This window comes from Musca vetustissima, unplaced genomic scaffold, assembly GCF_032173495.1.
Source record: "Musca vetustissima isolate MV318-11 ecotype Yass unplaced genomic scaffold, APGP_CSIRO_Mvet_v1 utg27459, whole genome shotgun sequence".
In the NCBI taxonomy this organism is placed as follows: domain Eukaryota; kingdom Metazoa; phylum Arthropoda; class Insecta; order Diptera; family Muscidae; genus Musca; species Musca vetustissima.
This window is the reverse complement of record NW_026872656.1, coordinates 1-135052: the sequence shown is the minus strand read 5'-3', so window position 1 is coordinate 135052 and position 135052 is coordinate 1. Positions and strand designations below refer to the sequence as shown.

The 135052-nt window shown below is 34.0% G+C and overlaps 2 protein-coding genes, 1 long non-coding RNA gene and 7 other non-coding genes across 10 annotated transcripts; all 10 read left to right on the top strand.

The window, feature by feature from the left end:
* Positions 1-21623: 21623 nt before the first annotated feature.
* LOC133337407 (uncharacterized) lies at positions 21624-52280 on the top strand. The gene is made up of 3 exons (XM_061545635.1): positions 21624-21701; positions 23493-23601; positions 51217-52280. Exons 1-3 carry the CDS (start codon positions 21624-21626, stop codon positions 52278-52280), a joined length of 1251 nt encoding a protein of 416 aa, XP_061401619.1.
* A 5359-nt stretch (positions 52281-57639) lies between these two features.
* Trnaw-cca (transfer RNA tryptophan (anticodon CCA)) lies at positions 57640-57711 on the top strand. Its single transcript has one exon. It is a non-coding gene; the product is annotated as a tRNA-Trp (tRNA).
* Positions 57712-57892: 181 nt separating this feature from the next.
* Positions 57893-57964, top strand: Trnaw-cca (transfer RNA tryptophan (anticodon CCA)). The gene has a single exon. It is a non-coding gene; the product is annotated as a tRNA-Trp (tRNA).
* A 1127-nt stretch (positions 57965-59091) lies between these two features.
* Positions 59092-59163, top strand: Trnaw-cca (transfer RNA tryptophan (anticodon CCA)). The gene has a single exon. It is a non-coding gene; the product is annotated as a tRNA-Trp (tRNA).
* Positions 59164-59299: 136 nt separating this feature from the next.
* On the top strand, positions 59300-59371 carry Trnaw-cca (transfer RNA tryptophan (anticodon CCA)). Its single transcript has one exon. It is a non-coding gene; the product is annotated as a tRNA-Trp (tRNA).
* A 573-nt stretch (positions 59372-59944) lies between these two features.
* On the top strand, positions 59945-60016 carry Trnaw-cca (transfer RNA tryptophan (anticodon CCA)). Its single transcript has one exon. It is a non-coding gene; the product is annotated as a tRNA-Trp (tRNA).
* Positions 60017-60801: 785 nt separating this feature from the next.
* Trnaw-cca (transfer RNA tryptophan (anticodon CCA)) lies at positions 60802-60873 on the top strand. Its single transcript has one exon. It is a non-coding gene; the product is annotated as a tRNA-Trp (tRNA).
* Positions 60874-63307: 2434 nt separating this feature from the next.
* Positions 63308-63379, top strand: Trnaw-cca (transfer RNA tryptophan (anticodon CCA)). Its single transcript has one exon. It is a non-coding gene; the product is annotated as a tRNA-Trp (tRNA).
* Positions 63380-67140: 3761 nt separating this feature from the next.
* On the top strand, positions 67141-68045 carry LOC133337399 (uncharacterized). Its single transcript, XR_009754585.1, has 2 exons — positions 67141-67246; positions 67315-68045. It is a non-coding gene; the product is annotated as an uncharacterized LOC133337399 (long non-coding RNA).
* Positions 68046-71316: 3271 nt separating this feature from the next.
* LOC133337387 (dachshund homolog 1-like) lies at positions 71317-133207 on the top strand. Its single transcript, XM_061545618.1, has 13 exons — positions 71317-71448; positions 71814-71821; positions 83157-84044; positions 96074-96100; positions 100234-100253; positions 119107-119371; positions 119467-119573; positions 119656-119925; positions 120134-120715; positions 123296-123379; positions 129983-130306; positions 130560-131132; positions 133065-133207. The coding sequence occupies exons 1-13, from the start codon at positions 71317-71319 to the stop codon at positions 133202-133204; spliced, it is 3420 nt and encodes a 1139-aa protein (XP_061401602.1). The 3' UTR covers positions 133205-133207.
* Positions 133208-135052: the final 1845 nt, after the last annotated feature.

Sequence of the window (135052 nt, the reverse complement as noted above, 5' to 3'; positions counted from 1 at the left end):
GAATATTTTTTTCACCTCATCAAAATAGGCGTGGATTTATTAAAGAATATTTTTTTCACCTCATCAAAATAGGCGTGGATTTATTAAAGAATATTTTTTTCACCTCATCAAAATAGGCGTGGATTTATTAAAGAATATTTTTTTCACCTCATCAAAATAGGCGTGGATTTATTAAAGAATATTTTTTTCACCTCATCAAAATAGGCGTGGATTTATTAAAGAATATTTTTTTCACCTCATCAAAATAGGCGTGGATTTATTAAAGAATATTTTTTTCACCTCATCAAAATAGGCGTGGATTTATTAAAGAATATTTTTTTCACCTCATCAAAATAGGCGTGGATTTATTAAAGAATATTTTTTTCACCTCATCAAAATAGGCGTGGATTTATTAAAGAATATTTTTTTCACCTCATCAAAATAGGCGTGGATTTATTAAAGAATATTTTTTTCACCTCATCAAAATTTATTAAAGAATATTTTTTTCACCTAGGCGTGGATTTATTAAAGAATATTTTTTTCACCTCATCAAAATAGGCGTGGATTTATTAAAGAATATTTTTTTGACCTCACCAAAATAGGCGTGGATTTATTAAAGAATATTTTTTTGACCTCATCAAAATAGGCGTGGATTTATTAAAGAATATTTTTTTGACCTCATCAAAATAGGCGTGGATTTATTAAAGAATATTTTTTTGATTTTTTATATATTGTTTTTCCAGGGGTACAAATGGATTTTTTTGGATTTTTTTAATGCTATTTTTTATACACATAAATCTTTATTTGGGACATCACTAGGACCCATAAAAATGCTATCAATCTCTTATTTAACCATGTTCGCTATGCCATGTTCGGCATTTCCTTATAGGCTTTAAAAATTTGTAAATATTTCCATCCAGTTTAAAATAGCTTTTGAAACCATTTATAGGTCTAACAATTGTCACAATAATGTATGGATGTATGTGTGTGTCTGTTATAAAACCAATATACCGGTGACAATCACATTACAAAAAAAAATACACAATTTTATGGAACCTTGTTAATCAACCTAAAATTGTTTACTGCAGATTGTTATGTACCCCCTGCCCTCCCTCTCGGGGAATTACAGTCGTTAATATCTAATGTAATTTTTTGATATTCTTTTTTTTAAGTATGAGTGAATGACCGGTAAATGATGTTCAAGGAAAACTTTAAGATTGTCTTACAATTAAAGACAAGTTAATAATTGGCTGCCAAAAAATGGCAACTATTTTTAATTCCTTGCAAAAAAAAAAACAACGAAGAAAAAAAATCCTACGAAAATCTAAACAAAAAATTAGTTAGGCCTCAAAATATACCAATAAATATTAGTCTCACATCAAATAGTGATTGTTCACTGGCAGTTGTATCAAACATGTATGTATGTTTGCCACACTTCGGTTAGTTGGTTGTAAACGCCGTATATTGTTGCGTCCGTAATTTTTCGTTCAATGGTCTCAGTGTATGGCTGGCCTATCACGAAGTATGGCATTTTATTACCATACTACCAACCATTCATTTTTAGTGACCATAAAGAGAGCAAACAAGCACACAGACACACAACAGCCACCGCACAATTACCAATCGTATGGACAGACAGCCAGAAAGGGAGGCAGGCAGCACCATCCATAAACGCCACAAGACCAAAACAAACAAAAAACGTAAACCATAAAATAAACAAAGTATTTAGAAAAATTATTTAATTTGAAAAGGGAAGGTTGCATAGAGGATTGCCCTGATAGTTCGATGTACCCTATAATGGTACATAAGAGGCCTTCAAAAATATTCTTTAATAAATCTTCAAAAAATCCACGCCTATTTTGGTGCCCTCAGGAAAATATTCTTCAAAAAATCCACGCCTAGAAAAAAATATTCTTTAAAAAATCCACGGCTAGAAAAAAATATTCTTCAAAAAATCCACGCCTAGAAAAAAATATTCTTCAAAAAATCCACGCCTATTTTGGTGCGGTAAAAAAATATTCTTTAATAAATCCACGCCTATTTTGATGAGGTCAAAAAAATATTCTTTAATAAATCCACGCCTATTTTGATGAGGTCAAAAAAATATTCTTTAATAAATCCACGCCTATTTTGATGAGGTCAAAAAAATATTCTTTAATAAATCCACGCCTATTTTGATGAGGTCAAAAAAATATTCTTTAATAAATCCACGCCTATTTTGATGAGGTCAAAAAAATATTCTTTAATAAATCCACGCCTATTTTGATGAGGTCAAAAAAATATTCTTTAATAAATCCACGCCTATTTTGATGAGGTCAAAAAAATATTCTTTAATAAATCCACGCCTATTTTGATGAGGTGAAAAAAATATTCTTTAATAAATCCACGCCTATTTTGATGAGGTCAAAAAAATATTCTTTAATAAATCCACGCCTATTTTGATGAGGTGAAAAAAATATTCTTTAATAAATCCACGCCTATTTTGATGAGGTCAAAAAAATATTCTTTAATAAATCCACGCCTATTTTGATGAGGTGAAAAAAATATTCTTTAATAAATCCACGCCTATTTTGATGAGGTCAAAAAAATATTCTTTAATAAATCCACGCCTATTTTGATGAGGTGAAAAAAATATTCTTTAATAAATCCACGCCTATTTTGATGAGGTCAAAAAAATATTCTTTAATAAATCCACGCCTATTTTGATGAGGTCAAAAAAATATTCTTTAATAAATCCACGCCTATTTTGCCCTCCGGGAATAGTTTATAATAAATCCACGCCTATTTGGCCCTTAGAAAAATATTCTTTAATAAATCACGCCCATTTTGGTGCGGTAAAAAAATATTCTTTAATAAATCCAGGCCTATTGTGTAGGGTATAAAATTAGGCATATAATCACTTTCTGAGTTGATTTATGCATGTCCGTCCGTCCGTCTGAAGATGTTAAATTGTAAACAAAGTACAGGTCGCATTTATGATCCGATTTGGATGAAATTTGGCACAAGTCACTAATTTGGCCCAAAGACGAACCCTATTGAAATTGGTGAAAATCGGTTCAGATTTAGATATAGCTCCCTTATATATTTTCGTCCGATATAGGCACCAAAGTCCCTATATACCTTCCGATTTGCACGAAATTTTGCATAGCGCACTGATTTAGGTCCAGAATGATGTGTGCTAAGTTTCGTAAAAATTCGTTCCGATTTAGATATAGCTCCCATATATAGTTTTGTCCGATTTTGTGTAAATGGTGCACCAAAGTCCCTATATATCTTTCGATTTGCACGAAATTTGGCATAGGGTACTGAATTAGGTCCAGAATGATGTGTGTTAAGTTTCGAGAAAATCGGGTCAGATTTAGATATAGCTCACATATATATTTTCGTCCGATTTAAGGAAAATGGGCCACCAAAGTCCCCATAAGTCTTTCGATTTGCATGAAATTTGGCATAGGGTAGTGAATTAGGTCCAGAATGATTTGTGCTAAGTTTCGTGAAAATCGGTTCATATATTTTTTCGTCCGATTTTGTGTAAATGGTGCACCAAAGTCCCTATCTATCTTTTGATTTGCTCGAAATTTTGTATAGCACACTGAATTGAGTCTAGAATTACAAATGTTAAGTTTCGTGAAAATCGGTTCAGATTTAGATATAGCTCCCATATATATTTTCGTCCGATTTTATGTAAATAGTGCACCAAAGTCCCTATATATTCTTCGATTTTCACGAAATTTGGCATGGCGTACTAAATTAAGTCTAGAATGATGAATGATATAAATATAGCTCCCATATATATTTTCGTCCGATTTTATGTAAATAGTGCCCCAAAGTCCCTATATATGCTTCGATAATTTAAATGTTGCACCAAAATGCCTTTATATATTTCGATTCTCACCAAATTTGGCATAGCGTACTGAATTGAGTCTAGAATAAGGTGTGTTACCTTTCGAGAATATCGGTTCAGATTTAGATTATTATTAGATTATATTTTCGTCCGATTTTAAGTAAATGTTTGAGATTAGGCTAAGCAATAGTTGTTTAAGTAGAACCTAAGGATAAATATTTTAAAACCAGTGAGCGGAGCAGTATAGTCGGACGGGGCCGACCATACGATACCCTACACAACTACCACGAACTCTAACTTTCTGAGGATGTTTATTCCGAGTCTGAGTAATATTTAGTGATATTTGCCCCCTCTTGTCCGATTAGAGGTCAACAACACCTCTTCCTTACTTATTCCTTATTCAGTACAGTCCTTCTAATTACTTGTCCAGATTACCTTCACGGTGGGTTGTGCTTTGATTTTCGGATTATACTCGACTCGAAAACACACAAACAATTAAGTTTTCGGTCCATTTCATCCTAAAATTTTAATCTGATCATCACCGAAAATTGTAGGCGTTGTTCTTGACCATAACTGGAACTTCATGAAAAATTTCAAAGCCATCAGCGCGATATTTCCCCCTCTAATGTGGTAATGGGTTACTAAATAATATCTGAATACGTAAGCACCTGTAAATATTTGACTGTAACTCCCACATCTGAGTAGATACATCACTATATTCGGTATCAATTTAAAGGCCAACCACTCCTCTTGAATATGCTATCAACTTCTCGGGTCTACATCCTCCAGGAGTAATTATATATGCCATAGAATACAAATTTTGTAATTTTTCACACAAAAGTCAGGGTCCATTTGACCCGCTAAATATTGACCGATCTTTATCAAAACATGCATGCTTATTCTCTGGCCTGATCCCCTTCTCCATGCAAAAATTCGCAGTGTTTGGGCCATAATTGCGGCCTCTGGAGCGACCAGAAAAACCGACAAAAATAATGTTTTTGGTCCATTTCATCCCCTAAATATTAACCGATCTTTTCCAAAAACAATAGGGGTCTTCATTGGCCAGAACCCATCCTACATGCAAAATTTCGTGAAGATTGGTCCATAACTGCGGCCTGTATCGTGTTTACAAATTATAATGGACAGACGGACGGACACACATGTCTAGATCGACTCAGATAGTCGAGATATGACGATCGGTATACTTAAAGGTGGGTCTAGGACCAATATTTCGCGGCGTTACAAACATTTGGGGCTGCACAAAGCTATAATACCCTGACAACATAGTTGTGTAGGGTATAAAAATATTTTTTTTGTACAGAGGAGTGTCTTACAACAAGAAAGGTCGGGAGCACCGTGTCATATTATTTCTTATACAGGCGAGCTGCGGTTATCTGTATTATTTTACAGTGGTGAAGGGTATCATATAGTCGGCCCAGTCCGACTTTACTATTTTCCTTACTGGTTTCAGTATATGTTTGTGTGTTATGTCCCCCAAGTTAAATGGCCATAGGTCTTTGGTAATAAATCTTCACTAAATAATCATCCTAAATATCAATTTAAAAATGATTTACGATAATCTCAAAAAAATCATAATAATTTCATGTAGATATCTAAATTTATAGATATTAAGATAAATATCAATAGATAACCAGGCCATAAGCACATAATCGATGTTATGGCCACAAGCGGTGTTGTTGGTTTATTTTATGATCTTAACGATTTATTGTTTTTGTATTCCCCTTTGAGAGAAAAAAAACGTGATTTTCAAATTTAAAGGGCCTCCTTTTTTTGTTGATTTGGCTCTGCTGTTCGATATTCTCATTGCAATGGAAATGACCTCTGACCGAACGTTTTTGTTTTACTGGCCGATTTGGTTAGCCAGGTTTAAATGTGTGTCGCCCCATTAATACAATGTTAAGTTCGGAGCTAAGCTGTGCGGCACTGTGCAATCAAATCACGCTTATCAATGTGAGAAATCAAAAGTTTAACATTCATTAATTGTACCCTGCTGATGTTACGATTTAAATCGCAATGAATTTGAATTTTGTTCGAATTCAAATGTCATTTGGAATTGTAGGGTAATAATATTCATTAGCATTTGAAGCGATAGAAATCGAATTTTAAGTGTTAATGGGATGACATGTGGTAGGGTATTAAGGAAGGGATAAAACCACAATTAAAATTAGTTCCTGGATTTAAAAACAAAAAAATAATTTTTATGGCTCCAACATAGGCGTGGATTTTTTTAAAACTTATTTTTTTAAGGCTCCAACATACTTACTTGGCTGGCTTGTGACAGAACTTTCGTTCCATAAGCCAAGCTTAAAAAAAATTCCAGGCGCGTCAGTCTTTGGTTCGCTTTTATATGCCTTTTGGGCTGGGCATCTTCATCCATTCTCACAACATAACCTAGCCAACGTAGTCGCTGCAGCTCAATACGTCTAACAATGCCGATGTCCGAGAATAGCTGGTACAGCTGGTGGTTCATTCGACGGCGATATTCAGATCGGCCCATAGATTTTTCGGAGAGTTTTTCTCTCAAACACTCTGCTTGCGTAAGTACCCATGCTTCAGATCCATCTAATAGCAACGCACGTGCTATTAGAGAGTCTTGTAGAGTGTGAGTTTGGTCTGGCGGTAGGTGGCCTTGCTTTGAGTTACTTATTCAGACCATAGTAGCATCTGTTCACCAACACTATCCTTCTCCGAATTTCAAAACTGATGTCATTAGTTTTATTTATGGCGGTACCAAGGTATATAAAATCTTTGACTACTTCGAAGCTGTAGTTCTCATGTTCCACAGTTGGTCCGAGTCTACTGGACGTCTTGCGCGTTGATACCATCGGCTTGGTCTTCTCGCCGTTTATCGAAAGACCCATTTTTGCAGACTCCTGTTACCGCTCTCAATGTTGTCCAAAGGTGGCTGTTACCGCTCTCTCTCGCCTACGTCGATGTCATCGGCCACACGACAAACTGTCGCCTTGTCTGAATTCTCGTTCGGTATTAAAGGGCTCCGAGATGTCCTTTCCGACTTTAATTGCTGATCTTGTGCCCGTTGAAGTTATCCTGCATAGCCGAATTAATTTTGTGGGAAAGCTTAAGAGTGAAAATCTGGTCAATAGTGGATTTGTCAGGTCTGACCCCGTATTGGTATGGTCCAATAATGTCATTGACCATTGGCTTTAGTCGTTCACACAGCACGCTGGATATCACTTTATATGCGATGGGAAGGAGACTTATTCCTCTATAGTTGGCACATATCGTCTTGTCTCCTTTTTTGTGCACGGGACACAGAATGCTGAGGTTCCAATCATTGGGCATACCCGAGCCAAATTGTACTAACCAGCTGATACATGCTCCGTACCAGCATCTGACCACCAGTCTTGAATAGTTCGACTTGTAACCCATCCCCACCTACTGCTTCATTATTCTTCAGCCGATTAATTGCTATTCTGACCTCATCTTGGCTAGGTGGCATACAATCTATACCATCTTCTCTTATTGGTCCTGGGGTATCTTCTTCATCGCTACTATTTAATACCTGAAAATTTTCAAAATGTTTCTTCCATATCCTCAGCACGCTGTCTGTATTTGTCACCAGGTTTCCTTCTTTATCTCTACAAGAGGATGTGCCTGCACCAAAGTCTTCGGTTTGATGTTTTACCCGTTTGTAGAATTTTCGGACTTCATTCTGACTCCTGTACATTTCGGTTTGCTCACTCTCATGTTTTTCTTTCTTCCTTTTTTCTGAAAATTCGTTTCTCCTCTCTCCTTTTCTCCCGATAGTTCTCCATCGCATTAGGTGTTGTTAATGTCAGCAGGGTTTCCTTATACGCTGCGTTTTTCATATCAGTAGCATTACGACACTCCTGATCGTATCATGGATTTCTTGATGGTGGTTTTTGGTACCCAAGTGTTGCTTTTGCTGTAGTTTGTATGGGGTGGGCAATTCTTTGCCATTGTGGTTCTATACTATCATCGGGACAAGGGGTGCTTTCGTCAAACAGTTGGGTAAGTTGAGCGTAGTCGGCTTCTGCTATCTGTTGTGTTTGCAGTTTTTCGACGTCAAATTTCCGTGTTACATTAGATCGCACCTTTGCTGCTACATTAAGACGGGTGCGTACCTTGGCTGCCACAAGGTAATGGTCCGAATCTATATTCGCTACTCGGATCGATCGAACGTCGAATACACTGGATGAATGTCTTCCGTCTATCACAACATCACAATATTCTCGTTGCTTGATCAGGAGGAATCCACGTGGCCTTTTGTATATCGAGATGCTTGAATCTGGTGCTGGTAACTACCATGTTTTTGCTGCCGCGAAGTCAATCAACCTCATGCCGTTGTCGGATGTTTCTTCATGAATGCTGAATTTTCCGACGATGGGGCCAAAGATATTTTCCCTTCCGATTTTTGCATTAAAATCTCCTAGCACAATTTTAATATAATGACCAGGGCAGCGATCATATGCTGTTTCTAGGCGCTCGTAAAATATGTCTTTTGTCTGTTCATCTTTATCTTTGGTCGGAGCATGGTCGCAAATAAGACTGATGTAGAAGAACTTCGCTTTTATGCGGATTATAGCAATTCGCTCATCTACTGGAGTGAATATGGAGACGATGGCTTTTATTCTCCTGTTGACCATAAATCCGCAGCCAAATTCATGCCTCGTTTAATGGCAGCTATAATACAGGGCGTAATCGTCTGATTTACTTACGCCTGTCCCTTTCGATCGCATTTCCTGTAAGGCAATAATATCGGCTTTGTACTTCTTGAGTACATCCGCCAAAGCGAAAACTGCACCTGTTCTGTACAACTTGCGCACATTCCAAGTGCAGATTCGCAGATCCTTGGTCCTTTATACGTTTGCGGGGGTCGCTAACATTAGGGGGGGTTTGGTTTTATTTTTCGTTGCTTTTTCATTGTAGGAGGGGTTTCCCAACGCCTTAGTTCTTATGTGTGAACTCGCGGCACAGCTCAGTATTTCAACGCGTGATGAAAATAGCTACCCCAGGTGACACCTCGGGGAGGTCAGTGTCCACAATTGAGATGAAAGAGGGACCAGAGGCGTTGCTTGGTATCTATCATCCCCTACCAAATTTAAGCATCCAACATTGTCGTGGATGTTAAAAAAAAATTAAGCCTCCAACATTGGCGTTGATTTTTTAAAAATTATTTTTTATGGCTCCAACATAAGCGGGGATTTTATACCCACGCAACTATGTTGTCAGGGTATTGTAGCTTTGTGCAGCCACAAGAGTTTGTAACGCCGCGAAATATTGATCCTAGACCCACCTTTAAGTATACCGATTGTCATATCTCGACTAGCTGAGTCGATCTAGACATGTGTGTCCGTCCGTCTGTCTGTCCATTATAATTTGTAAACACGATAAAGGCCACCAATCTTCACGAAATTTTGCATGTAGGATGGGTTCTGGTCAATGAAGATCCCTATTGTTTTTGGTAAAATTAAAAAAAAAACTTTATTTTTGTCTGATTTTGTGGTCGCTCCAGAGGGCGCAATTATAGCCCAAACATTTACATGGATAAGGGGATGGGGCCAAAGAATAAGCATGCATGGTTTGATAAAGATCGGTCAATATTTAGCGGGTCAAATATACCCTGTTTTTTGTGTGAAAAAATCAAAATTTGTATTCTATAGCGGACATATTTACTCCTAAAGGACATGAAGCCGAAAAGTGATCGTATATCCAAAAGGAGTGATTGGCCTTTAAGTTGATATTAATTATATTGTCATATGTACTCGGATGCGGGAGTTACACTTAAATATTTACAGGTGCTTACGTATTCATATATTATTTAATAACCCATTACCACACTAGAGGGCGCCAATTTAGCACTGATCGCTTTAGAAAATGAGGATGCTGGTACGGTCAAGGACAACGCCTATAATTTTCGGTGAGGATCAGATAATAATATTGGGATGAAGTGGACGAAAAACTTAATTTTTTGTGCTTTTTTTCGAGTCTATCAATATGCCACAATTATAAGCCGAACATCGAAACACAACCCACGGTGAAGGGAATATGTACATGTAATAAAAATATGTCAGTGTAAGGAAGAGGTGTAAGAGGATGTAACTATCAAGAATTATTGCCCAGGCTCGGAATAAAAATCCGCAGAAAGTTAGAGTTCCGTGGTAGTTGTGTAGGGTATCGTATGGTCGGCCCCGTTCGACTATACTGCTCCGCTCACTGTTTTTTTTTTTTTTTTTTTTTTTTTTTTTTTTAATTTTGTGATGTGGGCATAAAATATTCCCACCTTTCAATCATCCAAATACCAACCACAAAAATTTGAATAAAAATGCAACAAATTTGTTACCCACAAAGATATGCCATGAGATTCTGTATGTTGGTGTATATTTTTGACATTTAATTTATGCAAAACAATCTACAACCAAAAACAACATCATCGACATTAAGGCAACATTTCTGTTTTTCATGGTTAGAGATGTTCAGATATTTGCGAAAGAAAAAACATCAACATAAACAACCAGATAAATACATACATACAACTGTTGTTCGATCAATCTAATTGTAGTTTTTTATTGAATTTGGTATTTTTTCTGAACGACATTTTTACGGTATAACACCTGATTTGTTAAACAATTAAAAGATTGTTACATATCTAGTCAATGAATTGAATGAATTTATTTGTCAGTTCAGTTACTCTTTTTTTGGGGGGCGGGCTTGAACAATTGGCATTGTCTTTTGAATGTTTCAGTTTGAATTCTTGGTTTCGGAAAATTTAATTGGTGTCATTTAACAGCGAATTTGCGGGAAAATAACAAGGTGTGAAGTACTTAGTCTGACATAAACCTTATTGACTCTTAGAACTACCAAAAAATGACAATACTAAGCTGCACCTCTATTTTGTGGCAATAATGACTGTTGTGATATTTCCATGATAGGAGAGGGAAAACATTTTCAATTGCTTACAAATTGAAATAATGTTTATTTGATTGCCACAAAGACAGGGGGAGAATTTATGAATGCATGAATGGAAAAATATTTGAAAGTAGGGATTTTGGTGCACCATTTACTTAAAACCGGGCGAAACTATATATGGGAGCTATATATAAATCTGAACCGATTTTCATGAAACTTAGCACACGTCATTCTAGACTTAATTCAGTACCCTATACTAAAATTCGTGTCAATCAAAAGATTTGCAGGGACTTTGGTGCACCATTTACTTAAAATCGGACGAAACTACATATGGGGGCTATATCTAAATCTAAACTGATTTTCACGAAACTTAGCACACATCATTCTAGACTTATTTCAGTAGGCTATACCAAATTCCGTGCAAATCGAATGATATATTGGGACTTTGGTACACCATTTACCTTACATTTACCTGTACTTTGTTTACAATTTAACATGGACTGACAGACAGACGGACGGACGGACATGCATAAATCGACACAGAAAGTGATTCTATCCATATTCTGAAAAGGAACCATGGGTCTATCTCGACTCCTTTTGACTGACATAATACCCTGTACCACAGTGTGGTACATGGTTGGAGCCATAAAAAATATTTTTAAAAATCCACGCCTATCATGTACACATTAAAAATACGAACCTTATGGTAGACCCATATTATTTTTAAACCAGTGAGCGGAGCAGTATATATCGGACGGGGCCGACCATATGATACCCTACATAACTTCCACGATAATCTTACTATCTGTGGTTGTATATTCTGAGCTTGGGCAATATTTTGCGATATTTGAACCCTCTTGACCGACTAGATGTCAACAAATATTTCTAATATTCAGTAGACGAGGGGTGTACTTGTCCAGATTCTCTTTACGTGGGTTATATTGTGATGTTGGGCTTTCAACAGATCGACTCGAAAACAAAACCACAAAAAAAATAAGGGTTCACTTCATCCCAAAATTATTATCTGATCATCACCGAAAATTATAGGTGTTGTCATTGACCACATCTGGAATCTCATGGAAAATTTCAAAGCGATCAGCACTATATTTCCGCCCTCTTGCGTGGTTACTAAATAATGTCTCAGTACGTAAGAACCTGTAAATATTTCAGTGTAACTCCTACATCCGAGTAGATACGACATTAAAATTGTTATCAATTTAAAGGTCAACCTCTCCTCTTGGATGTACACTATCAACTTCTCGGGTCTATGTCCTTCAGGGGAAAATCTATACGCTATAGAATACAAATTTTGTACTTTTTCACACAAAAGTCACGGTCCAATTAACCCGCTAAATATTGACCGATCTTTATAAAAACTGGCATGCTTATTCTTTGGCCCAATCCCCTTCTCCGTGTAAAAATTCGCGGTGTTTGGCCCATAATTGCGGCTTCTGGAGCGACCAGAAAAACCGACAAAAATTAAGTTTTTGGTCCATTTTATCCCCTAAATATTAACCGATCCTTTCCAAAAACAATAGGCGTCTTCATTGGCCAGAACCCATCCCATATGCAAAATTTCGTGAAGATTGGCCCATAACTGTGGCCTGTATCGTGTTTACAAGTTAATGGACAGACGGACGGACACACATGTCTAGATCGACTCAGCTGGTCGAGATATGACGATCGGTATACTTGAAGTTGGGTTTATGACCAATATTTCGCGGTGTTACAAACTCTTGGGGCTGCACAAAACGATAATACCCTGACAACATAGTTGTGTAGGGTATAAAAATCCACGCCTATGTTGGTGCTATAAACAATAATATTAAAAAAAAATCCACTCCTATCATATACGCATAAAAAATCGAACCTTAAAGTAGACCTATATTATTTAAAAAAATCCACTCCTTTAATTATGTTTTACATAACTATCATGACTCCTAAAAAAATGTTCTCACGAAAATTGCCGCTTTAGCTCACGCAATTTTTGTCACGAATATTTTGTAATTCTATTAACACACATTGCCGAAAATTTTTTTCTCAATAAATCAATATCTAATAAAAATATCTTCATTAGACTAAATCAATTAAAATATTTGAGAAAATTTATGACTATCAATTGTAAATGGCCACATAACATGAAACCAATAAATGCAACAACAACTACCAAAAAAACAAATCAAAGCAATTAAATCAAAAGACTTAAGACACATGCGTTAAATGAATTCAACCCCCTTACGCCATCAATGCGTAAGACTCAAACAAGTTAATATAAATCGTGTTAATTACGAAGCTGGACGAGAGAGAAAAAAAACCTCGTCACAAGGCAAAACAGGAAATTGATATTCGCTTGATGGCGATGGTGATGTCTACTGATTATGATGATTGAATGGAAACATAAACGATTTCTTAGGCAATTTAATGTGATCCTCCATAACACCCAAACCCCATTACACATAATTTGTTTTCGGAATTTTTTTTTTTTAAATTCAATTTGCAAAAAATGCAAGTTAGCATGAGAACGAAATGTGTGTGTCTGTTTTTTTTTTTTTTTTTTTTTTGGTTTTAACTACTGCTTTCAATTGTTGCGTATGTTCAAAAAATAAATTTAAAACTTAACAACATGTTCTGCCTTGGCGTTTTATGTTTTAATTGCAGTCATTTATTGTTGTTAGAATTTATCTTATTTATTGTTGTTGTTTTTTTTAACAAAATAATTTTGTACAAAAAATAAATTTAAATTGTTGTGCTTAGAAACGCACGCTCTAACAACGCCTGAGGTTGTTTTATTTTTTTTTTCGATTTTGGCTTCTATGTTAGGTGTTGCCCGCTGCGAACATAGGTGCCAGCACGATTTGCATGACTAGCTTTGTGACAGATAAAAGTGGAGAACTTTATTGTTACGCATAAGAAAAATATTGGTGGAATTGTTGTAACGAGGGTAGTATGAAAAGTCAACTTCCTTAAAAACCGCCTTCAAAAAATATTCGTTTATAAATCCATGCCTAGACTATCAAAACATATTTTTTATAGGCCTTGAAAAAATATTCGTTTATAAATCCATGCTTAGACTATCAAAACATATTTTTTATAGGCCTTGAAAAAATATTCGTTTATAAATCCATGCCTAGACTATCAAAACATATTTTTTATAGGCCTTGAAAAAATATTCGTTTATAAATCCATGCCTTAAAAAAATATTCTTTAAAAAATCCACGCCCTGGATAGGCCTTGAAAAAATATTCTTTAAAAAATCCACCTCTTGGATAGGCCTTGAAAAAATATTCTTTAAAAAATCCACCTCTTGGATAGGCCTTGAAAAAATATTCTTTAAAAAATCCACCTCTTGGATAGGCCTTGAAAAAATATTCTTTAAAAAATCCACGCCTTGGATAGGCCTTGAAAAAATATTCTTTAAAAAATCCACGCCTTGGATAGGCCTTGAAAAAATATTCTTTAAAAAATCCACGCCTTGGATAGGCCTTGAAAAAATATTCTTTAAAAAATCCACGCCTTGGATAGGCCTTGAAAAAATATTCTTTAAAAAATCTACGCCTTGGATAGGCCTTGAACAAATATTCTTTAAAAAATCCACGCCTTCTATAGGCCTTGAACAAATATTCTTAAAAAAACCTACGCCTTGGATAGGCATTGAAAAAATATTTAGAAAATCCACGCCAAAATAATCCTCGATTGTGGCTTGGATGGTCCTTGAAAACTCTTTGCTGATTATTCCACCCACCCATTTTCGAAAAAAAAATTGAATGCTAATCCCAATCACCTCGGAACCATATGAGTTGAACAACAATGCTATAGCCGAACCACACCTTTAGATGTTTTGCCAGATATTTCTACTGCAGCTTCTAGTAGGCCTTTAACAAAACACATCTCTCAAAATGCTACACACACACACACCCCACCATTTATAGCGTCAAAAATCGTAACAATCATTTTTTCCCCAGTTAGTAGGCCAATTGTCTCCATGTTACGACTGCCTCTAAGTTTGTCGCTTGCTGGTAATTAAATGCTTTTCATATGCTCCGCAATATGGCCCAAAGGCAACGACAAAAAATATTACCATTACCACAGACAACAAAAAGAGCCTTGTTAATGGTGTTAAATACGACACACATTACACCGTGCGCACTCACACACACATGAGTACACACCATTGTTGACAGGCGGCATAGTAGGCAAGCGACGACGACGACGAGGTTGATGTCTGCCGTGGAAATCTTAGCTTAGATTGCAAATTGTTGCAGTTGCATTGGAGGTGAATGCGTGTAGTTGGCCAGGTTTGGCATTTAAAAATATCGTATTGAAAATAACAACAGAAACGACAGCAATAGAATGTTGGTATTTTAATCTTCGGCCAAGTATTTTTTCGAATCCTATTTAAAAAAAACAACTAAAATTGAAAGTAAGCAGTTGTCAAAGCAGTTGATGGACTAAGACACCATTCTTAATAAATCCCGACATTATGTATACGTAATTAGGAAAATTTATTGGTTAGGGGAAAATATTGGTATTTGGAGATGTTGATTTGAATTAAAATAAAAATAATAAAAAATTCTAGAATCTATTTTAATATTCAGTTTCATTTGTTTCTTTATAGATTCCAATTTGATTACCATCCTCCAAAGAAGCTATCTCCGGATCATTGCCACACATTTTAATTTACCCCGAAGAAATTAATTTTTTCTAAATTGTAACAGGTAAATTATATTCTGATTTTTTTTCAATAATTCAGTCTAATTTTCGTATTAAATAATGAAAAAAAATATTTTACAACAAATCACTTGTCATCAACAACTCAGCAATCAACTACCAATTCTGGTCATTAACTAACTAATCTATGTTGTTGTAGCAGTAGTGTACGAAACAAGTTTTCCTATTTCTCTACAAAACAAAACAAAAGACTTAAGCCACAAACTTGTCAAATGGACAAATATCCATAATTAGTCATAGGCGAGAGAGCGTTCATTCATAAATTTAATATGTTAAGCGCGACATATCATCGCCATAAGAAGTTATTTATGATCTCCATTAAGGAAACAACGTTTTTAGAATAGAAATCTAGTCATTTGAGAAAATGTTTTAACAAAAATTGATAGAAATTGATTTTGCATTGGATTTTTAAATGCCTACAGAAGGCGTGTATTTTTTTAAAGAAGAGTAATTTTTCAAAGGCCTTCCACAAGGCGTCGATTTTTTAAAGAATATTTTTTCAGAGGCCTACAGAAGGCGTGGATTTTTTAAAGGCCATCCACCAGGCGTGGATTTTTTAAAGAATATTTTTTCAAAGGCCTACAGAAGGCGTGGATTTTTTAAAGAATATTTTTTCAAAGGCCTACAGAAGGCGTGGATTTTTTAAAGAATATTTTTTCAAAGGTCATCCACAAGGCGTGGATTTTTTAAAGGCCATCCACAAGGCGTGGATTTTTTAAAGGCCATCCACAAGGCGTGGATTTTTTAAAGAATATTTTTTCAAAGGCCATCCACAAGGCGTGGATTTTTTAAAGAATATTTTTTCAAAGGCCATCCACAAGGCGTGGATTTTTTAAAGGCCATCCACAAGGCGTGGATTTTTTAAAGGCCATCCACAAGGCGTGGATTTTTTAAAGGCCATCCACAAGGCGTGGATTTTTTAAAGAATATTTTTTCAAAGGCCATCCACTAGGCGTGGATTTTTTAAAGAATATTTTTTCAAAGGCCATCCACAAGGCGTGGATTTTTTAAAGAATATTTTTTCAAAGGCCATCCACAAGGCGTGGATTTTTTAAAGAATATTTTTTCAAAGGCCATCCACAAGGCGTGGATTTTTTAAAGAATATTTTTTCAAAGGCCATCCACAAGGCGTGTATTTTTTAAAGAATATTTTTTCAAAGGCCATCCACAAGGCGTGGATTTTTTAAAAAATATTTTTTCAAAGGCCATCCACAAGGCGTGGATTTTTTAAAGGCCATCCACAAGGCGTGGATTTTTTAAAGAATATTTTTTCAAAGGCCATCCACAAGGCGTGGATTTTTTAAAGGCCATCCACAAGGCGTGGATTTTTTAAAGAATATTTTTTCAAAGGCCATCCACAAGGCGTGGATTTTTTAAAGAATATTTTTTCAAAGGCCATCCACAAGGCGTGGATTTTTTAAAGGCCATCCACAAGGCGTGGATTTTTTAAAGAATATTTTTTCAAAGGCCATCCACAAGGCGTGGATTTTTTAAAGAATATTTTTTCAAAGGCCATCCACAAGGCGTGGATTTTTTAAAGAATATTTTTTCAAAGGCCATCCACAAGGCGTGGATTTTTTAAAGAATATTTTTTCAAAGGCCATCCACAAGGCGTGGATTTTTTAAAGAATATTTTTTCAAAGGCCATCCACAAGGCGTGGATTTTTTAAAGAATATTTTTTCAAAGGCCATCCACAAGGCGTGGATTTTTTAAAGAATATTTTTTCAAAGGCCATCCACAAGGCGTGGATTTTTTAAAGAATATTTTTTCAAAGGCCATCCACAAGGCGTGGATTTTTTAAAGAATATTTTTTCAAAGGCCATCCACAAGGCGTGGATTTTTTAAAGAATATTTTTTCAAAGGCCATCCACAAGGCGTGGATTTTTTAAAGAATATTTTTTCAAAGGCCATCCACAAGGCGTGGATTTTTTAAAGAATATTTTTTCAAAGGCCATCCACAAGGCGTGGATTTTTTAAAGAATATTTTTTCAAAGGCCATCCACAAGGCGTGGATTTTTTAAAGAATATTTTTTCAAAGGCCATCCACAAGGCGTGGATTTTTTAAAGAATATTTTTTCAAAGGCCATCCACAAGGCGTGGATTTTTTAAAGAATATTTTTTCAAAGGCCATCCACAAGGCGTGGATTTTTTAAAGAATATTTTTTCAAAGGCCATCCACAAGGCGTGGATTTTTTAAAGAATATTTTTTCAAAGGCCATCCACAAGGCGTGGATTTTTTAAAGAATATTTTTTCAAAGGCCATCCACAAGGCGTGGATTTTTTAAAGAATATTTTTTTCAAAGGCCATCCACAAGGCGTGGATTTTTTAAAGAATATTTTTTCAAAGGCCATCCACAAGGCGTGGATTTTTTAAAGAATATTTTTTCAAAGGCCATCCACAAGGCGTGGATTTTTTAAAGAATATTTTTTCAAAGGCCATCCACAAGGCGTGGATTTTTTAAAGAATATTTTTTCAAAGGCCATCCACAAGGCGTGGATTTTTTAAAGAATATTTTTTCAAAGGCCATCCACAAGGCGTGGGTTTATAAAATAATATATATTCAAGGTCTATAGGAGGCGTAGGTTTATAAAATAATATATTTTCAAGGTCTGTCCTCGAAAAATATTTTGGTTTTAAGAAAAATTATTTTCATAAAAATTATGTTCCCCTAAAATAAACGTATTTATGGTTCCTTAAAAAAATCAATCTTCGTAAATTATTTCTCTTTTAATGATAATTTAATATTTCACTGTAAGACGATTGCCCAAGGAGAAACATTTGCAATTGGTTCCAAGTATTTTATGATTATATTTTATTTTAACATTAAATGCTAAACAAGTTTTAACTCATTTGCCAACGTCAAATAAAATTTGAAACATATTAACCGCCTGAGTTAATAAATTAAAAATTATAGAAAAAAAATCCAAAACCTGGTGAAAACTAAAAATCTTATCGCTTGACAACTATGAAATACAAAAAAAAAATTAACCCGAAAGCAATTTTCTATTTCCTGTAATTAAAGACAAATTTAAAGTGCAACAAAAAAAAAAACAACAACAACAACAAAATATGTGATCATATGAAAAACGTGTGTTTTCTCAACACTGGAATTGGATAAACAAGGAGTTTTGCGGCTCCAAAAACTTGGGCAACTGGATTAACTTAGTGTTGTAACAGCAGCCTATGGGTCTGCTATGCGCACACACTCTGCGAGTGACCCATATTACACATTGTAAATTAAATAGAAACAGCAACAACTACAAAAAAACACCAACAAATTATGGCACGCAGTCAATAAACTTTTTTCTCCAAAATTTTCCAAATGTCAACATTTGTATGAAATACATGTTCGTATGTGTGTGTATGATTTTTTTTTTTTTTTTTTTTGAATTTGGGTTTTTTACGCACCATTTTTTGGCTGGCTGATTTCAAGCCTTGCCTTTTACTTTGTCCAAATGTTACAGTTTTGGACTATGCCAACTACGAAATAGGCGTTAGCAGGTTTTTTGACATGATGTTATTTCATAAGGAATGTAATTTCTAAAAGAGCTAAATTTTATGGAGTTTTGAAAAATTATTGAAATGCATGTTTACACATGTAATAATCTATAAAAACTGCTTAATAATATTTCTAAAAAATATCTACATCTATGATTGGCAAGGCCTATATTAGGCGTGGATTCCTTAAAGAATATTTTTTCAAGGTCTATATTTATACCCTTCACCACACTGTGGTACAGGGTATTATGTCTTTGTGCATATGTTTGTAACAGGCAAAAGGAAACGAGATAGACACATGGTTCCTTTTGAGAATATGCATAGAATCACTTTTTAAGTCGATTTATGCATGTCCGTCCGTCTGTCTGTCTGTGCATGTTAAATTGTAAACAAAGTACAGGTCGCATTTATGATCCGAATTGGATGAAATTTGGCATAGGTCACTTATTTGGCCCAAGGACGAACCCTATTGAAATTGGGAAAAATCGGTTCAGATTTAGATATAGCTCCCATATATATATTTAACCGATTCAATGTAAATGGTCCCTATATATCTTTCGATTTGCACGAAATTTGGTACAGGCTAATCATTTAGGTCTAGAATTATATCTGCAAAATTTCATATATATTTAGATATAGCTCCCATATATATTTCGTCCGATTTCATGTAAATGGTGCACTCGCTATATATCTTTCGATTTGCACGAAATTTGGCATAACGTACTGAGTTGACCGTAGAGTGATGTGTGCCAAGTTTTGAGAAAATCGGTTCAGATTTAGATATACCTCCCATATATAGTTTCGTCCGATTTCATGTAAATGGTGCCCCAAAGTCCCTATATATCTTTCGATTTGCACGAAATTTGGCATAACTTACTGAATTAAGCCTAGAATGATGTGTGCTAAGTTTCGAGAAAATCGGCTCAGATATATATAGCTCCCATATATATTTTCGCCTGATCTGAGGTAAATGGTCCACCAAAGTCCCTATATATCTATCGATTTGCACGAAATTTGGCATAGGGTACTGAATTAAGCCTTGGGTGATGTGTGTTAAGTTTCGTGAATATTGGTTCAGATTTCGATATCGCTCCCACATATAGTTCCGCCAGATTTTATGTAAATGGTGCACCAAAGTTGATATATATCTTTCGATTTGCACGAAATTTGGCATATCGTACTGAATTGACTCTAGAATGATGTGTGCTAAGATTCGTGAAAATCGGTTCAGATTTTGATATAGCTCCTTTATATATTTTCGTCCGATTTTATATAAATGGTGCATCAAAGTCCCTATATATCCTTCGATTTGCACGACATTTGGTACAGCGTAAACAATAAGGTCTAGAATGATGTGTGTTACTTTTCTTGAAAATCGGTTCAGATTTAGATATAGCTCCCATATATATTTTCTTCCGATTTAAGGTAAATGGTGTACCAAAGTACCTATATACCTTTTGATTTGCACGAAATTTGACACAGCGTAATAAATTAGTTCTAGAATGGTGTGTGCTGAGTTTCGTGAAAATCGGTTCAAATTTAGATATAGCTCCCATATATATTTTCTTCCGATTTTTGATAAATGGTCCATCAAAATCCCTATATATCTATCGATTTGCACGAAATTTGGCATAGGGTACTGAATTAAGCCTAGAAACAGCAAAAATCGGTTCAGATTTAGATATAGCTCTCATATATACTATAGATTGATTTTAAGTAATTGACCAAAGTATATATCTCATTTGCACCACATTTGGCAAAACGTTCTGAAATTAGTACAACCTAACCTGTGACAAGTTTGTTTGAAATCGCTTAATATTTGGATGTAGCTTCCATATATATTTTCGCCCGATTTCAAGTAAATGATACATCAAAGTCCCTATATATCCTCAGATTGACATCAAATTTTGCATAGCGTACAAAATTAAATTTAGCATAGGTTGCAGAAATGCATGAGTATGTTTCTTAGGACGGATGATATTGTATATTTGTTTGAAGTACATATGTACATATACTTTAAGTGGTGAATCTAGGTAGATTCAGATTTAGATAAATATCAAATTTTTTTCATCCAATTTTTTTAATTGACCTATATAAAGCGTAGATTTTTTAAAAAATTATTTTGTCAATGCCTGTATTTTTTCAAGTGTCAAATATTGGTTATTCGTACCCTTTCCTTCATGCAAATCTCCCTATATTTCTTAACTGACCAATTTTCAATATGCCACTTTTCCAATTTCGTTATCTCCTAAACTCAATCCTGTCAATCTCATTCCATTACAAATTGACAGGAACTATTACAGCATGAAATACGCACCCACAATATTTCGTAATAGATACCATTCCGAAAAAAGTAAGCAAATCAATAAACTATACAATTTATAACGTCGCGTCATTTCAAACTTTGATAGAAAAACTTGATAATTGTGAACCACCAAAAAAATAATCAATACAATACCCACAATCAATATTTTTGTGGAAATCTTTGCATAAACATCTGAAAAACCCAAAAAAAAAATGATCGAATATGTGTGTTTGTATATTTGCCCCCAAAATGTTTGTGCGTATCCATCCATTCACCTATCATACGCACGATGTGTACGTAGTAATGTTATTGATATTCTTGTTTTTTGTTGCTGTTCAAATTGCTGTTGCAACATATGCAAAAACGATTGCAATCTGCATCGGAGTTTGTTGTTGAGACTGCCACGGCATCGGCTACGGCTGCTGCAACTCATGTTTGAACACTGTCCACCAGTAATCAGTACAAATCTTAAAATGGAAAAAAAACTGCCCCAAAACCGCAACCAATGGCAAATTTCTAAGGTAACGCACTCGCCTAAAAACGTAAATGGCCCCAAAACACACGCACACACACACTCACATTTCATTCTTTCATTTTTATGAAGTCCCCAAAGACATGAGCTGACTTAAATTATATACCAATAGACAGACATTCGGCAGGCAAATAGATAGCCAGCTAGGCCATGTAGTAAACCCAGCTTGGGATTTTAAAATTATTTAATTTTTGTTACCCTACACCAGGATATGAAAGGTTGTCATTAAAATTTTTGAAGGCGATGAAATTTTTTTAAAGAATTTTTTCTAAAGCCAAAAGACGTGGATTTTTTAAAGAAATGTTTACTTAGGTCTAAGAGGTCATTAGGTGTGGATTTTTAAAGAATTGTCACTGGGGCTAAAAAAGGTCATAAGGCGTGGATTTTTTAAAGAATTTGTACTGAGGCCTAAAAGGTCATAAGGCGTGGATTTTTTAAAGAATTTGTACTGAGGCCTAAAAGGTCATAAGGCGTGGATTTTTAAAGAATTTTTACTGAGGCCTAAAAGGTCATAAATTTTTAAAGAATTTTTACGAGGCTTTTTTTTTTAAATAATTTTTACTGAGGCCTAAGAGATCATTATGCGTGGATTTTTAAAGAATTGTTACTGAGGCCTCCGAGGTCATTTGACGTGGATTTTTTTAAGAATTGTTGCTGAGGCCTAAGAGGTCATTTGGAGTGGATTTTTAAAGAATTTTTACTGAGGCCTAAAAGGTCATATGGCGTGGGGTTTTTAAAGAATTTGTACTGGGGCCTAAAAGGTCATAATGCGTGGATTTTTTAAAGAATTTTTACTGAGGCCTAAGAAGGTCATTAGGCGTGGATTTTTAAAGAATTTTTACTGAGGCCTAAGAGGTCATTAGGCGTGGATTTTTAAAGAATTTTTACTGAGGCCTAAGAGGTCATTAGGCGTGGATTTTTAAAGAATTTTTACTGAGGCCTAAGAGGTCATTAGGCGTGGATTTTTAAAGAATTTTTACTGAGGCCTAAGAGGTCATTAGGCGTGGATTTTTAAAGAATTTTTACTGAGGCCTAAGAGGTCATTAGGCGTGGATTTTTAAAGAATTTTTACTGAGGCCTCCGAGGTCATTAGGCGTGGATTTTTAAAGAATTTTTACTGAGGCCTAAATAGACATTAGGCGTGAATTTTTTAAAGAGTTTGTACTGAGGCCTAAATAGACATTAGGCGTGAATTTTTTAAAGAGTTTGTACTGAGGCCTAAAAGGTCATAAGGCGTGGCTTTTTTAAAGAGTTTGTACTGAGGCCTTAAGGCCTAATTTTGGTCCACAAATTAATTTTATAAAAAATTTCACTCCTAATTTTGGTCCTTAAAAATATCGACGCCTATTTTTGGTCCTTAAAAGTATATAGGAGCGGTCCTTAAAATATATAGGTGTGGTCCTTAAAAATATCCACGCCTATATTGGTTTAAAAAATCACGCCTATTTTTGGTTCTTATAAATATTCTTCAAAAAATCCTCACCTATATTTGATCCACGCCTGTTGTGGTCCTTGAAAATATTTTTCAAAAATCCACGACATTGATTGTCTTTGAAAACATATTCGTAAAAATAGGCTACTTTTGGTCTGCGCAAAAAATTAAATTCTCGATTATAGTCCTTGCAATCGAATGTAGCTTACCTCCTAGTCGTTTCGATCGTTTATATAATTGTTTCCTTTTTTTTATTTTAGTGCGACTTTTTCATACGCAAATTCAATGAAGTCCAACACACGACGAAAAATGCGTTTAATTTATTGTACGGCTTTATGCTGATCGCCGAAACTAGTTTCCAGTCCATTGGTAGGCTTAGTTTTTTAACTTCATATCTGACTTAAATGGGCCACCAAACCAAAAAAAAAAAACATTGACGCATTTTTTGGTGCTGTACAATTTTATTTTTTTTTTCTTTGGTCATATATTGGCCTCAAGAGATGATTACATCATATTGGAGATTTTGGTGAATAAAAAAATCGTTTCGTAATAGTTGTTAGTTTAGAAAAATTCCATATTAGCAAATATCATTCTAATTTGTAATGTAGAGGTGAAATACATTTTGATTTGGGCGATTATCGAAATTTTAAATTATAAATAAGAGGACTACTCTCCTAATAAAGCAAATGGGTGTAATTATCGAAAATTGATTATTATATTTTTCAAGTATTCTCCAGCATATATTTATATAATATTTTAAATTTTCCAATGGAAATGTCAGATGACGGTATATTTAAGAAACAACAGGTGGAGGTTTACACCCTCCACCACATGGCGTGCAATAAAAATTCCATAAAATTGGTCGAGACCTTTATATGGGGATTATGTTATTACAATATGTCTTATTTTGTCTTCTATTTGTTTTTTCCATCTAATTCGTGACCTTCCCCTTCTGCGTGAACCATCAGTTTTATATGTCTTTTGAGCTGGAGCATTCTTCCGCCTATAGATTGTAAAGCTCGTGGTTCATTCGACGCCGATATTCACCGTCGACGCAGATCGGCCCGTAGATCTTTCGGAGAATTTTTCTCTCAAACACCCCAAGAGCTGCCTCATCTGCTTGCGCATGTACCCATGCTTCAGATCCATATAACAGCACGGGTAGTATCAGCGTCTTGCAAAGTGTGAGTTTGATCTGGCAGGAGGTGGCCTTGTTTCTAAACTGCTTACTTAGGCCATAATAGCATCTGCTGGCCAACACTATCCTTCTCCGAATTTGAAAACTGATATCATTAGTTTTATTTATTGCGGTACCAAGATATGCAATCTTTGACTGCCTCGAAGCTCTAGTTTTCAACTTCCACAGTTTATCCGAGTCTACTGGACGTGTTGTGCGTTGCTACCATCAGCATGGTCTTCTCGCCATTTACTGCCAGACCCACTTTGGCAGACTCCTTCTCAATTTGTTCAAAGGTGGCTGTTACCGCTCGCAATGTTCGACCCATTATATCGATGTCATCGGCGTAGGCGAGTAACATGTGTTGTTTGGTGTACATATTGTCATTTCTGTTCACCTTTGCGTCTCGTATGATCTTTTCCAGAAGGATGTTAAAAATGTCACATGACAAACTGTCACCTTGTCTGAATCCTTGTTCGATATTGAAGGCCTCCGATAGGTCCTTTCCGACATTAACTGCTGACTGTGTGCCACTTAAAGTTATCCTGCATGGCCGTATTAATTTTGCAGAAATGCCGAACGCAAACATGGCTTTAAATACCTCTGGAGGTGGAATGTGTTGTGGGTCTTTTCCAAGATTTGGCGCAGAGTGAAAATCTGGTCAATGGTGGATTTGCCAGGTCTGAAGCCGCATGGTATGGTCCAATAATGTCATTGACTATTGGCTTCAGTTGTTCACATAACTCGCTGGATAGTACTTTATATGCGATGGGAAGAAGATTAATTCCTCTAAAGTTGGCACATATCGTATTGTCTCCTTTTTTGTGCACGGGACACAGGATGCTGAGATTTCAATCATTGGGCATGCATTCCTCTCGACAAATTATACTAATCAGCTGGTGCATGCTGCATCTGTCCAACAGTCTTGAATGGTTCGGCTTGCTTTATTACTCTTCAGACGATTGATTGCCATTCTGACCTCATCTTGGCTAGGTGGTATAAATTCTGTACCGCCACTATTTGATACCAGAAGCTTTTCAAAATGCTCCTTCCAGATCCTCAACACGCTGTATGTATCTGTCACAAGGTTTCCTTCTTCATCTCTACATGAATATGTGGCTGCACCAAAGCCATTGGTTTGGTATTTTATTCTTTGGTAAAATTTCCGGACTTCATTCTGATTCCTATACATCTCGCTACTATCTGCAGGGTTGCCCTATACGCTGCGTTTTTCACATCAGTAGCATTACGACACCCCTGATCGTACCATGAATTCCATGATGGTGGTTTTTGGTACCCAAGTGTTGTTTTTGCTGCTGGGCTATTATTTGCCATTGTACTTCTATACTATTGTTGGGACAAGAAATGCTGTCGTATATCGAGATGCTTGAATCTGGTCAATGAACCTAGTGCCATTGTCGGATATTTCTTCATGGAGGCTGAATTTTCCAACGGTGGGGCCAAAAATATTTTCCCTTCCCTGCATGGCCAGGGCAGGGGTCATATGCTGTTTCTTCGCACTCGTAAAATATGTCTTTGGTCAAGATCTTAGTTTGATGGTTCGATTTCTCCTGCAAGCAATTTACCATGGTATGGCTCTCATATAAAATTTCTGATCCATTTAGGTGTTTTAAATGTCCACCTCATGGTGGAATGCATATATAGATCGAACATAACTAATGTCTTATGAATAATTGTAGCTCTCTCTGTTCATTAAGAATCTTGATATTGATGAATTATCTTGATTATTAGTATAGAGCGATATTTAAATTTGTCAAAAAATGTTGTACACTTGACATGTAGGGTATAATTAATTTAAACTTCAACTTTAAAAACGTTAAACACTTTTTATCGCTCATATCGAAGGTTGACAGCGTCACAGGGAACAAAAAACCAAAATAGACCAACAAAAAAATTAAAATGCGAATTTAACAAATGGTGGTAAAAACACGACAGAAAAACGCCAACCAACCAAAAAACAAACAGTAGCCAAACAAAAAAAACCTTAAAGATGCTTATCATCATTTGTTAATGCTTAAACGAGGCAACAACAACTACACAAACTACAATAATAAATAATGTTAATGTTTTTTCTGGCAAGCAAAGATTTTTCCCTAGCAGCAGTTCCGCAGACACTGAATGACTGAATGTGATTTTCTAAGGTTTATGTTTGGCGGCGAATACATTTTCAAATTTACAGTGGAAATAGTTTATAACAGCGCCGATTTTAGGGATATATCGGTTATAATGAAGGTATACAAAAGTCGTGAACAAATTTTTTTTTTGATGCACTTCGAAATCGAAATGTTTAGAACGATGGTCAAAGGACTGGGGAAATTGATCGCGATAGTCGTTATTATCGCTTAAAGCGACCAATTTCACCGGTCCCTTGATTTTCGTGGTAAACTATTTCTACTGTATTTATATTTGTTGTTACTGTAGTTCTACATGTTGTTTGTTATTGAAAGTCTGAAGCCTGTAATTGTGTCGTCGACTCAAACCATTTTCGGGAGAAAAAATTGCTATTTTTTATGATCGATAAACTTTGCTCTCTTGTCGGTGTCGAAAAAAACCAAGGGAGTTTCCTAGCAAACTCTTACAAAAAGGTGTAAATAAACGCCAACGCGTGTTGTTTACTTTTTATGTGGTGTATGTGTCGTTGGGGTGTTTTTTTATTTTATTTATTTTTTTAATTTTTTGCTGAAAATAAATTAAGATGTTAAACTTTAATTATCGCCAAAATGTGTTAATAGTGTTGAGAATAGAATAAACAAAATAAACTGCATTGAGTTCGGACAAGTCCTTCTTCTTATACCCTTCACTATGAGGTGAGCTATAACAATAACAAAACTCGATGCGGAATTTTTGATGGAGGCTATGCAATGTACAATTGCTGTCAGTAGAAAATGAAATACAGTCGAGTACGCTTGTAACGAACAACGGTTATCACGACCTTTCTTTATAGCCAACACATTTCCTGGTCCCGAAGCTTTATGACAAGTTTTTTAAACACATTTTTACTCCTATAGTGAACTACGGGTATAGCGAACTTTTTATATAAGGAAATATTTATTCAACCCCACATTCCGGTTTTCATTTATTTGAAAGTTTATAATTTAATTATTATAAAAATATTTTGCTAGATGAAATTAAAACAATATATAGAAAGGGAAGTTTTATGGTTTGTACTTACAAAGAAAAAATATTTTTTATTAAATCCGGTTACATACCTGAAAGAAAAAAATGGAAAATTCAAATCAATAAAATATTTGAATAAAAAAATTTGAAATGTCTTTAATATTTTGTTATGAAAACTGGCGTGAAGTTCGTCTGTTTCAAATCGAGCCCAAAAGATTTGAAACATTGTTTTTAAAATAATTATTACAAACTACACGCCTTATGTAGACCCCTGAAAAAAATATTTTTATAAAAACCACGCCGTATAGTAGACAATAAAAAAATATAGAAATCGCGCCGTACAGTAGGCCATTTTTTATGAAAACCACGCCAAAAAATGTAACTAATATCACAACTAGTTCCCTACTTCGCTCCACTATTTACCACTATTTGCGCTCACTCCCTCTCTCTCTCACTCACCATCTCTCTCTTTAACAAAAACAAATGTATTTCTCCCAAGAACAACCGCCTCTCCCCTTACAGAGTGTTTGCTGTTTTTGCAACCGTTCATTTGACAACTGTTCCTGTTGCTAACAACCACCGACTTTCCATTCACTCGATTGTGACTAGTTTTGCATTCCATTGTTTCTTTGTTTCGGACACTCTTACCAACCTCTGTGTTGGTGTTACAAAATTCGCATGTGTATTTTCCAAATTATTTTGATATAAATGCTAAATACAATATATCAAACAAGTCCAACTGAATGCTCAACATTATATATGGTTGTTCTAATTAATGTGGATCAATATACTTTCCGCATGGATGTTCGGTTTGATAACTTGTGAGAAATTTTTAATAACCCCAAATATAATATTTATAACATTTTCTAAATAAAATGGTTTAACCTATGAGAAGCCAAAATATCTAATCAATAATTGTTTATCAATTCGACTGTAAACGATAAAATTACCGAAAAATCTGAAAGAAAACCCATTCTGAATTTTTTTAAACATTTTGAATGATGTTGTGATGTGGTGAAGGACGGGCCGTGTAATTTTCGATGATGATCAGATGATATTCCGGGTTGAAAAGAACCGAAAACCTTATTTTTGTCTGGTTTTCTAATCGCTCTAGATGCAACAATTTACAGCCGAACAAAAGACATTTTCCATGGGAAAGCGATCTGATGAAATAAATCGAATGGTTGTCTTGATAATGAAGGTCAATATTTTGAGGGTCAAATGAACCAAAACTTTTTTTTGTCAAATAATAAAATTTAAATATTATGGAGTAATTTTTTACTCCGGGAAAACATGATTCGAAAAGGTTACCGCAGAGGAACTGTTGACCTCTAATCGGCCAAGAGAGTGAAAATATCGCGAAATATTGGTCAATCTCGGAATATAGATACCCAACAAAATTAGAGCTCGGTGGTAGTTGTGTAGGATATCATATGATAGGCTCTGCTCACTGGTTTTCTGCTAGTTTTACCTTACCTTGAATAAAACGAACTTCTTCTATAGCGAACTAATTTATTTGGTCCCTACTAGTTCGTTATAACTGCACTTCACGGTATTAAACTGCAGACACTCAGTTGAAAATTGGAGCATTACCTCCGTATGGAGATAAAACATTCTGTTCTATTTACACACAAGTCACGGAATGTCAAATCACAGCCATTATGTCGTGCAAAAATGTTATAACTTCGGTTAGAAAATATGCCTAGGACTATAAAGGCTCTTTGCAAATGCAATATAAAGAATCCACTTTATAAGGCTAACTTCATATGGAGCTATACCCAAAGATCGACCTATATTTATAATTATTTGTAAAAATATTTACCAACCAATGAAAAAAATCCGATTTTTTTTCGAAACATGGATGTTGTCATTATATACGGACTATACCCTCATGGACCGGTATTGGTAATTTTTAGTAAGAAAGAGTTGGCGCCGATATGGACATTTAAGTTTGGGCTATGACATGAATAATTGCTGTAGAAAAGTTCCAAACTACCGGCACTCAGTTTGGAAAATTGAGTCTTGGGCCTTGAACATACTGGAAATGACGTGTGACCTTTGTATTGGGGGTGGGGCGGCAATGTAGAAACATGGATTTATATTTAACTGTTTTTTGAAGAAGTTTTGAAGTTTTTTACCCATCTATGTTCCGGAAAGCCAATCTATAACCACTTCGTATTTCTAAAATATAGTTTATTTTTTTGAAAACTATGCTTAGGACCATCAGAGTAACCATAAAGGGGATGGACTTCTATTTGTGTAGCTATACCCAATAATCTACAAATATTTATAATTTGTGGTAGGAATATTTTTGCCATGGCATGAGAACATACGGGGCTACATCGCACCATAGCCCAACATTGATAAATTTTGGAATGAAGCTTTAATACCCAAGGAGAACACTAAATACCAAATTACATTTAATTCGGTTGTAAAATGTGGCGAAAATACTCAAACTACCGAATAATGCGGGCAACATTGATTAATATTGGTCATTTTTTATAGGGAGATATTCCACGCAAACCAAATAATGCCAATAATTTGGGATACCGTAATATGGGGGCTACATCGACTCTTGGACAAAATAATTATTTTTCGTAGGGAGATGTTATGCCCAATAACAACCCAAAATACCAAATTGGTGGGGAAGTTTTCTAGCCAAATGAGAATTTAAAATATTAAATTATATAAAAACGTTTGAAAAACGTAGCCAAAATCCCGACATTCAGGAGGTACCGTTAAGATTTACCGGTTAGACACACTTAACCTAAAAAATTACCAATATTTGTTTTTATTTTTGGTAGGAACCTTTGCTAGGTCATGACAATACATAATACTAAATGACATCCAATTTGAATAAAAACGTAGCCAAAATACCAATTTTTAGAAGCTACCTTTATTGGAGGCTACTCTAAAAAATTAATCAAAACGTGGAAAGATATTTCTCATTTCCTATATCAATCTAGTCGTAGTAGGAATACCTGTGTAAATTCCAAGCTCTATCCTAAATATTGCGAACTCAGTCGTTAGGGTGGAAAACTGGACTAGGAATTTCAACATATCGAAAATTAAGCAGGACCATTGTATGGGGGATATAAAAAAATATCGACCTAAATTCAAAAGTCTCTTGAACAATAAATTGTACGAAGCGAATCTGGAATGACAAATGACAGCTATTTAAACTAAAAATGCTAAAAATTAAAAAAAAAAAACTTTGTGATACCCCAAAAAACTGAAATGAACTACCGTCATGTTCGGTTGAAACCTTCAAAATACCAAAAATGGGGCGATACCTTTATACGGCAGATATGGCATAATATGAACCAATATCAACAAATCTCTGTATATATGTATGTTAGTCACTTAGTTGGAAAAATAAAGCGAAAACTTCAAAATACTAAAAATGGGATGGTACCCTTATGTGGCGTACCCTAGAAAGTGGACCCAATATATTATATTTTCAATGTGCAAATTTATCTTACATGAGTCGTTTATTTTGAAAGTGGTTTTAGGGGACGCCCCCATTCTCGGGGTCAAAATTTTTGTTGTTATAATTCGAATCTACACTGATTAAAGAATGTCTCTACAAAATTTCAGGTGAAAATCTCAAGAACTCTTGAAGATATAGCCGATTTATTGTGTCAGCATCAAGTGACGGCTGAAGCGTTTTTCAAACTTTAAACGCGTTTTTCTCTAAACATTTTTTTGCGAATGGCGGGCACGATAACTCAAAAACTAATAATCCAATCAAAATTTTGCAACGTTTCTCTGGGAGTGTATAGCTCTCGTATGAACTAGGATAAAACCAATCGGTGAAGATCTTCCTTATTTGTTAACTCGGTTTTTGGTAAAAAATCGGCGATTTTCCAAAAATATTTTTTCAAAGGTCCACCATTTTGTTAATTTTAGAGCGAAGTCAATAATCCTAGTTCATACGAGAGCCAGACATGTACTATTTCTAACACCGTTGGAAATTTTTTGTAAATTATTTTTCTTCTCTTTTAAATCTTCAATTATATATGTGCAAAGTTACAAACCTTAACAAGCATTTGTATAAATTTACTAGCAAATTGAAAATCTTGAAAAATTAAAATCGAGAATGGGGGGTTCCCTTAAGTACATTTAAGGTTCTGATACAAATCTTGATTTTCTAGAGTTTATAAAACATATTAACTAATCTATTTTATCATTTTTAAAGACACAAAGCCAAAAACAAAATTAATACCGCTTAACAATATTCTTGAAAAAAAATCAAACTCAAACCTTTAAATATCTCGATATAAGAAAAATTTGACTTAAACCACTTTCAAAATAAACGACTCATACATTGCGATATCTACAAGGGTCTCAAGTGACGGATGGATATGGTTACATCGACATAGAATTTTATTCTAATCCAGAATATAAGTACTTTATGGGGTCTCTGGTGAATATTTAGAGGTGTAACAAACGGAATGACAAATTTAATACAGATTTCAAGTAATGGTAGAGTGTATAAACATAAATATATCGCATTTGTGTTGAAATTTCAAACAATGACATACAAAAGTGTAAATTATTTTGCGAGATAATTAAGTGAACTGCAATGTTGAACACAACCACCACCCACTGATATTTTGATTTGTTGCTGAGAAATAAGGAAACCATACTTTAGACATTTTAAATTAAAAAAAAAACACTCACTCATACACACCATTCATCACAGTTATTTAGTACTTGATGAAAGAAAAAATACTGACTGAAAGCAAAATTGTGATTGCAATATTTCAAAATAATAATAATTTCCCTACTGTTTAAGTAGCGATGTCATGACATTGCAGTTTTGTTCAAAACGAAATTTTGTTAGTACATTGGATGCCAAAAAATAATTATTTTTTAAATTTTTTGTCAGTATTTTTATACCCTACACAACTATGTTGTCGGGGTATTATAGCTTTGTGCAGCCCCAAAAGTTTGTAACGCCGCGAAATATTGGTCCTAGACCCACCTTTAAGTATACCGATCGTCATATCTCGACTAGCTGAGTCGATCTAAACATATGTGTCCGTCCGTCCGTCCGTCTGTCCATTATAATTTGTAAACACGATACAGGCCACAGTTATGGACCAATCTTCACAAAATTTTGCATGTAGGATGGGTTCTGGCCAATGAAGACCCCTATTGTTTTTGGGAAAGATCGGTTAATATTTAGGGGATGAAATGGACCAAATACTAAATTTTTGTCGGTTTTTCTGGTCGTTCCAGAGGCCGCAATAATGGCCCGAACATCGTGAAATTTTGCATGGAGAAGGGGATCGGCCAAGGAATAATCATGCCTGTATGGAGAAAGATCGGTCAATATTTAGCGGGTCAAATGGACCCTGACTTTTGTGTGAAAAATGACAAAATTTGTATTCTATGGCGTAAATATTTACCGCTGAAGGACATATACCCGAGAAGTTGATATTGTATCCAAGAGGAGTGGTTGACCATTAAATTAAGACCAATTATATTGTTGTATGTGCTCGGATGTGGGAGTTACACCTAAATATTTACAGGTATCTCCGTATTCGTATATTATTTAGTAACCCATTATCACTCTGGAGAGCGGAAACTTAATTTTTTTGTGTAATTTTCGAGTCGATCTATATACCTCAAATGAAAGCCGAATATCACAACACAACCCACGGTGAAGAGAATCTGGACAATAGCTGCACTGAATACTCGTAATATTCGGAAAATATGTCAATGTGAGGAAGAGGTGCTGTTTACCTCTAATCGGGCAAGAGGGTGCAAATATCACGAAATATTGCCCAGTCTCGAAATAAACATCCGCAGAAAATTTGAGTTCCGTGGTAGTTGTGTAGGGTATCGTATGGTCGGCCCCGTCCGACTATACTGCTCCGCTCACTGGTTTGTTTATTTATTTCGTATTTTATGAATGAGAAATTGTTGAATTTTTTTATCACCCAGCGAAATTAATTACCCAAAGTTCATTAAAATCAAAAAAGAAATACCAAAACATGATTAAGCAAAAATAATTTATTATCCTGATATTATCAGAATATTTCATAAGATTTATTGTGGTTTATATATGTATGTCTCTGGGCTGTTACCCTTGAGTCAGTTTTCAAATCGCATCATTTAAAGTTGGGTGTTTGTTCATCCATCACACATGTTTGAATTAATAATAATGTGATGTCAATGTCAATATTTGGAACACGATAAGAAATACGTTTACAAAAAATGGGAGGTCCAATTATTATGGTAAAAAAATGTGGTTAAGTTTAGCAGGACTTAACCGTAATCCCTATAATGAGGTGGACATTTAATACACCTAAAATCGATTGAGACTAGTATATGGTGCTATGCTACAGTAAATTGCAGCAAGGGGAAATACAAAACTACAGGCACTCATGTTAACAAATTGGGCCATGATCTTGGACATAACAAAAATGTCGTGTGACATTTTTATGAAGGTTTTCTACATAGTCTTCATACAAGGACTTATATTAAAACCAGTGAGCGGATCAGTATAGTCGGACGGGCCGACCATATGATACCCTACACAACTTCGACGAAAATATAACTTTCTGTAGTTCTATATTATGAACTTGACCAGAGGTCAAGAAATATTACTAATACTCAGCACAGCCCTTCTAATTACTTGTCCAGATTCCCTTCACCGTGGGTTGTGTAGTGTTTTCGGCTGTCATTTGCGGCCTAAATTTAAAGGTCAACCACTCCCCTTGGATATATTATCAACTTCTCGGCTCAATGTCCTACAGGAATAAATCTATACGCTATAGAATAAAAATTTTGTCATTTTTCACACAAAAGTCAGGGTACATTTGGCCCGCTAAATATTTACCGATCTTTATTAAAACAGGCATGCTTATTCTTTGGCCCGATCCCCTTCTCCATGTAAAAATTCGAGATGTTTGGGACATAATTGCGGCCTCTGGAGCGACCAGAAAAACTGGCAAAAATTAAGTATTTGGTCCATTTCATCCCCTAAATATTAACCGATCCTTACCAAAAACAAAAGGGGCCTTCATTGGCCAGAACCGGTCCTTCATGCCAAATTTCGTGAAGATTGGTCCATAACTGTGGCCGGCATCGTGTTTACAAAATATAATGGACAGACAGACTGACGGACGGACACACAAGTCTAGATCGACTCAGCTAGTCGAGATATGACGATCGGTATACTTAAAGGTGGGTGTAGGACCAATATTTCGCGGCGTTACAAACTCTTGGGGCTGCACAAAGCTATAATACCCTGACAACATAGTTGTGTAGAGTATAAATCCTTTGAGAAGAAAATGGTTCACCCACTCGAAATATCAGCTTATAGCCAATTTTTGCCTAAATTATAGTCACTTTGGTTGGAAAAATGCGCCTAGGAGAATCAAAAAACCTATGAACGGACTGGAGGTTTATATGGGGGCTATAGGGTATTATAGTTTTGTCAGCCCCAAGAGTTTGTAACGCTGCGAAATATTGGTCCTAGACCTACCTTTAAGTATACCGATCGTCATATCTCGATTAGCTGCGTCGATCCAGACATGTGTGTCCGTCCGTCTGTCCATTTGTAAACACAATACAGGTCACAGTTATGAACCAATCGTCACGAAATTTTGCATGTGGGATGGGTTCTGGCCAAAGAAAACCCCTATTGTTTTTGGTAGTGATACGATATTATTTAGGGCATGAAGTGGACCAAAAACTTTATTTGTCTGTTTTTTCAGGATGCTGTAGAGGTCACAATTTTTTTACTCAGAGAAGCGGGTTTGTGCAAAGAATAAGAATAGCTGTTTTGATTAAGATCGGTCAACAATTGACGGGTAAAATGGACCCTGACTTTTGTGTAAAAAATGGCAATATCTGTATTCTGGGGCGTATATATTTATTCCTGAAGGACATAGACCAGATAAATTGTTAGTATATCCAAGAGGAGTTGTTGACCTTTAAATTGATACCAATTATATGGCTGTATGTAAACGGATGTGGGAGTTATACGTAAATAGCTATAGGTGTCTATGTGTTATGATATTGTTTAGTATTATTTTACCCCACTAGATGGCGGAAATGTCGCGCTGATAGCCATGAAACTTTACATGCTGTTCCGGTTATGGTCAAGAAAGACGCCTATAATTATGATATTTAGGAGGTGCACTGAACCGAAAATTTATTTTTGGCAGATTTTCCAGTTGCTCTAGATACGGAGAAGGAAATCTGGCTAAATACTTAGAACGTCTATTTAGATGATGAACGGTCAATATTCCGAAGTTATGATGATATTTATTTTTGTTTGCTAGTCGCACAGAACACTCGGAGAAGGGAATCTGACCAAATACTTAGAACGTCTGTTTGGACGATGATCGGTCAATATTCCGAGGGTCAAATCAACCAAAACCTAAAGAGATAAAATTTTTATTTTATGGCGTAAATATTCACCTGGGGAAAAAAAGATTTGGAAAATATTCCAGGGTTAGAAAGTGAAGCTGTTGACTTATAATCGGTCAAAAGTGTGCAAATATCGCGAAATATTGTCCAGGCTAATAATGTAGAACTGCAGAAAGTTATATTTTCGCAGTAGTTATGTAGGGTATCATATGGTCGGTCCCAAACGACTATATTGCTCCGCTCACTGGTTTTTGTTAGGAATATTTACCACCCCATGAAAACTCAAAAAATCAAATTAGAGCCAACTAGATTGAAAATCATCTCTGAAATCCGCAAAATAACGATAATCAGGAACCATATGTCGGCAATTCTTGATCATGGACCGATATTTCTAACTTGTAGAAGAACTATTTGCCGCCCTATGATAACCAAAAATATGTAATTATGGCTAATTCGGTTGAAAAAAAAAACGAGTCAAATATACAGAGAATCAGGTTTAAATGGGGTTATACCTAAAAGTGGACCAATAATGATAACACAACATCAAGCTCATGGGCTGGTGTGGAAGATTCCTTATGGAGATAAAAACCCTTGATAAGTATGTTAAGAAACCAGAAGAATAAATTTACCATAGGACAAGTAGCGGGCATATGATTGTAGGTCCATATTTTCGTATAGTTCCCAAATAAAAATCGCACCCTAATTTGTGGTATAGGAGGCCAGTTCGGAAAATTCTTAGCCTAGCACAAAAGAGCTGTATAAACGGAAAAAAATTAAGTGTTTTGGAGACCTCCATCTCTGTTATGAACACATGTTAAATTTTGCTTCGATCTGCCAACTCCTTCATATAGAAACAGGTGTTCAAAAAAGACGCATCCGCAATTTTTTACAATGGAAAAATTAGAAATGCGCGCTTTCATTGTAAAATTGCTGATGCGTCTTTTTTGGAACACCTGTTTCTATATGAAAGAGTTGCCAGATCGAAACAGAATGAAACATATGTTCATAACAGAGATGGAAGTTTCCAAAACACTTTACTATTCCCTGTTTATACCGCGCTAGACTAAGAACTTTCCGAACTGCTTCGTATTGAAGGTATTTCGATTTCATAGTCAAAACAGTTTTGCATATATTTTTCGATATAGATCGTTATTTTGACATGGGTCCTATGATTTCAAATTTCAAATTTTCATGGTTCTAGGGAAATTTTCAGAGGTTCTTGGATAGTGAAAAACATCTTGCAGGAAATCTTCGATGTCATAGAAAGTAGTAGTTGTTTTAAAAATAGTTATGTTTTTAGTAATTTTAAAGGTTTTAGCCTCCTCTCCCACTGAAGCGTATATCAGATTACAGTTCAATATAAGTCCATGTTTTTAAGTAGCCTCAAAAAGGTGCAAATTAATTTCAGTGGGTTTTTCTCAGAGCATAAGCAATATACTAGCAGACAATTCAGAATGGCATAGTCCAATATAAAGTCCTATTTCGATTTGAAGAATTTTAAATGCATATCGCATGGTGGGGGTGTAAAAATTTCGGCTCATCTGAACTTGACATCGTATTTAGTTGTTATTTGAACGAATACGGTTAATTACACTATGGGACAAAATGGGAGTATTGGTCTGGGGGGGTGGAAAATTCCTATTGCGTATGAAAGACCTTGGTGAGTATATAAAAACCACAGAAGGAAAAAATTGTCATAGGTTAAAGTTCGGAGATATGGTGAGAGATTTTTTTTTTTTTTTGCTGGCGAACCTACATGAATAAAATAGTTTGATTCCTAGCCATTGTATTTCACTCTTGAGTAATGGATCTCTAAATCTTACCTTTTCCCCAATATAAATCTAAATTTAATATCCAAAATAACTTCACCAGATGTAAATCATAGTTCAGAGTTTTTAATTTAATTTCCAATAACTTCAAATAAATTATTATGTCAAGAAAATTCATAAACACAAACCCATAATATTATTTATTCCACTTATTCTAAATACGTCATTTCAATTTTTGATTATGCGTCACAGAAGTTTGTCTCTTAAGTCTTTTGTTTGACTGCATCAATAAATTGAATATTTGCTGCTACTTCCAACGTCAAAATAATAACAAGCATAACCATTAAACTCTGACCCAAAATAAATAAAAATAAACCCTGTTCAAATTCATTAACCAGTCAGTGAGTTGGCCACCGAAAAGTCATGAAATCCTATACCGCCCGGGCAATCCGATCAATGAACCACTCGAATCACCATCGTAATCGAACGCTTTGCAATGCAGTGCAACATTGAGGCGAAACAAATCAATAACGGTAATCGTCATAGACATGAAAGGCATTGTAAATTGCCATTGTAAATAAATTATATCAATAACAACAGCAACAACAACAACAATTTGATGCAAAAAATTGTAATGAAATCAAATGGGGTGGCCATTATTCGTGTCATTTGGAATTAGTTTTTGTATTTTTTGCCTATTGCAAATGACAATACAAAGCCAAACAAACTGACAAATAGTTTATCGAAAAACATGTAAACAATGAATTTAAAATGGTATTGAAAAAAAAACAGAAATTGGAGAACGCTCCTACTTAAATACATTACTAAGTAAATCAATGGATAAATTTTATAGAACTTTGTATTTCGATCAATTTCATTAAGGTTATACACATATGTATATAGTACACGACTCGATATTATATTATGTGACAAAATTGTGGTAGATTACAGCAAGAATAATTAAGTAAATAAATGGTTATACTAAACGGCTTTAGAAATAAAAAAAATTTTTGACATTCCACCATGATGTAGACATTTAAAATATATACTTAAAATGGGACGCTTTAAGAGGGGCTATTTTATTGCATTATGTCATAGATGGTTTATATGCTATTAAAAAAGAATTACAGACACTCAAAGTGGGAACATCAACATATCGTTAACCAGTGAGCGGAGCAGTATTGACGCAGTATTCCAATTACAGACACTCAGAGTGGGAACATCAACATATCGTTAACCAGTGAGCGGAGCAGTACTGACGTGCGCCCTCTTGACCGATTTTATGTCATATGTGACGTTCTGCATATAATAAGAGCGACTAGAAAAACTGACAAAAATAAAGTTTTCGATTCATTGCACCCCCTAAATGTCATCTCATCACCGAAAATTATAGACATCGTCCTTGACCATAACCGGCACTTCATATAAAATTTTAAAACGATCAACGCGACATTTACGCTCTCTAGTGGGGTAATAGTAAACTAAACAATATCATAAAACATAGACACTAGTAAATATTTACGTATAACTCCTACGCCCGAGTACATACAACAATATAATTGGTATCAATTTAAAGGTCAACTTCTCGGTCTATGTCCTTTGGGAGTAAATATATACGGCTCAGAATACAAATATTGTCATTTTTCACACAAAAGTCAGGGTTAATTTGACCCGCTAATTGATTGGCCCAAATCCCTTCTTCATGTAAAATTTCAATAATCGATGTTCAGGGGATAATTGCAGCCTCTGGAGCGACCAGAAAAATCTACAAAAATGAAGTATTTGGCCTATTTCATCCCCTAAAGATTAACCGATTTTTACCAAAAACAATAGGGGTCTTCATTAGCCAGAACCGGTCCTACATAAAAAATTTCGTGAATATTGGTCCATAACATGTTTGCCTGCATCGTGTTTACAAATTATAATGGACATACGGACGGACGGACACACATGTCTAGATCGACTTAGCTAGTCGAGATCGGCGTTACAAACTCTTGGGGCTGCAGAATGCTATAATATCCTGACAAAATATTTGTAGAGTATAATTAAATGGGACATTTGGATGGGGAATCGGATATGCCAAATTATGGTCACTTCGATAAGAAAATTCGTTAAAAAAGTGTTATTTTGTGTTGCCGTCAGATAAAATTAGCTTCAAATAAAATTTACATATAATATAGACCCTTTTTGGGGGAGGTACCAGATGAAAGGGCAGGCGGGTCCCACCTTCGAACTGGGTCTAGGCTTGGTAAAGATAAAAGTTTGTGCAAAGTTTGGTTCAAATCACACATTACATTCTCCTGATATTGAATTTACAAATATAGAAAATTTTGACCACTTGTGGGGGAGGTACCAGAAGGAGTGTACCAATGGGTCCCATCTTTGGACTGGGTCAATATTGATAATTTTTGGGAAGGAGATTTTTATTTGAAACACCGATGTAGCCTGGTACAAAAAAAGTGGACCAATGTTATGATGTTTATTAGTAGTACGATTTTCTACCCTGTGAGACAGATTGATAAACGCTTTCCAAAAGCAATTTTATTCCGATCAAAAATATATATACGCAGGTGGGTCTCAGGTGAATATAACGAGGTTTTGCACCCTTAGGATTATTTATACACATTTCCATACGCTCAAATCAGTTGTCGAAGCACTTCCGTTTTTAAACGCTGCAACAGCATCTTTTAGCTACAAAATTTGTTGGCTTTTTTCTATGTGAGGAAAATATAATTTATTGGGTGCCAAGTCTGGGCTGTAAGGCGAATTCACTCATTAATAACACCTACTGGCCGGTAGTAAAAAACGCCATAGATTGCTCAAACGGAACTTTCACCACATGACCAATTTTGCGAAGAAATATACGTCTTTTTGCTTCAAAGTGATTATTTCACGAACTTTCGTTGGATTTCTGTTCTGCTTTGGCTTATTTGTATAACTCCACAATTCGGCACCATAGATGCATGATTCTTTGAAACTCCTAACCCCATTTTCAAAACATGTGACTGGAATTTGACATTCCGCTTGTTTGGAGGGTGAATAGCATATTTGCAGAATATTTTCTATATTGGTCCATTTTTTGACATAGTTTCCATATAAACACCCTGCCTTCTTTTTTTGTTTTTTTAGAGGTTTAAAAATGTTAAAGACCTTTTCCACAGAAGTCGCTGTAATTTGGCATTTCGAGTTCTTCGAGGTTGAAAACCACTAATGCAGAATAGGTTCAATTTTTGACATGATTTCGCAATCCGGGATCTTGGAATATATTTGCATAAATTTATTGGAATAGGTTAATGTTTTGACATAGCCCCTATATAGCGGTACCTCATTTTCTCCCGAAGTGACTGTAATTTGGCATTCTCTGTTCTACGAGGTTGAAAAACATTTTTGCTGAAAATGTTTTATGGAGTTTCATAACATTGTCCTACCCAGCTACATTTTGCAAATCGAAGTCCCTGTAATTTGGTATTCCGCGTTCTTGGAGCGGGTAAAAAACTTGTTTGCTGAAAATAGTATAAAACACTTATTTAATTTTTTAATCCTGAATTTTTTTTTTGTCTTGTATCTTCTCAATTATTGCCTAATAATAGGTGTTTATATTTGTTGAGAAGCTTATGGCGACTGTTGAAATTGATACCGGGTTTGTTTAGCCGGACGTTAGATATCATGTCCACATAATGACAAAAATAAAACTCGTCGTTTACTTTTCGACACATTTAAATCCGGTTACAACCCACATTAAATATGAATTAATTTTCCTCACTGCTAATGGACAATTCAAACTCATTTGTATATTCTATATTAGAATTAAATGTGCAGTTTAATGTACCATTCCATTACTCAATGCTATGCAACATTACTTCTGATATGGCAAAATTATCATTCATTAGATGTTAACTAAATTCTCATAATTTTTCTTATTACTAATCATAAATCTTTATCAAAACGTTTATAAATGTAATTGAGATCATATTTCCCCCAAAAATCCCCCAAAATCATGTTGATTTAATTGCCATAACTTTATTCACTTGCTTATCTGCATACCCACACACATACATATATATTTTCTTACGGTCATTGTCTTGTCGGCAATTCATAAATGAATTGCATGCAAAAACTTGTAATTAGTCAGTGTACGTGTACAAGTATATGGGCGTCAAAAGACCACAAGATAATAATTAATTAGAATGATCAACATGTATATAATTCTTGTGTAAAAAATATTCGTCATGCTCTTTTCAACACACTTTTAGACTAGATGCTGTTATATATTTTTTTTATTTTCAAAATTTTAATTGTCACCTATTTACGCCAGTTAATGTGTTAATTTGGCGTCGGAATAAACTCTCGGTGGGGGATAATTAAATATTTACTCAGTTACACCCAAATGAATTAAAAAAACAAATAGGAATATAACGAAACAAGTACAAATAGGAATAAAAACAAGTAAGGAAAAGAAACAAAGTCGGATGGAACCGACAATATGATACTCTATACTACTTTGGGTATATTTAAGAGAAGGTCCTAACATTCTTATTGTAAGGTACAATCACCAACGTAGCCAGAGGGGTTGCCCGGGTAGCTCCGTCATTTTTGGTAGGGTATTTTGCTACTCAATGGTAGCTTCAAGTACGAAATTACACTTAACTTCGTTAAGAATGTTCCGATAATTCCCAAAATACGGGGTTTTCTAAATACGAAATAAATGGGGGCGTGGACCTGGACATCAATGTATGTGCCAAATTTCAAAGCTCTTATTTTAATATACCGAGCTCTATCGTGATTTCAACAGACAGACAAACGGAAATACATAAATCGGCATAGAATATTATTCTGATAAAAAAATATATATACTTTATAGGATCCCCGGTGAATATTTAGATGTGCTGCAGAAGGAATGACAAATTTAATATACAGATAGAGTGTATATTAAATTTGTCATTCCTTCTGGTCGAGGGTATAAAAATACACGATTTTTACATATACCAGCTATAACAATTTAAATTCCCATTTACAAAAGTATTTTGAATTATAATCTAGTAATTATAAAATTATAAAAATATATAAAGTAATGAAAATTATAACTATCATTTCTGAGTTGATGAAACTGCTACTGAACGATCAAATTCCGGAGGCAAATCAAGTATTTTTACTACTCGCAAAAATATGAAAGTATTTTTTTTTTATAAAGTCTAATTAAACAAGTTTTATTATGAACTAATTATCATATGGAATGAGTAAGCAAATTTTACAAGAAGTAGGTGCTTAAATATATTTTTAAGGAAATAGTCCTATTGTGTATCATATTGTAAGTCATATATTATACGCTCATTCTTAAGGCTAATGGGGGTATATACACTTTCATACAGTGAAAGTGTACATCATCGAAATATTGGTTTTAGACCCCATGTTTCTTTGGACCAAATCCATTTCAGAAAATTTGGAGTCGATTTACACATGTCCATTCTTTCGTCCGTTGTCCGTCTGTCGGTCCGGCTGTCAGGGGCGCTCGATAACTCTCGAAGGGAATAATCGTTTTCATCCAAACTTTGCACATCTTAATATTTCTTCCAAATTTAGTTCAAGTTCGAAGATGGTCAAAATTGTCCCAAAAATTAATTTTATAATAACATGCAAACGGACTATCCGATTTTAACGAAACTTTGTACAACCTATTATCTTCATCAAGTCTAGATCAGTAGGAAGATGGAACCCATTGGTCCACTCCTTCTGGTACCTCCCCCACAGAGGGTCAAAATTTTCAATATTTTTAAATCCAATATCATGCTAATGGAATGTCAGATTTGAACCAAACTATGCACAACCTATTCTCTTTGCCAAGCCTAGATTAAATTTGAAGATGGGGCCCATTGGTCAACTCCTTCTGATACCTCCCGCACAGAGGGTCAACATTTTCAATATTTATAAATCCAATATCAGGCGAATGTCCGATATTAAAAATATACAGACAGCCGCAGCTCATCTGTATAAAAAATAAAGACACGACACGGTGACCCCGACCTCAAAATTGTTATTGTATTTTTTTATTGTAAGCCAATTGCTTAAAACGATTTGTTCGCCGATTCTACTGAGTCTCTTACCACGAGTGGGGTAAAATGCAGTACCAAAAATATTAAAAATATACAGACAGCCACAGCTCGTCTGTATAAAAAATAAAGACACGGTGCTCCCGACTGTTCTAATTGAGTGGTTGTAAGGCACTCCTCTGTACAAAAATTTCTGAGACACGGTGCTACGGACCGTTCTATTTGAGTACTTGTAAGGCACTAACTTTATTTTAAAATATTTATCCTTAGGTTCTACTTAAACTACTCTTGCTTAGCCTAATCTGAAACAAAAAATACTTATCAATAAACTATTTGTTCTAATAATAGAATTTGATGTGTGGAGAGTTTTCCCATCGTGTGCGTCATAAAATCTCAACACCAACAACCACAGTTTTATCAGCGTTGCATGTGGGATTTTTAACTCTTATCTTAAAACACCCCAACGATCAAATCTGCTATAATACAAAACTCTGTTCAAAGTATTTTTAACATCCGATTTGATCCCAATATTGCAGAAACTATTCTATTATAAAAATCTTTATCAAGTTTGATGGTGGGACACGTCTGCCCTCTCCTCTGAAACCTGTGTACAACTCCGAAGACCTCCTTCGCAAACCATAGGGTGAGGGTAAACATCTGTCGGCAACACTGACTGACACTTTTTTACTTATTTGCACACGAAGTAAGAGTAACCGTGTTTATCCGATTTATAATAACAAACTAAATAATAACAAGCGAAATAAGCGTTTTTCGGTCAGGTCGAACTTTGGATACCCTCGACCATAGGAATACTGACAGTTAATTGAAATATAGAAAACATTCCAAAAAGTGGCCTATAGCGACGATTCTTCCATGCGATTGTTGTAAATCAAGACTAAATACGAGCCGATATATTTCATTCTCGACCCTGAAGTTCTGTTTTTTTATTTCGATATCCTCCAAATAAAATGATTATAACGTCTTACAATTCCATACGTTGTAGGGTATAAACGGACAATTTCGAGTAAAGAATATCACCCATACTATGGTCGAATACGCCTTTATTTTTAAATAAACTAGTAAGGAAAGTAGGAAAGTCTTACGGGGCCGACTATATGATACCCTCCACCACTTAGCATATATTCAACAGATGCATCCTAACAGACATCGCATTTTTGAAGGACCATTAAACATGAATTTGGATGAAATAAAATATTCAAATTTTATTTTTTTTTTATTTGGACAGATATAGGGCCGTTTTTTGCAATGCTACAAAATTATGTAAATGAATCGGACACCCGTTGACTATTTGGAGACCAATTAACATGATGTCGGGCGAAAATATATATGGGCTACGTCTACAAAATCAGAACCGATTTCAACGAAACTTTTCACCGGTTAGGTTATACTAATTTCAGTACTTTTTGTACCTATCGGCCATATATTCGATCCTTCGTGCATCATTTACTTAAAATCGGATGAAAATATATATGGGAGCTATATCCAAATCTGAACCGATTTCAACGAAACTTTCCACAAGTCATACTAACATCAGTAAATTGGCAACATTTTGTGTCAATCGGCTAACTCTGGGTCTTTACTGTACCATTTACTTAAAATCAGACGAATCTATATATAGGAGCTGTATCTAAACCTGAACCGATTTCAATAAATCTTGACACAGGTTATGTTATAGTAACTTCAGTACTTTGTGCAAAGTTTTGTGCCAATCGGCTTAACTTTGGGTCTTTGGTGTGCTATTTAGTTAAAATCAGACAAAACTATATATGGGAGTTAAATCTAAATCTGAACCTATTTTTCCCATTTTCAATAGGGTTCGTCCTTAGGCCAAATAAATGAGATGTGGCAAATTTTATCCAATTCGGATCATAAATGCGACCTGTACTTTGTTTACAATTTAACATGGAAATGCATACTGACGGACATATATAAAACGACTCAGAAAGTGATTCTATATCGTTTCCTTTTGCCTGTGTGTACCACTTTGTGGTATGAAAATGGCACCCAAAAGAATCGGTTATTGATCATTTTTGGTAAGGAGATGTGATCAGATACGAATACAAAATTACATCAAATTCGGTTGAGAAGCACGCTCAAAACACACGATAAATGTGGGGAACCCTTATATAAAAGCTACCCAAATAAATGAAACAACAAAGTACCAAATTACATCAAATTGGTCGAAAAATGCGCTCAACACCCAAAAAAAAAAAATACAATTGGGGGTACCCTTATATGTGGGTTATTCCTATACTTGGACCGATATATTCCATCTTCGAACTTGACCTGTCTGCAGACAAAATACTCTAGGCAAAATTTTGGCGATCTATCTCAATTTGTTTAGATGCTAAAGTGATTACAACAGACAGACGGAATCGTTATACAATTTTAAGCCGATCAAGCATTTATATACTTAATAGGATCTCAAAATGATTATTTCGATTAGTTACAAACAGAAACATTAACTAAATGTACCCTTCATACTATGGTGGAGTGTATAAAAATATAATAACATGCGAACGGGGTATTCAGTTTGACCCAAACAACGCATTCGGTACAGTAACCTATATCACGTGGGAAGGATATGTCTACTGTTCACATTTTCTGGTACCTCCTCAAAATTGTGTTATAATTTATTTTGTCCACACCTTGCACAAAATACAATTCTTACCAAATTTCGATTAGGTCTAAGGCTCTATCGACACACGTTTGAATATCCGATTTGTAACAATACATATCTGAATGTTTCTACCAAATCCATATAAAGATCGAAGATATAGTCGTTAGACCCACTTTGCAAATCTCATACAATGCGGATTCGTTTTGTTCCAAGTGTAGTAAAATTAATATTCGCACTAAATATAGACTTAGTTCAAAGTCTATTGGACCCGTCCTGTTGGAACTTTCCAACCTAATGTAACCATTTTAGAAAGGTGGTGGATAAGATGGGATTTCGTTTAAATACAAAAACAAGCGTAATAAAAAAAACTAGTGAGCGGAGCATTATAATCGGACGGGGCCGACCATATGATACCCTACACAACATCCACAAAAATTTAATTTCCATGGTTCTATATTCTGAGTTCTAGAGGACAGTACATCCCTTCTAATTACTTGTTCATATTCCCTTCACCGTGGGTTGTGTTGTGATGTTCGGCTTTCAATTGTGGCCTATAGATAGAAAAAAAAACACAAAAAAAATAAATTTTCGGTCCACCTCATCCCAATATTATTATCTGATCATAACCGAAAATTAAAGGCGTGGTCCTTGACTATACCTGGATCCTCATGGACAATTTCAAAGCGATTGGTATCAATTTAAAGGCTAATCACTTCTCTTGGATATACTATCAACTTTTCGTTTCTATGTCCTTCAGGATTAAATACATACGCCATAGAATAAAAAATTGTTTAATTTTTCACACAAAAGTTAGGGTCCATTTGACCCGCTAAATATTGACCGATCTTTATCAAAACAGGCATGCTTATTCTTTGGCCCGATCCCCTTCTCCATGTAAAAACTCGCGAAGTTTGAGCCATAATTGCGGCCTCTGGAACGACCAGAAAATCAGCAAAAAATAAAGTATTTGATCCATTTCATGCCCTAAATATTAATCGATCTTTACCAAAAAGAATAGGGTTCTTCATTGGCCAGAACACATCCCAAATTTTGCAAATTTTATGAGAGACAATTTTGTACAATATTTGGAGGTCTTGTGCTATTAGAAAATAACGACAAAAACGCACAAAGATTCGATATAGAACAATGATATGTTTTACAAAAATTTTCCTCATTGAATTTGACTGAAGATATGTAATCTCAAAAATAACCTGAAATAGCAGCATACAAAGCATTTCTTCATACATTTAAGGATTTCGAATGCAATTAAAATGGAGTCTCATATTTAATTATTTTCTGGGGTGAACTCTGTCTCTATATTGAAAAACTCATGCTTGCTGTTTTTCCTTCGAAAAAAAACCGAATACCAAATATCAAAATATTAGGATGGAACATGGAGATTTTATGGGAGATATGTCATATGCCATTTCTAACTCTAAAAACGCGGAATGCAAAGTTGCAGCCACTTCGGTTACAAAATGCGGCTAAACCTTCAAAAATTCAAAAAAGGGCGTTATACCAATATATCCCATTTTATTTTAAATAGCGAAATTGACATAGAATTTCATTCTGATCATGAATAGATATATCTACTTTACAGATCTATAACAAATATTGTTTGGTCATATCGTATGGTGGAGGATATAAAATATATATGAGTGCGCCGATCCACGTTAATTAAATGGTATTTGCCTTTAAACAAAATAATGAGTACTGTCGAAATCACTTATAACGATGATCAAGGACCAGAGAAATTGGTTGGTATAGGCTAGACAGAACAATTTTCGGACTTTTAAGTAACGTTTTTAAAAACGTTGACGTTATAATCAACTGTAGACCCAAATATCTCCTACTACTGTATAGGAAATTCACTCATTTTATATGTTCCAAAAAAACTACTCAAATTCAATTGTTTTAAATGAAATAAACGATGATTAAGGTTATTTATTACCTAATTATACAATCGGAATAATCCACAAAAATTCTCCCAAAAAATTGTGTAGCAATAAATAAATTGATGAGATTGTACTTATTAACAGGAATACGAATATATAAAAACCAAAAACAAATTGACCAGTTTAACAGAAATCGAAACGGGTAACAATACCTGTAGTTACTATCCAGATGTTAGACGAGCCCCGCAAAATACTGGAAGTATTGCTATAACACGCGTTGTATAACAAAATAGATGAAACAGTTAAATGACCAGTGGTCTAATTGGTTTAAACGAAAATAAATTTTACAAAAATAAAACAAGAGATGCTATAGTAGGAGGGATCGAAAAAATGGATACCCTATGCATGTAACTTGGAAATGGGATCCTATACTAGGCAGAGATATTCTCCTTCTTTGCCATGTCTTGTCTCGTTTCTTCTTATTTACTTATACGTTCCTGTTCTGGGCCATGTTTCCACCATTACGGTTTGGCTTATTGTTCGTTTGAACACTTGTTTGATATATTGTATTTAGCATTTATATCGAAATAATTTGAAAAATACATATGCGAATTTGGAAGTCGCAATCGAGTGAGTGTTTGTTAAGTGAAAGTTTGTTAACAACAGAAACAGCCAAAATAACAAACACCAAGTAAGGGAGAGAGACGGAGAACGATACCAAAACAAAACAAACACGGACAATGAATGATAATTGTGATGTTTTTTCTCTTGGGGAGAGAGAGGGAAAATGAGCGCATATGGCGCAGTGTTGAACATAACTAAATTTGGAGTAAGTGTGTGAGAGCGTAATTGAGATATAATCATCAAAAATGACTGACGAAAAGAGAATACATGTTTAGCCATCACCGCTATCGTACTATTTTGTACATGAGTGTTGAGGTAGAGTGAATTAGGAAAATAGTTGTGATATTAATGAAATGTTTACATTTATTAGCTTTCTCATGATTATAAAACGTTTGCTTATATTGAAAGCTTTATTTCTTTGTAGATATTCTTCATGGAAATAAAATTCGATGTTGATTTAGCCATATCCATTTACCTGTTGTCTGCCGTTGAAATCACGATTGAGCTTGTAATATTTAAGATACAGCATTGCATTAATATTACTCCTTTGATGATTGTTAATGAAAATTGGAAATGCCGGTCCACGTTTGGTTATATACCAATCTTAGCAAAAGCTTCTAATGTTCGGTGTTTTGAGAATCTTGACAACGTTTTTCATCCGTAAAGTCTGTAATTCCTACCAACAATTTTCAATATGGGTCCATTGTTTGCTATAGCTCGCATAAAGCGGACCCCGCCCCATTTTCTGCATTTTAAGGGATTAGATTAGGGGTAAAATTTGTCTACCTAAAACTAACAATATCGGTTCACTTTATGGTTTAGCTCCCATATAGCGTAACCCTCTAAATATTGGGCATTTTGGGATTTCGGACACACTTTTCAACCAAATTGGATGAAATTTTCATATTGGGTATAAAATCTTGTCACTCAAAATTATTGATATCGGTTAACTTTTTGCTATAGTTGCCATATAAAGGTCCCGCCCCCATTACCGATATTTTAAGCGATTTAGCCGAATTTTCCAACACAAATGGCTAAAATTTTGTATATTGGATACTCATTGGGTATAAAAATTGGGTTTACAAATTATCAATATCGGTTCACTTTTTTGGTATAGCTCCCATATAACGGACCCGTCCTATTTTCGGTATTTTCAGGGATTCAGCCGCATTTTCTCTTCAAGTAATTGTATTTGATATATTGGGATAACGGTACCTCCTAATATTCGGAATTTTTGGATAGAGGACACGAGTTTCAAACGAATTGGCTGTAATTTAGTATTTTCAGTTCTCATTCTGTGCAATATCTTCATACCCATATAACTATACCGAATCATTTTCGATATTTTGAGGGATTTTGCCAGAAAATTATCAAATTATAGCTCCCACAAAAGGGTTCTGTTCCGTTTTCGGTATTCTGAAGGTTTCAACCGCATATTGATGGTATTTTGAAGATTTTTTTCCGTATTTTTCAAACGAGGTGATTGTAATTTGGCGATCCAAGTTCTTGGAGGGTAAACTACTTCTACGAAGAACATATTTTATAAAGATCCACGTTTCGGAATTTTAAAGGTTATTCCCGCATTCTCCAAACGAAGTGGCTGTAATTTGGCAACCAGTGTATATGGAGGGTAAGCTGCTTCTTTGCTGAATATTTTCAATATAGGATACATTTTTTTATATCCCCCATATAAAAGTTCGGCCCCTTTTTCAGTAGTTTGAAGGTCTAAGCTGTATTTTTCAATCGAAGTTGCTGCATTTCGGCATTCGTGTTTCTTGCAGGAAAAACAACTTCTACACATTTAATTTTCAATATAGGTCCACGTTTTGGTATTGCCTAAATAAAAGTCCCTTATTCCTTATTGGAGGAAACAATGCCTTCGCATCTCTAATATAGGTCCATGTTTTGGTATAGCTGTAATATACAGGTCCTGAATTTTCCCACCGATGTCTTTGATGTGATGGTTTATAGGTATTCCATGTTCCTGATGGGTCAAAAAATTAGCAGAAAATTGTCTATCTTGATTCATGTTTTCACATAAAGGTCCCAATATTGATATGTTGAGGGTTATAATTTAATTTTTCAAGAGGAAAAAACTACTCCCGGCAGTAATATACCAGGCCATACCTCACATATAGGTCTTGAATGATGTGCAAAATTTTCAAATGCCCACCTCATGGTGGAGAATATAACATGTTCTGCTCAATCGAACTTCAAAAAATGTTTACTTTTTAAGAACACAAAATATACCTCTAAATCAACAACAAAAATAATAACGAAAAAAACTTTCTTTTTCTCATTTCAGCCATGACACCCTACCACACATACACGCTTGTGGCTCTAAGCTGTCTCTTTGTTGCTGTCAGCTCTCAATATAGCTATGAAAAACCCACCAAGGTCATTGATGATGGCTATGCATATGCAAAACCCACAGCAAGTGGTCATTTCTTTCCACCATTGCCAACGGTAAAACCTCTCCCAGCAGTACCAGATCTTCCGCCACTGCCAACAGCACGTCCCAAAGTAACACTGACCCAGCAAACCCTTTATCAAACACATCCAACTCCTGGTAATGTAGCTCCGCATACCACATATATTCCTGCTTCGTTCAAGCCCACGGAAATTGGTAAAATTGCACAACAATATCGTCCATCATCATCACCATCCAGGTCATCTGGAGGTTCCTCACCTTCGTCATTTGGTGTTACTGGTAGTGGTAGCGGCAGTTATACACCACCCACCGCACCCACTGGCAGTGGTGAGTTATTACTGGGTACCTATGGACCACCATCACCTGGTGAAGAAGGCCAGCCTCTGCGTATTCCCTTCGGCAAGACAGCCATCATCCATCCCCCCAGTCCCAGCAACAATGTTAATGAGCAACAACCTTTCGGCAGCATTGGAGGACGTCCACTCAAACAATATGCCGTCATTGAGATTATTGATAATGATATTGCCCAGAATAATCAACCCTTCTTACCACCGGTGGTGCATGATGATTTCCGCGCTCTGATTGGTGCCACAGGAACGGGTGCTATACCTTCTCTCGGATCTGGTGGTTTTCAATTTGATTCCAAGGCAAATTCAAATGTTGTGGCCCAACAGCAGCTGCAGGTTCAAACATCCTTCCGTTCAAGTGGCAGTCAAATTTCCTTGGGTTCCGGAGGTTTAGGTTTGGTACGTCTTCCCGATGGAAAAATCCATTTGGGTTCCGGTTCATTAGGTTACATCAGCAGTGATATGGTACGTCACAATGCCAATGAGGCTCGTACACGTTCGGAGATGGCTAGAGCGAGTGCCCTGCATTTTGGCCACGGCTCTTTGGCTCAATCACAGCAATTTGGTGGCGATAGTAGATTTAGATTTTAATTGATGAGTGCTTTTAAATTTAAATTCGTTACAATTACAACAACACATACAAATTGAATCGATCGAATTTGTGTTATTTTTTCGTTCGTAAATACGAGAACTTTTGTAAAATAGACAGACATGGGTCTGAGATTTATTCCTGATATGTTTTTATCATTTTTTGTTTCTTTTATTAAGTATTGAATGTCTTTTTTGTATAGTTTCTTCGTTTTAATCAATGTGTGTTTGCTTTGTACATATATTATATTATTATCAATATACATACATATATACCTACATTTTTGTTTTTGTATCATTACGATGTAAATAAAAATAATAATTACGAAAACTAAATATTTTTTGTTTTATTTTGGGGATTTAAAACTACTTCCTTCTTGTTTACAAAAATATAATAGAGTTACCATATGGTTAGATTCGGGTAATAGACATGGTGGGTAAGTGTCTAGGATATCTCATGTTGGGACGTTTATCCGAGACACAAACATACGGCAGTAGTTGGCAACGCAGGGCATTGTTTTGAATAACGTTGCCACTGAAAGAAATTATATTCAAAAATCTTCTCGTTGAAAAATTGGGACATTCTGACAATAGATGCACTTGTCAGAAAAATTATTCGTACATTTTGAAATTTAAAATGTCATACTCTGACTACCTTTTAGGTCTTAAGCATTCAAGGTTTTTAAAAATGATTTGCTATATTGGCGATTTATTATGTTTTAAAAATTATAAAAATTACACCCTCAGCATTATGGCTAATGAGGCTATATCCACCTCGCTCCGGGAAAAATGTGCCTCATCGACATGTTGTTTTTAAATCCCAGACAATTTGGAGTCGATTTAAAAATGTTCGCCCGTCCGGCTGATGCGCACGAAGGGAGTAACTGATTTCATTCAAACTTTGCATATTGTAATATTTCTTCCAAACTTAGTTCCACTGGTCCACTCCAAACAATTGTTGAAATGTTGCTGAAATTTTATTTTATAAAATCATGCGAACGAACTATCCGATTTGGTCCATGGTCAAATTGTGCTGAAATTGTATTTTATATCAAACAAAACTGTATAATTTTGGACAATAGGACTTATCGATTCACTTCTTTTAGTACCTCCCGCGCAAAATCGCATATGTAGCGAACGGTAATATATATACCGTAAAGGTATCAAGCTTAAACATGGAACCCGTTGGTCCCTTCTTTTGTTACATTCCCCACAAAATGTCAAAATTTTGGAAATTTATTAATACATTATTAATATGAGTTTGGTTTGATCCAAACTTTGCAAATCGTAATATTTTGTCAAACCCACATAAAAACTAAGATTATGTCTATATGACAACTTCATCTGGATCCCCTACAAAACATATACCTTATAAGTATAAAGCGCATAATAAAGCCGGTATTTTATTCCGTAGACCTCATTAAACCATTTTACTAGTATTTCCCTTTTTTTTCAAGTAAAATAATCCATATTTTCTATTTATTTCATCAGACAAAAATTGTTGAAAAAAGTGATTTTGCGATACTTTGGCAACTTTTAGTAAGTTGTGGGTTATCCTTTGCGTTGAAGAACCTCTGTAAGTCGTTTCTGCATTGACTGGACTAAGTTTGGAGGGCGAATTTAATTGATGGGACGTATTATATGGTAGCCAAAACTTTACATTTTGCACCGTCTGATTTGGAACCAATATTCGTGTAATAGGTGGACTTTGCTTCAAATTGTGCTTTAAAATATGTAAATAACCACAAAGATCCATCCAAAAAAGGCAATTTTTCACGCCTTTAGTTAATATCCCGTCGTGTTTAATTGCTGGAACAAGATTTTCATTATTAAGCAAAGTTCCACTCATCCGCTAACCTAAGGGTTTTTCCTTTGATGTCAAAAAATGCAAAGCTTTGCATTGGTTTCTCCCAATCTATGTCAAATATGTACGACATTCTAAGAGTGGTACGGACTTGATAATATTTTTTTTTTTTATTTTGCGCACGGTATCTTCAATTATGTTTTTTGGTCTGTTCCAGTGCTTTTTTAATAGTAAATCTAGTAAAAGGGAAGCATTGCAAAATTGCTCTCAGAGTACACAATAATTTGAAAAGTTCGGGAACGCAAATCTAGTAAATATGCCAAAATTAGATGTAGAAGTAGGCATTCCTGATTACCATTTTTACTTGGCCAAATTTCTCGAGTAATAAGTTTACAAAGAGAACGCCATTTTGTTTTGTGCTCTCTTAAATTTGATTCAATGTTTTACCAGTTTTGTGGGTTGAGGAACGGTTTTCGAGTAAAATGTTGCAAAACATGTAAACTGAGTAGATTCATTTAGGTTCTGGAACGGAACTTTTGTTGAAGGGATTTTTGGTACTTCTTTCCACCGAAAAATGGGAATAACGGCAAGTTGGTACATTGTGTAGCACATTTTCTACGAAAAAGCATTAAAATTTGTTCCACTTTTTACAATAACTTTCCAGATTTCGGTATTTTGAGGATTATGGTCAATTTCTTAAACCAAATTTACTGTAATTTGTAATTTTGAATTGAAAATCCTACCAAAAATTATCCAAAAATACCTCTCAAATTTCGATATTTTTGGAATTGGCTACAATATGGCATTTTGAATTCACATTAGATAACAAATCTCCATGCCAAAAATTATCAATATTAATCCGTTTTTTGGATATCTCCATATAGCGGTAAAACCCGGCCCATTACTCATAGAAATAATCTAATTCGTATATTATATGAATAGAGTTCAGAAAGTGTTTTCAATGTCCGGATTTCAGCACTTTATGAATGCAATTCATACAACTTTAAATACTGGTTTCTTATCAAAGAGAGCGAAAAAACACCTTTGTCTGTGCTTGGTGTTGACGGGTTTTATATGACGCAGAAACCACTTTGTCTTTTTACTCATTTATTTACTACAATTACAATTATATACAAATTTCAAAATTCAGTTTGTTGTTCAACACATATATTGTATTAGGCATTAATATCAAAATAATTTGGAAAATGCATATGCGAATTGTATGACCCCATGCCGGGGTCGGTAGCAGTGTCTGAAATAAGGGTAACAATGGAATTCGAAACTAACCACAATCTAGTGAGTGTAGATACGGCGGTTGTTTGCAAGGGAAACAGTAGTCAAACAAACGATTGCAGAACTAACAACCACCAAGGAGGGGAGGGGGAAGAACAATAGAACAAAATAAAAATTATAATCTAACCTAACTTAATTTAATGTTAAATTAAGTTTATTTTCGATATTCCTAGAATATTTTAAGTAAAACGGCATTTACATTTGAACTTTTCGCCGAATTGATTGATTGATTGACTATCTGCAAAAGCGTAGAACGATATATTTGAATCAATTAAATTTACAAATTCGGAACAACGTCCTGGCTTACAACACAAATAATAGTTTTTCATCAAGACACCCGGGCACAAGAGGGTTTTAACAATGGCTAAAATCAACGAATTAATGTACGAGTTGCTTGACCACCCACCACATTCTTCTAATTTAGCACCCAGTGACTTTTACTTGTTCCCAAATTTAAAAAAAAAATTCTTGCTGGCAACCGTTTTGCCTCAAACGAAGATGCAATTACAGTTGTAAACCACAATTGTCTGGGGATTATATTTAAAAATAAAAATATTTTTTAAAAACTAACTATTCTAACTCATTCATTTATAGCCTAATCTCCCTTACATACATATACACCATATGAACGAGATTTTGTTATATTTTTTAGTTTAGTTCGATAAAACAAGTGGCAAGTTAAGCGAACACTTAACACAGCGCCATTTTGTAATTTTTTAAGCCCGTAGGCGTGATTAACTCCTCTTTAAATGCGTCTTTCTTGTGAGCCGTCCGAAGACGAACTGCCTAATCCCCTTTAAGACTTATAAATTGTTTACTTTTAAAATATTATCATTTAAGGGGACCCCCCCCCATTCTCGGGGTCAAAATTTTTGTTGACTTAATTCCAATCTACACTAATTCAAGAATGTCCCTGCAAAATTTCAAGTTAAAATCTCAAGAACTCTTGAAGATATAGCCGATTTATTGTGTCAGCATCAAGTTACGGCTGAAGGGCTTCTCAAACTTTAAACGCGTTTTTCTCTAAACATTTTTTTGCGAATGGCGGGCACGATAACTCAAAAACTAATAACCCAATCGATTTCAAATTTTTACACGTTTCTCTGTGAGTGTATAGCTATCGTATGAACTAGGATAAAGCCAATCGGTTAAGATCTTCCTTATTTTTTAACTTGGTTTTTGGTAAAAAATTGACGATTTTCCAAAAATATTTTTTCAAAGGTCCGCCATTTTGTTAATTTTAGAGCGAGGTCAATAATCCTAGTTCATAAGAGAGCCAGACATGTACTCTTTCCAACACCGTTGGCATTTTCGGATTCCGATGTTCCAGTGAGGAGTTATCATGCCCGCCATCAAAAATAAGGACTTTTCTTTGATCACAAAAAACAACAACAAAACAACAACAAAATTTTTTCGTAAATTATTTTTCTTCCTTTTGAAATCTTCAAATATATATGTGCAAAGTTACAAACCTTAACAAGTATTGGTATTCATTTACCAGCCCATTTAAAATCTTAAAAATAAAAAATCGAGAATGGGGGGGGGTTCCCTTAAATCGATTTACATAATTTTGTCCCATTGTAACAAACGAATGGCATGTTTATGGATTGATCTAAGTCGGTTCACATTTACATAAAGGTCATATATATTAGATTATACAATTTCATGTTAATGGCCCTTCTGTTAGGATGCATTTGTTTAATATACCCATAGTGGTGAAGGGTATCATATAGTCGGCCCCGTCCGACTTTACTGCTTTCCTTGCTGGTTTTACTTATTTTAGCTTTCTTGCTTCTATTGGGCATTCTATTGTACAACAGTTACAACCCAACTTAGCAGATCTATGTCGACGCGCATTAAGTTCAAGCTACCATCAGCAATGTCAATGCACGTTCAAACTCCATGTTTCTTTTATTCAATACCCTCCATATGTATTTTTTAATGACCATCATAAAATAATACAGTATCTTATCTAAATATAACAATATAATATAGAACTTATTTATTTAAAAAATATAAATTAAATTAATACAAATTCGTAAAGTAAACCCCTTTCTAGTCATATGCTTGACCACACACCAAATGCAAACCATACCCAGGGTAAAGAATCAACGATTAACAGTCACAATCACAAGTGTGTGTGCTAAAAATAGTACCCGGCACACAGCAGGCTAATAACAAAGAACCCACAATCAACCAACCAACAGATGTGAATTGTGTGTGTTCGTCAAAACCACAATATCATGTTTGTACGAATATGTGTTAGACTCCGTGGCGCAACGGTAGCGCGTCTGACTCCAGATCAGAAGGTTGCGTGTTCAAATCACGTCGGGGTCAAAACAAAAGTTTTTGGAAAAAACTTGTTTTTCTGTTCCCAAATTAAATGTGGGAATTTGTAAAAATAAAAAATTGCAAATTTTGAAAAATAATATTTTTTGCAAACATAATTCCGTTTTTGTTTAAATCGGTCCTGGTTGAAAATGATTTATGAGCCACTTTGTACAAACGTTTTTTGTGCGACTCCGTGGCGCAACGGTAGCGCGTCTGACTCCAGATCAGAAGGTTGCGTGTTCAAATCACGTCGGGGTCAAATTGAACAGAATTGTTGTTTTTTAATTGTTTATAAAGTAATTATTTACTTAAAATTTACACCAAGCGCCTTAATGTTAAAAAATACAAGATTCTGAAAATGGGAACAAAGAATTAATTGATTATTTCGAGTATTGACTGGATTTGTAGTAGAGAAAATATTATTATATTTTTTTAAACTTGTTATACCCTCCAACATGAGATGGACATTCAAAATATCTATAAATCGGGACTTGTGTATTGGGGCCATGACATTTTAAATTGCTGTCAGAGAAAAAAATGAACAAACCACCGACACTCAGATTGGAAAATAGGGTTGTACCTTGAAATCCTTAAAATTCCGAAAATTGGTAGTACGGTTATATAGGGGCCATATAAATATAATTTTTGGAAGATAAATGTGACACCCAATGACAAACCATTCTATCCAATTAGAGCAGTTCGGTTATAACACGTGTACAAACCCCAAAATACCAAATAATGGGCGATGCTGTTAAATAGGTGGTTAACCTGAAGCTTGGGCTAATATTGTTATACCTATGAACTGATCCATTTTGAAGCTTATACAACAGAAGTGACGACAATTAACCATTTTGTAAAAACAGAAGGGTTACATATCCTCTTAGAAAACTGTAAGTACTGATCCGATTAAGGTCCCCTTCAGTTTAATAATATTGAAGGTCATAGTCGTATTTCCATGTATAATTTGGTATTCCGGGTTCTTATAATGACACCACACATTTCTTGCATCTTCATGGTTTTATTCGAATTTTCCAATCGAAGTGACCAAAAGTCGGTATATCGAGATCTCAGGGACATCAGTAGAAAATTTAAATATTGACAAATGTTTTGCGGGAACCTTATGAAAGTTCAGAAATATTATGAACGTCTTCCACTTGAAGTGGCTGCACGGCAGACAAATTTCAAAATTGGGTAAAGTTTTGTCATTGATATGCTATAATGGTCTCGTACCATTTAATGTATTTTGAAGGCCACAGTCGAATTTTCTCAGGTTCTCAGAGGATAATAAGAATCCTCGCTGGCAACAACGACGTAGCCAGAGGCCCTGGTCCCGGTTCACTACATAGCCCTGAAATGTCTTTAATAAATTCTCAATCTATGAGACATGACTCCGTGGCGCAACGGTAGCGCGTCTGACTCCAGATCAGAAGGTTGCGTGTTCAAATCACGTCGGGGTCAAATTGAACAGAATTGTTGTATACTTTTTGTATCGAATTCAAATTTATTTCAGGATAAAAGGTTTTGAGAATGTTTTTTAATTTTTAAAACATATCCATCATGGATTTTATAAACTATTTAAAAACGCCTTATGTAAGACTCCGTGGCGCAACGGTAGCGCGTCTGACTCCAGATCAGAAGGTTGCGTGTTCAAATCACGTCGGGGTCAAGATAGTTACATTTCTTTTGTATCCTTCCAGGGGTAGATTGAGTTATGGCCTTTAATGTATGGAACCGGACTATACAAGTTATTAAACCAAAATATATTGCAACCAATCAAGCTGTTTGAATTGACTCGGCACATACTGCAATTATATCGAAAGTTATGTATTCCACACAAACGTATTTATTCACGTATATATATTGTTCCCTTCACAATTTTGAGATCCTGTACATCATCCGATGTCGATAAAATTTTCTTGGTCTTACGTGGCCTTTCATATGACTTTTGAGTATTCGGAGGATTAGGAAATATGGTGGACATACATACGTTATAATGGTCCTAATACGACAGCTGCCACTCAGACGATCGAGGTTTGGTTTTTACGTTATAACAAGTGACCCGTCAGCTTATAGCATGTGAAGCATTTTTGTGATTTTGACCGATGAACTGTCCTGCTCCAAATCGGTTTAGAAATCTTCAAACTTCATGGCGTACTAGGCAATAAAAATCGCTAAAACACATCTGCATCTTATGATGGCGCGTATAAATGTTAAGATTTTGAAAATCCGTCTTTTATAGGACTCCGTGGCGCAACGGTAGCGCGTCTGACTCCAGATCAGAAGGTTGCGTGTTCAAATCACGTCGGGGTCAATCGGTGTTTTTATCAAAGACAGAACAATTTTTAATGAATATTTTTATAATTTCATTCACAGTTAATTATTTCCATATAGTACATGTATCTCGCTTAAAATACCAGTAAAAATCTGTTTATTTCCCTAACTGTATCTGTTGCTCATTCTATTGTGACTAGTTTTGCACTCCATTGTTCTATATTTCAGACACTCTTGCCGACCGACCTCTGTATTGGTTTTACAAAATTCGTGTATGTATTTTCCAAATTATTTCGATATTCGTTATATCCATAGTTTGTTATACGAGTATGAAAAATATTTCTTAAAACTTCGGGATCTCGGAACTTCGTTATAACCGGTAAAATAAATAAAATTGTTCTAATGATGCAGAACATGTAAGTAAATAAAAGGAAACGAGCCAAGACATAACGAAGAAGAAAACATAAAATTGAAATATAAACCAGTAGAAACCCACAGAAACCTGTCACTACTACCAAACATACCCAAAGTTATTTTTCTCTCTGGCATGCAACCAGTATTTAAAGTTTTATGAATTGCATTCATAAAATGCAGAATTCTCGTCATTCGTGTAGGTGTATATAGTAGAACAAACTATGTTAATTTGTAGAAAGCAAGCTTATTTGGAAATCGAATTAAAAACGTATTTCCTTATGTCGGTATACATCCCATATTGAGAAGGATATTATTTATTAGCTTTTGGTTAATTGATCAAACCCTCAATAGTTTTTTAAATAAATGTCCAATGGTATCAAATAAAGAAGTCATATTGGAATAGCTGCGTGGGACTCCGTGGCGCAACGGTAGCGCGTCTGACTCCAGATCAGAAGGTTGCGTGTTCAAATCACGTCGGGGTCAATGAAAATTACTTTTTTCAAAACCATATTTAGATTACGCAATTTTAGAGAAAGCGAATATCTTTTGCATAATATATGGAAGGAAAATATTGATACTTGGCGTAGAGGAAGAGGGGGTGGGGTGCAAATGTGTCAAGCAATGCGATTTGGATACAACGTCGTCGTAGCTTGTTAAAAACAAACCTAGTTTTAGTTGGATTTGTTCTAACCACTACTTAAACAAGTAAAAACGTAGTGATGATCGGCTATGTCCAACCATTGGCCTATAATGAAGTTTTTTTTTGTCCAGATGTAAAAGTCAGACATTGAAATGGAAAATGGATCTCAGAATGCACAAAAATTATCTGAAGCTACTACAATAATGGTTATTATGCAATATATCGTGATTTGAGAGGAGATTGTGGTTTACATAGTTGTCGAACTACACAAAGAATTTGCAAAATTGTGAAGAAATTTGAAGAGATGAAGAGTACAAAAAGCGCGGTATAATCAGAAAAAAGTTAAGTTTTTTTTGGAAACTTCAATCTCTGCTATGAACACATGTCAAATTTTGTTTCGATCTGGCAACTTCTTCATATAGGAACAGGTGTTCAAAAAAGACGCATCCCCAATTTTTTTTACAATAGAAAAAGTAGACATGCGTTCTGAATATTTTGGGTGAAAGTGCTCCTTCATATGCAACAGTAAAAAATTAAATTAAACGTGGTCGTACAAGCACTGAAAATGAACCACGTAGTGGACGTCCAAAAACAGCAACAAGAACAGAAATTGTAACCAAAAGTGCCCTCTGATTTTGTGTCAATTTCTCGTCATTCATAGGTCTGTCTTACGGCATATTATTTTGTCATATTTTGTATTTTATTTACGTTTACTTTTGAAACAATTATCAATTTAACCCTATATAAATATTTTTTGGTGTTCGGTGACTTATATTATACAAAAATTTGATGAGAAATATTTTCGTCTTCGAGTCGAACATTGGGAGTGGTAACAGCCACCTTGAACGAATGGAGAAAGAGTCTGCCAAAGTGGGACTGACAGTAAATGACGAGAAAATCAAGCTGATGTTATCAATAAAGCTGATCGGGCCAACTGTGGAACTTAAAAACAACGGCTTTGAGGTAGTCAACGATTTTATATATCTCGGTACCGCCATAAATAGAACTAATGACATTAGTTTTGAAATCCCGAGAAGATGCTACTATGGTCTGAGTAAGCAAATTAGGAACAAAGCCAACTGTCGTCAGACCAAACTCACACTGATATTACCCGTGCTGGTTTATGGATCGAATGAACCACGAGTTTTACTCGGACATCGACATAGTCAGACATATCGAGCTGCAGCGACTACGGTGGCTAGTTCATGTTGTGAGAATGAATGAGAAAGCCCCAGCTCAAAAAGTTAAAAAAAAAACAAGCGGGAAGGCCACGAATTGCATGGAAAGATCATGCGGAAAAATGGTCTTTCAAATTGGAAAAACTCCGCACCAGACCGAAGAGCCAAGAAATACATAACAAATGTTCTGTCTCGAGCCAGCTAATTAAGTATATTTTCGTCTTTGATACCATCCTTCTAAAACGACATCTTGTGGGGAAAACTATTTTTGCATTTTATACTGGTTTTCGAGTTTTGGTTTATTCGGAGACTGGTAGGAAAACATTATCGAAAATATTTTTGTAGAATGTTCTAACCGGCAGCGAGTCAATTGATGCTTAACATTTAAGGCAAACATATTCCTCATGTTTTTATCAGTAATATTTACCAGTAGAAAAGAATCCTAATCCTAATAATATGGGGTTTTTATCGCTTCAACATTATCTTCTGGAGTCGAATAGGACCAGAATTTTGGCATTTATTATAGATGTGAAGGACAAAAGGAGACTTCCTTTCTCAAGTCAATGCAATGAAAGGCGCTGCTTTAAAACCAATTCGTCTTCTTTTGTTACTTTTCGAATTTTTCCGAAGACTTCAGAATTGACCGTCACACGTTGCTTAAACGAAACAGTCACCACTTGTTCGATTTTGGCGAAAAAAAAAACAGTCAACCATCAGGTTCGAAGTGATTCTTCGACCAACAAATTTCGTTGGATTTGAATCGACTTCGAAGACCCTATTTGTCTACTGCTGTTTATGTCGAGTTCATAGATCTTTTGAAACGAGAGCATTTCTTTGCAGGGGGAGTACTAACTATGTGACCACCACTGTATATATGAATGCTTCCCTGTTCCCACCTGCAGATAACATAGGTTATCAATTTGTTAGTAATATTAATTTTTGCCGTTAAATTAAGTTTTTAATATATATTTTATTTTCAATATTTTTCTGATAACGTAATTGAAATTCTATGTTTAATAAATCAATTTAACGGAATAACCGACCATGCAAACAGCGATGTATGTATGGCGGTTTGTATTGTTCACCTGTTGCATCAACAGACTCCGTGGCGCAACGGTAGCGCGTCTGACTCCAGATCAGAAGGTTGCGTGTTCAAATCACGTCGGGGTCAATTTATTTTTTTAATTAAGTTTTTCCATAGGAAATCTTCAATTCAGCCTGGCTGAATAAGAGTTTCTATAGAAAATCTTCAATTCAGCCTGGCTGAATAAGAGTTTCTATAGAAAATCTTCAATTCAGCCTGGCTGAATAAGAGTTTCTATAGAAAATCTTCAATTCAGCCTGGCTGAATAAGAGTTTCTATAGAAAATCTTCAATTCAGCCTGGCTGAATAAGAGTTTCTATAGAAAATCTTCAATTCAGCCTGGCTGAATAAGAGTTTCTATAGAAAATCTTCAATTCAGCCTGGCTGAATAAGAGTTTCTATAGAAAATCTTCAATTCAGCCTGGCTGAATAAGAGTTTCTATAGAAAATCTTCAATTCAGCCTGGCTGAATAATAGATTCTATAGAAAATCTTCAATTCAGCCAGTTTCTATAGAAAATCTTCAACTCAGCCTAGCTTTATAAATGTTTCTATATGGAAATCTTCAATTCAGCCTGGCTGAATATAATATGTTATAGGAAATTTTATTTTATTTATTTATTTATTTTTTTTTTTGTATTGTATATGTATTATTTTTCAATATTATCTCCAATTTGTCGTCTTGGAGAGCGAACAATGTGTTGGCTAGTTCACCACTTTTTTGCTTTTTCTGCGCGGTCGGGGTCTTTTCTCTGTGTGTGTTTGTGTTCTTGTATAAAAAATGGTTCTATAATCCACTTAAAATTGTGGTACTTGAGTTTTGCAATTGTTACCATCTACAATGCTGATGGTTGCTGTTGTTGTTGTGTGGTTGATATTAAACAATTGCAGTCTTCTTCTCTGCCTATTCGCCTGATGGGCAAAAGTGTAACGTAATTTCTTCTTTATGTACAACTTATTTTAGGGGTTAGAACAGAACCGAGCAGAACACAACTGAGACCACCATTCATCCACTGCTTTGTTTGACTACAACTATAGGGGATTATAGTTTTCCAACCAGTTGGCTGTTGTCTCGTTTTGCTCTGACATTGTTAATATTTAATGCATGAATCAATTTCGAAAGAACGAACTAAACACCGAAATATGAACATTTTTTCCAATATAAAAATAATAATAGTGGGTTATTACAACATATGTATGGTTTTCTCAGAAATTCGGAGCATAAAGGGGTTGATGGTTGCAGCGTCTTTGTTTATGTGAGAGAAACCAAAATCACAAATATATAGGGGTAAATTAATATTATTCATAAAATATGAGTGTATTTATGTTATCAGCAATATTACAGCTCTTTAATATCCTTTCACTTAATATGGCTAAAGGTAAACGATATTTTGGAAAACGATTTCTTAAAAATTACTGATAAACAATAGAGGGTAGGGTTTGAATTAAAAGCTGGATTGAAGTTTGCATATAAAAAACCTAATTCAACCTGGCTGAATAATCAGCCAGAAACTCTTATTCAGCCAGTCTGAAATGAAGTTTTCCTATATAAAACCTAATTCAGCCGGGCTGAATTGAAGTTTTCCTATAGCAAACCTAATTCAGCCAGGCTGAATTGAAGTTTTCCTATAGAAACCCTAAGTCAGCCAGGCTGAATTGAAGTTTTCCTTTAGAAATCCTAATTCAGCCAGGCTGAATTGAAGATTTTCTATATAAACTCTTATTCAGCCAGGCTGAATTGAAGTTTTCGTATAGAAAACCTAATTCAGCCAGGCAGAATTGAAGTTTTCGTATAGAAAACCTAATTCAGCTAGGCTGAATTGAAGTTTTCCTATAGAAACCCTAAGTCAGCCAGGCTGAATTGAAGTTTTCCTTTAGAAATCCTAAGTCAGCCAGGCTGAATTGAAGTTTTCCTGTAGAAAACCTAGTTCAGCCAGGCTGAATTGAAGTTTTCCTATAGAAAACCTAATTCAGCCAGGCTGAATTTAAGTTGTCCTATAGAAAAGCAAATTCAGCCAGGCTGAATTGAAGTTTTCCTACAGAAAACGTAATTCAGCCAGGCTGAATTGAAGTTTTCCTACAGAAAACGTAATTCAGCCAGGCTGAATTGAAGTTTTCCTACAGAAAACGTAATTCAGCCAGGCTGAATTGAAGTTTTCCTACAGAAAACGTAATTCAGCCAGGCTGAATTGAAGTTTTCTTATAGAAAACCTAATTCAGCCAGGGTGAATTGAAGTTTTCTTATAGAAAACCTAATTCAGCCAGGCTGAATTGAAGTTTTCTTATAGAAAACCTAATTCAGCCAGGCTGAATTGAAGTTTTCTTATAGAAAACCTAATTCAGCCAGGCTGAATTGAAGTTTTCCTATAGAACACGTTATTCAGCTGAGGTGGAATGTAGTAATATCTTATATATAACTTATTGTTAATATTAAAAACTGTTAATCGTGACTTAACCTTCATTTCATATGTTGAATATGTGAAAAAAAACTAAAAATATTTTTAAAAAATTAATACAGCAAAACCACAACATTAACATTAAAAACGTTAGTCCCATAAAAAACTATGTTTTTACCAAGCCACAAAAAATTAACAGTTTTTAATTAAAAATTGTCAAAGTGCTTTATGTTAATATTTAATAAATTAATTAAAATATCTATGAATATATAAATGCAAAAAAACATCTTTAATAGCCATAATATATATGCATGTGTGTAGGGGTATGTCAACACCCAATGGTAGAGGGAATACAATTGTATACAAATATCAATTTATTTATATGAATTAAGATTGTATGCGAGTATGTATGTACGCATGTATATCAATGATAAGTTAAACCGTAAAAACCTCGACTTAATCGAATGATTGCAAATTATCTCTTCTTTCAATGTTCACATTTGTATGAAATTCCACCCACATTTTTTTAAGCCTAAAAGTATGCAACATATTTTGTAAAATATGATTTTAAGTATTAGCAATTCAATTGATTGATAAATGACAGTTATCGACGTTTTCCAAAGTTTATATCGGTAGGTTAACTAGAAAAGGGTATGAAAAACTGAAAATATTCGGAAAAGGATTTGGAATACGTAAGGAATATTTTATCTAAATTCTTAACCTTCGTTTGACTCACTAAAGGGGTCTCTCGGTTCCGGTTTTTCCTAATAATGATTGAAAACTGTTCGCCATAGAGTTTTACTATAAGTCTTAGTAGTCTAAAAATAAATGTTCATTTAAAGTACAAAAAAAAATATATCAGGGAGTAACACATTAAATTCCGTTCAAAGTTCAATCGTTCACAAAGAAGCAGCATTGTAGTCGAAATAGAGAAAAGAAAGAAAACATGAAAAATAAATAAGAGAAAAAATAAGAAAATAACAAAAATATGTACAACAATAAAAATCGACTCGAAAAGCGACAAACAAAAGAAAAACTGTTTTCAGCGTATTCCGATTGGTTGGGCGCCACCAATCTGACCCATTTGCCAACAAATAAATGGAATGCTATGAGCGAAAAAAAGAAAATTGGTGGGAAAGCAAATACGAAAATAAGAAAACTTATATATATATTTATATACCTATATATTTATTTACTTGAAATAAATACATACTCAGTGTAAAAGGAAAAAATACGATTTTTCTTTAATAGGGGTTTTTTAAATGGGGAAAAAATAAACAATTATTCAATACATAAAATAAATTTCGAAATGCATAAGCTATATTAAAGGTAAGTCGGTTGTAAAATGTAGCTAAAACATTCAAGAAACCGAAAATCGGTTTCTTGAATGTTTTAGCCTGGTGTCTAAAAGGGAAACATATACAGAGTGAGATGAAAAAACAACAACCAACATCAGCGTAGCGTAGCCCGACGTCAAGGAAGTGAACAGAAGACAACAGCAACATCAGCAGAAATGATTCGAAAAGTAAAGAAGCGACTTGATCGAAACCCGCGTTGCAGTGGCCGAAAAATGGCTCCTCAGCTAAACATATCGCAATATTCCATTCGGCAAATTTTGAAAAATGAGCCCATTGAAATTCCAAAAATTGCAAAAACTTACACCGCAACAGAAAAAAATTAGACTCAAACGAGCTAAAGAGTTGCTTCGCTTGGTCGAAAGTAATGAACTGCTGAATTTGGTTTTCTCCGATGAGAAAACATTCGTTATCCAGTAGTTTGTAAACAATCAAAATGATCGTGTTTATTTGCCAAAGAGGACAGCTGAAAATGCGCACCTTCGATTGCCCACCAGAACTCAAGCGCCATGGTGATGGTGTGGGTTGCCATAACAGCCGATGGTCCCTCGGCTCGTATTAATCGACCGTGTCATCAGAATAAATGCCGAATATTATCGCGAAAATATTCTGGAGGGTGTATTAAAGCCTTGGGCATGCAAACATTTTGGCCGCAGACCTTGGAATGTCCAGGACTCAGCACGCCCCACCCAAGAATGGTTACAAAGTGAGGTTCGTTCCTCCCTTCATTTCCAGCGCACAATGGCCACCAAAATCTCCGGATACCAATCCGTTAGACTATTGTGTCTGGAATATTTTAGAAAGCAAGGTTGGCACTAAAAAATAGGAAAGTGTCGATCACCTCAAGCAAGCGCTTCGCCGGGAATGGACCAAAATATCGCAGAGCAACATTCGGGCAGCTTGTGACGGTCTCATTGGCCTTTTGAAGGCCATATTTCGTGTCAAAGGTGACCAATTCGAACAAATCTAAAGTTATTATAAATTTGAAAAAAAAATATAAATATTTTGGCGTTTGACTTTGTTGCAGGTTTTTTTATCTCACACTGTATAGCCAATCTTCGAATTTTACTTAACTGCCAATATCAGACTGCGAAAAATTTAACTTTTATATAACGATTCGTTCAGAACATAACGTGATTACTTCATCGATGTAGGGACGATTGAGTAATAAACAAATACTGATGAGTTGTGAAATATGACATTTTAGTCTTCCCTGGGTTACCCCTTACCAATTGGAATTAAGTCTGACTAATTTTGAAAAACAAATAATTTATTATATAAGCCGTTATTCACATCGAAATATTCACCATAAAGGCATCGGTGCACTTTTTAGAGTAGCCCCATATAACGGTAACGACAATATTCAGTATTTTGAAGCTATTGTTCACGTTTTTAACATAATTGGAATTTGATATTATAGGTTCTCATTAGGTTGTAATTTGATTTCAATGGTTCTCATGTGGTGGCAAATCTTTCTACCAAAAATAATATCAGTTTACGTTTCGGTATATCCCACATATAACGGTTTTGACCCAATTTCGGTATTTTAAGACTTTAACAGCACTTTCTCACCAATGTTGCTGTAATTTGGCATTAGGGGTTCGAAAAGGCTTAAATACATATTTACAGAAAATTATCAATATAGGCCGCTTTATAAAGGTAGTTCCCCTTTGTCAGCATGTTGAAGGCTTTAGTCGCATTTCTCTTTTCCAGTGGCAGTAATTTGGAATTCCGGAATATGGCTGCCTCATTTGATATAGCTGCCTCGGTTTCTGAAAGATGTAAATTTTAACTCATTTCGCAGCGAATTTTCGAAATGGGTTCCTAGTTTGAAATAACGTCCACATAAATATGCCTGTATTTTGAAGGTTTAGCAATCAGGGTTCTTTGAGAGCGAAAAAATGTATTTTTTTAAACTGAATTTTCTAATCGAAGTCCCCATAATTTGGCATAACGGATTCCTAGTGAATATAAAATTCCTTCCAGAAATTATTCAAAGTAGGTTAATGTTTTAAAATAGCCTCCATACAAATGTTCTGTTTAATTTTCAGCCTGTGTGCTATTCTGTAACTTGGATATACATTTCATATATATTTCATTTATATTTCAGAACATGAACAAACCCCTTATAAAGGTCCTAACCGATTTAAGGAATTTTGAATACATATCACGCTGTGAAAGGATCGAACTTAACAACATGTTTACTTGTTTTTGTTTTAATAGGCATTCTAAAGGTCCAAGACGAAGAGGGCATTATCATAAACATAGTTTATAAAATAAATAAAAAGCTCCAATTAATGGTTACATATGGATTTTAACATCAAGAGTAAAAATTTTAAATTATTGCCGATTCGAAAATGAAAAATGTTTTATAACATTGAATATAATAAATTTGAATTTAAATCAAGTCAAGAAATTTGAACAATTTAATGGTAATAAAAATTGTCCATTTTGCAATTCAATTTCGTGAAATAAATCCTTAAAACTTAAATTTAAAATTCAAATTAAATTTGGAATTACAATTTGGTAAAACACTTTTCTTCTGGAATCCAAAATTTATTCCTATATGAAAAAAATTCATTAATATTTTAAACACGATTTTTTAGAAGGATATTTTAAACACGATTTTTAGAAGGATATAAATGAAATATATTACAAAAACGTAAATATGAATAAAATTCAAATTTCTAAAAATTTAAAATGAATAAAAATTTTTGAAATATGATATAATTAAGATATCTTACGATGAGGAATGCCCATGTTTATTTTAACATAGTAAATTTATTGGTTCCCAATGATATCCAGATTTGCTCAATATACACCTATATGCTTATATATATGCTTCCTTAGCACTAATTAGATTAACAGAAAGAACTAGAACTACCTTGGCTAAATCTACCAAGCCATCAGCATCGACCTTGATAATTAATAAAAATCATACTCACAATATTTAAATCCCTTTGAATGGTTTCTGTAATTAAAATTCTTTTTCAAACCTATGTATTGTATTTATATACCTGCACATACATACGTACATACCTATTTCCTAACATAAAAGTTCACCAACAAAACAGAGAAAAAACAACAACAAGCAAATTTGAAATTAAGAAATAAATTAAATTCCATTATTAAAAGAAAAGTGTCATACAATGATAAAAAACAAGAACAAAAAACTGCGAACAAAACAGAGAGCAAAAACAAACTCAATATTAATGTTGACATTCGCGAAAATGTAGAAAAGAAGAAAAAAAATAAAACGATGACAAAGACAACAAACGCCATGGGAAATCGTTTGTTTTTTTCTTTCTTTTTATAATGGTGTAGAAGAGGATGGGAGGGAGCCAAAACGGCAGAGAGGCAAACAAACGGAAAAAAATACAACAGCAACCTTTGGAGGGAAAAATGACAAATTAATCATTTAATTAAAATGTTAAGAACATAAAGAGAACCTCCGAGCCCGCCGCAATGCAAAAAAAAAAAAACAAACGAAAAAAGAACAAAAAACTAACGTTAGGTACCACCCCCCTTACGTCACTGAGGCGTTCAGCCTCACACCATTCACATACAATCGAAAAACTAGCCAACGAATAACAAACAAACGTCAGATGATACCGCATTGAATGACGACAGACAAAGCCAAACTTATTCCCCTAAAATACATGTGAGAGCGAAAGAGAAGTCAGATACAATTCCACAAAAGAAAGAAATATTTTATTTTTATTTTCATTTCAAATCAAAATAAAAAGAAATTCAAACATACACACATACCCACATTCACAAACATTTACACGAACGTACATACATACAATGAGCATGCTGGTAGAAACGAAAATTCACATAAAGCACAACAATTGTCATTCGAATAATGCCTTGGTGTGAGTAAGAAAAGAATTCGAAGGAAACGCGACACTTCTGTCAGGAGTATAACAACAACAACAACACCAGCAACAAGAGCAGAATTAAAACTCCCTCCCACTTTCATTCATTTACAAAACAAACGTACTCTTTCCGTTAAGAACGAACACACATATACACGGAGAGAAAGAGAGAGCTCTCGCACATAACTAAAAGAGAGCAAGAGCATCCATTTCATTTGATGTCTTTTTGTTTTGTTTTTCTTCATTTCATTTCGAATACAAAATACAATTAAACCTATCCAACTCAGGCAATTGTACTCCAAACAACAGCCAGACCAACAACAACACATACAGCAAGAGAAACGACACCAATAACAACAGCAACAAACAGCGCACACATTCGTTTGCATTGAACGAATGAATGTTTGTATTTTAAATGTGACTGTGCATGGACTGGCTGCTCCCCCTGCCATTGAGGAGAACAACCAAAGACGTCAGCGTCGACGTCAATGCCAAGCACTGCTGCTACTGCTCTCTGTTGATATCCATGTATGTGTGTGTGCCGAGTCAACTGTTATTGGTGAAAACACAACCCACCTGCAATGGCCGTAAAGAGCGAACAATTGTAACAACAAAGACACAAAATACGATTGCGACGATTATACGAATGAGATGGAATGATATTGTCGAGTGAGTGTGTGTGCGAGCGGCAATAGCGGATTTGTAATTGCCGTTGGTGGTGGTACTGTTGTTGTTATTATTGTTGTTGTTTGTATGCCATTGCTCCTTGCTCATTGTATGTTTTGTATTTTTATTTGTTTTTCATTTGTAATTCGTTCGACCAGTTGTATGAGGAACGCATGGAATGAAGAATTTATGGAATTGAAATTAATGTGAATTTATCTCCTTTTTAGGCGGGAGAGTGAGGGGAAACATTATACACTTTGGAATATGAACAATTTATCTGTGATGGATGATGAATGTGGTGTGCTGTTGTGTTGTGTTTTTAGAATTGAAACAATGTTGTCTTAAATAAATACCACAATTCGGAAAATATGCTTAAGGGGCAACACCAACAAAATGTGTTGTGATGAAGCGAGCTTCTTTAGGTGCTTGGACAGGTGCTATAAATTTGATATTTAAATTTATAGTTTTTGGTAGATGCATTTTAATAATTTGTTGATTTGAAATATATTTATTAAAGGTGACTTATTACGGGTTGTGAATAGAGTACGTCTTTACATTCATAATTTGTTTTAGAGAATTATATATAAGGCTACCTTAGAATTTTCTTGAGTATGAAGAATATGAGAATTTTAAAGTATACTGAATTTTCAAGAGTATTTCATCATAGTGGGGTAAAAAACATTTTGTTCGCAACTTGTACATTTGAGTAACCTAAAAAATAATCTTTGAAGTATTTAGATTTGAATATCTCCTAACAATATATTCTCAGACAAAAAGCCATTTATTAAAGAATAATGAAAAGAATTCAAAAATTATATAATCGGGGACATTGTTAAGGAGTAGTTTTCACAGCTTTTCTACGATTATGAACAGGGTTTGGGAATTCCTGACTTTTTTTCATTCCCGGAAAATCGGGAATTCAAAATTTTCATACCCGGGTACCCGGGAATTCCTTTGTAAGTAAAAATATTAAAGAGAATGATTTTATATTAATTAAATAATTAGAATAATAAAAAATTAACGTTTTACGTCATTGTACAATAACACTTAAAATGAAATTATTAAGAATTCATTTTCAAATAAAATTATTTTAGAGTGTTTTTGGCAAAACATCGTATTAAGAACTATTTGTACACATTAACAAACATATGACGAATTTTTAATTTGTGCATTCAACAGGTTGCTTGATATACTGTTTCTTATGCTGATGTTAAAATGTCCAGCAATTGAAAATATTCTCTCACATTTTATGGACTTTTACTCACTTTATATAAGTAAAGTCCAAGTTAAAATTTTTTGAATATTATTTTTTTCGACGCCCCACAGAAATTATTAAGTAGTATATGTGAGGACTATCAATAATATTAGAGTTTTAAAATGTTAGTATTTCAAGGAATACCAAAATGCGTGGATTTTTTTATTTTTTAAATTATATATTTTTTAAGCATTTTTTATTTTTTCAGAGACTACCGAAATAAGATTTTTTCAGATTCCATTAGCTGCATGTTAAATATTTTTTTTTACACAAACCATTGGAAGTTGATATAGAAATAATTTTATGGGACCATAAAAAAACCCGTTTTGAATAATTTTTTTCAAAAGTTCATCGGATGCATAGATTAAAAAGTTTTTTTTTTTTCTGGCGTAATCGAAAGCGTGGAATTTTTTAAGAGACGATCGATGTAATATTATTTTTTTTTAATATTATTTAATTTTTAAAATAGGTTAAAGACAGTTGGAAATTATATTATTTAAATAATTTAATTTTTAGAAACCATTGGAAACTGATATTGAAATTAATTAGGTACCATGATATTAAGACAAAACGTTTATAAATTTCCCAGGGCCATTAGATTTGTAGATTTGTTATAATTTGTATGACACCATTGGTTGGGTAGATTATTTAAACATTTTCTTAAAAAAAAAAAAAATATTCCGATCGCCTTGAAATATTTTTTTGGGCTTTAATTTTGTAGATTTTTAAGTATAATTTGTCTCAGACTCTATACATTTGATAGTTTTTGTAAATATTTTGTCGGGGACCATCAGCAGGGCTTCGAATGCGCAGATTTTTAAATAATTTTTTTAGGGACGATTTTTTAAAATATATTTTCAAGGATTATATGAAACGTAGTTTGTCAAAACCATATTCCCAGAATAAAATGCAATGTCCTCGTGACGAAATCCCGATACAGCTCACAATATGTAATGTGGAGCTCTTAAATATATTATCACGATTCTTGGGTATAACCTCTATATAACGATACTCCTTCTATCGGTACTTTAAATATGCTTTTCAACTGAATTGGCTGTATTTTGGAGTTTTGGGTTTTTATTGGGCTGGGAAATCTTCCCACCAAAAATTTGTCCCAAGTTTCTTGGATAGTTCTTTAAATGGGTACTCTCTAATTCGATATTTTGTGTCAAATGTACCTTCCAGCATGCATAATTTTCGATATTTGTAATGTTTCGTAGACTCTTTTTAAATGACTGTAATTATATATTTTTGTCTCTCATTGTATTTCTACAAAAAATTACCAACATCGTTCTATGATCTGGTACCACTAAGTTCGTTATTGTGAGGATTTCGGACAGAAGTTTCAACAAAATTAGCTCTATGTTGGGTTCAAATTAGGTTTGCCACCTAATTTACTTGCCAAATTTTTTAAATATCAGTCGATCTTTGGGTATTGTCCACATATAAAGCAGCTTTAAATGTATTTCAATAGTCCTAGACGCATTTGCCAACCGAAATTATTTTATATATTTCTGCATAGCACCCAAAAGTTACGCTTCATTTTCGATAGCTCATTTTTCCAACCTGATATTCTTTAGTTTGGTATTTGATTTTAATGTTTCATGATAATACTTTAAAGACCTTGTTATCTGAGCTACATACATTTAAATATGTTTATTGAAGTATTGTTAACATGGACAGATCATACTTTTTAAATAAATTTATGAATCATTACCTTTACAATCGATTATCATGACCTTTGCAAAAATAGTTTTCGAATAGAAGACTTTCTGAACTGCAATCGGTGTTTTGTAAGTTTTCTACGAATTCTATCAAATTGAAAACTTCCCATAAATCATTAACATTGTCACTTCTATGAGGATCTGAATGCAATCGTCCCGCTTGAATACCTCTGAAATAAAATCCTAGTCGTTTTTAAAATCCACCAAATTTAAATGTTCGTCGATAATTTACAAAATAATCACTAACAAGAAAATTAACACGTTCTGAGGAAATATTAAAGCAGCTATAATTTTGTTTAACAAAACCCGTACAATAATCATAACCTCTTAACCAAACATTATACGAATAAATTTTAAATTGTATGACTTTTTTCACACATATAACTCTTTAAAACATGTCTCAGCCATTTGAATTGTCTAAAGAACTCGTAAAAATAATTTAATTTCAAGTATCAAATCAAATTCAAAATCCAAAAAATCAATTTGTCCGCTTCTGCATGCTCATGGTCGCAACGACAAGTAAAAAATGTGATTGTGTCGTATTTGTATCCATAGGACTGCTTCTTCTTTCCATTTGTTTCTATAGCAAAACAAACCGAAAAAAAACAAATTTGTTTCAATTTCATTTCGTTGCAAGGAACTTGTTTCACAAAGGACAAAAGGAGGTGGGTATTTGGAAATATAAAATTATATTATAACGGAAAAAATGATTCGATGACATTTCTACAAAAAGAAAAAATAATTTTATATTTTCCTTAAAATTCAAAAAAAAGGTTTGTGTGTATTTATTCATATTTTTAAGAATTTGTTATTTCAATATTTGTTTAATTTTAATTTATTATTGACATTATAATTTTCTAATTCTCCCCTTACAAATGTTGTCATTTTATTTGAAAAGTGGGTGTATTCCTTTTTTGTGTGTGCAAATTATCATCATCCTCAGCATACCCAAAACTAATCTTAGTGTGAATGTCCATTGACAAATCATATTAATTTCGTCGTTTGTGGCAAATGTTATTTATTTATATGTAGTTGGCTCTCTCTCACACTTATGTGTTATATATACTCATATTTACATAGCATTTGGTGTATGTATTGAAACAAACAAATAAATAAATACTCACATTACGCATTGGGGTTATTTTTTTCGTATTTTTTTTTTCTTTTATTTAATTCCATTTCACAAATTTCTTCTCTATTTGTAACAAGAACAACAACAATGCTGCTGCTGCAGCCAGCAGCAAGTAATAATAATAACGTCGTATTCGTATTCGTCCAAATGGCAATTGGCGACAACAACAATAACAAACAACCATGAAAACCATCCCCTTTTTCGATTGTATGAGTATGGGTGTGTGTGCAAATGTGCCACTGCTGCAGTAACAACAATTCCAACCAAATACAACTCACCGAGTACGAATTGGAATACACACAAAACACAATGGAAACGAACAACCAAACCGAATGAATGGTACGTACGTTAACGACCCCCTCTTTTTTTGTTTGTTTGATAATAACAATAATAATACTCACGGAGAAAGAGACGCAGCGGCAACAGAAGCCGTCGACGTAGCTGCACACACACGCACACATTCATACTTCTGCAATCAGAGAAATGAATATGCCAAAAACAAATATAACAATTGAAATGGAAACAGAGAACAAAAAAACAAAATTGTGCAAAAAATATATGTATTACTCGCACACACACACGCATACACATGCATAGCCCCTTGTAGTAGTCCTGCCATGCCATGCACAAGCTGAAGAACAACAACAACAATGTTATTTAAATTTAAGCACCACCACCATTGGCATACACAAACGACAACAACAACACCAACAATTGCATTGAATTGCCCCAACAGGAGGTGGAGAGTAACAAAGCAATCATACAAACAAACAAATGAACAATAGAATCAGCATTAATGCCGATTGTATCAACTCAACGACTGACTGAGTGATGACGACGTTGGCCGGGAGAATACCAACGACGACGACTCTCTTCTTTTCAATTGTGTGCCGTTTGCTGTGCTGTGTGTCTCTGCTCTCGGTGCTCTTCGTTGGAGTAGTAGCCGTATTACCACTGTGTGTTTGGTTGTGTTGTAATTTCATTTCATTTGCTGTATTTGTCCTGAGCACAAATGTACGAATGTGAAACGACGGATGGGTTTTGTGTGGTGGTCGGTCGTTCGGTCGGCTGATGGAGAGGGAGAAACTGGGTGGGTGTGACTGGTGGCATATGTGCCGTTGTGTGTGTGTAGTTGTTCTTGTTGTTGTTGCTACATATAAATGCCCAACCAATTTGAACAGTTGAATTTCTATTTTTTTATTTCTTTTTCTGTTGTTGGTTTCATTTGTCTCTGCTGCTACTGCGGGCGGGCAGCACTCTCTCTCTGAACAGGAATACCCTGTGTGTGTGTGTGCGCTACAAATGTGCGTTTTCCTTCTGCAGTTTATATGTCGTTGTAGTAGTTGTTGTTGGTTTTTTTAATTTCAAACAACATTGATATTCGTAGCAATGTTTCGTTTCTCATTACGAATTTGTCATTCGTAAGTGAAGGTACACACAATACAAATATTCCAGCAGGAGATTTCTGCTGCTTTGCTGGCTTTATACTACTCACTCACTTACTTACCGTGTGTGTGCAACGTTTACGTTACGTCGCTGGCACATAATAGTATTTACGTTACGTTACGTGTGAATGGCTGAGTGTGTGTGCGAGTGTGTGTTTTGGCGTCGTGCAGTTTAATGCTGAGCGACGGTGGTTTTTCCCATTTGAATTCAGTATACGTCTAGGATCAAACGGTACGGTATAACGGATAACCACCTTCACAGAAAATTGTGTTGTGAACGAAGAAAAAACAAAAATGACAAAACCATTAACGAATTGAAATGGAATAATAAAAAAACAACAACAAATACATAAGAAATATATAAAGAGAAAAATTAAAGAAAATAAAAAAAAAATAAATTGGAAAAAAACATGAATGCGCGCGCGTAAAACATTTCAGTGATCCAAACAAAAAAAAAAAAAAAAAGAAATAAAATTGTAAGAAAAAAAAAACAACAATCAATTGAAAAATACAAAAACAAAAAATATATGTAATTTCCATTGAGATTCCATTATTTGTAAAGTGTCTTTGCTGTTTGAAAACTCACAGAAAAAAATATTATTTCTGCCAAACTGCCGGGCTATATTGTTGGTGTTTGTCGATTCAGTTCAGTTGGTGTCGCCAACGACGACGACAGAACGTCACACGGACATTTTATTGGAGAGACATCATTTTAGTATTTGACAGTCAGTGTAAAACGAAAGAAAGAAAAAATAAAATAAATCTTTGTGTATGTGTGAGTGTATATGTGGCTGTGTGCGTACCCCCACCCCTTTTTTTAATTTCCTGCAGCAGCAACAACAAAATTTCTTAAGTGACATTTGTTTGTATGTATTTGTGAGGACAATTTCGACAATTGTTTGGCTGGCGGCGTCAGCCAACCAACCAACCACCACCACCAACCTCATCTTCCCCATCTTCATCCTCATCAAACGTTTCTGTTTGGTTGATGTCGTCGTCGACCGTATTGTTGTTGTATTCATTTGTCTGATTCTTTTTTTTTCATTTCATTCATTTTGTTTTGATGTTGTTGTTGCTGTTGTTTTTGCATCTCGTTTTGTTCGTTTCCATTTCGAATTACGTTTGGTTTTCGGTTACGATTGCTTAACGTTTTCGAGCAATAATCATACGTCGTGTGACACGCCGTCGGTTAACAACAGCGCAACGGTGGTTGGACAACCGAGACATAACTAACTAAACGTGTATTACAGATTTGGAAAAATAAAAAAGAAATACATTTTTATAATTACAGAACAATAAGTGACAAAGATAAATAAATAAGAAAAAATAAAACAAATAAAAAAATAAATTGAAGAAGAACAAGTTTTGGCCATCTCTCGGCCAATCATCTCGTTTTACAAACACAACGCATTTAATTGCAATCGGATTGTCGCCAAGTGTAATGCTACGGGCTTTCGTGTTTCGGGTTAATTGTGGACAATTTTTTGCAATCGAATTGAAAATAAATTCAAATTAATAATAACAAATTAAATAAAATTATTTAAATAAAATAAATGCTAATTGAAAATAAAATTTTCTATATTTTAGAAATTCATTAGAAAAGAAAAATAAAATAAAACTAAATAAAATTGGAAAAAGGTGAATATTTTTGCAATCTTATAAAAAATATAAAATCATTTCTATTGTGGAATTAAATAAATAAAATGCCGTTGGTCTTTTTGTGGAAATTAAGTAAAACATTTGAAATGTTATTGGTTAAATTTTAATTAATTAAAAGTGCTTAAAAGAAATAAATATTATAAAAATTTGGGTTTTTATTTTAAATATATAATTAAAAAATAATTTTTTAAAATTGGAATTGTGAAAAACAATTACAATATATTACTAAAATTTCCAAATTGGACAATTGGTAAAATATCAAGTGAAATGTATTTATAAATATTTTTAAATTAATTGGGGGTCACACTGCGTTTATTTTTCTAATTATTTTCAAGTAACTTCCCTTAGGATGAAATTCAAAGAATATTAGAATTACCAATAATGTATCTTATTTTTTTATTAGCATTTGAAAAAAATAGTGAAATCAATATATTCTTTTCAATTCAGAAGAATATAGTCTAATAAATAGTTGTTTTTATAAAAAAACAAACTGGGATTCAGCCTGAATATTTTGCAATAACGGATATCTATATTTCACAATACTAAAAATTGTGAAAATATTGTCAAAAATAAAATAGTAAATCCTCTCTATGCAATATAATAAATTAGAGAGTATTCAATAAGACTTCAGCTTTCGAATACAAATTTAAAAATTATACTAGCTCAATATGAACCTAAAATATGGTCCTATACTGGGTATAGGTTTCATATTATCCCCATAATAATTAAGCTGATGATGCTTGTAATACATAAAAAATAACCAATCATCTTGAGGCACTTTCAGTGGAATTTTTAGAAAATCTTCCAAGCCTAATTTTCTGAAATTGCTATGTTATGGCCACACAAAAAAGTTTCATACTAAGAAAATATTTGTCAGAATTTAAATACTATTTCCAATACAATCGTGTAAAATTTCAATTGAAAAGGGTCAAATGAAAAATCGACATTGGCTATGAATAAAAACCGACTAGGAAACAAAATTGAAGAATATTTTTCGAGACAAAAGAATAATAAATTTTGCGGAAAAGAATAAAACTTCTCAACATTTGATCTCTCATAATACATCGTGGACATTTTAATGGATTTAACTAAAAAATATATTTAAAACATTGTGAAAATAAGAAGAAAAATATCTATTTTAATATTAATATCATTTGACGTTATTTCGCTATTGCCTAGTATACCTAGAAATTGAGGACAATCACAGAAAAATTGAACATAATTAAGGAATACAGAAAAATAACACAAGATTTATTGACTCTTTGTATAAAAAACTCTAGGTATTTCATATATGAGAATATGGTGTAAGAACAGTGGAAGTAACTTCCAATTGAGGCTCCAGATATTGTAATGGAGGACGCTTCAATAAAGAAGTTGACAAATAAACCAATTTTTTACGAAATATGTGGACGATATACTTTGCGCAGTGAATAGAAAAAAATCATAAAGTTTTCATATCTTGACACCATAATAATCCGACAAGGCCTAAAACTAACCATAGATTGGTACCAAAAGCTCATCGCATCTGGAGGTTTAATTAAATTTTACTCTAGGCATTGCTGAGGAATAAAACAAATACGGCCATAAACTTCATAAACAGAGTACTTAATATAAGCGACGAACGAATGATGAAAGTATACGCAATATACTGATAAACAATTATTCCCACAGAAAACATTTGATGAATTACTAAAATCCTTCAGCTTCAAGAACAACAAGAAGACGATATATCATTCAAACCATAACTTAAGTAACTGCTGGTCTTTCTGAGAGATTGTATAATTTGGCATGAATAAAATTATCAATTAGCCTTAAAATCTAAGAATAACGCCAGGAAAACAAAATTAAAGTATAAAAAGGAATGTAGTATATAAGCTAAGATGTAATGGCGACAAATCTCATGTATGCCAAAAAGTATATGTTGGTACAACAATAACTTAACTTAAGACAAGACATTCTGGACATAATTCAGATCAAAAATCGGACAAAACTTCAGAAAAACGCGCTTACTGCCAACTTTTAAAGACGTAGACATAATGATCCAGGATAAAAATTATACGATGATATACCCTAGAAATGTTAAATATACACCTAACGATAAGAGAATGAATTATAAGATTGACATGGACCACTGTGCACATATTTGCAGAAATTTAGTTCATAACAAGGCATAATTATTCAAGGTAGTCTCATTTGAAAAATTGACAATGACAACCATTCATCAATTTCAAATAAAATATAAAATTTATAAAAATAAACATAAAATTTTATGTATGTCAATTGACATATTTTCAAAAAATTTAAAATGTAGGCTGCAAATTGTTATCACGATGTAAATGTGGGTGCTACAATATATATTTATGAATTTTAGAGGAAAAAAAATTTGCCACTGAACAATTGATGTGCGTATATTTCAAAGGAAGGTATTTTCATTTAAATACTTATATTTTTGTAGTATTTCCCTGAAGATTACTGCCGAAGGCAGTTGAAATATTGGAATATAAAAATAAACAAAATTGACGATTTTTAAATTGACCTAAAGCCAAACAATATCCAGCTGTAATCTCTTACTTGCCCACTGTGTATCCTATATTATTAATCTTTCCAAATGCACTGTGAGAAATTCCACACCTTGAAACACAAATAATGGTTATTAATTACGTGTGGGAAGTAATGCAATATCCATACGCATACTGCTTTGATCTGTCAATTTCTTCTGATTTACCTTAAATACCGCTTAGTTCACTTGTCGGCATCTTTTTTATTTAAACAGTTTTAGTTTAGTCTATTTGTTGTTAAAATTATTTAAAAAAATATACAATGCTGATAGATTGGATCTTCTCTATATGAGAAAAAGTTTATTTCATTTTGAACACCGAAAATCTATTGGTGCCTTCTTTAACTTGAGTTGCGGTAAATAGTCACATAAAAGATTATGATAATACATATTGTATGAAATTATATAGTTCGCAGTATAGATATACCTAACGAAAGAAAATGTTCACAAGAATTATTTGTATTTTAAATTCCGCAAATCATAAAGCCTATTGTGACCACTCAATGAAATCTAAAAATATAATAATATCACGCTATCGTAGAGTAAAATTTATAGTTAGTGAATGTTTAATGGCACAATGGAAAGCATATTAGGATATGGAAATCTTATCGTACATAAGAAGTCTTCGAGGCTTTAAAAACTAAATATGCAGACGTATAGTAAAATACCATGGACTGACTTTAAATTCAAATTCAAACTGGACATACCTCTAATTTTAAAGAAGTTGCCAAATTAAGTCGCGATGCAAACTACAAAAGAATATATATTTTGGAAATGTTGTCCATTATAAATGCTCCTGTGATAAATCGAATGAATTATAAGACAGATACGTAAACTGTGCACAAATATACAGTAGCAAAATGGAAAAACACAAAAAAGAGTTAGTTGAGCAATGAGTGCGGAAGTTTTTTATACGCATACAAATGTACCAAGTTAACAATTTTGTAATTTTGTTAATATATTGATGTAATTATGTTTTTTGAAGTCTATGCCTGATGAGTACAAAGATCAACAATAAATTCTATTCCATTGAAATTTGGTAGACATATTAGAGAAAGGGAAATAAATAAATCTAACTGCAGTACTTACCTGGTAGATATAAAATGTTTGTCTCGACGAATTCAATTGGGAAAGCATTATCCAACATTTTTGCCGAAACCTGAAATACAAAAATTTTAGTATTAGCATTTTTTTTTTTGAAGCTAGAAAAATATTGAAGAATATATTATTATTTTAAGCCTAAGGTTTATCTGAATACAATAAATATTTCTTATGCCTGTGATATTTTTAAAAGAGTTTCCGCATTTAGTAGTCATTCAAAAAATATTTGTAAAACAAGAAAAAAGACCAACTGTATTTCATATTATTAAACTAAAAATAAATACACTTAAATTACAACTATATTATTAAAATAATATATTTCCCCTTTCCCATTTTTTACAGCTTCTCAAAAAACAGGACATTAACTGTATAAAGTGTGTGCGTGAAAAAAGTGAAAAAAAAGTAAACTTCCCCACCACAGACACTATGAATTTCATCACTAGACTAGTATGATTTCGAATTGTGTTGAGTCGAATCAAAGTGAAAAACAATTATTATCATTTGAAAATTCCGCAAAAATTAGCGCAGATCAAGCCTCGACGCGTGGGGCCTTGATTAAAGTGAAAAGTGAATTTCATTTAAATGCCATAGCACAAGAAATGAACAATAATCACAATAATAACAACAACAATAATAATAACGATATTATTTTAATAAACAACAACAATAATATTATTAACAATAACAACAACAAAAGTCCTTTACACCCAAAATTAAGTCCTAACTATTCATCCGCCTATCATCATCTCCATCTTCAACAACACCAACAACAAATTAACGCCATGAATTCCGCCACAATGCTGATGCATCATCAGCAGCAACAACAACAACAGCAGCAGCAGGCCCAGCAGCAACAACAAAATGGAGCACGTGACAGCAGTAGCAGTCGCGGTACAGAACGTGGTGATGAACGCGGTACCAATGGACGTTCATCGCATACCGGTCGGGGATCCAGCTGTTCGCCAGCCTCATCGCCCACACGTCATGGCAATGCCGTTAGTCCGGTCACCTCATTGAATCACAGTATGATGCAACAAATGCAGCAACAACAACAGCAGCATCAGCTATCACCACCACCCCATATGGGTGGTGTGCCCACACCAAACGGTCTACCGGCCGGTTTACCGCCACGCATGCCTCATGGCCTGCCACCACATTCTCTTGGGCTACTCAATTCACTACAAATGATGCATCATGCCTCACCGTTGGAACTGATGGCTGCCGCTCATCATCATGTACCGCCACGAACCTATAACAGTCCACCACCAATTTCCACCTCAGACCCTAGTGCCAATGAATGTAAATTGGTCGAATATCGTGGTCAAAAGGTTGCTGCTTTTATAATAAGCGGCGAGACAATGCTGTGTCTGCCGCAAGCTTTTGAATTGTTTTTGAAACATTTGGTCGGTGGCCTACATACGGTCTATACGAAACTGAAACGCCTTGATATTGTACCGTTGGTATGCAATGTGGAACAGGTGCGAATATTGCGCGGTTTGGGTGCCATACAGCCGGGCGTGAATCGTTGCAAGTTGTTGTGTTGCAAGGACTTTGATATTTTATATCGCGACTGTACAACAGCAAGGTAAGTGAGGGGAATATTAAGAAAATTCAAAAGAAAGGGGAGGGTGGGTTATTTCTTTAAATAGGTCTTTAAAAGACCTATTGGCTAGTTGAAAAAATATTTTTAAAAAAAGTCTTTAAAAAATCCACGCCTGTGATAGCCCTTCTTTAAAAAATCAACGCCCTTGAAAAAATATTCTTTAAAAAATCCACGCCCTTGAAAAAATATTCTTTAAAAAAATCCACGCCCTTTAAAAAATATTCTTTAAAAAAATCCACGCCCTTTAAAAAATTATGCTTTAAAAAATCCACGCCCTTGAAAAAATATTCTTTAAAAAATCCCATCCCTTGAAAAAATATCCTTTAAAAAATCCCATCCCTTGAAAAAATATTCTTTAAAAAATCCCATCCCTTGAAAAATATTTTTTAAAAAATCCACGCCCTTGAAAAAATTTTCTTTAAAAAATCCACGCCCTTGAAAAAATATTCTTTAACGAATCCACGCCTGTTGATAGCCCTTAAAAAAATCCTCGCCTGTTCATAGCCCTTAAAAAAATCCACGCCTGTTGAAAAATATCTTAAAAAAGTCCTTGAAAAATATCTTTAAAACAATCCACGCCTTGTTGGCTGCTTGAAAAAATATCTTCAAAAAAATCCACGCCCTTTAAAAAATATTCTTTAAAAAATCCACGCCCTTGAAAACATATTATTTAAAAAATCCCATCCCTTGAAAAAATATCCTTTAAAAAATCCCATCCCTTGAAAAAATATTCTTTAAAAAATCCCATCCCTTGAAAAATATTTTTTAAAAAATCCACGCCCTTGAAAAAATTTTCTTTAAAAAATCCACGCCCTTGAAAAAATATTCTTTAACGAATCCACGCCTGTTGATAGCCCTTAAAAAAATCCTCGCCTGTTCATAGCCCTTAAAAAAATCCACGCCTGTTGAAAAATATCTTAAAAACTCCTTGAAAATATCTTTAAAAAATCCACGCCTGTTGATAGCCCTTAAAAAATCCACGCCTGTTGATAGCCCTTAAAAAATCCACGCCTGTTGAAAAATATCTTAAAAAAGTCCTTGAAAAATATCTTTAAAACAATCCACGCCTTGTTGGCTGCTTGAAAAAATATTCTTTAAAAAAATCCACGCCTTGTTGGCTGCTTGAAAAAATATCTTCAAAAAAATCCACGCCTTGTTGGCTGCTTGAAAAAATATTCTTCAAAAATCCACGCCTTGTTGGCTGCTTGAAAAAATATCTTCAAAAAAATCCACGCCTTGTTGGCTGCTTGAAAAAATATCTTCAAAAAATCCACGCCTTGTTGGCAGCTTGAAAAAATATTCTTTAAAAAAATCCACGCCTTGTTGGCAGCTTGAAAAAATATTCTTTAAAAAAATCCACGCCTTGTTGGCTGCTTGAAAAAATATTTTTTAAAAATCCACGCCTTGTTGGCTGCTTGAAAAAATATTCCTTAAAAAATCCACGCCTGTTGATAGCCCTTGAAAAATATTCTTCAAAAATCCACGCCTGTTGATAGCCCTTGAAAAATATTCTTTAAAAAATCCACGGCTGTTAGTAGTCCAACAGGCGTGGATTTTTTGTCCTTATTGATAGTCCTTGAAAGAATATTGTGAAAAAATCCTTTGGTTATTCTTGCACGTGTATGTGTGTATTTGTCTGTGACTTTTATTTTTGTATCAAAAAATATTTTTGAGTATGCCCAAAACCGAGTAACTCTATTTTTATTGCCTGGTTGGAGTTCTTATTTTTTTTTCTGAACTGGTTTGAATAATTGCCTAGCTTGTGTGTGTACAATAATACAATAACCCAAAACATTCGAACCAAAAAAAAAAAAGGAATTCGTTTTCATAAACCCTAACTCTGGCCTCCTCCTTCTGCTCTCTCTCTGCTGGTTATTGGCCTTTTTTCTCCCAGTCTTGTTCAACAACAAGGCAAATATACTTAAAAAACACAGTTGAAGAACAAGAAGAAGAGACAGCAGAGGATTTTTCACATATGTATGTACTTGAATGTTGTTGGGCACAAAAAAAGGGTTACTCTAAGTGGCATTTATAGTAGTGTAGTTGTTGTAGTAGTTTGCTGCTGCCGTTGCTTTTGTTTTGGCTAATGTTGTGGATAACCAAGTTTAAGTGGTTTTTCTGTATGACTACCAGCCAAGCTAACCAACCAACCAAGTAGCCATTCCGAAAGCCCGCCATCCCGCCAGCCACTTTAAAATTTTCAACCAAGACCATTTTGCTCGACGATAGTTGTAGCCCAGGCGAACAAACAGTATGTGGTGTAGTCCTCCAAAAAGACTTTTTATTTTATTTCTGTCTGTCTTTGGTATAGACCATTTTTTCTCCTGAGTGAAAGGGTCATAATATGTTCGTATACATACGTATATACATATGTGTGTGTTCACATATATAAATTTGGTTATTAGCAGCTATTTAATGAGCCATATTATTTACATGTTTATTATTTAAGTTTGTGTGTGTGTGTGTGAGAAGCCTCCTTTGGCAAATGTGTTCATTTTCCATATAAATTAAAATGTTTAATAATTAAATTTCTTTTTGGCAGCACTTTTTATTAGAGAAATATTAAATTTTAACAGTGAATGGAAAATAAAAATTTTCAGTTGGGATTAAAAAAAAAAACCAGAAAAATACTCAGACGCATGGAAAGATTTTAAGTTCAGCAGATGTTGGCATAGAAATTAATTTTCAGGTGTATTAATTATCTAAGTATTTAAAAATAGTAGACTAATTATTTTATAAAAATAAATATTTGGAAAAAACATATAAGAGTTCAGAATCATATATATTGGATTCGTATGTAGTCAAAATTGCGTATAACTATACCATTTGTAACGATGAAATCCAAATGTCGCAATTTTTTAAACCCACACCTTGTTTAGGTCCTCAATAAAATATATATATTTTTTAAATTGTGTTCTTCGTTTAAAAATATTTTAAAAAAATCACCCACGCTTTTTGATAGTTTTTCAAAAAATATGTTTTAATAAAAAATCCATATTAAAACCAGTAAGGAAAGTAGTAAAGTCGGACGGGGCCAACTATATGATACCCTTCACCACATTGGGTATATTCAACAGATGAATCAGATCACATCTAACATACGTCGCATTTTTAAAGGACCACTAAAATGAAATTGGATCCATAAACATGTCATTTTGCAACCTATACTAAATTTTTCATTCAGATCAGATATAGAAGTATATCTAAATCTGAACCGATTTCAACAAGACTTGCTAGAGATTAATTTATATTAACTACAGTTCATTGTACAAAATTGTGTGGCAATCGGACAAACTTGGGGTCTTTAGAGCACAATTTACATTAAATCGGACGAAAATATAAATGGGAGCTATGTGTAAATCTGAACCGATTTTCAGCAAACTTAGCACACATCATTCTAGACTTAATTCATTACGCTGTGCCAAATTTCATGCAATTCGAAAGATATATAGGGACTTTGATACACCATTTACCTAAAATCGGACGAAAAAATATATATGGGAGCTATATCTAACTCTGACTCGATTTTCTCGAAACTTAGCACACATTATTCTAGGCTTAATTCAGTAGGCTGTGCCAAATTCCATGCAATTGGAAAGATATATAGGAACTTGTGTGCTCCATTTACCTTAAATCGGACGAAAATATATATGGGAGCTAAATACAAATCTGAATCGATTTTCACGAAACTTAACATACGTCATTCTGGACCTAATTTATTATCATATGTCAAATTTCGTGCAAATCGAAAGATATATAGGGACTTTGATGCCCTTGGGCCAAATAAGTGACTTGTGCCAAATTTCATCCAAATCAAATTTCATCATAAATGCGACCAGTACTTTGTTTACAATTTAACATGGACAGACGGGCGGACATGCATAAATCGACTTAGACAGTGATTCTATGCATATTCTCAAAAGAAACCATGTGTCTATATCGTTTCCTATTGCCTGTTACAAACATATGCACAAAGACATAATACCCTGTACCACTGTGTGGTGAAGGGTATAAATATATGTATTTAAAACCAGTCGGACGGCCGGCCATACGATATCCTACACAACTACCACGGAACTCTAACATTCTGGGGATTTTTATTCCGAGCCTGAGCAATATTTTGTGATAGTTGCACCCTCTTGCCCGGTTAGAGGTCAACAGCACCTCTTCCTTACACTGACATATTTTCGAATATTACTAATATTCAGTATAGTCCTTCTATTTAATTGTCCAGATTCCCTTCACCGTGGTTTGTTTGGTGATGTTCGGCTTATAATTGTGGCCTATAGATCGACTTGAAAAACAAAAAATGGTTCTAGGTCCGCTTATTATTATATAATCATCACTGAAAATTATAGACGTCGTCTTTGGCCATAACTGGAACCTCCTGGAAAATTTCAAAGCGATCAGCGCTATTTCCGCCCTCTAGTGTGGTAATGTGTTACTTAATAATACCTGTATATGCAAGCACCTGTAAGTCTTTAAGTGTAACTCCCACAACCGAGTACTCACGAGAATATAAATGGTATCAATTTAAAGGTCAACCACTCCTCTTTGATACAGTATCAACGGGTATATGTGCTTCAGGAGTAAAAATATACGCCATAGAATACAACATTTGTGATTTTTCATACAAAAGTAAAGGTCCATTTGACCCGCTAAATACTGACCGATCTTTATCAAACAGGCATGATTATTCTTTGGCCCTATACCCGTCTCCATGTAATAATTGCGCCCTCTGGAGCGACCAGAAAAACCGACACAAATTTAGTATTTGGTTCATTTCATCCCCTAAATATTAACCGATCTTTACCAAAAACAATAGGAGTCTTCATTGGCCAGAACCCATCCTGCATGCAAAATTTCGTGAAGATTGGTTCATAACTGTGACCTGTATCGTGTTTACAAATTATAATGTGGACACACATGTCTTAAGCTAGTCAGATATGACGAATACTTATGGGTCTATTATTTCGCGGCGTTAACACAACATATTTTTGTTTGTAAAAAAAAAGAAAATATTCAAAAAATATTTTTAAAAAAATCCATGTTTAAATCGTGTTTTTAATCTCTTTGCCTTTTTTCCGTCCTATTTAGATTTATTTTTTCTTGTTGGAAATAATTTCCCTCCTTCCTGAGAAACCTCAATTATGCCCCTTACTCCCAGTAGTTGATTACAAAACTGTCATAGCTTTCAATACATTACATTTCAGAAAAATGTGTATTTTGAAACAGGAATTGTAGTGCGTTTACAAAACGTTATGGTTGTTATATGTTACGTCTTCCTACGTTCTTTATTTTCTCATTTCCTGTTTCCGTTTTGGAGTAACACAAAACTTTGTTGCTGCTCGCTCTATTTAATGAGTTTCTGTTTTATTTTTTTAAATCAATAACAAGAAATTGGAAATAGTTTAATAATCTTACAAGGTGTATTTCTGCACTGTGTGTGTGTGAAAGGAAGGATCAGCAAGGCTGGACGACTTTTAAGTGAAAAATTTTAAACTTCTGATATAAAAATTAAATTAATATGGGAAAATTAATTAATTATTCATTTGGAAAAATTTAAGTTACTTAACATCTTCTATTTCCTGTCAAATTTATAAATCAAATTTTGAATGAATTTTGTCTCAAATTTTGATTCGAATTTGAAATTCGAGAGGGAATCTTTATCTTAAAAAGCAACCGATTCAATCCTTTCAAAATATTTTTAGTCACTCTTATAGCCTTTTACATTTTTCAAAAAATATTTATAAAGAAATCCGCGCTTAGATCCTCCGTTGAGAAATATTTTTAATGCTCTCATATAGTCATTTTGATGTTTCAAATAATCTTCTTTTAAAACTCCTCCATCAAAGCCATATTTTCTCTATTTGCTTGCACTATGTCACATCAAACCCCGCCTAATTTATTAACCCCCTTTCGCTTAAATACTACAAATGTTTTCGCAATATTTTGTCTAAACAAAAAAAAAAAAAACAAAAAAAACCTCCCCATTTATTTTTATGCATAAATACAAATATAAGGTACCTATTGCAAAACCTACATTTATCACACAGACACACACTCACAAACATACATACATACATATTAACAATACAATCAGTCTGTGTGTTTGTTTGTTGAAGTTGGTAGAAAAAAACTTGGCTTTTGAGTGCTTGAATGCAAAACCGAACTTATATTTAAATGGATATGGATGGGGCTGGCTAATACAATTGGAACATACATACGTACATACATACATCTGGACATATATTTCTGTTGCAATAAACACATATGTGTGTACTTTAATATAGTACATACATGTATGTTTGTAAGTATTTTTTTTATAAAATGAATGTCATGTATTTTTGTTTGTTGCCGTTGTTATTGTTTTTAATGTCTACTGCTGCTACATGCAATTTCAAAATAGCAGCAACAACAACAGCAACCGAAACTTATAAATATTACAATGCGTTCGCAATATTTGCCGTTGGTGGGTCGAACTTTTTTCCACTATTTTTTTTTACTGTTAAATGCGATGACATCGAACGGAAATACGCAATACAAAACTATTTGCGAGGAGAAAAAATAAATTGCATTTTCATTCAAATAAATCGGTGCACAAAAATAGCTGGGTTAGATTCCAAGGCAATAGAGGGAAGGGATTTCTTGGGCATGACGAGATTAAAAAAATTCAAAATAAAGAAAAAAATTGATTTTTAAATAAAAAATGTCATATTTGAACAATTGTCCCTAAATCTACGTCTGTTAACAGTCCTTCAAAAATTATATATAAAAATTGCAGTCCTTAAATTTTTTAAAAATCCACGCCTGTTGATAGTCCTTGAAAACATATTTTTATAAAATCCACTCCTGTTGACAGTCCTTGAAAACATATTTTTAAAAAATCCACCCCTGTTGCTAGTCGTTGAAAACATATTTTTAACCAGTAAGGAAAGTAGTAAAGTCGGACGGGGCCGACTATATGATACCCTTCACCAATATGGGTATATTAAACAGGACTATTAACATAAAATTGGTACGTCAGTACGTTTTGTTCTATCAGCAATATATTGGTTCCTTGGGGCATCAATTACTTAAATCCATCTATAATATAAGGAGCTACATCTAAATCTCAACTGATTTTAACGAAACTTGGCACACATCATTCCGGACTAAATTCGGTAAGCTATGCAAAATTTCGTGCAAATCGAAAGATATATATCAACTTTGGTGCACCATTTACATAAAATCTGGCGGAACTATATGTGGGAGCGATATCGAAATCTGAACCAATATTCACGAAACTTGGCAGACATCACCCAAGGCTTAATTCAGTACGTTATGCCAAATTTCGTGCAAATCGAAAGATATATAGGGACTATGGTGCACCATTTACATGAAATCGGACGAAACTATATATGGGAGCTATATCTAAATCTAGACGGATTTTCTCGAAACTTGGCAGACATCACTTTAGGCTTAATTCAGTAAGTTATGCCAAATTTCGTGCAAATCGAAAGATATATAGGGACTTTGGGGCACCATTTACATGAAATCGGACGAAACTATATATGGGAGGTATATCTAAATCTGAACCGATTTTCTCAAAACTTGGCAGACATCACTCTACGGTCAACTCAGTACGTTATGCCAAATTTCGTGTAAATCGAAAGCTATATAGCGACTTTGGTGCACCATTTACATGAAATCGGACGAAACTATATATGGGAGCTATATCTAAATCTGGACCGATTTTCTCGAAACTTGGCAGACATCACTTTAGGCTTAATTCAGAACGTTATGCCAAATTTCGTGCAAATCGAAGGATATATAGGGACTTTGATGCACCATTTACATGAAATCGGACGAAACTATATATGGGAGCTATATCTAAATCTGGACCGATTTTCATGAAATTTTGCAGACATAATTCTAGACCTAAATGATTAGGCTGTACCAAATTTCGTGCAAATCGAAAGATATATAGGGACCATTTACATTGAATCGGTTAAATATATGTATATATGGGAGCTATATCTAAATCTGAACCGATTTTTCCCAATTTCAATAGGGTTCGTCCTTGGGCCGAATAAGTGACCTATGCCAAATTTCATCCAATTCGGATCATAAATGCGACCTGTACTTTGTTTACAATTTAACACCAACAGACGGACAGATGGACGGACGGACGGACATGCATAAATCGACTTAAAAAGTGATTATATGCATATTCTCAAAAGGAACCATGTGTCTATCTCGTTTCCTTTTGTCTGTTACAAACATATGCACAAAGATATAATACCCTGTACCACAGTGTGGCGAAGGGTATAAAAATCCACGCCTGTTGACAGTCCTTGAAAACATATTTTTAAAAAAATCCACCCCAGTTGATAGCCCTTGGAAACATATTTTTAAATATCCGCCTGTTTATACTCCTTAAAAAAATCCCCGGCTGTTTAACTCCTTAATTTTTTTTAAATCCACGCCTTGTTGGCTACTTGATTCCATTTTAAAGCCGGCGTTTCTTATCGTTTTAAAATTTCTCAGCAGAAAATATTAAATAAAGGTGTTTACTTTGATGTAGTCCCATATAAAGATCCCGCTGCATTTTAGGTATTTTGGAGGCGCATTTTTTTGAAGAAAATCTTGGATATAAATGTACAGTTACAGTTATTGGCACAGGGCGGATTTATAAACCAGTATTTTTTAAAAATACCCACATATGAGACTCAACCTATATTACATAATTTGAATGTTCGGTTCATTTGAATAAGAGATCCGCAGCATGGAAATTATTTTCACGAACGAGCTAAATCAGAGACCCGTTCATAAAAGAACTGAAGGGGTTCTTCATAGACGTGATGAAGGGCTCGTTTCTTTATAGACCGGGGAGCCTTCATTCAGACAGGCAGGAAACATTTATAGGCGAGCTATAGACCAACAGAAATCCACTGAGTCATAGAAGAGCTGAAGGACATCCCCTGTAGAGGTAGTCTCTCCTTAAATACTGCTGGGTCTGCTGAAAGCGGTTTTGCTAGACGAGTTGAAGACTAGGAAATTTGTAGGGCAGTTGGAATCCAGAGAGTAATGTATAAACCGAGCCGAAGATCTGAAGGTAATTTTACACCAGCTGAAGTTCAAGACTGTTTAATGGACGAGCTAATGATTATCAGTTTTATAGATGAGCTGAGTGGGAGTCGATATGGGCGATTTGAAGGACAATGAAGTCTTAGTAAACAAGTTGGAATCCAAAAAAAAAAACTCTTTGTAGGTGAGCTGCAGAGCAGAAATTCTGTGTAGACAGAGCCAAAGGCTTGGTGTTTTTTCTATACCAGGTGCAGTCCAAGAAGGTTATATAGGCGAGTTAAAGGCTAGAGTGTATTGATAGACGAGCTGAAGATCGGGTAGGTATCTAGAGTCTTTATAGGCGGGCTAAAGGACAGGAATTATTTCTGGAAAGCTGAAAAACGGGGAAACTATCGAAAGGCATGGGGGGTTCATGCAGAACTGCTGAAGTCCTAGAAGGATATTTATAGGAGTTAAGGGTGTAATAATAGATAGAGCTGAAGGTCAGGAAAATTTATAGACAAGTTGGAAGTCAGGGAGTATTTATAGCAAAGCAGAAGGATAGTAAGACAAGCTAAAATACAGCGAATATTGGCAGACCATAAACGTGGAGCCTTTATAGTGGTAACGAAGAAGGTTTTCTTTATAGACAAGCTGAAGGCAGGCATGGTAGACAAGCGGTAAGTCAAGAAATATCTATAGGTTCGACTATGCTAAGAAGATTTTACGGACTAGCAAAGTTCAGAAAGTAAGAAAGGACGTCTTTATAGAAAATTTGACGGACAATATGTCCTCATAAGCAAACGGAAGGAAATCTATAAGAACTGAAGCTGGAAATATAATAGACCTAAAGGGTAGTCTTGTTCATAAGTAGAATAATCTTTAAAAACGATGTGAAGAACAGGGTGTATTTATAAGACTAATAGAGGCCAGGGAGTTATAATATAAGAGTTGAAAAACAGGGAGCTTTAAATATGCCTTTAGTGCAGGGATACCTTATAGACGTACTGAATGGTTAAGATTTAATAGATGAGTTGAAAGTCAGTGAGTTTTAAAAAACGACCCGAAGGCCAAGATGGCTTTCATCAGGAAGGTTTGCAGGCAATTTAAAGGAACGGGAGTTTTTTTATACCCTTCATCACACTGTGGTACAGGGTATTATGTCTTTGTGCATATGTTTGTAACAGGCAAAAGGAATCGAGATAGACCCATGGTTCCTTTTGATAATATGCTTATCTCTCTTTCTAAGTCAATTTACGCATGTCCGTCTGTGCGTCCGTCCGTCTGTCCATGTTAAATTGCAAAAAAAGTACAGGTCACATTTATGATCCGATTTGGATGAAATTTGGCATAGCTCATTCATTTGGCCCAAGGACGAACCCTATTGAAATCGGTTCAGATTTAGATATAGCTCCCATATATATTTTCGTCCGATTTAAGGTAAATGGTGCACCAAAGTCCCTAAATAACTTTCGATTTGCACGAAATTTTGCACAGCGTACTGAATTAGGCCTAGAATGACGTGTGTCAAGTTTCGAGAAAATCGGTCTAGATTTAGATATAGCTCCCATATATATTTTCGTCCGATTTAAGGTAAATGGTGCACCAAAGTCCCTAAATAACTTTCGATTTGCACGAAATTTTGCACAGCGTACTGAATTAGGCCTAGAATGATTTCGATTTGCACGAAATTTGGCACAGCGTATTAAATTAAGTATAGAATGATGTGTGCAAAGTTTCGTGAAAATCGGTTCAGATTTAGATATAGCTCCCATATATATCTTCGTCCGATTTAAGGTAATTGGACCAAAGACCCTATATATCTTTCGATTTGCACGAATTTTGGTATAGGATACTGAATTAAGTCTAGAATGATGTTGCTAAGCTTCGAGAAAAGATCCCTAGCTAGGCCGATTGACACATCGTACTGACGTTATATAAATTAGTCTCTGGCAAGTTTCCCTGAAATCGGTTCAGATATAGATAAATAACAAAACGCGTCGTCTGTTAGGATACGTATGTAAAATATACCCAAAGTGGTGAAGGGTATCATATAGTCGGCCCAGTCCGACTTTACTACTTTCCTTACTGGTTTACAATTGATTGAAGGTCACGGATGTCCTTATATACGAAGTGAAACTAGGTAATCATGATAGATGAGCTGAAGGATAGACATATTTTGAATATTTTTTTTGACGAGTTGAAGGCCAGGAAATCTTTTTGGAAGGGATGAAGGGCTGTTAGTCTTTATAGACTGAAGCTGGAAGATTTAAAATGAGAGCGTAATGCAATTAAGTCTTTATAGACCTTCTGAAGGCGTTGGAGTCTTTATAGCCGTTGAAAAAACATTTTTAAAAAACCCACGCCATGTTGGCTAAAAAATATTTCAAAAAATCCAAGCCTATGGAGAGGCCTTTTTTTGTCCTTAAAAATATTTGTTAAAAAATCCGCGCCTGCTGATAGTTCTTAAAACTATTAAACATGTTTATGGACCTTGGTTTAGTTTTGATAAATTTTATCAATCCATTATTGTCATACCCTTTCTTTCCGCTATCAAATGCAAATATAATGATTGGTTTTAAAAATGCATTTCTTGTGCGTTTCAAATGCCAACAATGGAAATCAAAAAAAGTTTTTCAATATACGCTGACACGTGTAAACGGGGAAACTAACTTTTTGAAAGTTTGAAAAAATTCGCACCAATTTTATTTAAAATGCAGAATGCAATATTAAAAAAAAATTATAAATAAATTAGAAGAGAAAATAGCTAAGGCGGAATTTTTTGAAATGGGAACTAATTTTTATATTTCCAATATTTCCTTAATTTTGATAAATTCCTTTAAGAAAAAATTAAAAAAAATATTTTTTTTTTTTAAATTTTGTTTTGTTACGATATTCTAAAATAAAATACAAAATATTAATATATTAATTCTCCCCTTTTTCTCTTCTCTTTTTAATTACAGATGCCTATCAATCAAGCCACCAGAGAGGTAATGCATTTTTGAACTAATTTTACTAACACCGAACATCAAGAACATCGAACATAAAAAACATTAAAATTAAAAAAAAAACGAACAAAAAAACTAACCCAAAAAATCGATAACAAAATCCCGAAGGAAATACTGACAAAAATAATAATAATGCGGGCAGAGGACCCGCAGACAGGTAGTTGTAGTGTTAGTTGTTCGCGATGTTATTGGAATTATTACATTGTCCAAGGTACAATTGTTATTAAACGGAAATGACCCAAATAACAACAAGAAAGAAGTCCTCGAATCGAATTTTGCACAACATTGTTGTTTTTTTTTTTTTTGGTAATGAGGTCTCCTAACAAACAAACAACTATGCTTTTGGCCAAATTTATGTAGCAAAGTGAAAGGGCGCTAATGTGTTGACAAATGTTTCGGCACTAATAAGCCAGCCCATAGTCAAACGGAAATATATTGCTTTAAGGAGTTATGTTTTTTCAAACGATGATGATGGTTGCAAATTAAAAGGGAACATCAAAAAAGGATAAGATCATTAAAATATCGGGTGGAAAAAAATAAAACATAATAAAATAATTTGACCTACTTTTGTTGGATGGGAAAAAGGGTCAACCACTAGAGCGATATAAAAAGCTACACTTAGTGGGTCCTTGAAAAAATATATTTAAAACATACCTTTCTATAGGGCCCATAAACATATTTTTTAAGACATTTACATGCTATAGGTCCTCAAAATTATTTTTTTAAATCCCTTTTCGAACAATCCTTAAAAAATATTCTTTAAAAAATCTCTAATAAATATAAATATTCTATATAAAATCTACCCATACTGGGTCCTTTAAAAAAATAACCTTCAATAATTTCTACGCCCTTTAAATTTTTGTAAAATAATTCCTTAAAAAATCTACCATCAATGGGCTTACTTTTAAAAAATTCACAGTCTAAGGGCTCATGAAAAAATGTTATTTTAAAAATTCAACGCCCAATGTCAAATCTACGCTCTATGGGTTCTTGTAAAATATTCTTAAAAAACCTACCCTCTATGGGTCTTTGCCAAATATTTTTTAAACAATCTACCCTCTATGGCTTCCTCAAAATATTCTTCTAAAAAATCTACGCTCTATGGGTTCCTCAAAAAATTTTATTTAGAAAAATCTACCCTCTACGGATCTACACTCTATGGGTATTTAAAAACATTCTTTTAAAAAATCGAAATATAAAGTCAAAAGGTTCTGGAAAAAATCTCTGAAGAAATTGAATTTTTAAAAATTAAAAAATCTATTAACAAATATGCTTTAAAAAATCGACTCTCTGATAAAACATTATTTTTTCAAATCACGACCAGACAACACCTGAATAATTCCTTTGATAATTCGGGACCTGACAACCCTTGGATATTTTTTGAAATCATTTTCAGACCATTTTTACCAAAACTTGTACTTTTTTTTAATTTCGGACCCTGAAAAAATCCTCGCCTTGTATTGGCCCTTGAAAAAAAAATATTCTTTTAAAAATCCTCGCCTAGTATTGGCCCTTGAAAAAATATTCTTTTAATAATCCTCGCCTTGTATTGGCCCTAGAAAAAATATTCTTTTAAAAATCCACGCCTTGTGTTGGCCCTTGAAAAATATTCTTTTAAAAATCCACGCCTTGTATTGGCCCTTGAAAAAATATTCTTTTAAAAATCCACGCCTTGTATTGGCCCTTGAAAAAATATTCTTTTAAAAATCCACGCCTTGTATTGGCCCTTGAAAAAATATTCTTTTAAAAATCCACGCCTTGTATTGGCTCTTGAAAAAATATTCTTTTAAAAATCCACGCCTTGTATCGGCCCATGAAAAAATATGCTTTAAAAAATCCACGGCCTGTATTGGCCCTTGAAATAATATTCTTTTAAGAAATCCACGCCTGGTATTAAGTCTTCCTTTAGGTTTTGAAAAAATATTCTATTAAAAATTCTCAATTTTTTCAAGGTCAAATTTTAGACATTTTAAAAATAATTTAAAAAATCTATGTCTTGTATTGGCCCATGAAAAATATTTAAAAAAATACACGCTTGTGTTTTTTTCTAAGACTGGCATAAAACAGCATGTCTAGAATAACATAGGGTGTGGTGCATACTTTTAGGCGACTTTTTCTATTTTCGTTTTTTGATTTGGAAATGTTACAGGAAGTATCTTTTAAATTCTCTATAATTTTATAAAAAGAAAATTTTTTCCAAGGGCAGGTATTAAAAAAAAATTCAAACGTATGAGGAGGAGTGTGGTGTATACTTTTAGGCGACTTTTTTCTATTTTCGTTAAAGTCTCAAAAATTCATATTTTTTGTAAAGTTCCGAAGAATATGTTTCTCAGTTGAAACGACAAAAAGTCGCAGCATTTATTTCGCAATAATATTGGCTTTTGGGTTTTAAATAACTGCTAAAATATTAGCATCCAATTTAATTACAATTTCAATCAATCAATACAATTTACAGCTCATTGGATTTCTTAGGCAATGTTGCCACCCACAACTAATTTATTTTATTATTTTTTTTTTTAAATATTTTTTTCTGTAACAAAAAATTACTACACTCATCTGTGAATATTGTCGCAAAAGAAACCTTGACCCAATCAGTTATTCTCGATGTTGTTGTGGTCGATTGCCAACAGATTGTTGCAAAGCTAAATCGCACTTGTCATTTTAGATTTATATTGGCTTAAACATCATTTGTCACAATTAATGTTTAACTAAACTTTGTTCTCCATCTTTTTTTATTCCTTCATGTTAATATATGAGTGTGTGTTTGTCCGGCTGTCTGTCTCTTTTCTCGTTGTGTTTTGTATTGCAAACAAATTTGCATTTTGTGCGGTTTCTTTTCTTGCCATCAAAAAGGCCCAAAGAAATCAGAGACAGCAACAACAACAGCAAAAATGTAAATGACAGTTAAACAAAGTACACAACGTTTATTTACGTATGAAATCCGAAGACAGACGGACAGAGAGACAGACAGACATAGGAACGGACCGCAAATTGGCATTTAAGCCGCATTTAAACTTAACAAACTGTAACGACATCACAGAAAAATTGCAATACAGCTCCAACTTCAAACCCCCCTTCTTTTCAAATCGAACAGCCAACCATCCGACCAATCAACCGAACAACCTACCTACCAACCAAACAACTTAGAATAAAATAAGCAAATGCGGTATTTTCAATGGCGTAGTGCTTCGTGGTGGTGGTCTGGACCGATTCCATTGATCGCAACAAAAGCCAGAGACCGAGCTGGCTGGCTGACTGACTGAATGGTTGGAGACAGACGACAACAGACACAAAACTGAACCTCAAGCCATGTGTCACTTGTGATCAGATCAATTGCCAGAGATCAAATTGAAATGCTGGCTGGATCTTTTGTCAAACGAAGAACCAATAACAATGAGAGTCACAGACAGACAGAGTCACATACATATGCGAAGTATGATCTGTTTCACAAAAAAGCGAAATGAAACATAAAGCACACGCCAAATTGCGGTCAATTGCATCGATTTACAATTTATGTCAATTCGGATGTGAAAATTAAGTGATTAATTGAAAGGGAACAAAACACAGAACAGAACGCATTTTTAGAGTAGGGGAGAAATGATTCGATGAAATGTGCTAAAGGAAGCTACTACTGAATTTTACATCGAAATGGGGGGTCCGCTTCAAGGATACGGCAGCTGCAAAATTTTACAAGAAATGTTCTTAAGAAGTAACATCAATTTAGTAATAACCCTTTTCGTAAAATTACATGGGGAGCTTGAAATGAAGACTTCTAAGAAAAGAACTTACATTCAGCTAGGCTGAAATGAGGTTTACAAGGATAATTTATCAACATTTTTACCAATTCCGCCAAGCTACATTTATAATTTGTGAGAAAAAATCAAATTCAGCTAAGATAAATTCAAATTTAGCTAGATTGAATTGCAATTTTGTAAGAAAATTTGTATTCAGCTAGGCTGAATTGAAGATTGGCTGGCCAGTTTCAAATTCAGCTAGGTTGAATTGAAGATTGCTTGGTCGATTTTAAATTCAGCGAGGCTGAATTGAAGATTGGTTGGTAAATTTCAAATTTAACTAGGTTAAATTGAAGATTGCTTGGTCAATTTTAAATTCAGCTGGGCTGAATTGAAGATTGGTTGGTAAATTTAGAACTCAGCTAGGCTGAATTGAAGTTTAGTTGGTCAATTTCGAATTCGGCAAGGTTAAATTGAAGATTGTTTGGTCAATTTCGAATTCAGCTGGCTTGAATTGAAGATTGTTGGGTCAATTTCGAATACAGCAGGGCTGCAGTGATTAAAATGTCATCCAGCTAGTTTGAAATTATTGTATTTCAGAAAGAATTGTGCATTTTTTGATTTAAAAAAAATTAATTCAGCTGGGCTAAATTGAAGTTTATCAAAGAAAACCCCTTGAAAATAAGGTAAGCTGAATTATAAGAAAAAATTAAATTCAGCTAGGCTGAATTAATGTTTTCCAAGCTAAAAGTGAATTCAGCAAAGGTGGATTGAAGAATTCGTAGAAAAACTTTAATTCAGCTACTTTTAATTGAATTTTATACAAAAAAATATTGAACATATCAATGCTGACTTAAAATGTTGATACTAAGCTGAATTAGATTTTTATAAGATAAAACTAAATTCAGCTAGGCTGATTTTATGTTCCCATATCAGAAAATAATTTCAGCTGGGCTGAATTGAAGAATTCGTACAAAAACATTAATTCATCTAGGCTAAAAGGATTTTTTGCATGGAAAATTTTAATTCAGCTGGGCTGAATAGAAGTACCCTTACCAAAACAAAAATTCGAAAGGGCTGGAATAAAGTTTTATGCGAAAACTTTGAACTAAAATGTGCTGAATTGAAGATTTAGTAGTGGAATTTAAATTCAACAATACCGAATTGAATATTTCCTAGATAATTGTGTATTAAGCGAAGCTGAATTGAAGTTTTGTAAAAAGAAAAACTTATTTCAGCTAAGTTAAAATAAATTCCGCTGAGCTGTATTGAATATTTTCGGCTCAAAATGCTATTCAGGTGGCTGCAATTTTAAAGAAAAAGTTTTAAAGGAATGCTATACAAAATTCCGCATTTTTGTGATTTTGTTCTGGTCCATGATAAATATTCTGTAAAAACAAGGCCCCTATTTTTTACAATAATGCCTTTAAGAAAATTCTTTATATAAATTAAAGCGTTGTATTGGTCTTTGAAAAAATTGCCAAGTCATGTATTGGTCCCTGAAAAATATTTTGTAAAGAGCCACACTTTAATTTGTCTCTGAAGAAATATTTTCCAAAGGCTTATATTTATATTTGTCCCTAAAAATATTTTCGTTTGAAAGGAAGCTTTCACAGGACCTGAAACATTTTTCATTAAAAATCCAAGCTATAATAAGCCCTAAAAAATACATTTAAAAATACATGCCTATCACATTGTTCTCACATTTTGTCTAAAAGTATGCACCACACATTGTATAGAATTCTTATTATAGACTGAACTGTATTCAAAACATCCCCCTGAAAATATTTTTACGCAATCGACGCTTTTGATAGTCCTTGAAAAATATATATTTCCTGAAAATCCCTTTTAGAAAGCCAAACATTTACTGTTCGTAAAAAATATTCTTCAAATATTTATTCTACACTCAGCTGTTTCGTATTATTTGGCCTTAAAGTATGCACCACGCATTGCAAAATTCGCATTAAAGGCTGATTTCTATATACAATCGGACGCAGTTTCTAATACCTTTCAAAAATAAGTTTCAAGTTTCTTAAAACTTCTCTATTTCAAATCCTTCTGTCCTAAGAAAAGTATTCTTCAAAAATTTATTGTACATTCAGCTGTTTCGTATTATTTAGCCTAAAAGTATGCACCAAACATTGCAACATTTTCATTAAGGAATGATTTCTATATACAAGTGGCCGTAGTTTCTAACTCCTTTCAAAAATAAGTTTCTAGTTTCTTAAAACTTATCTCAAATTATCTGTCCCTTTTCCCCCATACCCTTTTCTCTCTAATTATTAAATTCTATGCCTAATTTAATTTGGCGTGTTAATAAGACATTTATGCGGCCCAACTGGAAACAAATGGAAATTAAACAAAACAAAAAAATATAAATTTTATATCGACAGTAGTACAACAAAAGAAAATAAAAACAAATTGGATTTTTTGTTGAAATACAAAGAAAAGGCCCAAACAAATAATGAATTATGAGAGAGCAAAGAAGAAGAAAAAAAGGCATTAACTAATAATTTATGCACAATTTGTTTAAATAATAATAACAAGAAAAAGAAAAAAAAAATATTTCAATATTCCAAAGTCAAGCCAGCCTTAAAGTGATTATCAGGTTTCCTTCTTCTCACCTATTTTCTTACTACTACCAACAATAATAATAACAAAAAATATGAAGTAAAAAAACCAGAGTAATTTTGTAATTATTTTTTGTTGTTATTTACCTCTCTTTTCATCTACTTTGTTTATTGAGTTCCTTGTTTCTTTGCTTTTGTTTCAAATAATAACACAAAAAAAATTAAATTATTATAATTTTGTTTGCATTGCAATTGCCTGCCCGCCCGCTGTGAGCTTGGTTCTGCTCAATTAAATCGCGTTTTAATGAAACAAAAATCACACCTTGGCCAATGCGGAGTTAAAAAAAAAAACAAAAGGGGTTTTAATTTCAAATAGGCTTTTGGTTTGGTACCGAAAAAAAAAACTAAAAACAAAATATGGCGATTCATAATATGCTGAATATGTGTGTTAAATATTAATTACATTGGCTACTGGCCCCGTAATTTGTTAAACAAATAAAATTCTCAGCATGATTTCCATAAGACAGACAGAGTGAGGCTGGCTGGGTAGTTAGCAAAGCCGCATAATGAATTAATGAGATATTGAAATTTTGTGTGTGGGCGGGATTTAAGCTACTGTTGAATATCCAATTGGTAAAATAATTTCAAAATTGAATTTTCAATTAAATGAATTTTCAATGAACTTTAACATTGTCTAATGGAATTAATGGTCTTAGATTTTTTTCTATATAAAAAAGAACACAGTTCCTAAATCTTAAGAAAGAACATATTTCCTACTCTTTCATAGAAAAAATTCAAAGAACGCAGTTCCTAGTTTTTCTATGTCAAAAAATCATAGTTCCTAATAGAATAAAATATGGGACGAGGAACTCTCAGTTCATAATTTTTTTCTATACAAAAAATTCAAGAACAAAGTTCTTAATTTTTCATAGAAGAAAAAGATTGTGGAACAGCAGTTCTTAACTCGTTCTTTTAGAAAAAAATTTTAGAACGGCAGTTCTTAAGTTTTTTCCTAAAGAAAAATAATTGTACAACAGAATTTCTTAACATTTTCCTTATGGACAAAAATTTTAAAGCGGTAGTTCATAATTTTTCATAATAATAACAGTTTTAGGAACAAAGTTCCTAATTGTTGGTCTACAAAATAATTTTTTGGATCGATGTTTTTGATTATTTAGCTATAAAAAACTTCGAAGAGCACAGTTTGTAATTTTTGTCTACAGAAATGAAATTGTAGAACCGCAGTTCTTATTATTTTCAAAATAAAAATAATCAAAGAACAAAATTCCTATTTTTTAGTATAAAAAATCGTAAAACCGAATTTCCTAATTTTTCTCCTGAAAAAAAAACGGACTATACAAAAAATAATAAAAATCAAAACTGCGGTTCTTCAAACATTTAGCTATATGAATTTTTTTCAAAACTTCGGTTTTAGAATTTGTTCTTCCAAATTAAGTCACATGTTCATATTTTAAATATTTGATCAACATAATTCCTAATATCATGGAATTTTTAATATGTAGTGGCTAGCCAAATTCCATTGAATTAGGTGTTTTATTTTCCATAAACAGAAATTTATGATAAATCTTGTTTATTTTAGCAATTTTGAGGAGACGAATTTATCTGACGCAAAAGAAACCAATGAAAGAAAGACTTAACTCATTATGTGTGACATTTTACAAACATTGTATATTTTCTTCAAAAACATTTTTTTGAAAGGGTGAAATTTCCGAACGCCATTTTTATGCAAAATTCTATACGTTTGACATTACACCACCGATAAGACGTGATATATATTTTATCTTCATGCCTTATGCTTGACACTTTGAGGAGGAAAAAAAAGAATAACATGTCAGCCAGCCGCACGAAGACAACTTTAAATGACAGTTTAATCAAAAATAAAAGAGGACAATCAAAAGGTTCAAATAAATACAAGAAGAAGTAGACGATGACTATGAAGAATAAACTCTGTGTGGAAAGTTCAAATATTTGGAAAACCTCATTAAGACAACAACAGCGACAATTTTTTCCGTATTAAATATAAATCTGAATATAATTTATTGTAAATTAATGTTATTATCCGCTGCAAAGTCTTTGTATCAGCCAGCCAGCGATCCCTTATCCTATCTTGAAATAAATATTTTATTTATTGTTTAAATATTTTTTTATTTTATTTTTCATTTGTCTTTTACTTTCGTTTTTTTATGAATGAAAATATTTACCAAATAAAATGTGGAATTCTTGTTCGAATACCATTTGCATTACAAGCCATTTGTTGTTATTGCTACTGTTTTTTTGAGATAAAATAAAATACAAGTTACTGGCTTTTACATGCAACATATGCGCACACACAGATATTTGTTTATCCAGATAACAATAAATAAATATATAAATATTTATTGTTGGCATTGTTGTTGTTCTTGTATTAATATTTAAATATTAGACATTGGTTGGACGTCGGGGTATATGCGTGTTTTATTATTAATCTAAAGTTCAATGTTGATATTCCATAAAGAAAAAAATAGGAACTGAAGTTCTACTAATTTTTTCTCAAAATTTCGTTTCGTATTTTTATTCAGGAAAACAATTTGTAGAACCTCAGTTCATGGTTTTTAGGAAACAATTCATAAAAAATAATTTCTTATTTTTTTCTAAGAAAAAAGTAGACTCTCAATCAACAGAAAAAATAATAGGAACACAGTTCTTAAATTTACAACCGCATTTCATATTTTGTACATATTTTCATGGATGACTACAAATGTGTGGTGGTTATTCAGGAAAACAATTTGTAGAACCTCAACCACAACCTCATTTCATAAGTTGTACATATTTTCATGGATTACTACAAATGTGTGGTGGTAAATCAGGAAAACAATTTATAGAACCTCAGTTCATAGCTTTTTCTTTAGGAAACAATTCATAAAACATCGGCTCTTGACTTTTTTTAGGAAAAAAAGTAGACTATAAGTCAACAGAAAAATTTATAGGATAATAGTTCTTAAATTTACAAAATCATTTCATATGTTGTACATATTTTCATGGATTACTACAATTGTGTGGTGGTTATTCAGGAAAACAATTTGTTAAACCTCAGTTCATAATTTGTTTTATCTTTAGGAAGCAATTCATAAAACATCGGCTCTTGACTTTTTTCTAAGAAAAAAAAATTGGGCTATCAGTCAACAGAAAAATTTATAGGATCGCAGTTCTTAATTTTACAAACTCATTTCATAGATTGTACATACTTTCATAGACAATAATACAAAGGTGTGGTGCATACTTTTAGGCGAAAAATTGAACAAACTATTAAATTTGTTCAATTTTCAGAACCTCAGTTAATAGTTTTTTTCTTTAGGAAAAAATCATAAAATATCGGTTCTTAATTTTTTTTCGTAAAAAGTATTATAGTCTCCTTTTCTCTCAACAGAAAAAAATAATAGGAACACAGTTCTTAAATTTACAACCTCATTTCATAAGTTGTACATATTTTCATGGATTACTTCAAATGTGTGGTGCATACTTTTAGGCCAAAAAATTGAACAAACTATTAAATCATATTTATTGAACTTCTTTGGAATTCCAATTTATTTAAAAAATAGTTCTATATATCTAATTTTTTATTTTGTTAGCATATCATAAAAATCAATCTACAGATTTTTTTCTTTTGTATATAAATTGCATATACTTAAAATATATCTATTTATTTTGCAGACTAGACATTTGTTTTGAATTAACCACAATTTAGTTATTAATCAAAATTCTCAAATAATTTTCACGCAACAAAAAAATCAGCAACAACAAAAAATGCCATAAATTTTCCCTGTAATACAGTTTTAGTTACGATTTTGTTTGAATTTTTTTCGCAGCAATAAAATGCGGCACCATTCGTCGCAATGCCAGCCACCAGTCATAATTCATTTGAATAGAGACAGAAACGCTATGAAATAAAAATCGATAACAGAATTTATGGTAACAACGAACAAACAAATACAAGTAGCTTTTGTAGTCATAAAAATGTAATTAAATATCCCAAAGGCAGAAAAAACAGCCAATTATTATAATAAAATATATAATATAGGCGATAGAACTCGCATACAATCACAAATCAGAAAAATTATAGATATGAACAGTAGCTGGTTAATTGTACCAAATGACACTGAGAGAAAACAAAATAATAAATTAGTAATAAATATGGTATATGATATAAAATTATCAATGAATTTTAGTATTTATTATTAGAACTTGAATGCCATCGACAGTTGTGTGATGCATACTTTATGGCGTGTGAGTTTTGGCATTAAGTTTATGATCTATAAATTCAATTGAAATATATATGAAATGTTTAATGATGAACATTTGTTTTAAAAACATATAAAATGGAATACAGGGAATCTCAGGTTTAAAAGTATATCATATGTGTGGTGCATACTTTTAGGCCACAGGGTAAAATCTTTATTTAATTAAAAGAATATATATTGAAAAACGATTTTCTAAACTAATCATAATAATATTGGAATATATTATTTTGCTATACAATTTTTAGAGACTGTGAAAGGATGCCAATTGTTGTAGTGTGGTGCATACTTTGGGACTAAAGCGAGGACAGCTGATAACATTTTATTTCTTAATGTACTCGTATCGAGGCCAAAGTAGCTGTAATTGTTATTTTCCTAATTCCACATAAGCAGGTCATTCTTCCACTAAAATGTTTATTGATTAACATTATTTTACGAACAGATCAAATGGAATACAATGAATCTCATTTTTAAAAATACATCATTTGTGTGATGCATACTTTAAGGCCACAGGGTAAAATCTTAATAAAAAGAAAAATAAATAAACTGGGAACACAAATTTCTAATCTAATCATATAAGCCGAAAATAGGCTATTTCGTTATGGAAATATTCGGAGGCTTTTCAAAGATGCCAGTTGTTGTTGTGTGGTGCATACTTTTAGACTAGAGTGAGAACAGCTGTCAAAATTCTATTTCTTATGTATAGGGGGTCAAAGTAGCTGTAATTGTTCTTTTCTTCCTTCCACATATAAAGGCCATTCTTTTCAACATTTGTACTTAAAAATATATATTTTATAAACAAATGGAATTAAACACATACAAATCATATTTTTTATGTCTAACTTAACTAAGTGTGGTGCATACTTTTAGGGTGTATATCATAAAAAAAGAATTAGGATACTATTTCCTATTTTAGAACTAAATGATAAATTAAAGTGATAAACAGTTTTCACATAAAATTAGGTGGACGATTTGAAAAAATTCAAAACCTCTGACCAAATATAATTTTAAAAATATATAGAAGGCCTATTTAACATTTGGCATTTGTTGCGTCTTCTACGATTTTGCAGAAAATCAGTCAAGAAAAGACAGTCGTGGTTTATGAATTTTCCACAAATTTTAAAATATTGTGGAACTCCTGAAGATCACCCATAAATAGAGACCATTAATTCTCAAAATGTTTGTAGAAAATATTTTTTTACATACGTTATAAATGGATAATAGAAGTACATTTGTTTATATAAGTGTGATGCATACTTTTAGGCTGATACTTCAAAATTTGTCTTAAAATAAAGATGAAAATTGTGAAAATGTTTCTTACCTAAATACCAAAAAAATCGGAGAGATGGTTTTGCTAGAAAATTGTGTAAATTGAGACTTTTAAAATATTTAATTTGTGTGGTGCATAACTTTAGGCTTGGTTACGAATAGAGGACCGAGATGTTTATTTAAATATGTCCCTTTGCAGGCCGTGGGTTTGGATTTTTCTTTATTTGGCCAATACATATGGACCTTTTGCATTTCCTACATTAAAAAAAAAAAATATTTTACAAACTAATACAATTTCCAACAAAAGTGTGGTGCATATTTTCAGGCTAGTTTATGAAAGGTAGCCTTCATTAAAAAAAATTTGGAAATATTGGGAAAGGTCATCCAGAAAGACCAGCTGGATATCTAGTTTGCTTTCAAAATCCATTATTGTGAATTGACTTCCATTATGAAAGCTAACATTTTTGACATTAGACTTGAGGCAAAACAGCTGACGTTCGCTAGCTAGATGACCTTATTAATAGATCTTGGGAAATATTTATATTTAATTTCGAAATCCCTGGATATTTTCATTTGTTAGAATATTATATGAAGTCCTTTAATAAATCCAAAGATGTGTGATGCATATTTTTTCAATTCAATTTATTTTCATAAACGAGAATCTAGCCCAAAGGGCCTAGAGCGATTCAAAAAACAACAAAAATAGACTACTCTTGACTAGGCTAGAGCCAAAAAAAGCTGATAAAACTTAATTTTAAAAATATACGCAGCGTTTTCTTCTCAGTTATAGAGCTTGCTTTAAAGAAATCCAAAGAAGTGTGGTGCATACTTTTAGGCTGGAGCCAAAACAGCTGATTAAACTCAATTTTAAAAATATTGGATGTTTAGCTAGCGCTTTTTTCTCAGTTATAGAGCCTTCTGAAATTGAGGTCTTCTTCAGATCGTAGATCTTTAACATTTTAACGGAAAAAAATTCTTTTTTGTACAACAAAATTGTTTTCATTTGAACAATTATCATTTTTTCTTTTCTGGATTCATACGTCGTATGGCTGACCGACTTATCTGCTCTCAGTTTGCAAACATCCTCATGGCAAACATGTTTGTTGCCTGGTGTCCTGTAATAATAATAATTTTATAGTACTTGAATTCAGTTGAAATTGCCAAGCAATTGGAGTTTTTTTTTTCAATTGATTCCAAGCAGCTGCTAACAGGTTTGGAATGAAAATTGAACACAGCAGATCAACATAAGGAAAAAAAGAAAAAACTACTATAAAAGACGCCAAAACATGTAGGGAGGCAGTAAAAAATGTATGTGAGGAAACGACTGGGCCCAGTAATTGTTTTATTTCAATTTTAAAAATTTTTAAGTCAACAAAAATGAGTAATATGTTTACGTATGCTACTCTATGACAAGTTAAAACAAATAATAACATTTTGAAAAAAAAATATTTATTTATTCTAATTTTTTTTTTTTTTGGAAGATAACCCAATACAATTTTGTTGCTCACAAAGAAATGAGGTCAATTTGGAAGCTGCTTAAAAATGCATTTGTTAAAAAAATGTTAACCAACAAAAAAGGTTGGTGTATTTTATCTCCAAACAAATAATTTGGTGGCGCTCCCTTCCTCATCATCATCATCACCATCATACGATAAAAAAATTATGGCTCACCTCCACGGCCTAAGGGAGCTTTATGTTGTCGCTACTGTGTACTGTAGATTCTAAACGGCCATATCTCTCTCAAGACTAAACAAATAATAACAAAATGCTCTTATCGCGATAACGATATCAAATCACAAACTATGAGCAGATTTTATTTGCCTCGGACAAATAGAACGAAGTCGTCTATTTCCCTGTAGCTAATAGCTGCTGCTTAACATTTTTTTAATTCCAAAACAAATTCAGTAGCATATTTATTTTTGTGTGATTTTTTTTTTGAGAAATTTACTTAGTCGTAATTTATATTTTTTTATTTATTATTTACTTTTTCGTTTTTTCATCTTCTGATTTTTTTTGTATTTAAATACCAAGAATCTATGGAGAGTTCACATGTATGATAGCATGGAGGCTGGCGGCTGCTGATAGTTTTGGTAAACAAAACAACGTAAATGAAAGTGAAAATATTTAGTTGATAAAAAAAATATATCTACGACGGAGAGGAAAGAAATTATAAATTTATCTGGAGATTATTTTTCAATGGAAATGAAAATCTGGAATGCGGAATAAAAATCTGGGAATATAGGCAATTTTCTGGGAATTTTCTTTTAAAATAATATTTTGCAATGTCCGACACAAGGGTGGAGGTTGTTAAGAATATTTTTGGACTAAAGAATATTTTTCAAGGGCCAACTGAGGCGTGGATTTATTAAAGAATATTTTTTCAAGGGCCAACTGAGGCGTGGATTTATTAAAGAATATTTTTCAAGGGCCAACTGAGGCGTGGATTTATTAAAGAATATTTTTCAAGGGCCAACTGAGGCGTGGATTTTCTAAAGAATATTTTTCAAGGGCCAACTAAAGAATATTTTTCAAGGGCCAACTGAGGCGTGGATTTATTAAAGAATATTTTTCAAGGGCCAACTGAGGCGTGGATTTATTAAAGAATATTTTTCAAGGGCCAACTTCAAGGGCCAACTGAGGCGTGGATTTATTAAAGAATATTTTTCAAGGGCCAACTGAGGCGTGGATTTATTAAAGAATATTTTTCAAGGGCCAACTGAGGCGTGGATTTATTAAAGAATATTTTTCAAGGGCCAACTGAGGCGTGGATTTATTAAAGAATATTTTTCAAGGGCCAACTGAGGCGTGGATTTATTAAAGAATATTTTTCAAGGGCCAACTGAGGCGTGGATTTATTAAAGAATATTTTTCAAGGGCCAACTGAGGCGTGGATTTATTAAAGAATATTTTTCAAGGGCCAACTGAGGCGTGGATTTATTAAAGAATATTTTTCAAGGGCCAACTGAGGCGTGGATTTATTAAAGAATATTTTTCAAGGGCCAACTGAGGCGTGGATTTATTAAAGAATATTTTTCAAGGGCCAACTGAGGCGTGGATTTTATTTTTCAAGGGCCAACTGAGGCGTGGATTTATTAAAGAATATTTTTCAAGGGCCAACTGAGGCGTGGATTTATTAAAGAATATTTTTCAAGGGCCAACTGAGGCGTGGATTTATTAAAGAATATTTTTCAAGGGCCAACTGAGGCGTGGATTTATTAAAGAATATTTTTCAAGGGCCAACTGAGGCGTGGATTTATTAAAGAATATTTTTCAAAGAATATTTTTCAAGGGCCAACTGAGGCGTGGATTTATTAAAGAATATTTTTCAAGGGCCAACTGAGGCGTGGATTTATTAAAGAATATTTTTCAAGGGCCAACTGAGGCGTGGATTTATTAAAGAATATTTTTCAAGGGCCAACTGAGGCGTGGATTTATTAAAGAATATTTTTCAAGGGCCAACTGAGGCGTGGATTTATTAAAGAATATTTTTCAAGGGCCAACTGAGGCGTGGATTTTTTATAGAATATTTTTCAAGGGCCAACTGTGAAGAATATTTTTCAAGGGCAGATCAACCGATCCATTTGTCAGTTCAATAAAAGTGGGCGTGGTGTAACTGTCAATGTTAAACATCATCACAAGAAGAAAAGGAATGGTATAGAAAAATTGAAAAACATATATTACAATAACAATACAGATGCTAGTAAAAAATCCATTAAATATTTTTTGTTGGAGTTGAGTGGAATCACTGCCTTCTGGCATTTGACAACAAGGTGAATGTGAATTATTTCACCAGGAGTTTTTTTTTTTGATCTTAACTAAACACAATAAAGAAACAAATTTTGCGGATATGAAAATTCCGAAATATGATTCCACACTAAAAATGCACATATTTTTAATTTTAAATAATGTCTGGAATTGTATATAAATATCTTTTTTTCCGGGCATTATACAGGGCGTGGATTTCACAAAAATATTTTTTCGGGACTTTTATATTCAAAAAGCATACGAACACATTCACATAGGTCAACAATAAATATTTTGCTATTAATATGCCGAACAACTCGTCTACATATATGTTTCCAAGACCATATAAACAAATGTTCCTCCATACCGGCTGTCTAGGGTCATAAACCAAATAAAGTAGACTAAACATTTGCCATTTGCCAAAGAAGAAACCCCCCTTCGATTTTTTGTTCAAAATTTGCTACAATTTTTTTACAACCACCAAAGGGGCAAGAAGAAAAATAGCCAACTGCAAAAAATTGCCCACCTGTAGCATATGGAAAAAACATCAAAAACAACAACAAGAATATGTACAAAATTATCATCACTTACATACAACATCACATTCATCATCGTCGTCAGCAACAGCATAGATCCCATGTAATTGTGTGTTGTACATAGAGGGATACATTATGTTGTAGTTGTTGTTGTTTTTCTGTTAATTTTGGTATTGTAATATTATGTTGTAAGTTTTGTTGTCCGTTATTATTAAGGGTAACACAATTTTGTAATATCGCGAATACAAGTGCGTATTTTTTACATACGGCAGCAAAATTAAAATGGAAGTGGTTCCAGAGATATAAAATACAAGCCTTGTAATGGTCCCGAAAATATACTCTTTAAACCAGTAAGAAAAGTAGTAAAGTCGGACTGGGCTGACTGTATCATATAGTCGGCCTTCACCACTTTGGGTATATTCTACATATGTATCCTAACAGACGTCGCGTTTTTATTATATATCTGTATCTGAAGTTCAGATTCTGAAGCGATTTCAGGGAAACTTGCCAGAGACTAATTTATATTACTTCAGTACGTTGTGTCAATCGGTCTAGCTATGGATCTTTTCACGAAGCTTAGCAACATTATTCTAGACCTAATTCAGTACCCTATACAAAAGTTCGTGCAAATCGAATGATATATAGGGACTTTGGTGCACCAATTACATAAAATCGGACAAAAATATATATGGGAGCTATATCTAAATCTGAACTGATTTTCATGAAACTTAGCACACATCATTCTAGGCCTTATTCATTACGCTGTACCAAATTTCGTGCAAATCGAAGGATATATAGGGACTTTGGTGCACCATTTACCTTAAATCGGACAAAATTATATATAGGAGCTATATCTAAATTTGAACCGATTTTCATGAAACTTAGCACACATCATTCTAGACTTAATCCAGTGCGCTATGCCAAAAATCGTGCAAATCAAAAGATTTCCAGGGACATTAGTGGACTATTTACCTAAAATCGAACGAAAATATATATGGGAGCTATATCTAAATCTGAACCGATTTTCACGAAACTTTGCACACATCATTCTAGACTTAATTCAGTACGCTGTACCATATTTCGTGCAAATCGAAAGCTATTTAGGGGCTTTGGTACACAATTTACCTTAAATCGGACGAAAATATATATGGAAGCTATATCTAAATCTGAAAAGATTTTTCCCAGTTTCAATAGGATTCGTCCTTGGGCCAAATAAGTGACCTGTGCCAAATTTCATCCAATTCGGATCATAAATGCGACCTGTACGTTGTTTACAATTTAACATGGACAGGAGAAAAGACAGACGGACGGACATGCATAAATCGACTCAGAAAGTGATTCTATGCATATTCTCAAAAGGAGCCATGGGTCTATCTCGATTATTTGTGCCCGTTACAAACATATGCACAAAGACATAATACACTGTACCACAGTGTGGTGAAGGGTATAAAAATCCACGACTTGTGTGGATTCTTAAAAAAAAATATTCTTTAAAACATCCACGTCTTTTGTGAATCCCTAAAAAAAATATTCTTTAAAAAATCCACACCTTGTGTGGATCCTTAAAAAATATTCTTTAAAAAATCCACGTCTTGCGTGGATCCATAAAAAAATATTCTTTAAAAAAATCCTCGCTTTGTGTGGATCCCTGAAAGAATATTCTTATAAAAATATTCTTTAAAAATCCACGCCTTGTGTGGTTGGATCCCTGAAAAAATATTCTTTAAAAATCCACGCCTTGTGTGGTTGGATCCCTTTCAAAAATATTCTGTAAAAAATCCACGCCTTGTGTGGTTTGATGCCTTTCAAAAATATTCTTTAAAAACCCCACACCTTGTGTGGTTGTATCCCTTTCAAAAATATTCTTTAAAAAATCCACGCCTTGTGTGGTTGTATCCCTTTCAAAAATATTCTTTAAAAAATCCACGCCTTGTGTGGTTGTATCCCTTTCAAAAATATTCTTTAAAAAATCCACGCCTTGTGTGGTTGTATCCCTTTCAAAAATATTCTTTAAAAAATCCACGCCTTGTGTGGTTGTATCCCTTTCAAAAATATTCTTTAAAAAATCCACGCCTTGTGTGGTTGTATCCCTTTCAAAAATATTCTTTAAAAAATCCACGCCTTGTGTGGTTGTATCCCTTTCAAAAATATTCTTTAAAAAATCCACGCCTTGTGTGGTTGTATCCCTTTCAAAAATATTCTTTAAAAAATCCACGCCTTGTGTGGTTGTATCCCTTTCAAAAATATTCTTTAAAAAATCCACGCCTTGTGTGGTTGTATCCCTTTCAAAAATATTCTTTAAAAAATCCACGCCTTGTGTGGTTGTATCCCTTTCAAAAATATTCTTTAAAAAATCCACGCCTTGTGTGGTTGTATCCCTTTCAAAAATATTCTTTAAAAAATCCACGCCTTGTGTGGTTGTATCCCTTTCAAAAATATTCTTTAAAAAATCCACGCCTTGTGTGGTTGTATCCCTTTCAAAAATATTCTTTAAAAAATCCACGCCTTGTGTGGTTGTATCCCTTTCAAAAATATTCTTTAAAAAATCCACGCCTTGTGTGGTTGTATCCCTTTCAAAAATATTCTTTAAAAAATCCACGCCTTGTGTGGTTGTATCCCTTTCAAAAATATTCTTTAAAAAATCCACGCCTTGTGTGGTTGTATCCCTTTCAAAAATATTCTTTAAAAAATCCACGCCTTGTGTGGTTGTATCCCTTTCAAAAATATTCTTTAAAAAATCCACGCCTTGTGTGGTTGTATCCCTTTCAAAAATATTCTTTAAAAAATCCACGCCTTGTGTGGTTGTATCCCTTTCAAAAATATTCTTTAAAAAATCCTTGAAAAATTTTTGTTTAAAAATCCACGTTTTTTATTTTTGTGTAAATCGACATGTCCTCGACATTTCATGTACCACTGTGTAATTAACCCGAACATGAAACTTTTTGTAATTTCCATTTATTATTTTATTATTGTTGTTGTTGCTGCTTTTTTAATATTTAAACAATTTATAATTTTCATTTAAAAACAATTTTCGTTGACATTTGTGTTAATTCAGGGTTACAGCCCCTCCGCATATACATATATTTATTTGTATCTGAATGTTTTTGTTGTTGTTATTGCTGCTGCTAATTTGAGACATGCGTGTTGTGCTGCTTTTGTTGTTTCCTTTGGGCTAAATATTTGAGTGTTGTTGGTTTTTTTGTGTGCTTTGTTCGGTGAGTGTGTGTAGGGCGGGAGCTTTCATTTTGGGAAATGTTGCGCAGTAATTTTTGTTAGGGGTCATTTTTATTTCGAAACCGCAAAAATATGGTTGGAATTGGTGGTTTGGTCGGTCGGTTCTGCTGGTGGTGGCGATGAATGCCGGTGGTGGTGTGTCAGTAGTGACAACGAATAGGAGTTCTTATCGAAATGTTTTCGATTTAATTACCAATGGAAATTATCTATGGTTGTGTTTTTTGGAGGGTTTGACACACTTTGCAATAAAATTCGGAATTTGAATCCTAAATGAAATAATTCATTTAGGGCCCTGTACGGATTTGTTGGTGTATTGAAAAATCAATACCAAATTCACAATTTCCTGAATAGCAAAAATAAGTTACTTAAAGCTTCTTAGCCTTCCTCTACAAAACATCAGCTTCTGGGTTTCTCAAGAAACCATCATCCAAATAGACAGTCAATCCGGCAAACAAACAAATATACGAATACGAACTGAAATCGAATCATCATTGAAAACGAATCCAAAACCCAGGCATTATCGAAATGAAACAAAAAAATTGAATGCCTCCACAGATCAAACCAAGCTGCAACAATCGAACAACAACAGCAACTCCAGCATTCGGTTGCAACAATCATAAACATCATTTAAACATGGTTGAATGATTTGCCCGGTTTTTGGTTTCCAATGGCCAATAATTTAGCCAAAGTTGGTTTCATATTTCAACGAATGTTATTTTGTTGTTGCTATTGTTGTTGTTCTTTGGCAATGCAGCAATGATAATTCATATTGAAGTCTATCATAAGAAAAAGACCCGCTGCTGCTCTACAACATTTCGAATGTATATGACCGACCATTATTATTTATTCTCCGATTGTGAAGAGAGGGTGACAAGAGGGCGAAATGGGGGCAACAAAACGAATTCGCATTAACAAATCACAGACGAAGTCGAAGAAGAAGAAAACAAACCTTAAATGAAATTATATCCAGTAGGAATCGTGCAGAAAAGACAACATAAATTTCATTTTCTTTCCGGGCTGTGATTTTTCTACGTATTTTTCCTGCATTCGTTTGTTTTGGTCTATTTGTTGTTGTTGTAACGACAATTGTAGGTTATGTTACAATTGATGCTGATGATTGCTCTGGCATACAATCGTACAACTGCAATTAGCATTCATGTGAGGAGAGTTAAATTGAGGGAATGGCGATTTTCCCAAATACTGGTTTTGTGAGAGCCTAAAATTAGACCCCTTTGGGTTAGCTTGAAAACACAGGCTAATTATTATTTTGTCTAACAGCCTTGGGAATAGAAATAAATAAGACATTTGGTAGATGCAAGCAAATATATTTTTTTAATATCCACACCTTTTTTAAAAAAAATCCATGCCTTGTATAGGTCCCCAAAAATATTCTTTAAAAATGTATGCCTTGTGTAGGTCCCCAAAAATTATTCTTTATATTCTCCAAAAAACCCACACCTTGTATTGATCCTTTTTTTAAATCAGCGCCTTGTAAAGGTCACTACAAAAATATTTTTTAAAAAATCCACGCCTTGTCTTGTGACAGAACTTTCGTTCCATAAGCCGAGCTTAGAAAAGATTTCCAGGCGCGTCGGTCTTTTGTGCCGTTTTTCCAATGTGGAAGACCATTTTCGGCGATGTTGTCTTCAACTTGATCTTTCCATCGTATTCTTTGTCTTCCCCTTCTGCGTGAACCATCAGCTGGTTCGCTTTTATATGCCTTCTGGGCTAGGGCATCTTCATCCATTCTCACAACATGACCTAGCCAACGTAGTCGCTGTAGCTCAATACGTCAAAAAACTCATGGTTCATTCGAAGGCGAAAAAATCTGTTCTGAAAAGGAATGTTCTGGTGTGATGCCAAATGTCCGAACCTTGACACGGTTGAATTTCATTCGTAGATGCAATTTCGCAACAATAGACATTTGTAAGCCACATTGCCCAATATGCCTGATGAGCCGCTTAACCAACGGCGAAACGCGTCGCATAGTGGTGGGAATGTAGGATCTCTCTTGCTTTCCGTTTCATTGCAACTCGGATCATGTAGTTCATCTAGAAAGAGAAATTAATAAAAAGCGATATTTACCGTCAACGCAGATCGTTGCATAGATCTTTCGGAGAATTTTTCTCTCAAACACTACAAGAGCTGCCTTATCTGCTTGCGCAAGTACCCATGCTTCAGATCCTTATAATGGCACGGGTAGTATCAGAGTCTTGTGGAGTGTGAGTTTGGTCTGGCGGGAGGTGGCCATAGTAGCATCGGTTGGTCATCACTATCCTTCTCCGAATTTCCGAATTTCAAAACTGATGTCATTCGTTTTATTTACGAGGGTACCAAGGTATACAAAATCTTTGACTACCTCAAAGCAGTAGTGCTCAAGTTCCACAGTTGGTCCGAGTCTACTGGACGTCTTGCGCGTTGATACCATCAGCTTGGTCTTCTCGCCGTTTACTGCCAAACCCACTTTGGCAGACTCCTTTTCAATTTGTTCAAAGGTGGCTGTTACCGCTCTCAATGTTCGACCCATTATGTCGATGTCATCGGCGTAGGTGAGTAACATGTGTTGTTTAGTGTACAGAGTGTCATTTCTGTTCACCTTTGCCTCTCGTATGACCTTTTCCAGCAGGATGTTAAAAATGTCACACAACAAACTATCACCTTGTCTGAATCCTCGTTCGGTACTAATGGGCTCCGAGAGGTCATTTCCGACTTTAACTGATGATCTTGTGCCTGTTAAAGTTATCCTACATAGCCGAATTAATTTTGCAGGAATGCCGAACGTAGACATGGCTTTATACACCTCTAAACGGATATAGGGCTGTCGAATGCGGCTTTATAGTCGACGAATAGGTGGAATGTGACGATGTGTTTTTAGTGGGTTTTTTCCAGGATTTGGCGCAGAGTGAAAATTTGGTCAATGGTGGATTTTCCTGGTCTGAAGCCGCATTGGTATGGTCCAATAGTGTCATTGACCATTGGCTTCAGTCGTTCACACAGTACGCTGGATAGCACTTTATATGCGATGAGAAGGAGACTTATTCCTCTAAGGGTGGCATATATCGTCTTGTCTCCTTTTTTGCGCACGGGGCACAGGATGCTGAGGTTCTAATCATTGGGCATGCATTCTTCTAGCCAAATTGTACTAATCAGCTGGTGCATGCTCCTTACCAGCATCTGACCACCAATCTTGAATAGTTCGGCTTGTAAACCATCGGAACCTGCTGCTTTATTATTCTTCAGCCTATTGATTGCTATTCAGACATACACTCTATGCCGTCATCTATTATTGGTTCTGGGGTATCCACTTCACTGCTACTATTTGATACCAGAAGTTTTTCAAAATGCTCCTTCCAGATCCTCAACACGCTGTCTGTATCTGTCACCAGGTTTCCTTCTCCATCTCTACAGGAGGATGTGCCTGCAACAAAGCCTTCGGTTTGGTATTTTACCGGTTGGTAGAATTTTCGGACTTCATTCTGACTCCTGTACATCTCGATTTGCTCATGCTCACGTCTTTCTTGCGTACTTGAATTTTTTTAAATACACACTCCCTAATGAAGATTTTTACTCAGGATAATTCCAATTTTTATTTTTTTCTTCTTCCAGATATGAAATCGCCACTCTTAGCAAATGGTTATAATCCCCCGCCCATTAATCACATGGCATTTATGCAGATGAATCATCACCCTGGTTCGGCCCTAATGTCACCCGGTATGCCACCACATGGGTTGCACACACGGCCCGATAGTCAAATGTTGAAGGCAGCTGCCCAAAGTGGTATGTCAGCGGCAAATATGGATGCCTTGGCTCGTTCGGGTATATGGGAGAATTGTCGAGCGGCCTATGAAGATATCGTCAAGCATTTGGAAAGGTAAGGAAACTGAAAAACCTCTTTTTCTAACCTCTAAAAATATTAAATTTTCAATTTTAATATCCAATTTTTGTTCTGTTTTTCTCTCCTTTCAGACTTCGTGAAGAACGCACCGATGAACGTCAACAAATGGGTGGTGGTTCAGCTTCCAGTGGTATGGGTAATGTGGAGCCCAAACCCAGAGATTTAAGTTCACGTAATTGTAAGTTTCGAAGAAGTTTATTTTTACCTTGGAAGGATATTTTTCTAAGGAGGAGGTCTTTTGTTTTGTTTGATTTTTTCAGGTTCACCCAATCGTCAAAGTCCTGTGTTAAATCTCTCCAAATCCGGCGGTAATACAGATCAGGGTAGCAATTGTGATGAGCGTAGTGAACGCAGTGATATGCATTCGCCGGCCCATTCGGTGCGAGACGATAGCATAGAACGGGCCAGTGGACGCAGTGCTAATGACGGCGGCGGGGTGAATGATCGTAATTTGGACGATGAAGATATTGAAAATATGAGTGATGATAATGTGTCCGATGTCGATGATCGTATGGTTAAAGATGAAGAAGGTAATAGGGGGGAGGGAATATTAAAAATTATTAAAAAATTACAAAAAAATATTCAAAAGAGTTCAAAAATATAAAAAATAATAAAAAAACTATTTAAAAAAAAATGTTTAAATATTAAAAAAAATTAAAATAAAATTGAAATCAATTTTTTTCTATTAAAAATATATTTTAAAAAAATATTCTTCTTCTTTTCCCTTTCCATTTCCAGATTTAAGTGATGTTGAACGTGATAACATTTCCACCACCTCCTCCACCCAACGCCATCCTCATCATCATCTGCAACACAATATGCCCGCCTCAGCCGCTTCAATGTCAGCCTCAGCAGCTGGTGGTGGCGGTAGCGGCGGCGGCAGCGGTAGCAGTGTTGAACGTATTTCCATTTCTGATCGCGATTCTACACATCCTGCTTTACAACATAGTTCACCATCACATCAGGCTGCTGCCGTGGCAGTATTGCAACATCAGAGGGCCCTGAATTATTCACAGTTGGCAGCAGCAGCAGCGGCGGCAAATGGTGCAGTGAATGGTCCCACTGGCGTGGTGCCTGGTTCAAATAGTGTAGGTGGGGCAGGTGGTGCTCTAACACCCAATGAAGCTTTGCAAATGGCAACAGCTGATGCTACATCTGCTGCAGCCGCCTTGGCTGCAGGTGGTCTATCGCTGGGACCCTTGGCAATGGATCCGGGGCTACCGTCTTCTACAGAAACATTGCTGAGAAATATACAAAGTTTGCTGAAGGTGGCGGCAGATAATGCAAGGCAACAGGAGAGGCAGATTACTTATGAGAAAGGTAAGGTCACATAGCCCAGTTTTATAGTATTTGAAAGAAAGAAATTAAACCCTGAAAAAATATTCTTTAAAAAATCCACGCCTTTTATAGGTCCCTGAAAAAATATTCTTTAAAAAATCCACGCCTTTTATAGGTCCCTGAAAAAATATTCTTTAAAAAATCCACGCCTTTTATAGGTCCCTGAAAAAATATTCTTTAAAAAATCCACGCCTTGTATAGGTCCCTGAAAAAATATTCTTTAAAAAATCCACACCCTTGTTTGGGTCCTTGAAAAAATATTCTTTAAAAAATCCACACCCTTGATTGGCTCCTTAAAAAATATTCTTTAAAAAATCCACGCCTTGTTTGGCTCCTTAAAAAATATTCTTTAAAAATTCCACGCCTTGTTTGGGTCCTTGAAAAAATATTCTTTAAAAATTCCACGCCTTGTTTGGGTCCTTAAAAAATATTCTTTAAAAATTCCACGCCTTGTTTGGGTCCTTAAAAAATATTCTTTAAAAAATCCACGCCTTGTTTGGGTCCTTGAAAAAATAGTCTTTAAAAAATCCACGCCTTGTTTGGGTCCTTGAAAAAATAGTCTTTAAAAAATCCACGCCTTGTTTGGGTCCTTCAAAAAATATTCTTTAAAAATCCACGCCTATTGATAGTCCACGCCTTGTATTGGCCCTTGAAACAATATTGTTAAAAAATCCACGCCTGTTGATAGTCCACGCCTTGTATTGGCCCTTGAAAAAATATTTTTTTAAAAATCCACGCCTTGTATAGGTACTTGAAAAAATATTTTTAAAAAATCCACGCCTGTTGATAGTCCACGCCTTGTATAGGTACTTGAAAAAATATTTTTAAAAAACCCACGCCTGTTGATAGTCCACGCCTTGTATAGGTACTTGAAAAAATATTTTTAAAAAATCCACGCCTGTTGATAGTCCACGCCTTGTATAGGTACTTGAAAAAATATTTTTAAAAAATCCACGCCTGTTGATAGTCCACGCCTTGTATAGGTACTTGAAAAAATATTTTTAAAAAATCCACGCCTGTTGATAGTCCACGCCTTGTATAGGTCCTTGAAAAAATATTCTTTAAAAATCCACGCCTATTGATAGTCCACGCCTTGTATTGGCCCTTGAAACAATATTTTTAAAAAATCCACGCCTGTTGATAGTCCACGCCTTGTATTGGCCCTTGAAACAATATTTTTAAAAAATCCACGCCTGTTGATAGTCCACGCCTTGTATTGGCCCTTGAAAAAATATTTTTAAAAAATCCACGTCTGTTGATACTCCACGCCTTGTATTGGCCCTTGAAACAATATTTTTAAAAAATCCACGACTGTTGATAGCCCACGCCTTGTAGTGGCCCTTGAAAAAATATTTTTAAAAAATCCTCGCCTTGTTTGGGTCCTTCAAAAAATATTCTTTAAAAATCCACGCCTATTGATAGTCCACGCCTTGTATTGGCCCTTGAAACAATATTTTAAAAAAATCCACGCCTGTTGATAGCCCACGCCTTGTAGTGGCCCTTGAAAAAATATTCTTTAAAAAATCCACGCCTTGTTTGGGTCCTTCAAAAAATATTCTTTAAAAATCCACGCCTATTGATAGTCCACGCCTTGTATTGGCCCTTGAAACAATATTTTTAAAAAATCCACGCCTGTTGATAGTCCACGCCATGTATTGGCCCTTGAAAAAATATTTTTAAAAAATCCACGTCTGTTGATACTCCACGCCTTGTATTGGCCCTTGAAACAATATTTTTAAAAAATCCACGCCTGTTGATAGCCCACGCCTTGTAGTGGCCCTTGAAAAAATATTTTTAAAAAATCCACGCCTGTTGATAGTCCACGCCTTGTATTGGCCCTTGAAAAAATATTTTTAAAAAATCCACGCCTGTTGATAGTCCACGCCTTGTATAGGTCCTTGAAAAAATATTTTTTTAAAAATCCACGCCTTGTATAGGTACTTGAAAAAATATTTTTTTAAAAATCCACGCCTTGTATAGGTACTTGAAAAAATATTTTTAAAAAATCCACGCCTGTTGATAGTCCACGCCTTGTATAGGTACTTGAAAAAATATTTTTAAAAAACCCACGCCTGTTGATAGTCCACGCCTTGTATAGGTACTTGAAAAAATATTTTTTAAAAATCCACGCCTGTTGATAGTCCACGCCTTGTATTGGCCCTTGAAACAATATTTTTAAAAAATCCACGCCTGTTGATAGTCCACGCCTTGTATAGGTTTTTGAAAAAATATTTTTAAAAAATCCACGGCTGTTGATAGTCCACGCCTTGTATAGGTCCTTGAAAAAATATTTTTTTAAAAATCCACGCCTGTTGATAGTCCACGCCTTGTATAGGTCCTTGAAAAAAATATTTTTAAAAAATCCACGCCTGTTGATAGTCCACGCCTTGAATAGGTCCTTGAAAAAATATATTTTTAAATCTATGCATATTATGAATTCTTAAAAATATTAAAAAAACAAGTCCTTGTATGAGCCCTTGTCCAGTTTTCTATTTTTCGAATCCTCTTTCATTGCTGTTTTCTATTAAATTTCATTTCTTTATCTTCTTTCTTTTCTTTCAGCTGAATTAAAAATGGATGTTTTACGCGAACGTGAAGTCAAAGATTCATTAGAAAGGCAATTAGTCGATGAACGGAAGTTAAGAGGTAAGTTCACCTAAAAGAAACACAAGCCAACATACATACAAACATATCTACATACACATAAATTTACATATTTGTTTGGTGGCATCATCATGATAAGCATAAAAAATAGTTCCTTTGGGCCTTTTTTGGGGTCAACAGCAATCGTAATTTGCAATACGGCACGAATTAAGATTACATTTTAAATCCGAAGCACAACAACAACATTGTATGGCGAATGAATAGTAAATTGCAATTCTTCTTTTTGTTGTTGTTTTTGGTGGTAGAGGAAACAATCCGTATATCAATTGACATGGTATTGGAAAGAGAAGTAAATTTATCTTCATTCGGAGGTACATATTTTTAGGAAATTTTTTAGAATTTTTGGGTATTGACAAATCCAAAAGGGGTTTTCTTATGATATGGGATGATAGGAAAATGAATCTACACAATTTCCTAATTTATTTAAATGAAACATATTTTTTTCTTTCAACCAACATCTTTCTTCGAGTGTAAGCCATTTAAAAACACATTAACTTTGCCTTAAAAATGAGACCACAAAAATATTATTAATTTCAATATTTCGTTTCTTTTTGTATTTCTCTTTGTTTCTTGTTTTCATTTTGCAAATGTATTTGCCCCACAATACATTTAGAGTCTGTCAATAGTTATTCAACATTGTTGTCCTTCTTCACTGAAGTGTTTATAATTCAAATTGACTCAAATAATGGCCCATAATGACACCTGATATCATCATCGGTGTATTCGAATCGTCATCGCAAGAAGGGCGAAAAATATAAAAATCGAATGCCAATAAAAATGCAAAAAACGCAACACAACAACTCCACTTCCATTTAAACTCCCTACAGCCCTACCCTACTCCCCACAACCGAACCGCTGTTCACTGGCCACAGACGTCTGTCGTCGACGACTGTGTCTTGTGCTATGTTCGATGCCGATCCAAATGAATGCTGTTTGTTGGTTATTTCGTTTTTTTCTGTTAATGTTGTTATTCAATATCTTAAATAGGGGGTAAAAAGTGTCCTTTTAAAAAAGACAAAGAAGAGTAGGAAAAAAATTTAAAACAGCATACATTCAAATCAATATCTTAAAGATACACAATTCGTTTAAAAATACACATTTTTAGTCTTTTTTTCTTTCAATTTATATGTTTCCAGTTGTGAGATATTTGCTAGGAGGGAGAGTATGGGAATTTGGGGTAACAAAAACCGTCCACGCCTATTAAAAGACCTTGAAAAATATTTGTTTATACCTCCACGCCTATTAATAGTCCTTGAAAATATTTGTTTACACCTCGACGCCTATTAATAGTTCTGGAAAATATTTTGAAAAAATGCACGCCTACAATAGTCCTTGAAAAATATTTTGAATAAATCCACACTTCTTAATAGTCCTTCAATTTTTTTAACAATCCACGCTTATTAATAGTCCTTAAAATATATTTGTAATAAATCCACGCCTCTTAATAGTCCTTGAGAAATATTTTTAATTAATCCACACCTCTTAATAGTCCTTAAAAAATATTTTTGATAAATCCCCGCCTCTTAGTAGTCCTTGAAAAATATTTTAATAAGTCCCTTTAAAAATATTAAAAAAACGCGCCTATTAAAAGTCCTTGAACATGATTTTTTAAAGAAATATATTTTTTTTTTAATTTCAAAGTTGGCTTCGATCTCTAAAAAATATTCTATAAAAACTCACTCTGTGATGTACTTCAAAAATAGTTTTTGAATATATTCCTTTAAAGCTTGTCAAGCTTACATTCCTTAACCACGAAAAATGTTTTCTAAAAATTCCGAGAGCTATGTATGACCTGATATCATACTTAAATGATGCGAAATGATGCACTAACTCCGCAAGTCCCTAGAAAAATATTTTTTAAAATCCACGATCTCATCTTACCATTAAAATAATTCCGAAAATCTCCAATCCTACCTCCATATTTATTATTATCAAATGTTGTTTTGCATTTGTATACCCTCCACCATAGTTTGGAGGGTATATTAATTTTGTCATTCCGTTTGTAACTCATCGCAATATTCATTTCCGACCCTAAAAAGTATATATTCTTGATCAGGGTAAAATTCTTGTCCGTACGTCTGTTGTAATCATCTGAAGGAATTGAGATAGGGTGCTGAAATTTTGCATACGTTTGTCTTTTGTCTGCAGGCAGGTCAAGTTCGAAGATGGGATATATCGATCCATGTTTAGGCATAGCTCCCATATAACGGTGCGGTTCTTGAGCGCGTGTGGGAGGTGTCAGAAGGAGTGGACCGATATTCTCCATATTCGAATTTGAACTAAATTTGGAAGAAGATGGGCAAAGTTTGAATGAAATCTAAATTTTCTGAAACGGATTTGGTCCAAAGAAACATGGGGTGTAGAACCGATATTTCGATGAGGCACATTTTCACCGTGTTAAAGTGTACACACCCTCATTACCCATAAGGCTGAGGGTATAATTATCTATTAAAAATTTCTGAAATTTGTATTATGGTTTACATAATCCGTTTTTAGTAAAGTCGGTATAGGTACACTTTTTGGTATGTTCCCTATATTTTCATTTCATGTACCTATCAGTATATATATGGTGGAGGGTATTCAAAGTTCGGCCGGGCCGAACTTAACGCTTTTTCACTTGTTTCTTCCTTTTCTGCACTCCCTACCCGCTTATCCCGCTGATTCGGATTTCAACAGAAATCAAAATATAAATTTAATAACATTTGATTAGTTGGTAACACTCGAATGCTATTGCGAAGGCGAAACGCAAGGACATCGGAACAAAACGCAGCACAAGCATATGAAATGAAGACAACCTGATCGAATGGCATAAGTGGGAGGAGGACAGTTAAGATATATAAATAAAAAAACATACACAAGGGCCACTTATGACAAATTGAGACGGCAGTGTGTCGCAAAGTTCTACATGAGAGCTTTTCAAATGACATGTTTGGCTTTCATATGGATTTGGTGATGTAGTTCCATCCCAAAAAACCCATCCCATAGAATAAAAAATCGCAAATCAAATAGTCATTTACTTCTCCTCCTCTTTTCAAATAGAACAACAATTATTTATTTTTTTCTGGGTAATTATTTCGCGATGTATGCCACATTTTGTTGTCATAGAATTTGAGGCAAACACAAATTGTAACGCATTGTGATTTTCAAATAAACACACACACGCACACTCACTCACATATACAGTTTGGATGGTACCTCCTAGCCATTCATATGATGATGATGATGATGGGCTCCACTTGAGTGATTATGCCAATTGAGGTGTGTCATTTGATATTATAAAGACCTCCATATCCGAATCATTGAAGCAAAACTTTTCGAATTCAACGGCGAACGCATGGCGTTCGATATTGAATGTATTTTATTTGGTGTTGTTGGAAATCCAATTTTTTTTGTTTTCTTGATTCGATTTCCTCTATTCGATTTAGTGGGAATTCTAGTCTCTTCTCAGGAAATCCTTTAATAGACAGATCATGGTACAAATTTTATCTATGATTTTGATGACAGTTTAAGGAGAAAAAAAATCGAATAACAAATAAAAAAGAGTGGATTTGCTTAAATGAAACGTTTAATCTTTTGAATCGATTATTGTGTCAATAATTGAAAATGACGTGGGAATAATATATTTCAATATTTTTTTAAATAGGAAATTGTAGAAGAAATTCAAAGAAGGATATTTAGGTTTTATTTGTCAATGGTTAACATAAGCAGGTATTTTTTAAATAACACTTTTTTTAAAGGATTCAAAACACATATTTTTATACCCTCCACCATAGTAGTAGTGGAGGGTATATTAATTTTGTCATCCCGTTTGTAACTCATCGAAATATTCATTTCCGACACTATAAAGAATATATATTCTTGATCAGATTAAAATTCTAAGACGATCTAGCCATGTCCGTCCGCCTGTTGTAATCACGCTATCTTCTGAAGGAATGGAGAAGATCCACATTTAGGCATAGCTCCCATATAACAGTACCCCCCATTTTCGGTATTTTGGGGTTCTTGAGAGCGTTTTCAACCGAATACGCTCAAATTTGGTACATTGGGTTCTTATTGGGTACTAAATTTCTCCACAAAAAATTATGAATATAGGCCTACTTTTTCTGGTAGCCCCCATATAACGGTACATCCTAATTTTCAATATTTTGGGGGTTTTGATCGTATTTTTCCACCGAATTGGATGTAGTTTGGTATTTTGTAGTCGTATACCGTAACAAATCTCCCTACCAAAAATTTTTAGTATTCGCCCCCTTTTTGGGGTCGTCTCCATATAACCCCCTTTTTATATTAAAATAGTTATATGATTTGTTCCGTGTTTGGTTTTGGTCCTAAGGCTCTGTTGTAATCATTTCATCTGTGGAAAAAACTAGAACATACTGTTCGATAATAAACCTTATATATAAATTCATATATATGAATTATAACCCGCATTTAGGGCTAGCCCCTGTGTGGGAGGTACCAGAAGGAAAGGAGCGATATTCCCCATGTTCGAACTTGAACTAATTTTGGAAGAAATAATAAAATGGGCAAAGTTTGGATGAAATCTAAATTTTTTGAAACAAATTTGGTCCACAGTAACATGGGATCTAGGACCAATATGTAGAACCATAATCAGTTTGTAGAAATGTTGGTATAGTTACACTTTTTTGTATGTTCCCTTTATTTCAAGTATCTGTCAGTATATCTATGGTGGAGGGTATCCAAAGTTCGGCCCGGCCGAACTTAACGCTTTTTCACTTGTTTAATAACAAGTTGCATTGTAGTTTTTCTAAAAAAAAAACTTTTTATAAAATTTAGAGATTGAATTGGAAAAAAACACAAAAAATAAGCTTTCGGTCCACTTCATCACAAAATTATAATCTGATCATCATCGAAAATTATACTTGACCATAACTGGAACCTCATGGAACATTTCAAAGCGATCAACGCTATATTTCCGCCCTCTAGTGTGGAAATAATAATATATTAATACGTAAGCACCTGTAAATATTTACGTGTAACTCCCACATCCGAGTAATTACGACAATATAATTGGTATCAATTTAAAGGCCAACTACTCCTCTTGCATATACTATCAACTTCTCGGCTCTTTGTCCCTCAGGAGTAAATATATACGCTGTAGAATACAAATTTTGTCATTTTTCACGCAAAAGTCAGGGTTCATTTGACCCGCTAAATATTGACCAATCCTTATCAAAACAGGCATTCATATTCTTGGGCCCGATCCCGTTCTCCATGTAGAATTTCGCGATGTTCGGGCCATAATTGCGGCCTCTGGAGCGACAAGAAAAACCGACAAAAATTAAATATTTGTTGTCTTCATTGGGCCTAAACCTTCCTACATGCAAAATTTCGTGAAGATTGGTCCATAACTGTGGCCTGTAAGGTGTTTACAAATGATAATGGACAGACGAACGGACGACACACATGTCTATATCGACTCAGCTAGTCGAGATATGATAACCGGTATACCAAAAGGTGGGTCCAGGAGTAATATTTCGCGGAGTTACAAACTTTTGGCGCTGCACAAAGCTATATACCCTGACAACATAGTTGTGTAGGGTATAAAAAAAACTATATTTTTCCAGAAAAAATAATCTCCCACTATTTAAAAAAAGAATATTTCTTCACGGAAAATAAATTTGGGGACTATTTTTAAAGATTTTCTTAAATATTTTATTTCTGTGAAAGGAGAAGAAAAAAATATTTTTATAGCATAAACTATTATTAAGGATTATCGGAGGCGTAGAAATTTCAATATTATTTTAAGGCTTACTAGAGGCCTAGATTTCGTGTCAATGGCATAGATTTTTTTAAAGAAGTGTCGATTTTTCTAAGAGTATATTTAAAGTCCCACAATGAGTAGATTTTTTTAAATGAATTTCTTTATAAAGAGCATAGAGCATGATATGTTTTTAAGGATTATCGGAGGCGTAGATTTGTAGATTATTTAAAAAATATTTTTAAGGCTTATAAGGCTTTGTCTAAAAGCTGAAGTGTGGATATTCCAAAAATAAATTTTTGGAATATCTACGCCTAAAAATATAAAGACCCAATATTTAGTAATTCATGATATTCAATTCATTATTCAATTTGCTAAACGCTCCTCTCTCTTCGTATTTGTCTCCATAATCTTCATCTCAAACCCGTATTAACAAATTTGATATCTCCGCATAACATTCTTTAAAAATAACGGTACATATTGTCAAATTTAATATTCGCAAGAAAATAAATTGGATGACAGATGGACCCTAAATCTGGCCACACACACACAGATTTGCTGGTCTTTTACAACACACAAACGGATAAATTTTTAAATTGGCAAAACATAAAGAAAATAAAAAAACATCACAAATATCTAAATCACAAGAATTGTTTTTATCGATTACTTCAGAAATATGATAGATTGTCGTCGTCGGTGATTGACGAACATGCAACATGATTATTCTATCTTTCGATACGACAATCAGACCAGCCTCAAAAACGTTTTCTTTCTTTATGGATTTTTTTTTAATTTTTTTTCTTGTCAAAAAAGTATCGAATTGCATTCAACATAAGTTTGGTCTCCTCTCTTTTCAATTTCAGTTTTATATCAAAAACGCTACAGACGTGAACGTAAATTGCGCATTCGTTATCAGCAGCAAGTGGAGGGCGGCAAACGTAAATCGCCCAATGCCACAGCAAATGCCAGCAACAATAACAATAATAATGCTAACAGCAATGCCAGTGGTGGCAGCAATAACGCCGCCAACAATAACAACAACAACAATATGAGCATCAGCAATAACAACTCATCGGCAGTGGAGAGATCGGCCTCAATAAATGAGGATGTCCGGTCCATAGATTCAGCATCGATGCATAGCAAACATAGTGGCAGTATAACCGATTTGACAAGGAAATCGGAGCAAGGTAAGAAGCTCGAAAAAGTTTTTTTTTTCAATTTTTTAAGTTTACAACAAAAGCTCAGTAGTTTTTAGTTTTCTATATAAAAAACCTCAAAAATCAAAACTGAAGAACAAACTTAAAGTTACGCTACCCTCCCACTCTAAATGCGTGTTTAACTGTTTTTTGTTTGTTTCTCTCTGTTACAACTCCTGTTTTAACCAACACAGCGTCCTCTATTTCTTCTTCTTCTTGTTCTACTTTCCCTTTAACCTCATAGATCAGGATGGCAAACAAAGTGAAAAGTCTGATAAATCATCAACCAACTCCTCTTTAAATTCCCACAACACAAACGCGAACGCCAACGCCAACAACAACAATAATTTACATCACACAGCCGATAACAGCAATGATAGCCGCATCCATCAACAGCAACAGCAGTCACAACAACAACCATCATCACAACATTTACGTACCCTCTCGGAAAGTCCAAGTTTTAAACGTGAACCCCATTCCGATCATGAATCACGTAGTGCCGAAGATTTACCACCTCAACTAAGACATTTGCATCATGCTGCTGCAGCAGCAGCCGCCGCCGCAGCTGCTGCCGCCTCCTCGGACAGTGATCGTCATTCTTCATCGGAACATCTCACTGAACGTTCAGAAGATTTGGATGAACGTCGTTCGGTGGATCGTGATAGTAATCGGCCACCTTCATCGCATGCTGCCGAGAATAGTTTGGCTGTTGCTGCCGCCGCTGCAGCAGCCGCAGCTGCCAATGGCGGCAAGGGTCAATGGAATTATCCCGGTATTGATTTAATGGCTACCGGAGCTTTTTGGCAGAATTATTCGGGTGAGTAACACACGTCATTCAATATATATATATATATATATAATCTCGATTACGATCACCCAACAGCTGATCGCATTGATCAACTGTTTGTTGATTGTCTAATAGTAGACTATACCAAATATTTAAATTTGCTTCAGAAGAACTTTTAATATTTTTCAAGGCTTATAAGAGGCGAAATTTTTTAATGATTTTTCCTTCAAGTCTTAAAATATTTGTTTATGATTGAAACAAGCACCCAACATCTGATCAACATTATCACCTGATCGTGGTGATCAGCTGTTGGTTGACTGCCTAAAAGTAGGCTAAACGAACGTTCAAACATAGGATTAGAATAGATTTTAGTATTTTTCCAAGCCTCACCTGAAAGAAATATATTGTAAAGTTTATTATGGGCTTTCAGTTTTTTAAGAATGTCCAAAGACCAACAAGGCTTAGATTTTTTGAAGAAAATGTTTTCAAAGGCCACCAAGGCGTAGTTTTTGAAAGAGCATTTTTATAGGACCATTAAGAGTAGATTTTTTAAATTATATTTTTATGGACCAATGCAATGTGCAGATTTTTAAAAAATAGTTTTTCAAAGACCAACAAGACGTAGATTTCTAGAGAATATTTTTTCAGCACCAATAAAAGGCGTAGATTTTTAAAGACCAACAAGACGTAGATTTTTTAAAGAATATTTTTTCAAAGACCAACGAGAGGTAGATTTTAAAGAATATTTTTTCAGCACCGATACAAGGCGTAGATTTTTGAACAATATTTTCAAGACCTTATCAGCTGTTCGATACGATCAGCTGTTAGGTGGTGGCCTAAAAGTATGCTACAAGACAGTTTGCAATAGCTAAAACATTACTTATATTTTTCAGCGTTTGATTTTTTAAAGGGCGTCGATTTATTTAAAGATTTTTTACAAGATTCTCAAACGAGCGTATATATATTTAAAGGATATTTTTAGGGGTCTCTAAAAGCCGTAGAATTTTTAAAGAATAGTTTTAGGAGTATCTAAACAGTGTAGATTTTTTTAAGGAATATCAGGAGCCTCTAAAAGGCGTAGATTTTTTAAAGAGTTTCATGAGGGCGTCGATTTATCAAATGGGTGTAGACTTTCTAATAGTAATTTCAGGACCTTTAAAAGATCGTAGATTTTTTAAAGAATATTTTTTATCAGCTTCCAAAAGGAGTACATTATATAAGGGATATTTTTATGAGCCAGAAACTTGTATAGACTTTTTTATAGTATTTTAAGGAGCGGAGAGTAGAAAGAGAATAGAGGCCTAGATTTTTTAAGGAATATTTTTAGGAGTCTATAAAATGCATAGATTTTTTAAAAACTATTTTTAGGAGTCTATAAAATGCGTAGATTTTTAAGGAATATTTTTAGTAGCCTATAAAAGGCATAGATTTTTTAAAAGCTATTTTTAGGAGTCTATAAAAGGCGTAGAGTTTTTAAGGAATATTTTTTGGGATTTCTAAAAGGAGTAGAGGTTTTAAAGAATATTTTTAGGAGTCTATAAAAGGCGTAGAGATTTTAAGGAATATTTTTAGGGGTCCCGAAAAGGCGAAGCTTTTTTTAAGAATATTTTAGGAGTCTATAAAAGGCGTAGAGTTTTTAAGGAATATTTTAGGGGCCCCTAAAATGCGAAGTTTTTTACGAACATTTTTAGGGGTTTCTAAATGGCGAAGAGGTTTCAAAGAATATTTTTAGGCGTCAAGAGGGAATATATTTTTTTTGGAATATTTTCAGAAGTCTCAAAAGGCGTAGTTTTTTGAGAGCCTCAGAAGGTCATAGTATTTTTAAGAATATTTCGAGGAGTCTAATAAGGTCTTAGGTCTAAGGTGTAGATTTTCTTAAGCATATTTTAAGAAATCCTTATTATTTCTTATAAAAAAATTTCTAATTTCCCCTTTCCCCTTCTTTTATTTTTTTCATTGTAGAATCCCTTGCCCAGGAGATCGAATTGGAGCGTAAGACACGTTCCGCCGGTGCTGATCGTGATGTAAAGAGCCCACTGGCTGAACGGCAAGCTGCTGCTGCATATTATAAAAATTCGGTATTATTTGGTGGTGCAAATTAATGTGTTGAAGATGAAGAAAGGCCAAACAAAAGAGGGCAATGAAGACAACAAAAACCAACCGAAACAACAAATCTGCTCAAATACAAATTCCGACGGCACTGCAAACAAAAAAGATGTAAAATTTCAAGCTATAAATGTAGGTACTGCAAAACTTTATATTAGACAACAGTAAAAAAATTAAAACAAACAAAACTAAATTATGATCTCAGAGTGCAATGGAAAGGAAGAAAAGAAAAAAGGAGGAGAAAAAAGGTGAACAAAAAATTAAAACAGAAAATTATTGATAGTCAGAATAAATAGGAGGGTCGTAGAAATTCAACTGACTGCTTATAATAACTCCTAAGTTCGGTTACGTTAAAAATTACTTTCATAAAAATTGAAAATCCACTTGGCGCCCAACCTGAATAGTTGTTAACTTTCAATAACAGTTAAAGTTGAAGTATGAAGGTTCTACTATTTTTTAAGAGATTTTCCGCGGTATGCAACGTAGGTAGTTTGGCTTTCAAAAAAATAAATTCTACATGGCGCCCAATTTAAAAATTCGAAAGTCTCCCTGGCGCCCAACCTGAATAGTTCTAAACTTTAATAAGAAATATATATATATATTCTACATGGGGCCCAACTTGAAGCGATGAAAGTTCTAATTTATTCCTTAAAAAATAAATTTTTCGTGGCGCCCAACATAACGAGTTTTAGGCTTTTAATAAAAAAAAAAATAATTTCTACAAGACGCCCAACTTGAAGGGTTGGAATTTCTTATTAAGAATTATTCTTGTCATCCACCCTGATGAGTTGTATGCTTTTAATAAAAAATTATATATGGCGCCCAACTTGAAGGAATGGAAGTTATTTTTTTTAGGAAATGTTCTTATATTATTCTGGTGCAGGTTTAGGACTGTTCTGATGACATCCTCTATTTTTTTTTTGCTCCGTTCAAAGGTAGACATCTCATCACTACTGTCATAAAAAAATTTAAGAAGTAGAAAAAATTACAACAATAACAAATATGTTGTCTTAATATATATAGGGTTTAGATGATACCGCATAACATAGGACCCCGTTAGGAATATTTGTGTTTATTTTTGTATATAACAAAAAAATTAAGAAGTTTTTGTTTACTTTTTTATATTAAAAAAATATTTTAAAATTGTAAATAAAAATTAAAAAAAAAATAAAATAAAATTTGAAAATAATTTAATAAGCTTATTAGGATATTAGCCAAGAAGTAGACCCAAATAAGAAGAAAAAAATTCATAGACAGCCGAAGATAAGAAGAAATTGGGAATTTATAAAAAAAAACTATCCTAATGGAAATCATATACAGTGAAACTTCGTAGGGCAGCCTCCGCATATATAATGAGATATATTTTTCTTTTCCAATGGAGTTACTTTTTTCTTATGGAGGTAGTTTTTAAGTCCCTTGAGGTTCCACAGTCCCTCATATATGTAAATATATACACCATCATACAAGACTTTATATAAAAAATAATAATTTGATTTGATCCTTAAAAAATAAAAACTATAAAATTTATAATTAAAAAATCATTTGTTATAAAAAAATTAAAAAAAAATATTAAGAATTTAATGCCGGAGAAATCCATTAGAAATGCCTCGAAAAAAATTATTATTTGGATAAGAATTTTAATTTTTTTCTTTTATAATAATGTATGCTTAATAAAAAATATATCTAAAATTAAGTATTAAATATAAAAAATATATATAGCTTAAAAATCCCACACACACATAACCTTATAAAATATGAAAAAAATAAAACTAGGCTTATTTTACATATCCAATAATTTTAGTATGATGTGCTGAACTTTGATCCAAGCCTGTACCCCCACCATA

What these genes read in the sequence shown, in the direction of transcription:
- LOC133337387 (XM_061545618.1), top strand. Translation starts at nt 71,317, where the DNA reads ATGAATGTTTGTATTTTAAATGTGACTGTGCATGGACTGGCTGCTCCC. An exon ending in AGATTTAAGTTCACGTAATT is followed by an intron (nt 119,574 to 119,655) that starts GTAAGTTTCGAA and finishes TGATTTTTTCAG; the next exon opens with GTTCACCCAATCGTCAAAGT. An exon ending in TATGGTTAAAGATGAAGAAG is followed by an intron (nt 119,926 to 120,133) that starts GTAATAGGGGGG and finishes TTCCATTTCCAG; the next exon opens with ATTTAAGTGATGTTGAACGT.
- LOC133337407 (XM_061545635.1), top strand. Translation starts at nt 21,624, where the DNA reads ATGCAAAAACGATTGCAATCTGCATCGGAGTTTGTTGTTGAGACTGCC. An exon ending in CTACGGCTGCTGCAACTCAT is followed by an intron (nt 21,702 to 23,492) that starts GTTTGAACACTG and finishes TTTTTATTTTAG; the next exon opens with TGCGACTTTTTCATACGCAA. An exon ending in AACTAGTTTCCAGTCCATTG is followed by an intron (nt 23,602 to 51,216) that starts GTAGGCTTAGTT and finishes TTCTCATTTCAG; the next exon opens with CCATGACACCCTACCACACA.